Here is a 114,108-nt window from a genome sequence, read left to right as displayed (position 1 = left end):
TTGACTGCTTTCTTCCATTCGCACAAGATCTCTGAAATTAGAAAGATCCTTTCTCCGAGTGACACTGAAAAACTAATTCATGCATTTATTATTGTTAGGCTGGACTACTATAACTAGGTATTCTCAGAATGTCCTAAAAACTCCCTAAAAAGCCTTCAGTTGATCCAAAATGCTGCAGTGAGAGTACTGACAGGGACTAGAAAGAGAGAGCATATTTCTCTTATAATGGCTTCTCTTTATTGGCTCTCTTTTAAATCAAATTTAAAATCCTTCTCCTAGCATACAAGGTCATGTATAATCAGGCCTCATCTTATCTTAAAGACCTATTTGTGTTGTATGACACAAATAGAGCACTTCACTCAAAGAGTGTGGGCTTACTTATGATTCCTAGGACATTTAAAAGTAGAATGGGAGGCACAGCCTTCAGCTTTCAGGCACCACTTCTGTGGAACCAGCTTCCGCTTGGTTTCGAGAGACAGATACCCTCTCTACTTTTAAGATTAGGCTGAAGACATTCCTTTGTTACAAAGCTTATAATTAGGGCTATATACACATGAGGATCAGGTGACCTTCAATCCTTTCTTAGGTATGCTTCAATATACTTAGGTTTCTGGGGGCTTCCCATGATGCACTGAGTGTTTCTCCTTCTCTCACTCCTTCACTCACTGTGTGTTTATATATCACTCTGAATTTAATTATGCGTTATTACTAGGGATGGGTATCGAAACCCGGTTTTTGTTGAGAACTGGTTCCCACTGTTTCAATTCCTTGGAATTGTTTTGTCCATTTTTGCAAACGATTCCCTTATCGATTCCAGTCGCCCCGAAAGACGTCACCACGTTGCGGAGCGTCATTTACCTGGCAGGGCGCCTAAGCGGCTCAAACGCTCAAAAGTTTGGTTATACTTTACGAGAACGGATGACAACGGGGCAACTTGCAATACTTGCAAAGTAGATATTTCATTTAAAGGAGGAAACACTACGAATATGCAAAAGCATTTGCTCACAAAACACGCGATAACCTTAAATGAATGTCGTGTTTTTAATTCCACTCCGGACTCGTGAATCTCAACCCAGCAGCAGCGGTAACGTTTGCACGTCCTCTCCCATTAATGCGGCAGGTAAATAATCAACTAACAGTGCATATTATGTTAGCGCGATCTGCCTTATTACAAAACCTGCCATTACTGTGCGCTGCATTTAGGTGACCATGATGAGAGAGGCAGAGTCTGGCTGGCTCAGATGTTGGCAGTTCTCGCTGCAGTCTACCGGTAGCGTCTCCTTTCAGGCCAGGATAGACGAATGTCACCGAGCAGTGACTAAGTTTGTGGTCAAAGGCTTGCACCCATTTGCCACAGCAGATGCCTCCGATTTTCGCTAAGTGAATGTGTTTAATTGTAGGCAGGGACATTACTGGATATTCTTGTGTAATTGCTACAGAATAATTTATGTTATACTTTGTTATTGCTACAGAAGAATATTTATTTTATTATTTTACGTTTACAATTTTCCCCGGGGACCCTGTGACACCCCACTGAAGAGCTGTAGGCTGTGGATCTCTTAAGATCTCACTGTTGGGTTTGTAAGGACATGTTACTGCTAAATTTCTATCTTGTTCAAAGAGAACCTTGGCCTCCAGTAACACTGTGAGAAACCTTGGAGTCATTTTTGACCAGGACAGGTCCTTCAACGCACATATTAAACAAATATGTAAGACTGCTTTCTTCCATTTGCGCAACATCTCTAAAATTAGAAATATCCTGTCTCAGAGTGATGCTGAAAAACTAGTTCATGCATTTATTACTTCCAGGCTGGACTACTGTAATTCACTATTATCAGGAAGTCCTAAAAACTCGCTGAAAAGTCTTCAGCTAATCCAAAATGCTGCAGCAAGAGTCCTGACAGGGACTAGAAAGAGAGAGCATATTTCTCCTGTTTTGGCTTCCCTTCATTGGCTTCCTGTTAAATCCAGAATTGAATTCAAAATCCTGCTCCTCACATACAAGGTCTTAAATAATCAGGCCCCATCTTATCTTAATGACCTTGTAGTACCATATCACCCTATTAGAGCACTTCGCTCTTGCACTGCAGGCCTACTTGTTGTTCCTAGAGTATTTAAAAGTAGAATGGGAGGCAGAGCCTTTAGTTTTCAGGCCCCTCTTCTGTGGAACCAACTTCCAGTTTGGATTCGGGAGACAGACACTATCTCTACTTTCAAGATTTGTCACGGTTTGACATGGCAGACCGTGGGGATGTGGGGAATGGAGGACCCAGGCGCGGTGCTCTTAGTACAAGCAGTGCGTTTATTTACAGTGATGGAAAAACATGACAATAAATCCCGTGCTCTCCCGACTCCCGTGACGTGTCCTCTTCCCAGTGTTAGTGCTCCTGTCTCCGCTTCTCCGTGATGAGCACCCCGTGCTCGCTGCCCTCTCGTCTCTCGCTACTCCTGGGGACATAAGAGAGAGGCAGCTGTCAGACACACAATAATGCAGGAGACTCAAACTAAGAACTGGTCGAGAGACTAACGTGAAGCCACGCAATGATCCAGCGTCGGAGAGAGCTCCACCACACTCTCAAGTAGCTCCTCCGACTAGGCCTGATCAGCTGCAGGTGTGACATGGTCTTCAGGTGTGGCCAATCACCTGCCAGGGCCACACCCACACACACATATGCAGGGAGAACGAGGGACAGCAATACAAAATACATATATTATAATATTAGTCCAAAACTGCTCAGGGTCCCTGGGTCGCTCAGACCCAGGACCCTGACAAGATTAGGCTTAAAACTTTCCTTTTTGCTAAAGCATATAGTTAGGGCTGGACCAGGTGACCCTGAATCCTCCCTTAGTTATGCTGCAATAGACGTAGGCTGCCGGGGATTCCCATGATGCATTGAGTTTTTCCCTTCCAGTCACCTTTCTCACTCACTATGTGCTAATAGACCTCTCTGCATCGAATCATATCTGTTATTAATCTCTGTCTCTCTTCCACAGCATGTCTTTCATCCTGTTTTCCTTCTTTCACCCCAACCGGTCGCAGCAGATGGCCGCCCCTCCCTGAGCCTGGTTCTGCCGGAGGTTTCTTCCTGTTAAAAGGGAGTTTTTCCTTCCCACTGTCGCCAAAGTGCTTGCTCATAGGGGGTCATATGATTGTTGGGTTTTTCTCTGTATTTATTATTGTGCTATCTACTGTACAATATAAAGCGCCTTGAGGCGACTTTTGTTGTGATTTGGCGCTATATAAATAAAATTGAATTGAATTGAATTGAATAGAAGATATAAAACAGTTCTAAGCTAATCGACCTTAGTGTTCTCCTTTTTTAAAAATAAGAATCGATAAAGAATCGAATCGTTAAACAGAATCGAAAATGGAATCGGAATCGTGAAAATCTTATCAATACCCATCCCTAGTTATTATTCATCTCTGGCTTTCTTCCACAGCATGCCTTTTGTCTTGTCTCCCTCCCCTCACCCCCAACTGGTCGCAGCAGATGGCTGTCCCTCCCTGAGCCTGGTTCTGGTGGGGGTTTCTTCCTGTTAAAAGGGAGTTCTCCCTTCCCACTGTTGCCAAAGTGCTTGCTCATAGGCGGTTGTCTGATATTTGGGTTTTCTCTGTAGGGTCACCTTACAATATAAAACACCTCAAGGTGTACACTTGTATACACTTGGATACGTTGTCGATGGACAACGGCTTAGAGTTAAGATTATAATTAAGTTTGTATGTGTGTGTCATGATCTGTGTCATGTGCAGTGTTGGGCAAGTTACTTTGAAATAGTAATTCAATTATAGTTACTAGTTACTTCTTCAAAAAGTAACTGAGTTAGTAACTCAGTTACAATATTCTAAAAGTAATTAATTACTTGGAAAAGTAACTATTGCGTTACTTTAAAAAAAAACAAAGAACGTTTAACCCTCTGGCGTCCAGAGTATAATTGGCCATTTTTTTACTACTCTTGATTTTCCCTCCACATTTTACCTTTAAAAACTATTTACTTTGCCTTGTTTGGTATCATTCTTTTTAGCGCAACCCCACGTGCCTGAATTTACAGTTATGTTCTCATTTTGTCATACTGTATAACCAGAATTGATCTAAAATCAAACAAAAAACATAAAATCAGAGTAGAAAAAGTTATATTTTTAACTGTAACAACCATAAACATGTTTAATGAATCATATTTCATAACTTCAAATGCAAATATTAATTGTCAATTTTAAAATCCTATGCACAAGTTTTGCAAACAACGAAGTTATTTGCATCCATTTACCTTTTACCCTTTTTTTAAATAACCATTTCAAACTATTTACAGAACAATCAGCCGTTCTTCAATAAGATGCCACACAAATTATTTGTGCCACTCCAAAACATAATTTCTGTCCACTACAAAGGAGAACATCACAGCCTGATACCTGCAGGTCTGACAGCAGCAGGTGTATCACTCCTGTTTCTACCTGGAGACAGCAGTCGCCTCATTGTTCTGACACACAACACAAAACTATACACAACACTACACACTAACTACACAAGACAACACATTAACTACACACTCCAAACACGCTAAACGTCACAAATCTCAAAACTCGCTCTCTCTCTTTTCCTGCTCTCTCTCTCTCTCTCTCGCCGTCACTCCTAAAACTTTTTTTTTGTTTTGCTCATAAGCAGAGAGTGCTTGCTAGCGCTAACGTGGCGAAACTATTGAGGAAAAAACACCGGGTATATATTGTTTATCATGACTCTGGTTTTACGTGGCCTATCAACACAATTTATAAACTGGTATATATCACCTTGTTGCTTTGTCTTGAAGTGGTCATGTGATTGGCTTACCACGACTACTTTATTCTTCCTCAGTCAAACAGCAGCACTCATGCGATTGTTTTGCCCCCTTAGCTCCAGGTGTTGTGCTGGACAGTGCTCGTGATTAGCGTCCGCGGGAGCGCGCGCAGCTGCTTAAAGCTGTAGCGTCCAGAAGATGCGGTAAGCTGATCACAGCTTCAACCGTCTGTTTGTTGAAAAATAGTAACGGACCGCGTTTCCTTGTTAGTAACTGTAACGCCGTTGTAACGATAGGAATAGTAATTAGTTAGATTACTCGTTACTGAAAAACGTAACGCCGTTAGTAACGCCGTTACTTGTAACGCCGTTATTCCCATCACTGGTCATGTGTCATGCGCAGATTGTGTTGGAGAGAGGAATCAAATGCAGACGCGTAGAGACAGGATTGGACTTAACAAAAAGTGAGCCGTTTATTTAGGCTGGTGAAAAACCAAAGTAGACCTAAAAAAGGCAAAAGGAGACTCAGACTTTACTGAACTAGGCAAAACGAAATCTTCAGAATATAGAACATTAAACCTGGAACAAGGACAAGACACATGGAGGGAGGTGAACTGACGTTCCTGCTAAGGACAAAGGGGAACTGATACAGTATATATACACATGAGGATTATTAGGGAAAGTGGAGACACATGGCAACACAGGAGGGACAAATCATCATCAGACATGGAGACAGAGCAGAGAGACATGACAGGGATGACAGAGAGAGAGACATAAGAAGGATGAGAGACAGCGAGAGTGAGAGGGTGAGAGACATGACTGGGATAAGAGAGAGAGAGGGAGAGAGACATGACAGACCTGAGGGGACAACAAGGAACAAAACATAGAGACCAGACCAAGGGAACAAGAGCATAAACTGATAACCCAAAGTAACTTAAAACTAAACTACAGACCTCTAATAATATAGCAGTGAAAATACCAGGGATTACCAAACTCTACAATTTCTAGTCACAAGAACTAAAACAAGAAAACCCAGTATAATAAAATCCAGAAAATAGGTTCACTTCTCCAAATCAAAAAAGGAATTTAACAAGATTCAAAAGGTCCGAAACACAGAACATTGGGTCAACAACCTGATACAAATGTAGTTAAATTTCAAAGAGAAAGAAATCACAATAGCAAATGGTTTAATGATAGCATTTTAGTGAATCTGATTCCTTTTTTGCCCTCTTCATTTTAGCTGCAAGCTGTCAAATTCAGCTCACTGATCAGTAGAAGTATTAACAAAAGTCAGCTTTCTTCTTTCTCCCATCTCTCCTGTGCATTTTCTGCAACACGGTCTTTTCTTGGACCCAACCAAGTAGTGTTTGTGTGCAATCCTAGCTAGAATACAAGTGAAACCATGCAGCCCATCCAGCTCCAGCATGTGAGTTTTTTCATATTCACTGCCATTCTTTTTCTCAGCCCATTACCACATGGTTCAAGCCAAGCTATGTTGTCTCTTTGTTTCCCCTACGCTTGGATTGATCTGACATGGCCCCATCCCAGCAGCATAATGGCCATCAAGCTACATAGGAACTCAGTACAATCCTACTGGCTTAAACAATAGCAGCAACAATACCAACACATAATGACAATTCAAGCCAGACAGCTTTCACTGAACAATGGTGTAAGTTGCAGTGTGCTGTATGCCTCAGTGTGTGTGTGTGTTTTAGTAGATTTAAGCCCAGCAGGTTGTCCAGAGACCCTCGCTTCTTAGTGGTTCACTAAAGTCTCTATATTGTTTAATTACATCCCATCTCCTAATCACCTTGACAACCAAATGCATACACACACACACACACACACACACACACACACACACACGGATACCCAGAGCTCACTGTACAGCTCGCTATAGTTTGGCAGTGTACACAAAATGTGGACTAAATACAAAAGCAAAAAATTCCCTACTCGCTCTGTATTCTTCAGTCTCAGGTCCTCTATAAAAGGCCTGGGAGCTTGAGGGTAAGTATTTTGCTGTTCCTAGGATTGCACACTTCTCAACAGTGATCTTGGATGTTGCTCCTGGGATTTGATGGAGCCACATCCCAGTTTGGAGGTGACTGCTCCATGCGGTCAGATTACCATGGGGAACACTCATGTCTTGAGCTCCTTTCTCAGTCATTGGTTTTTCTCCATCTTCTCGTGTTCCTTTTATCTGGTGTTACTATAAATGGTATACCTACATCTATTACTATGACCATCTTCTTCTACTTGTCCAGCACTACTATGTCCAGTTAGTTAGCCATCACCAGTTTGTCCATCATTATCTGGAAGTCCCACAGGATCTTTGCTCGGCCATTTTCAACCACCCTACGGGGTGTGTCCCATTTTGACCTCAGGACTTCCAGACCATATTGGCACAGATGTTCCTGTACACTATGCCAAGCACTTGGTTATGATGTTAGATGTATGCCCTGCCTGCTGGCGTCTTGCACCCTGCTGTTATGTGCTGGATTGTCTCAGGGGCATCTTTGAAAAGCCTGCACTTGGGGTCGTCTCTGGTGTGGTAGACCCCACTCTCTATCGATCTTGTCCTCAGAGCTTGTTCCTGTGCTGCCAGTCCAGCTTTGTCCAGCCACTGGTGGGATTTCTCGGTATTGGCCACTTCTTCTATCTGCTGGTGGGAAATGCCATGCTCGAGCCTGTCCTTCCATGATGGTTTCTTTTTGTTGCTCCTCTTCTTCACTGGGTTTCTGTTGCCTAAGATATTCACTAAGCACACTATCAGATGTGGCCATCTTCCTGATGTACTCTTTGATCTTTGTTGTTTCCTCCTGGACAGTGGTTCTGACACTCACTAGTCCTCGGGCTCATTTCTTCTGTTTAGCGTAGTCTCAGGGTGGTGGATTTGGGGTGAAACCCTCCATGCATGATAAGGAACTTCCTTGTCTTGATGTCAGTGGCTTCTATTACTTCCTTCGGTCAACTGATTATCGCAGTAGGGTATCTGATCACCGGTAAGGATGACTGCTCGGATCTTGTCCTTCCCATTCAGCTGACACCTCAGGACATCCCTTACTCTCTGCAGGTATTTGGTGTTGGTGGCTTTCCTGGCAGCCTCTTCATAGTTCCCATTTATCTCTGAAATTCCCAGGTTTTTCCCAGGTACTTGTAGCTCAGTGTCTGCAATGTCACCTTCTGGTAGTGCTATCCACTCAGTTCTGACTACCATTATTTTCTTTATTACCATCTGATTACATTTCTCAAGTCTGAATGACATACTGATGACATTGGAGCCTAGTTGTATGGATTGGTCAGTCCTTCACTCCTGGCATACAGCATGATGTCATCCATGTAGACGGTTGCTGGTGGCTGACGATTGGCTATGGATACCAACTATGGAATGTGGCAGTCTTGTTAATGATCTCAGTGAAGGGGCATGTGTTGAACAGCGGTGGGGACAGAGTATTTCCTTAGTAAATCCCACACTTAATGATGACTTGCACTATTGGCTTGACATTGGCCTCCAGTGTTGCTCGCCACATCCCCATTAATTTCCAACTAAAGGTTGTTAGAGTCTTGTTGCAGTTGCACAGTTCTAGGCATTCCAGGATCCATGTGTGAGGCTTTTTGTCAATTCAGGCAGTGCACAGGTTGGTCAGTCTGGTCTCACAGTCTGGAGTGACCGGTCTATCAACCGTAAGCTGGTGTTTTGCCTCTCTGCGTTTCTGTATAAGCTCTTCTGAGCCCTGCTCATATATTGAACCATTTGCCTGTTGATCTTAGTTGCTATGATGCCGGACATGAGCTTCCATGAGGAACTGAAGCGGTTATTGGTTGGTAGTTAGATGGGACCGGACCCTTATGATGATCTTTGGGGATCAGGTCTGTCTGGCCTTCAACAAGTCATTACGGATGTGCCTCGTCTATTAGCAGCTGGTTCATTTGTGCTGCCTGACACTCATAGAGTGCAGTTAGTTTTTTTTAGCCAGTAGACATGACTCATGTCAGGGCCTGGTGCTGTCCAACTCTTCATACTGGAGACTCTTTTTTGAATGTCTGCCACTGTGATGGTTACTGCAGCCTGTTTAGGAACAGGTTTCTGTTTTGTATATACAGGTTTTGTGTATACAGGTTTTGTATATATACAACAGGTTTTGTATATATATATATATATATATGTATATGTATATATATGTATATGTATATATATTGTAATATTTAAAGAAATTAGGTCACTGCTGAACTGTATATAACCACCATCCTTAACATTGTATTAATTATCATTTCATCAAAGTGTTTATTGAAGCTGCTGGCATTATGTTATAATTTATATTATAGGGGTTATCATAATCAAATATTAACATGTTTATTACAGGTGCAGTTATAACTACTTTAAAATGATTGAGTTAAATATATATGTATCATAACTCATATGCTGAGTATATTGGTACAGTAAAATAGTAGCTGAGCAAAGGCCTGAATGTATTCAGCTTCTTGTGGTATTTGAGTTTGCTTAGTTACAGGTGACGGAAGGATGTCCAGTCCATGGTGACCTCAAAGGCCTTAGGTCATCACCATATTCGGAAGAGTATGCCACAAGGAGGAACCTCTATGTTGCATTTAATTCTTAAAATACATGAATGTTCTGTACATGCAAATTATGTGCTTGTAAACGCAAGAAGGGGCGTTACAATACCCTGATGTTATAAAAGCAATCTAGAGTGTATTTTGGGTAGAGATGTATAACTGTTTTGCAGTTTGCACCTCTCCACGCTGCGTGTATTCATTAAAATCAATTGTTTGAACGACCTTTTTCTGGACTATCATTGTTTTACTCTCATCCTCAATTTCGAACTCGTAACAATATGTATATATGTATATGTATATGTATATGTATATATATGTATATATATATATGTATATATGTATATATATATATATATATATATATATATATATATATATATATATATATGTATATATATATATATGTATATGTATATGTATATATGTATATGTATATATATTGTAATATTTAAAGAAATTAGGTCACTGCTGAACTGTATATAACCACCATCCTTAACATTGTATTAATTATCATTTCATCAAAGTGTTTATTGAAGCTGCTGGCATTATGTTATAATTTATATTATAGGGGTTATCATAATCAAATATTAACATGTTTATTACAGGTGCAGTTATAACTACTTTAAAATGATTGAGTTAAATATATATGTATCATAACTCATATGCTGAGTATATTGGTACAGTAAAATAGTAGCTGAGCAAAGGCCTGAATGTATTCAGCTTCTTGTGGTATTTGAGTTTGCTTAGTTACAGGTGACAGAAGGATGTCCAGTCCATGGTGACCTCAAAGGCCTTAGGTCATCACCATATTCGGAAGAGTATGCCACAAGGAGGAACCTCTATGTTGCATTTAATTCTTAAAATACATGAATGTTCTGTACATGCAAATTATGTGCTTGTAAACGCAAGAAGGGGCGTTACAATACCCTGATGTTATAAAAGCAATCTAGAGTGTATTTTGGGTAGAGATGTATAACTGTTTTGCAGTTTGCACCTCTCCACGCTGCGTGTATTCATTAAAATCAATTGTTTGAACGACCTTTTTCTGGACTATCATTGTTTTACTCTCATCCTCAATTTCGAACTCGTAACAATATGTATATATGTATATGTATATGTATATGTATATATATATATATTATATATATATATATATATATATATATATATATATATATATATATATGTATATATATATATATATGTATATGTATATGTATATATGTATATGTATATATATGTATATATATATATATATATATATATATATGTATATATATGTATATGTATATGTATACATGTATGTATGAGAGTAAGTCAGTACAGGGCTCATCTGGCATCTGGTCAACCATTTCATTCTACTTTAAAAGCTTTACTTTTATCAGTCGTTTTGAGGGGAAAGAGAAAAAATGAGAAGCACCCACTGTGGAGTGTATTGTCTTGAGCCTTTCTTCTTGTCTCTCTCCCTCTCTCGCTCTCTCTCTCTCTCTCATACACCCACACACACACGCACACACTCCACCCCCTCCATACATTGTCTTTTCGGATCAGTTAACAGGACAATTACTCTAGACATCTTTTCAGTATATTCTATTGTGTTTTTATCCTTGGTTTGGGAAATGTTTATGGAAAGGAAATATTTTTCTGTTTCTATGGTTATATTCACATTGTATAATTTAACACAGTGATCATACTGATTTAGATCTTCGGGGAAGATCAGTAAAATGCTTTATTCATATTGGAGTATTCAAGGCATGCCTTAAAGATTTTAAATTTTACATACTTGTTTTCTTGAAGGAACCATTTACCTTTTATAAAGAACATTACTTTATTTTCTAATTTTATTTGGTAAGCCTTCATCTGCAGCCAAAAGCTTAGTAAAAGCATAATAACTGTTTTTCTTGTCAACAAGGTATCTCTAGAAATATTTTTTTATCAAGAAAGAATGAGATACAGGGTGATCTTCTTGGTTTTGTTTATCAAAAGCTAGTTTTATGTTTTACTACATTTGGTTTCGTAAAAGTAAATATATGCTTCAGACCAATGGCTTTATCAATATTTACCCATAACAGCTGATTTCATTGTTAAGATAAGATAGAGCATATTACTGTTACAGTTAGATCACTCTAAAAACTATTAATTAATAGAAGATAATGGACAAAATCATTGATATATTGGTATTTTATATTTTGATTAAGAAAAGATTAAAAAAAGTAAACTGGGGTAATGATTTAGTCCTGGTACATCCTGTTGCATATCTAAAGCACTTGCCTTTGCTGTAGGTTTATGAAGGTGTGTTTTGTTTCGTTGCTAACAGACATACTTCTAGATTCAGTAGGTGGTACAAGGTTTTACAACACAATTGTCAAAACTACAGAGATTATATCGTCTTGATGCATTCTCAATCATCCAGGGAAGTAAATCTCCAAAAGTTGAATCTGTTCATCTGGACGTAGCGTTTTTTGGGAGAAACGTTTCGTCACTCATCCAAGTGACTTCTTCAGTCTCAGCTGACTGCATCAATACATGCATACAATCACTGACCAAAACCCACTGATCAAAGAACACTGATCAATGGCCATGAGTACCATTCACAGAGAGTTGGGGAATGGCTGCAATCACAGCATTGTAAGATGGCGAAAGATGCACCCTTACTCCATCTCTGAATCGAGGAGGGGGCCTAAGGGTACATCTTTCGCCATCTTACAATGCTGTGATTGCAGACATTCCCCAACTCTCTGTGAATGGTACTCATGGCCATTGATCAGTGTTCTTTGATCAGTGGGTTTTGGTCAGTGATTGTTGATCAATGGTCATGGGAATTTGCATAATTATGATTAAGGAACTGACCTCACAGCCCATTGTTCCTTCAGTGGGCTGGGTTCAGTCATTATGCAAATGTACTGTTTATAAGGTTTGGGGAAACTTGCAGTCAGCTGAGACTGAAGAAGTCACTTGGATGAGTGACGAAACGTTTCTCCCACAAAACGCTACGTCCAGATGAACAGATTCAACTTTTGGAGATACAGAGATTATAATTTGTCTGATTGCAATGAGCCCAACTGTTATTCTCTAAATGTTAGAGGTATAAATTGTTCTCTAACATTCAGCAGTAAATTATTCACTTGTAAATGCCCAGTGGAAGCACAGCACAGTACCATCCCCCCCTAGACGTGGAAGAGGTGTTGGGGGCTAGTAGTGGGGGATGAAGGCCAGATTCTTTGGGGGTACTCTGGGCCTTTCTCTGTTCTGTTGTCCATATTTGATTGTCATAATAACAGGCCTTTCAAGGACTTAAAAGACACTGACGCACTTGAGAGGTGTTGGAAGTGTCCTTCCTTCCCTGCAGTCACATGCAAATGCTCCAGAATGTGAAGGCTCATTGTCCAAAGTGCATGGAGAAGTCTGAAGTCAGACAATAAAGTTGTTTTATATTACAAGTGTTTCTAGTTCCTTAACCTCTTCTAAAGCTTGTCGGGCACTTTTTATCCAATTCTTTTAACAGACAACATAGCAGAAGGCTAGCGAAGCTGGTCATCACAGATCAGTCTCTGTTGTAGGAGGACTCGGTCTTGGTGACTCAATAGAATCTACAGGCGCTATTGTATGCAGTTTCCATAGTATGACCCTAAACTGGGCCACCCTGAGATAATGAGGTTAAAGGTCATACACACAGACAGAGTGAAACATCACTACATAGATTTCTGTCGCCTTTCCAAAAGCATCCACACCTAAAAAACAGTTCACTTGGGCTCAACATGTTCTCACTCTCAGTTCTTCACCCACAACCCCTTGGGGTGACATTTTACCACAGCCCCACTTTAGGGTCAGTTTTCAGCATGCAGAGTACTACAACTGAGATTTGCAACTGCATTTGCTAGAGACAGGAAACTGAACAATGATATAGTTCTTTTATATAGAACAAAGGGTGGTGGTAACATAGGTCAGTCACAGGACACAGGACTGAGGTTGGTGTTCTATGTGCGACTGTTCTTTTATGATGTAGTTGCCTTATTATTGCATTTTTGTTGTGTGCGTAACATATAAGTTTGTTGTTATTTGTTTAGGCTTAGGAAATTATGATGGCTTGGCTTAAAACACACCCTTTGATAACATTAACAACAAGAAATTCAAGTACATCAGTGAATGACCCTCCCGGCCTGCCTCACCCAAACGGCTTGTCAAGGCCAGGTGTGCCAACTTTCCTCCCACACAAGCTGATTATCTTGTTTACAGAGCGGTAAGAGACACAATAGTACTTCCACTCTAAAAAGAAAGTATAGAGTCAGGGAAGTCCAGATCCTACACATTTGTAAAGCTGACACTTTGAACACTGGACAAGTAGTAGTGTTCCACTGATTTACAAAAAACAATGTCACAGTCAGTGGATGTTAGTTCATAAAGTATTATCTGAAGTGGTGGAATCATATTGAGGTCACAGAGGAGTGTCACATCATCTGTGAGGTTATAAAGCAAAACTAAGTGTGTAAACCACTTTCTGAAGTCCAACATCATCACATGACATACATTTTCATTTGATGAGGCTTTGGGCTGAAAACATTCCTTTTTGCTAAAGTATATAGTTTGGGCTGGATCAGGGGACCCTGAATCCTCCCTTAGTTATGCTGCAATACGCATAGGCTGCTGGGAGATTCCCATGATGCATTTAGTGTTTCTTCTTCAGTCACCTTTCTCACTCGCTATGTGTTTATGAACCTCTCTGCATTGAATAATACTTGTTACTAATCTCTGGCTCTCTTTCACAGCATGTCTTTTGTCCTGTCTTCCTCCCCTCACCCCAACCGGTCGCAGCAGATGGCCGCTCCTCCCGCAGCCTGGTTCTGCTGGAAGTTATTTTTCTGTTAAAAGGGAGTTTTTCCTTCCCTATGTCGCCAAAGCGCTTGCTCTCTGTATTTATTATTGTAGGCTATACCTTACAATATAAAGCACCTTGAGGTGACTGTTGTTGTGAATTGGCGCTGTATAAATAAAATTGAATGGAATTGGAAAAAAAGATACCTAATTGGCTCCAACTGTCATGCAATTATTGATTTAAACAAATCCTAACACTAAATTTGAAGAACATTTGTAGAGCATTTGAACGGTTGTCAGATAGCCAGGCAGAGATTCCTTGATTTATTAGTGACATACAGCGGGTACAATAAGTATTGAATATGTTACCAATTTTGAATATATTTCTGAAGGTGCTATTGACATAAAATTCCCCCAGTTGTCAGTAACAATCCGTAACTCAGGAGGTACAGCAGGTCATGTACTATACACTATATTGACCTTTTTTTTTCTTTTTACTATATACTATATTTACACACACACACACACACATACATATATATATATATTATAAAACAAATCCCTTCTCGCCCCTCTTTATCCTTCAAGCTGGAGTCACTTGCCTAGCTTGGGAGTCACTGCACCTAGGGCTCCAATTACCACTGGGACCACTGTTACCTTCACACACACATACACACACACACACACACACACACATACAGATACTTTATATATATATAAATATATGTGTATTCGTATCGTATGTAATGGTGGGCCAAGTTTTTGTCTCAGTCCAGTCCTGTAAGAAAGTCCCACGAATGTTAACACTATACATTTTACTCTAGTATATGATTTACATTTTGACCCAGAAATGGAAAAACGCTTAAAAGAGTGGATGAATAGATGCATCGCTGGATAGACTGATGGACAATGCTGCTTAACATTTTGTAAATTTTCTTTAAAATGAATAAAAAAAATTATTTTCCATTTTTCCATTCCGCTTCTGTCTTTAGACATATTGTTAGTACACACACTCTCTCACTCTCTCTCTCTCTCTCCGCGTGTTTATGTTGAGAGCAAAGTTACCCAAGTTAAGCGCAAAGCAGTCATGTTTGTCAGAGTGCATTTCCGTGAGTAAAGCAACAGACTACTGACGTGATCTTCAACAGGAAAGGACCGTTACTGCTGTCTTATTGTGAAGTGTACACTCGGAAGTGTACGTTGTCTCGCGTTGTTTGACGCCGAACAATGTGCCAGTAAAAGGGCGCAGCAGGACAGGGATGTAGTCTGCCGGTGGAGAAAGCCTTGCTGTTCTGGTTTGTCCTGTAGTTCTGTGTTTTCCAACAAAAGGAAGTAACTTTTAAACCGTCGAAAAGGTATAAGCTAACTTGGTAGAGGAAATCAAAAGGTGAAGTTATTTACATATTTCATTCCAACAGGTAACTGAAATTTATATACAAACATGAATAAACTGGAGCATTTGGACGGTTTTGTGAACAAAGTATGTAGCGGCTAATAATTTTGTGCTGTTAGCTAAGTAGTTAGCTTTAGTCGATCACTTCAGTGACTTAAAAAGTACAGACCCACAGTGCTACGGACGCAATAAGGCATGGAGCCTCAGCTGTGGTGCTGCGAGGGGGATGGGCCTCCTATACCGAGAGCCTACCGAGACTCCAACCTGTTGACTGACCGGGTCCTGCACGCTCTGCTGCGGGTAGAAGATATGTATCTCCCCGCTCCTAACTACTTTAAATGTGTCCAGAGAGAGATATCTCCGTACATGAGGAGGATAGTCGCTGCTTGGATGTTAGAGGTGAGTTGAGCCGATACACGTTAACCGCATTCACAGAACTCAGAATTCCTCTGCTCTGCAACTTTCCATTAAAGTTTGTGTTTTTGTTGCGTGTCACGTGGCCTCGATTATCGATACCTAATTTCCACGCGGTAACAAGCTTATTTCACTTGATAGACATTTTTTTCTATCCCACAGAGTGTGTGCGATAGGTTTTATATACAGTTCAGTGACGAGAAAGCTTAAAACTATTTTAGTGGCGAGTTGCCAGTCCTGCGGCCACGCGCTGCCTTTGTGTTGGGCTTCGCGGAGAACCTCGGTCTGTTTGTCCGGTAATGTTCATTAACACCGACCCACCGTTTGTTGCATTTCCTTGGCTTATGCTCAGAGTTGAATGCGAGGTTGTGTTTGTTTTTGTCATCTTGAGCTTGTCCTGTTAGTGCATGTTGTTCAGCCATTGTTTTTGTCATCACAGGCTAATATCACTAAAAGATGTGGTGGGGTAACATTTTTCTCCTGTCATAACATTTTTATTTATTTTTTTTGTAAATTTTTCGAATATTGCCATTATTACTGTTAAAAAAAGGATCATTCTATGTTTTGGGGGGTACTTTGACCGAATTTTAGCCAAGACGCAGAAATGGCGACCAGAGGACGCTGCAGGCATTGGCTGTGGGATGATTGTCTGTCAGTCTTCATACATTCAACATTATCAATTTGTTGGGGTTTTTTGTTTGTTTTTTGTTTTGTTTTTTCTTATGACCTTGGTCAAAAACAATTCCTACCTCTTAAACATGTGAAATACATGTGTCTTAGTACTTATGAAATGTTTTAAACACAATCTGTTAACTGCTTTTAAAATGAATCAGGATCTCATCACTGCATCAAGGGTTCTCGATACCTTTATGACCATTTTGCGTGCATGATAATGAGAATTATGAGTAACTGTAATGAGATGCTCTTGGCTAATGACCTAAAATGCTAGTATGGTACGCAACCTTTAATTCTGCTTCATGCTAAAGCTTTAAAATGTATTTATAATTATAAAAAATGTTGTTCTATTTTAAGAAGTATTGAGTGTAATCCAATTTCGGTAATGATAATAGGGAGTGTAAGAGACAGAAGATTCAGTAAGATTAACAAGAATATCACAAATCGAGAGAAGAGCGAGCAGCTGACCTTGTGTCTGTTTTGAATCTTCTATCTGAGGAGATGCATTGTGGTACTGCTCATCAGTTTGCTTTTTATGAGCAGGTGAAATCGCAGTATGGTAATGAGAAACATTTAGTGTGGACAAGGTAATTTTCAATAAATGTAAATATTTTCTTTTGTTAAATATCATATATATATATATATATATATATATATATATATATATATATATATATATATATATATATATATATATATATATATATATATATATATATATATTAATATTAAGAATAATTATAGACATGTCTATATTAAATAGACTTATAGACATATCTTGGCAATTTTATTTTATATGATAAGGAATTTTTATGACATTAACAAAGTTAGTAGAAAAATGGATCCAGATGCATATTGATAATGAGAATTCACTTAGAATTCTGGTTAAATTATTGTGAAATTGTGTTAAAATTATGACAAAATTAATTAATCCCGTCAGCCTCTTTCAGGCTTTACATAAAATATCTTAGTTTATATTACTAAATTATTGTTTTTGAAAAATATGACCTGGACATATTGTAGATGGCGCTGTGGAGCCAGTTTGCAGTGTTCCATCACAACGACCTTAAGACCTGAAAGCCTTCATCGTATTGACAGTTAGAATGTGTTCAAGCCGGAGCCTTATCACACATGAGAAGTTTGGTACGGATTGGATAATGTATGTGTCAACGAGAGCAAATGAAATTTTCATGGCACATGATCGAAATTAGCCATGGTGACATGGACGCCCCCTGCAACGAACACTCAAAAGCTCTACAGTTTAATACGGCCAAAATCTGTAGTTTAGCCTGACCAAATATGAAGTTGATCTAATAAATCCCTAGGAAGAATTCACAAAATTACAACGCCTGGAAATGTTAAAATTGCTATTCTCGGTTCAAAATGGCAGACTTCCTGCTGAGTTTGGGTCAGGGGGTCCCCTCAGACTTTTATTTGTTTTTTGGTCCGTCTTGGCATGTTACGTATGTAACAAATTTCGTTCATGTGTCCGTAATACTTCAAAATAACCTGCATAGATGGCGCTGTAGAATTAGTTCAAAACCTCCAAAGCCATAAAATACTTGTGCAAAACTTCATAAGTTTTTGAGCATGTTAAAGCCCTCAAAAAAACAATTCTTTTGCCCGAATAATAATAACAAATGTCGCAGATACATTAGGGCCTTTGCACTTTAGTGCTTGGGCCCTGATTAAACACTTTGACAATCCTGGCTGTAAAATACATTTTGTTTGTACTGAAAAAGTTTTAAAGATGTTTCAAGAGGAAAATATACTCGTTGAATTTAAAGTAGCAGTGTCTAGAGTTATTTTGTGTTAAATCTATTAATCTAAGTAACTGCAAGTTTCTATAATCCAATAATTTTTTTTACCACTCGAAAAAACTGTACTGTGCAGTCAAAGACTTAAAACAGTATGTTACAAAACACTAGAGCATGTAAAGTATCAGAATCATTTGTAACTCTGAATTCCTTAAAGCTTTATACACTGAGAATTAAAATAGTGACACTTGCTGATAGAGATACAGGTACTGTATATAAAAGCCATTAAATGTAAAACCTCAATGATAGCATTTAGCCTGCAGTCCCCCCCCCCCGGTCCTTTTTTTTGTTTGTTTTTTTAACCAAAAGGGGCCATATTTGAACAAGAAGGCAGATGCACCTTCATTATCGAGTTGCCTCAATGACTTACATACATATCTGCTAATAAGATATTAGAAATTCACTCCCACAGAGTGAAGCATAAATGTGTATTTTATGAAATATTACTATATCATTTGTTTGATAGTTACAGTAAAATGCCCCAAAAGCCTAAAACAGCTAAAACACTACTTAGACGTCCAGTTCAGTGACTCCTAGCAAATGGCTGTCCGCTACCACTGCCTGTGTTGGGACATCTGTTAAAGTATCAGGTTGTAAACATGTGTTTTTAATGCTGTAAAGTTGGGCACTTTTACACAGGCCCAAATGGGGACTGGGTTCCTTTTGGGGCAAGACTCAAGTGACCATTATTATGCATCTAAGTTGACTATATTTTTCCCCCAAAGGTTATTGCTTGGATACATTTATATCTCACATTTCCAATTTTGAATCTGCTTTTTTTTTCAGTCTCTGGTAACATTTATAGGGGGTTTTCTCTGGGACTTAAACTAATATAACATTTTTACATACAACAAGATAGTATTTAATGGTAGTATTCACTGACTGTTTCTACAGGTGTGCGAGGAGCAGAAATGTGAGGAGGAGGTTTTCCCCTTAGCTATGAACTACATGGATCGCATCTTATCAGTGGAACCCACGAAGAAGAACCATCTGCAGTTGTTGGGAGCTGCCTGCATGTTCCTGGCATCTAAACTAAAGGAGACAATCCCACTGACTGCAGAGAAACTCTGCATCTACACTGATAATTCAGTCACACCTTCTCAGTTGCTGGTATGGCATTCTGAAGTAAACTATTTCATTAAAGTGCTCTCTCTGTTTTGAAGCTAAGATTCTGAGGACTTTTTTTTTTTTTCTTCATGTAACATCCATCCTGCAGGGATGTCTGTCTCAAAACAAGATATCTCAGTAGCTAATGGCCAGATGCTGTAGAATGTATAGTCCCCAGAGAATGACTTTTAATAGCTCTAGTAACCTCCTAACATTTTCCACCTTGCATTAAAAGCTTTAATTTCACTATTTTTCCACCAACATATGAGGTCTTTTATCTCTAAATATCAGGACAGTTATTGTAGGGTCTCATTGTCCCATGAGAGTATTTCCTTAATCATTTCAGTTACCCCTTTTCTTACAGTGTTACTTTTAAGCCCCAAATCTCCCAAAAGTGACCATAAGATATCTGTTAATCCCTCCGTCTGTCTGTGTTAAATCCCACTTTGAACCTGGCCTTCTGTCCATTTTTGTTTTCACCCACTCACAGCAGATGGAGCTGCTGGTTTTGAATAAGCTGAAGTGGGACCTGGCTTCACCCACCCCTCTTGACTTCATCGACCACTTCCTGTCTCAGCTGCCTGTCAACAAAGAGAACAAGTCGATACTGAGGAAGCACGCTCAGACCTTTGTTGCACTGTGTGCCACAGGTATGCATGAGGCTACATCACATGCGTCACTGTCTTTATATATATATTGTGGTTGAAATTTCTCTTTAGCAGAGTGTGGTAATAAGACTGACTCACTGGGTTAGTACATGCCAACAAATAACTGATGTACTTTTAAACACCCAACTTCATAGTTTTCTCTACTAAATTGCATAACAATTCACTTATTCCTAATTGCACATATTTGTTGCATAAATAGACAATGGATCCATTGGTGTCTGACTACTATAATGTGCAGTGCTTTGGAGCACAAATCAAGTTGCAGTCTCCATCCATAGAGCTAATGAATGGTAGATGCCAGACCAGCTCAACCCTACTATCTGACTCAACCTTCCCTGGTGAAACTGTTGTGCCGTGGTTCGCACTGTCACCTCACAAAAGGTTTTATGGTTTTAACCCTGGCTTGGGCCTTTAGGTTATTTTGTGAGTCTGAAATGAGGTAGATAAAGACCTGAAAATGTAGAGAGTGGCTAGATGGTTAAAAACAGGTATGGCATTGTTTGAGAGAGGGCATAAAAGGAGGAGCTGCTTCCATGTATGTAATGTGGGAAGGCCAAAGCAGCTAGTTTGTGTCGAAAGAAAGAAGAAAAAATGTGTAGAAAGGCATCAGCTGAACTGTTAAATGATGATTTGTGGGACTGGGGTCAGCTGATCTGCTGTGATTATGGCTTGTCTGCTTTAACTAGTCCTGTACGCAGTCTTTGGGTTTTCCTAAACCTTTAAAGCCCCTATTACTTCATCTTTTCATTTCTTTATTTATTTCACACATGGTTCAACAGTGTTACATTTCCTACATACAGATCCTCCTTCCCATTAATATAACACTGCACCGATGGGTGAAAAGGAGCAGGAAGAACAGTAAATTCTTGTTAGCACCTGCCCCCTATCTGCAATCTAATTATTCTTACAAGAGGGCGCCAACAACCCAAAAAACCCTCTAACATGTATCTTTATGTAACAATGCAAAACTAAACAACAAATCAGTATAATCAGCAATATACAGCACTACTAAATGGCAATGAAAATTTTTCCTTCCACATTTAGCCCAAATTACTTTCATTTTCTTCATATTGATTTATCCTTTTAAGTATGTAACACATTTTAAAACTGTGCATATTTATACAACTCTCGAGATTATCTTGAAGAGAATTCCATATTCTTATACCCTTAACTGTTGGACACATTTGCCTTTGTGTGGTCTTAGCAAACTGATGCTTAAAGTCAAACTTCCTTCTACTGTCCCCACTTCTTGAACACAATACAAACAAACTTTGTAACTTAAGAGGTAATGTATTATTTCTTGCCTTGAACATGAATAATAATGTCTGTAATTTCACTAAGTCTTCAAATTTCAACAATTTCGATTTTATAAACAGATTATTTGTATGTTCTCTATAACAAGTATAGAGGATTTATATAAGTCGCATATGTATTCCCCCACACTTCAGCACAATAACTGAGATAGGGGAAAATTAGTGAGAAATATAAAATACGCATTGCCTTATAATCTTGTATATCTCTGACATTACCCAGAATATAAATATTTTTAACCATCTTTTTTCTAACATGTTCAATATGAGATTTCCATTTTAATTTATCATCCAATACTACCCCCAAAAAACAGAGTTCAGTTACTCAATCTTAATTTCTTGCTTTTATTAATGCATCTTCATATATGAAACATATTGGCATCAATGCATGCTCCTGTTTAACACAGAACAGAAATTCTCCTCAAGCATCTGTTTCTTTGTGATTTTGAATGTTTTGTTTGTTTTTAATCCTCATTTAAAAACTAGCAAATTTACATTAAATTCCTTTATGATTCTCTCCAGATGTCAAATTCATAGCCAGCCCCCCATCCATGGTGGCAGCAGGCAGCATGGTGGCAGCAGTAGAGGGCTTACAGATGAGAATGGTGGGTAACGCCATGATGTCTCAAAAACTGACAGAACAGCTGGCTCAGACCATCAAAAGTGACCCGGTGGGTACATCTGTTCACAGCATGACTGGTACACATTACATTCACTCAGTCACATTAGAGGAAAGATGTTAGCAGAACGAGTGTGTAATTAGTCCTGCTCCGCAATAATACTGTTTTTTTTTTTTGTTTTGTTTTGTTTTGGTTTTTTTACTGAAAAAGAGCAGAACTGAATTTAACAGGGTGTCGAAGAGAGGGAGAAGGATCCTGAGGAATGAATAGATGCTATTAGAAAACAATGTTTGTCAAAATGCAGCTATTAATGGGACTGTGTTGGACTGTTTATAATACCTTCAGGTTAGTTAACTTATCCGGTATTTCCAGTCTAATGAATCCCTCTTCAAACACAATAGAAATGGTCATGAGATGAGTCCATACACGGAGTCATCTCATTCCATTTACTGATATCAACAGTAAAGTTTCGTGTTAGTCTATTTAGTTTTATTTATATAACGCCAATTCACAACAATAGCTGCCTCAAGGCAATTAATATTGGAAGGGTTTTTTTTTTTTTTTAAATGGCATCTTGGACCACAAGTGTTTGATGTGAGTGATGCAGTAAATAACGATCAGGTTGGGTTCTCTTTACTGGGAAATGTGGCTGCTTCTCCATCGGCCCGTCACAGCAGCTGCACCGTCACTTGCAGTGCAACCCTGCACATAACATTTGTTCAAAGATGCCCTCACAGCAAAGTTTTCTAACTGCAGGATATGAGACAGCAGCCCTGGTGCATTTCTAAGTTTAAGTTTTCAGACACTGCTCTCATTTACACACAGTAAACAGTATCGCACATGGATGACCCACACTCTTCTACACATCGTCAGCTGTTGCATATAGATTTGAATCTCCAAACTAAGGAGCTTGGAAAGAAAGTGACTGGAGTCCTGTCGCTTTCTTTGCAGGCTCCTTAGCAATCATCCAGGTCATGGTAGTCTGTGTTTCTATGTAGGTTCTCAGTCTTCGATCACTGTTTATTGTGACTGTAAGCCTAAGCTGAGACCATATCTTTTTAAATTATGTATTACTTTATAAATTATATATAAATTACTCTGAACTCTCACTTTTCAGGATTGTTTGAGAGCATGTCAGGAACAGATCGAGTCTTTGCTGGAAACTAGCCTCAGACAGGCACAGCAGCAGCACTCATTTGCCATGGAAACTAAGAAAATGGGAGAGGACCACTCAGCGACGCCCACAGATGTACGAGACATTAACATCTGAGCTCTAGCAGTAACGTTGCTGGATGAAGAAACAGAAGCAGATGAATTTGATGATCGTATAAGACTCATAAAAATACACACGTCATGGAGCATTCATAAGTAACTGGACTCAACAGTCTGTCACAGCTGTTCATGTGAAGTCAGTATGAACTGTGGCAACAACCGTAGCGAGATTCTCAGCAGACGGCGTTATTTGCAAAACTGGAATTATGCTAATGCAGATGAAAAGGCTGAAAAAGTAATGTGTTACATACAGTGTGTTGATGAATGCAGGCAGGTAGGTGTTCAACCGGGGTGAATATTTCCCTTTAAGACCTGCTCATGTAAGCACTGAGTAAATTCAAGATGGATCCACAAAGGCCTGCAGGGCCTTTTTGAACCTGCACCTCCTGGCAAAGTAAAGAATTTGAGCTTCAGGGGCTAACACTAATTATTTCTTTTAAACAGCTGTGAAGCTCAAATGTATCCAAATTTTAAGAAAAACACATCAAGGCACCTCTGTAAATCAGTCTGTTTATATAAATGAAACATCCTTTTAAATATGTGTGGAAATTATTTTTCATGGCTTTTTTTTTCCTGACTGTTTCCATTTCAAATTACAATATTTCCTTCACATTACATGTTATTTATTAAGGTCTTTTACTGCATTATACAGTAATTTGATGTCATGAGTCTCTCTTGTTGAATTCAGTAGGTGAATTTAGAGAGGTTGTCTAAATGTGAGTGTATTTTAAGTAGAATAATATGAGAAATGACTTGGACATTCAGGTTTTAAACGTAAGGTCTGATAAATTCATACAAATAATAATCCTGAATAAGATGTAATACGAGTTTATTACAGGGCAGTCCTTTGATGGACACCTAAGTGGTAAATACCAGTAGTTTACAATATGATCTTTAGTTATTTGCTTTAACATATGACGAATGAAGTTATTGTTCAGCTTTAATTCCATGTGAACACTGATTTTCTTGAGTCAAGGCCTAAAATGCCCCCATTGTATTTGGCTAATAAAATATACTATATGTACCGTAAAATGATCTCATGACTTGGTGCAAAATTGGTGTTGATTTTGTACCTCTGGTTTACCAATATAGATGGCTAACTCCACTAATGTTATAATGTGATGCTGAATGCACGACACACTAACAATTCCATGCTGGTGCTCTAAAGCCAAAGGATGAGCAAAGTCCCAGGGATTTTTATTTTAGGGTTGTTGTTTTTTTTCTATGTTTTGGGGGAGGAGGGCAGGGGTGATTTCACAGCATCATTCTAATAAACCTGTCTGTTCTTCTACAGAAATGTAGAAAGGTACCAGATTTTTTGGGGGGGGTGAACACGTGCTTCAGTTCCACTGAAAAACACGTTATCCTGTTTGCTGTGGCTGCAGGTCAGCACTGCCTATTGCAAAAGTAGATTTGCGGTTCTATTGGAGAGCAGAGACTAAAACAACTTGAAGCATAGGCTTTAAATAGGAAGACTATAAAAGCAAAACCAGCCAACTTTTAACCAAAAACTGAACATGACTTCTATTGGAACAGGTTAAAAAGGTCTCATGATGATGATTTGGCTAAAGAGCAATGACACTGAAAACTCTGGCAAACCCATCATAGGTTGCTAAGGCTAACACACAAACATTAGAGAGACACAAACATCCACAACTTAAAAAAAAAAGTCACTTAATGGTTTTTGAATGAAATTTCATGCAAATGCAAGTACAGTAGATAATACAGTTGGAAAAAACCCAAATAAAGTGCCAATTTATAGTTAAACTAATAATAAAAACTATCCAGGGCATTGGATAGTTTATTTCCAGCAGTATGCAGTATTGTATCAAATGACAAAATATTGCATTTCAATTTTTATTTTATCTACTAGTAGCGGTTTCTTAGCAGCTATTTGGCCATAAAGGCCTGATTCACACAGTCTCCTCTGAACAGTTGATGTAGAGATGAGTGCTACTGGAACTCTGTGTGACATTTATCTGAGCTCTAATCTGAGGTGCTGTTAAGTTATGATTTCTGAAGCTGGTGACTCAGATAAATTTATCCTCAGCAGCAGAGGTGACTGGGGCGGTCCGCATGTGAGCCAGTTTCTTCGTAGCGCTTGATGGTTTTTGAATGTGTCCCCAAGTGCAGTCGCAAAGTTTTAACAATTTTTCTGACTGACTGACCTTCAGTTCTTATCCTCCTGAGACCCAAACTCTTTCATAGCATGCATTTTTAATTTCTCTTTGCTATTTGGGCTGATTGGGACCTGATGAATGTAAAAACAAAGAATTACCAGATTTTTTTATTTTTTTTTTTAACCTGAATTTTGTTTCTAAGAAAAATGAGATCCACATATGAGGACATTTGTTTGAAATTTTGATAGAACAGTGGCAGTATAATGTCCTCGTAAGTGGATATCAGGCCCTTGAAGAGCAAAATTTAGTATTTTGGTTTAGACATCCCAAAATGTGATGTCCACATATGTGGACGCCAGGTCCTAGGAGTTTAAAGTAATGATGGGCTGTCGTTTCTCTTTACTTAGCTGTTTAAAATAAAAGACATATTTAGAGTTATTTATCATTTTTTTTCCTTTGCTACATAATTCAATATATTCATTTAGCTTCATATATTTGATGTCTTCAGTTTGTATCTACAAGGTAGAAAGTAATAAAAATACAGAAAAACCATTAAATGAGAAGGTGTCCAGACTTTGACTGGTAGTGTATCCCAACATACCTCGTCTGTGTTCGTGCAACAGCGTTAATGTTGCTTGAGGGACAGGATCCACATTTCTGAAGGATTTCTTAAACTAGTACTGTGGTTTCCATTTAAACTTTGAAACAGACATTACAAACACATTAAACACTGACAAACATAATAAAACACTACATTTCTGACCTTTTCACCTCAACACACCTCATCTGTGTGACTGTGCAACAGCACACGTTACTTCTGGTAACGTGTGATATGCTACAAAGCACTTTTGGTTTGTTTTCAAACACAGAAAAACATTTCTGACATTTCTACCTTGACACACCCTTTAGACAGGGGGTTGCATCATCCCTGCACGTCAGAATGAAAGGGCCATTGTCCACGATTATCATAGCACACCTCTGGTTGTGGTTTTGGTTGTGAGGGTCTTGTGGTGTAGCATTCCTTCTGTGGTGGTGGAAAGCTGAATGATGGTTAGACAACTCTTGATGCTGGCTTGTTGACTTGGTTCATACTGTGGACCAGAGCCAGGCAGAACCTTTTGAGAGCCATCGGTTTCTGGTTTCAGTACAAGTCTGTGTTGTAAACCAGCCAGGAATTCACAATGCACAAGTCAAGGATGTATTCAAACGGTGAAATGTACCATCTGCTCGACTTGACTGGGGTCCTATGCAGGTGTACTAGCATGTAAAAAAAAAAATAAAAAAAAATCAATTCCTCCCATAGCTCATTATATGCAGGGATGAGTGATGGGCGTGGAATGATGATCTTTGCTCCACTGACCGAACGAGGCACGATCCCACAGGCGTTTTCTCAGAAGGTTCATCCATTTGTGGTTGAACCATTTTACTATAATCAGACCTTTTGAATCTACGCTTTTTTTTGTAACAAGTAGGCTCAGATGTTATTAGCAACTTATTATAATCATTTCCTTTTCTGTTCAAAAGATTGGTCCAATATGTCCTAAACTACAGGACCAAAAAAAGTCATTAAAGCACCATTCCTTAATATTTGGCGTTATTATCATGGGTGAGACTCAGAAACTTCTGGGCGATTTCATTTGGTTTAAAGCTCAGAAGAAAAAGGACAATTTAGCCATAACTCACATTTGCTGAGCAAGAAACGTCTAGGATGCAAACTGCTGATGTGATGTCCGTCCTGGTCAAACTGCTGCAAAAGGCTGAGAGACTGAGTATAATGTAATTAAAAACAGAATGCAACAATTTACAAATCTATTAAACCCAAAGATACAAAATGTTAAAACTGAGAAAGATATTTATAAAGATGTTGGCCACACATCTTAAAAATCGGTTGGGTCAAGTCTTCATCACCAAGAATCTTCTATGAAGCAATGCTGTTATAATAGATGTAGTGTACAGTTAAAATAACGTCTTTGGTTAAAAAGATATGATCTGGATGAGAACTTATGTTGCTCTAAAGCCTTTATATACCTTTCAGAATTGATGGTACATTTTCAAATGAGCAAGCTGCCATGTCTACAGGTTTGACAAACATAGTAAAGCTCAGAGATGCAGGCTTTTAAGTGAGCACTAATAACACTGGGTGGTCTTTGTCTTCTTTAGTCCAGAGAACAGGGAATGTTTTCTTCCAAATTAATTTTTTTTTTCTCACACAATTTGTGTATGCGAAATAATCCCAAAATGCAACAGTACATTCTGCCAATTGGCAAAAAAATAAAAGAAACAAATCACACACATAAACCCTATAGTCATATTGTATATGCATATAGTGGTGTATTTAGGGCTCTTTAAGTGTTTAATGGAAGTGTAAAAATTATATACAATGCAGTTAATTTACCATTTAGTACACTTGAGGTGTAAAAGTATTATTTTAGGCATTTAATGAGTGAACATCATTTTAAATAAGTCTTTGATTCTTATTGGTCAACGACAGATATTTATTTGTACTTCTTGTAGTTATCCAGCAGATGGGGATGTTTGTCCCTTTAAGATGTTCATACCCCACATCCGGAGTTTCACCAACTTTCTGACCTCCTCTTTGGCTAAAGTGATGTCCAGTGTGGCCTAAACCTGACCCAGTACCTTCTGTGTGCTGCAGCCATGGACACAGTAAGTTACTGTACAAACAGCTGAAAAACAAGTAAGCCAGTTCTGATGTCAGACCTTAGAAACATTAGAAATCCGGTCATCATACTATTTTTGTCATGTGGCCTTCAGTCCCATGTTGGCTCCCAAGGATGGGAATGTGAGAACAGCAAGGTCTCAGTTAAACGTATGTTCCAAGCAGGATTTGTGACATCATCACTATAGTAGTAATTAAGTCTCAAGTCTGTCCATAGATACTCTACGGTTTTTCTGAATGGTTATTAATATTTATCTAATACTACTTTTGCTAATGCTGCTGTATAGCATCTTAGTCCTGCTAACTACATTCATAACTACAGTCAAGATCCTAAACAAACAGTCTTTAATGCTTATATTTAGTAATATGTCCAATATTATTTTAAAAAAAAATCACACAGTACTGCTCAAAACACAACAAAACAAAAAACAGGCACAAAACACTGAAAATAATATCTTCCTGTTGCTATTATTAGAAAACATTATCCTGACCCATCATGCAACCTTTTTTTGGCAATCCTTGCCACAGCAGGAATACTGAGTTCCTGAGCTGTGGAAGTAGCTGAAGCAAAAACTCCGGTGTGGTATTATATCTGTGAGGCCACTGAACGTGACTTTCAGTTGGCCTCGATGTAATTCTGGCAAACCCTCAGGAAACTTAGTAGGAGAACTCTGCTCATACTGTGTACAGTGGAAGTGGGGTGCTGCAGACTTCTACTGAGGATATAACCGATCATGGAGGGATCCCCTCAATCCTACTAATACGTCTTCTGTAGAAGAACCATAGTCAGAGGATGAGGGAGATAATTTGTTCATCACTGGGGGTGAGCTAATTGAGGCAGTGAAGCAACCCCTTGGTGGCAGGTCCCCTTGGGTGGATAAACTCTGCCCTGAACACCTTAAGGCTCTGGATGTTGTGGGCCTGTTGTCTGTATGGATGCTGTCTGTCTGTTAGTCAAATCTTTGTAGACATGCATCTGCAACATTTCGTGGTGATCTGGGACGGTGCCTCTGGATTGGCAGACTGGGGTGGCGAGCCCTATCTTTATGAAGAGCTACCGTAGGTTGAGAGGCAGGTAACACCCTGGACCCAGGTCGCCAGTGTGGTGCAGCCAAATACTGCATACCAGCACAAACATTGAAACAGTGGACAGGTCTCCAGCCTCTACCAGGGCCAGCACACACTGGGGCTATGCTGAAATGTGAATATACAAAGTCAAAAATTAACAATCATACTTAAAACATGCTGTAAAGAAATTTCAGACAATTTAAAACTGAAACTCAGAACATAATCCGCTCTTGATGTTCTAGTTTTATTCTCTCAGTAGAAGACTTGGTGCTATTAAAGGGGTTCAGAGTAAAGATTAATTCTAAAAACAAAATTCAAACATTGTCTGTGTACAAGTTTGATATGAGGTCATCAAGGACAGTGTAGGTTTCAGTAGGCCGTGATTTCATACCTATTGATCCTTATCTGGAATCTAAACTGCTCCAGAGAAAGTTAAGGTCACAACATAAGTTACCATACCTATATATCCTGGTAAGAAGTTACCACTGGCATAGTACAGAAAGCCCAGGGTTAACCTGGATGAGCCAGAATGCTGCTTTGTACTATAGCCTTCTGACTTCAACATAATTGAGATACTGTGGCTGTGTATTAACAAAAGCCTACAAACCTCAATTAACTGAAGCAACATTGTGAAGAAGAATATGCCAAAAGTCCTCCACAATAACGTGAGAGACTGATAAAGTCATACAGAAAATTATTGCTCCAAGTTATTGCTGCTAAACATGTTTTTTAAGCTACTGAATCATAAACTATGCTTGCTTTAGAAATGGTTATGTGTTCTAAGAATTTTAAAAAGTAATAGTGAGCACTTTTATTCTTATATTGCTTTCTAATTAGCCTAATAATTTAATGTAAATCACAGAATCAGGCCTAAAGGTCTTCTGAAAAAGGCAATTAATAATCCAAGACTATATTATATATAGAATTATATAGAGGTTTAACTATATACCTTTGCATATCTCTGCCTTGTGCAACGTGTTTTCTGCGAATAAACTGTGTAAAAAGTGTTGTGAGGTTGTACTGTGAATCCATTCCACCACAAAACTTAATTTCTAACAACTTCGACTTTTATTTTGAAGGTCACGCATGGCAGCGTCGGTTGCAGCCGGTACTGCAGCCTGTTGAATGGAGGCAGCGGGAAGAGGCAGTTGTTCTCACTTCCAGTTATCAGAGAACCTGTGTGAACTCCGTTTCTCAGTATGAGTTCTTAAGCGGAGGAAGTGTTTGTTTTTTTTAGAACGGAAACCCAAGCGATGCGCACACACAGCTGCCGCTGATAACAAGAAGCGGCACTCCGCTTTCAGCTGCACATCTTATTGAGTCGCCAAAAGACAGCGGCTGTGTTTATTTCTCAGAGCAGCAGCAAAAGGTGAAGCGAGTTTGCAGAGGTGAGTCCACGCACGAATACCACGAGGCTTACATCCTGTCAAGATGTTCACGCAGAACAGCGGCTAAACTCTGTGGCGTGTTTCTTTTTCTTTTACTGTGTTTTTGTGACCGGACGCATTTCATATCCTCTCGAGCTGGAATTCAGTAAAAAGTAACTTACGAAGAAGAGATCCTTTAAAATAGAAGTGAAAACCCCCTTTTTAGGTCAAATAGATACAGCCCACTGAAAAGGGGAGAGTGCAGATACCTGCTGGTAGTTACGTGTGTGGAATGACCCATAAAACTTCATGTAAATAGGTATGCAGTCACAGACGGGTGGCCCTACACTCAGTTCAGCTCTATAGTTACATGTAATGACTCTGGGCAGGCGTCGTGGGTCTTATACCAGTAATTCTGTGTGCCAGCTTAAAGCGTAAGATCGATAACTGCACCGCATACTAACCCAGTGTTTGTTTTTCGATCGGTAGATTTATTTATAACTGTCATTGTTGTGTTGGTATATACGTTTTTAACCGCTCGTGAGGCGATTTTTCTTGATACCAGTTGTATTTGTCAATGACATGAAGCGATGGAGGAAACAGTAATACGTTATTTCATTCTTAGAACACAATAGCAGATTTGAGAAGTCATTATGATCTTACTTATGGCCGATTAGACTTCTCAGAGCATTATTTAATGATCTTATTGTTGCAGCTCTAGATAGACTGAGTAATTTTTAAGTGCACTTATGTGAATTCCTCAAGTATCTGGGGATCGACCTGTCAGTAGAGACCCACAGTTGGTTTTTTTTAGGATGCCAAGATAACTTTACCAAGTTAGGCCTATAAATAGCTCACAGTTTGCAGATGTCAAGCAAGTGACTACTGTCACCTGTTACTTTGTAACCAGAATTGTTTAACACAATGTAACTTCAAAGTAAAAGAAAATAATGTTGTGCGTGTATAATATGGCCAGAGAGGTAAGAGGGCCATTTATGGGGCAAGGATCAGCAGAGGCAGACTGATGCTTGGCCTTGCAGTGTGGTGGTAGTCTGTAGGTAGTATACAGAGCTTTGTAGATCCTGTTACTTTTTACTGTCTGACTGACAGGATATTGGTACAGGGAGAACTCACTTGGCTATTGGTTGCTTGGAGAAATTCCAGTTTGACAAATGCCCTCGTGGGTTTTTGCAGACTCTGTACTGTCCACTGTTACTCTTCAGTTTATTACATTAGGATTAGGGGCTCACTAATTGGCACTTGCCCGATTTCTTTCTATTTTTTTTTTTTTTTAATTCAAAGGGCACTGACGAACAGCCCTCAGCCAGTGTCTCCCAAAGTATAAAATACTTTCTGTCTAGCATGAAAGTCTGTGAACAGTTGAATGTAATTACAAATTTGTCATCAGAGATTACAATGATTTGTTTGTTAGAATTTCAAACACCATAAAACTACCAGAGCTGATTAGAGTGTGGCACCAGATGTCTTTAATATTGAACCTTTTCACAATATTCTACTTTTCTGAGATACTAAATTTCATTAGTTGTCAGTTATAATCATCAAAATAAATAAATAAATAAATAAATAAACACTTAAAATATATCAGTCTGTGTGGAATAATTGTATACATTATACAAGTTTCACTTTTTGAATGGAATTAATGAAATTAATCTACTTTTTAATGATATTCTAATTATATGACCAGCACCTGTATTTTAAAATTGACCCCACAGTTATCTTTTACAGAATAAGAAACTCAATTTAATGAAGTATTGTAAAGTACAGCAATCATAGTACCATAAATTAAGCTTCAGTCTACATCCCTGCAATTCATCAAGCCTGAAACCAAAGAGTTAAATCTGCTCTGCATTTAACGCTTTGCTCTCTTTTCTTGGATTGGTACTCCATACTCTGGACTAACAGCCCTCATATTAGACAGGTGTTTCTAGACAATCTGTCCACAGCTGTTATTTGCATTAATTTCTATATGGTCAAAATGAAGTCATTGGGGGTTATAAGTATTAAGATTTTTAATTTGTTTTTTCCTTTTTATCCCACAAACCCCCAAATTTGCTTTATGATGATAAAACCATTTTAGGAAAAGTTATAAGAGATAATGGTGTTTTAATTTAAGCTACGTGACATTTAAAATGCAATAGGTTCAAAATGACCCCCATTGGTGTTATACAGTCCCGATCAAAAGTTTAAGACCACTTGAAAAATGGCAAAAAATCATATTTTGCATGTTTGGATCTTAACAAGGTCCCAAGTAGAGTTTCAACATGCAACAAGAAGAAATGGGAGTGAGACAAAACCTTTTTTGAGCATGCAATTTATTGAAAACAACGCTTAAACTGAAACAGGCTGTTTTACAGCTGATCAAAAGTTTAGGACCACACCTTCAAAAAAAAAAAAACCCTTAAACCACCCACAAAACAGAAATCAAAGTTCCAAACATGAACTCAGAAATGAGTAGCTCCACCGTTATTGTTGATCATTTTAAATATTTGTTGCGGTGTGCTTGATGCAAGTGTTTCTATGAGGTGAGTGGGAACATTTCTCCAAGTGGTGAAGACGGCTGGAAGAAGGGCATCTGCTGTCTGGAACTGTTGTCCATTTTTGTAAACTTCCCTTGCCATCCATCCCCAAAGGTTCTCAGTGGGATTTAGATCAGGGGACCATGCAGGACGGTCCAAAAGAGTGATGTTATTCTCCTGGAAGTAGTCCCTTGTCCTGCAGGCATTGTGTACTGTAGTGTTGTCCTGTTGAAAAACCCAGTCGTTACCACACAGACGAGGGCCCTCAGTCATGAGGGATGCTCTCTGCAATAGCCAGCGGCGGTTTGACACACTTTTACCTCCTGAAGGTCCATTGTTCTACTGAAGGAAAAAGAACCCCAGACCATTAGGTCTGAGGATCGTCCAGTGTCTTGATGGACAACCGATAGGGTCCTCTGGTTCAGTGCTGGTGACATTTTTTGGGGTTTTCCACTTGACTTTTTTGTTCCACAACACTCAGGATCATTTAAGAAATTCCAAATGACTGTCTTACTGCGTCCCACCTCAGCAGCGATGGCGTGCTGCGAGAGACCCTGCTTATGCAGTTCAACAACCCGACCACATTCAAAAAGGGAACTTTTTTGTGCCTTTGCCATCAAAACATTATGACAGTGTGACTCCCTGACAGAAAATGACAAAGAATCAACATTTTTGCACAGATTTGGCCTTTTAAAAGCATGTGGTTCTAAACTTTTCATCAGCTATAAAACAGCCTGTTTCAGTTTAAGCGTTGTTTCCAATAAATTGCATGCTCAAAAAAGGTTTTGTCTCACTCGCATTTCTTCTTGTTGCCTGTTGGAGCGCTATTTGCAACTTTGTTGAGATCCAACCATGCAAAATATCTTCTTTTTTTTTTGTTGCCATTTTTCAAGTGGTCTTAAACTTTTGATCAGAACTATAATATGATATTGAAGTTATGTTTCCTACAAATGAATTAATTTATACAAGGCATATTTCAATAAAAGCATACCTATATTGAGCAAATATATTCTATAGGAATGTGTTTTACCTGCCTAAGAAGATCTGTGATATCAGGCAGATATGTGGTTCTTCTCTAAGTATCGGTGCAATCTACTTCCACATTCACTGCATGTAGTTGGGGGAATTCCCTCAAACTGTATCTACAAAGGCTGCAGTGTTATGACTGTAAAAAGTGGAACATGTAGCTTACTTACATGAAGTTAATTTACCTGTTTTATTTACAACTGGAGCACTGACTGAATAATGTTTACACATTAAAAGCAAAGCCAATTGGCCACTCTAAAAGTCAACAAATTCCATACGGTATATTTATTTGTATATATAATAAAACACTTTAAGAATTAGAGCAAGAGAATTATCTCATAGTAAGTTAATCAGATAGTTGTCCCAAATTGGGGAAAAAAAGGAAGGCAGATCACAAAACAAACTGGGTTGCCCTTTAATATACTACACATTTTTCTGTGGTATATTTTCTGTGCTTCTGATAACTTGACATGATATTTTCATTGCTAATTAGAGGTGGTATGGTAGACTGTCACTGCTTATTTCTATTTACTGGCAGATGTTGTGAAGCTTCGGTTAAGGAGTTTAAGAGATCTGTAACAGATTTTTAACACAAATAAATGTTACTCTGCTAATTTAAAACTGTATTTATGTTACAGACGGGAAGGAGTGATAATGTTTTTCGGTCTAGCTCCAACATTAACGTTATATATTGTCTCTTCATTGGCTCCAGATTCAAATTTAAAATCCTACTCCTCACATACAAGGTCTGAATAGCCAGGACCAATCTTATCTCAGAGACATAGTACCATATCTCCCCAGTAGAGCACTTCGCTCTCAGACTGCAGGCTTACTTGTTGTTCCTAAGATAGTTTAAAGCAGTATAGAAGGCAATGCCTTCAGCTTTCAGGCCCCTCTTCGGTGGAACCAGCTCGCAGATTTGATTATGTGACAAGTTACCTCTATGCCTTTTAAGATTAGGCTTAAACTTTCGTTGTTGATAAAGCATATAGCTGGGGATGGATCAGGTGACCCTTAACCCTGCCTTGGTTACACTGCAATAGGCCTAGGCTGTTGGGGGCTTCCCATCATGCAATGAGTGTTCCTCCTTCAGTCACATTTTTTCACTCACCTTTGTGTTTATACATCACTCATTTAATCATTAGTTGCTATTTATATCTGGCTCTCTTCCACTGTGTGTCTTATGTTCTCTCTTCCTACACTCACCCCTTGTCGGTCACAGCAGGTGACACTGTCGCTAAGTTCTTGCTCATAGGGGGGCGTTTGGTTGTTGGGGTTTCTCCATATTGTAGGGTGTGATGTGGTGCTATGTAAATAAAATAAAATTGGAATGAATTAAATTATTATTAGCCACAGCTGCTAAGTTAATGATAACTTAACTGATGGCTAATAATAGTAAAATGGGTAACATTAATGTGGGTGCCAGCCAGATTAACATTTATGATAACTGTTTAATTATTAATTGTTGTTGAAACAAGAACTTTACTGACCTCAAGATTCTTTTTACACTCTTCAAGATGGTGGTTTAGTGTTAGTGTAGGTTTGGTGAGTTAGTGTTCACGTCTCCAGCTGCTGGTGATGGGAGGGGCTGCCTGAAAATCTGCAGCAGTCCTATGTTGTGTCAGATGGAGGAGGCGAAGTTGGTACCGACAGTGTCATTACTGTTGCAAAAGCATAATAGTCTAATCTATTTAATTATTATTAACAATTATCACTAATTATCACTAACAATTATCACAATTATCACTAATTAGTATAAATTAGTATCTTAAGTACCTACTCAGTACTTATGCTGCCTTTAGTGCAAAAAAACACGTACCATTGCATTTTCAGAATTTAGGTATCTATTTAGGTATTGGTTCTGGTGACATCCTTATACCACAAAGTAGTAAACACTAAACTGTTAGATCATCCATATGTTAACTCTGGGACCTCCTTAATGCAGAGGGCTCCATCCCGTGGATGGACTGGTATCCGGGGAATTTGAAGTCTAGGTTTACACTTTGGCTATTTGTCACATTCCTGGAGTCACCGTCAGAGTAATTTTTGTTGCATAACAGAGTGCATATTTCTGCTGGGAGAAACTGCTGCTCCCTCTACAATGTTGACATTGGTGGTGCAGTTGTGGTCAGAAGTTTAAATCCATTCATCCTGGATATGAGTGTCAGGTTAATTTTAATGGTTTCCTTCAACTGTACTTCTTCTAGAGTGAAATAATGTTATACATCCTTAATTACTTTAAAAAACAAAATTTGGGTGCACAATTTTAAATTTCTTTTGGATTTTCTTAAGTCGACACAGTGTCAAAAGTATGGATACAGGCTCAATAATTCACATAATTTCCTTCAGGATTAATAACGTATTCTGATTCTGAAAAATATAGATATATTTACTTACACTTACTTAAATCTTTTAACAAGTGGTGCTGAAGATTCTAAGATGGCTTTTAAGTTGACGAGGCAGAGCCCTATTAAATTCTGCTTAGTGATCATGTCCAGTACAACTGGTGATTTCTCTTGGATAGCACTCATTGGACTGACCAATTCTTAGAACAATGGCAAATTCCAAGGAAGCCAACCCAGAATTACCATGGCATTCATGCCCATGATGAGTGTACGTAAACTTCTGACCAGAACTGTATGTGCATAATCAGTATGACTTTCAACATTTGTTCTCGATCTGCTTCCATGTTCACTGCATGTAGATGATTTGGAAAGACTAATGGTTAAAGAAAATGTGGGAACACCTAAGACCTGTTGAGATGATTCACATTAGGCCAAGACAGGTGATGATTGTGTGAGGGGCAGACGGTAAGAAGTTGACTAGGAAATGATTGAATTTTATTTAGAAAAACGAGGTATTTCAGTGGCACATACTCAATTCCCCAGTATAATTCTGTATGCTAATGATTAAAAAAACCTGCGCAATGATATATTTCTAGATCTACACAGATGAACTTCATGTCTCAAAAATGTAGGTCGTCTAGCTAAATTAGACTTGGACAGAGGTTGGTGTAGTGTGATTCATTAAAGGATCCCTGGGTTTTGGCTTCATAGCCCAAAGAGTAGGGTTGGGTGATATTAGTTTAAACTTTAACATGGTTTGTGGTAACAGAAAATAGTGAAGAAAGTTTATTAAAGTTTTATTAATGCTGGCAGCTTGCAGACAAGTGTAAGTAAATTAGGAGCATTTTCCATCCTTTTGTTTTCATGAGCTACTGTCAATGATAGCCCATTTCCTAATGTGAAGTGTGAATTTACTAGACAAGGTGTTGGCAGCCGCATTTCACTGGAAAGGTAGTGATACACCTTATATTTAGTGACACTGTGCAAGTTACACAAAAAAGCCTAGGTACTGTTTTCCCTTGAAATTTTAACACTTTAGCTTGTCATCTTGCTTTAGTTATTGCTAACATTTTTTATATCATGTAAAAATGTAGAGCTGTATATTGCAGATATTATGACAATATGATACAGCACAGTCTTCCCTAAAGGTTGACATCTTTGATTACTTGAAATATCAATAATTTTGTGCACATGTATGTATTTTGGAATTTCTTACTAATATTTGGTTTATTTTTGTCCCTTCGAACGTTGCACCTCAATAAGATGCTTTCGGTAGCCATCAACAAGCTTCTGGCTGGATAATTAACCAATATACGTTGTCTTGTGGGCTCAAGCATGCCTACCTATTTCTTTCTCTGTGACTCTCAGGATTTGTAATTGCATTAGTCTGAGTACTTTCTCATGACAGGGCTTCTGTTATAGGATTAGTCGTCATGCTAGCACAAATCAACACTTGCACAGGAATACACAAGCACAAGAAAACTGACTGCTATTCTTTCACTGTAGGTCAACAGAAGAATAAGTACCATTATATTTTCAGGATTTTGGTATGTCTTTGTATGTTTTTGTAATGAACGCTTGGTTATCTTTGCATTGAGACTGGAAACAGCAAGTTAGTCTAGTTAGTCCAGATGTATTAAAAGCCACGTGCACCTGGCAAAACTGTGTCCCAAAATTGCTTCCAATTCAGCTAAACTGCATCTTCACTACCTCTTCTGGTGAAATGTATTTGTTGTTAACTGTTGGTTGTACAAATATATCTCTGAACCATGACTCTGATATGTATTTTACACAAATCACAAGCTTCTGATTTGGTGTCATTGTGAAAGTCTATTTTAAATGAACTATTAATGATCTTTGATCCAGTAGTGTCAGCTGGTTTACTTTAAAGAACACTAAACCGAAAATACAGGGACCGAGGCATATTTCTTTTTTTTTTTTTAGTAGCATTGTCACTAATGTTTGGAGTTTCCACTTTTCTTCACTATGTTGCCTGTTCCGTTAGGGAAAGCTGACTTCTGATGACATGTGGTTTTTTGTGTAGATAAAAATGTCTTGATACCATCCAAGTCTATGGCACGTTTTGTTCTTTGAAGTTGGATGATGCAAGTTACACTCAACATCATAGACTGATAAGATGTAACAGTGGGGAAGCATCTGATGGAAGGTTTGGTGAAGTAGAGGTGGGTTGATTTTTGGTGTGTACCAGATGGATTGTCATGGTGATAGTTATGCACACAGTGACACCCAGCAGATTTCTTCCTGAGTGAATCATGTCGTCAAATATAGACGCATGTTGATTTTGACTGTGGGTAACACATGTTTAGAGACATTCAGCACAGCTCAAGTTGTACTGAACAGCTTTTTAATTCTTCTGCGTGCGTGCGTGTGTATGCATGCACACGTGTGCGTTAATGCCAACAAATCCTTTTAACACCACATGTGGTGAACGGTGCACAGATGGTCTCACTCTCACACACAACCTGCGGTCCCTGGCACACACCTTTTTGAAGCATTTGGAATGTCATCTCACTCTCCCACATGTATCTGGATGATAAGCTGTTATCCATTTGGTTCTTTTGGTCAAACATGTCAAACGTTGAGTATTTGGGATGTAGCTCAGGAGGTAGAGCAGGTCATCTAATCGGAAGGTTGTTTTAATCCCCAGCTACACCAAATTATCCTTGGGCAAGATACTGAACCCTAAATTGTGCTCTGATGAATCCATCAGAGTATGAATGTGTGTGAATGTTAGATAGAAAGCACTTAGAAAAAAGAAAGCATAGAAAAAACTGGTTGTGTGAATGGGTTACTGAGGCAAGTTGTAAAAAGTATTTTAAGTGTTCAGGTAGAGTAGAAAACTGCTGTGAATCTTCTTAAAAGTGTCCCTAATCCTTAATCCAACCCCACACTTGTTTTGGCATTATAATGACATGCTATTACCTGGCCGAGATGAGACATTTAGGTATTTGGTGATATAAAAATCCACGTTTCAGCCAAATGAGCTATATTTGACTGAGACATAAGCAGATTTCTCTTAACATTTGTTATGTTTAGTTAGTTATTTACTTGCTGTTCAATTTGTCTAACTGTAGCTGTTGAATACAATTTTTATAATTTCCATGTTTAAAGCAAGTGTTCATTGATAACTGTAGTGTATTTCATTTAATGTCAGATTACTGGGTAAGAGATGCATGTGACATTGTAAGCTTAAGTGTGTTTGGTTGGGGAAAGTCAGTCCAATGAGTAGTGAAAGAACGACCATATTTTCTAACATACAAGTAGAAAGTATGGTAGTAACAAGTGGGCAGAAAACAAATAGGGGACATGACAGTTACCACAGGAGAGGATGAAAGATGGCAACACTGTTTGTTGCTGTCTTTTATCCTTTCATTCGCAATTGAAAACAATCACTATTCCTGCTACAGTATTGGTCAAAGGTTAATCAAACTTAGACACACTGATCATCTAATGTGTCTCCACCCAAACTGTAATCAAGGTCAAGGCCATATTTGTTGTTCGCAGTAACCTGTGAATTGTGATGGGTCGTGAACCACACTGACATTTGGTTGGTTTTACAGCACTGCATCTCATTAACCTAAAGTGCCTGATCATTGTTTATATGCAAAGATTTGCAGACCTATGCTTACATGTAGCTGTCTAGTGTCACTAGTGGGCATTTTAAAAATAAATGTAAGAATCATCATGAGCTACTCTTGTTTGTGTCACTGCTGTTGCTTTAACCTAACCTGCCACAGAGAAGAGATTTATTATGGTTTTCCTACTCAAAACTGTCCAATATGGCTGAATTAAGACTGCAAGGAAGACTAGGCCAATATTCTGCTAGAATAATGTGAAAGACTCGTTGCCAGTTATCACACATGATTCATTTCAGTTCTTGCTGCCAGTGATGACACAACCAATTCTCAATCATTTCTCACATAGACCAAATTTAAAATGGTGATAGAGATTAACACAGACACCAGGCTGATACCAAAACCAAACTTTTCTGGGTAATTGTAATTTTCATTGACCAAAGGTTAGAGAGAAGTCCTTTGCTTTCTTTGCATCCAAAGTACGACAAACCTCTCAGTCCCTGTGTATTTATAACCACAACCCTGGCTGCTCTGTCTTTTTATTTTTATCTTTCACTGAACACAACTATGAAACTACCTCGTGTCTGGGGAAAGCTATATTTTGCATTTCCTGGGTGTGTAAGTGTGATTACATGTGGCTGCCATATTGACTAAATTAAAAGTGTAGTTGTGTTGATTTTAGAAGGGAAAGAAACTGAATCTATTGCAGAATAATTATTAACTGACCTCAATTCAAAGAAAACAGTTAAGTTTCAGACATATGTGGGAAATCTTTACACTTTTTCTTTGCTGTTTGTGTGTTTATTTAAATTTGATGTTAAAATAAAACAAGTGATGGGCTGTTACCTTTAGTATGATCATGTATTGGGACAGTCGTACAGTTTTTGTGATGCTGCCTCTGTACCACCACCACAGCGGATTTTAAATCAAACAGTGAAGACTGAAGTGCAGTTTCAGGATCAATCCAAAGAGTTAAACCAAAAGTATTGCATCAACTGCAGAGGAGTTGTAGACTGTTGTTGTGATTTGGCACTATGTAAGTAAAGTTGAACTGTAGTCCTCAATTTTCAGAGGACAAAACAAGATTTTAAAAGTAAAGGCCCGATCCCCAAATGTGGCATTTCTTTTTTCTTGTGACCTTTGAAATGAGGCCTTCGCTGCTACCATGCTCAGTTGCTCCTTATTTGTGAGTCTCTCTGCCTTCAGTAACTGAAAAGGGAGTTTTAGACATTGACTTTATCTTTCCCTCACTGGGGAAAGTCACTTGTTAGTAGTACAGTAAGGTTCAGGAAGAAAAAAGTGAAATGGACATATATTAGAAAAATAAATAGGAAATTTAAATTAATTTTAAAAAACAAACAAAAAAAGCCAAAATAGTTACCAAAAGATTCATTTATTTATTTATTTATTTATTATAAGTACAGTGTTTTGACATTCCCTGTGTGGGAATTGTGCAGTCTGACTGCTGTCAGGATGAAGGATTTGCAATAGTGCTCCATCCCACACAGTAGCTACAGCAATGAATTATTATGATTTATTATAATTTCACACTGAAAATATAATAAATTTTCACTGCAAACTTTTTTGTTTCAATGTTTTGTTTCGTGCTCAGTTGTCACCATTTTAATGCAAGTGCATTTGCCACAAAAAAAAGCCCTGAAACATCACGGAGCGGCTTTCACTAAAATATATGACAACATTAGGACAATGCAGCCTCCAGTTTTTGAACTAAAAGAATGATAACACAAGAGCAGCACTGAGGACAATGTTGATTACTAAAATATTAAATAGCTGCAGCTATTTAGGGTTTTCCATTAGGTGGTAGTACCAGGTACTTTTATAGTACCTACTGGGCTGGGGTTCCAACCGATCTGAGGCGGTGGTGTCACGAGAGCCATGAGAGTGGGGTCTGATGAAAAGCCAGAGACCAAGCAGCGAGTATATTATCGCCTCGACGTTCTCCTTTGTTGTGACGTTCGTGTTGAACACAAATGACGTCACAGGACTTTGGGCCACATTGCTATAACAACCCCGTGTGCATTAGGTATTACTTGATTGCGATGGAAAAAACCGAGTTGAGTCGAGGCAAGTCGAGCTGAGTAGGTACTGATGGAAAATGGTCACCTCGTTTGTGGAGTGTAGGGGACTGGTCGGGACGTAACTGGCCCTCTTCACCAGTCTAATACGCCATTTCCTGTCCATCTCCATGCTTCTACCTCCCCAGCACATAATTGCATAAAAGATTACTGCACAGTGATGGTTTCTGCAAAATGTCCTCAATAATATCCTGGACACCTGAAAAAGCCTCAGTCTGTCTAGCAGACAGAGCTGACTTTGGTCCTTCTTGTATTAGGTTTAGGTCATGTGACTGATTTGGCTACTCAAGAGTAATTCAAGTCACTGTTCTGAGAAACTCTTGGGTTGCTTTTGCAGTGCGCTTTAAGTCACTAATATATAAATAGGTAAGTTATTGTCTTGGCAGCCATACATGCCAGTGTCAACATTGTCTCCACCATATTTGACAGATGATGTGGTATGCTTCTTTTCTCTCCATCTCATACTTTCGTCTCCCCGTAAACTTGGTATAAATTAATTTTGATTTCCAAGATTTCAGATTTTAGTTTTTCTTCAGAACTGTGCAGGATCTTTTAGATGTTTAGTTGTCAGTGTTTTTGTTGAAAAACTGTTGTCAAACTTTTTATTTACATGTTGCTCAATACAATTTTACAATTCTATTGCAGGTCTGTTTTTACTTGCAAATCTGGGTGAAATGCTTGCGTTTCCATCGTTTAACACATCAGTGTGTTACAGAGCTGCATGTTAAACGAATCCTCAAACCAAAATATTTGTGTAGAGGATTTTTTTTTATATATATATAATTGAATTATTTCGAATAACTAGATGAATTGTTGTCATGCCTTTTACTGTTCTGATAAAATATTGTGTTTATTGCGCCCAGTTTCAAAGAACTGACAGGTTAAATGCCCAGGTGTTTCCTGTTGCATTGGTTCCTTACTCATGAACCTGCAGTGTAGGTCAATAGTTGCAGATTGGTTCTTGGTCTTCATGTTAATTAATTGGTAATTAATTTTTAATTGTGAATCACAAGGGGCTCATTTTGGGGTCATATTTAAGGCCAAAAAAAGAAGCACTATGAGTCATAGTACCAGAAACTGATTTGTACAACAGTGTGGAAAATTGTACAGAAAGAGAGACATGTCACCAACAAAAAATGACTACATCCGACGAAAGAAAGTCTGTGTGGTTTCTGGAAAGCAGAGTACCTGGAGATCTGCATTGTATAGAGAGAGGCTGATCTTGTATCTTTGCACAGGAAGTTGTGGGTTGATAGAAGTCTGTCTCTCTGGTTCTAAATAAATCCAGTGCAGCTAAAGCCGGTTTGCTGCATCCGCTATCTACAGAAGTTAAAGCAGCCTAGAACTAACTTGAAAGAATCAAGATCAACATGATAATACATTATCAAAATATCCTGGTTAGCCTAATCTAATTTGATCATCCATCATGTAAGTTCCCCACTTTCAGAACCTCAAAGAGATGTGGTGTTTAGCTGCAGCACCTTTCCCCTTCTTCCTCCTTTGCACTTTTGCTAGCAAAGTGACAGTGCAATCTTCCAGTTCTAAATACAAGTGTTACTGTGCAACTCAACCACAGCTGAATGCACTCATCACCTTTGAATGTTTTAATCTCAGATTCATGCGTGTCTCCAAGGAGATCAGTTTTGTATATTTCTAAAATGCTGAAACTGATTATTCAGCTGCGTTTCCCCCTCTCTCTACAGCAGCCAGCTTGCATAATGGGATCTTTTCGGCGTCCCAGACCTCGATTTATGAGCTCTCCAGTTCTGTCGGACCTTACCCGTTTTCATGCAAGCACACCTGCTCTACAGATCTCCAACATCACTGTGTGGAACAGGTGAGCTGACTTCGAACAAGAAATCCCACAGTACTTTAGCTTGATCTTTGTGATCCATATTTAATTTACATTTAAAACCAAAGTAAGCTGAAAGTGACTGTAAGCTAAAATTTGAAGTGTTTTTGTTCTGTTGTAATTTAGTATTTTTATGAAGTCACTTTTCCATCAGCAAGTTTCATCTTCCCCCTTTATTCAAAGTTGGTAATTTATGTCAAAGGGCCTGCACTGACCTGTTACACTTCAAAATTTTAAACAGGCAGCAGTTAGAGGTTTCCACATATACTAACAAGTCAGGCTGGAATACAGAATATAACAAAAATTTGCCTGGATGGAGGACTACATTGGCTGAGTTCATTGGTATAAATATCAGATGTTATCAGTTCTAGACTGCACGACTCCATAATCCCAAAACAAATTGTACAGATATTATCTTACTTTTGTTCTACCTTTAGCACTGGGGTATGTTTTGTCATGTGTATAAACATTGGTTTTAAAAAAAACAGAAAAATATGCTAAGAGAAGAACAGGTTATATTGAAAGTTTCAGAGGTTAGAAATTTTCTATTTGGTTTCATATCTGATTAACTTCTGATTTTAGTGATTTAATCTATATTGGTAATGGCCTAATGAGGGCTGCGCGATTATGTCTAGAGTTATTATCATGATAACAAGTCTTTTTTTATTTCCAGACTGACCGTTTTCCTGAAACCTTTGTTACTCGTGTTTGCGGTTGAATGAAAACAATTCTGCAAAGAAAAGTGGGCCACAATTCTTCCACAGCGGCGTGAAAGAGTCATTGCCGGTTGTTGCAAATGCTTGATTCCTGTTTTTGCAGCCAGAACAGGAAGAACTGACTTACTTACTTACTTTTGATTAACAGATAGCGGATTAAATAATCTGTTGAGCCCCTTTGTCCCTGGGGGTTCATGGGCTGTGCCGCCAGGTCTGTGATTTAACTATAGACTTAACATAGCAGTAACTGGTATCCAGAGAAGTGGCAGAATCTCACATAAAAGCTCACAAAACCATTTTTATGACCACCAAACACAGCTAAAACAAACAATCAACAACAGGTAGACAGATTCTGTGAAAAGATGTAAACACAAAGTGCGGATTCCCACATTCACCCAGTGGAATGTACACGGACATGTACACGGACATGTACACGGACAAACGATGTCTCTGCTGAAAGCACAGTCTTCACGGATATTTCAAAACTACAGGTTTTATCACGCTCCAACCAAAATTCACTGAAAAAGCAGCAAAAGAAGACCAAAATTATGCTTCACGTTAGAATTTATACTGATATTTTTTTTTAATCTTACCTTTTCTGTCTGGCTTCCAAAAAAAAAAAAAACTCAGCTAAAAACGCATTTCCTGCATAGCTCCCTCTCCCAGCTTCAAGAGTAGTTTTAGGCCCTAAATCACTCTTTTCTACCTTATTCGCTTGTTTATCCACAGATGCACTATGCACCATTGTGTACAGTGGGACTGTCTGCTTTTTTTGTTTTACAAAAATGACCTAAGTTATGCTGTTCAACAAAATTTTCAACTTTCACCGATGGCGCCAAATTGTCCCTATGCTTAGCTTAGCCTCTAATTAAACCTGTGTAACTTTGTGTCACTTCAGCAGCATTGTTCTTTCCGTAGGTGATGTTTATATGTTGATTCATTCAGTTTTTGGTCTACTCCATCATATTATCAAAGGGTTTATATGCTATAAAAGATTAAAAAAAAAACATTAGTCCAGGAAAAGAATCTTTTGTATTTTTCGGTGTTCCATCCTCAGTTATTTTGACACAATTGCATCTGCTGTGATGCTTACACCTATGATTATTTCTCACATGTGTTAGCTTTGATACCAAGATAGGTTTTTTGATTTATTTTTTTTTTGTGAAAATGGAGTTTATAATTTTAGAGAAATATTCAATTCATTTTGGGCATGATGTTTTCAAGCAGGAACCCCAGAAAGCCCATAGGGTATTTAGGTTTTTTTTTTTTTCTTTTAACCTTTAAGTATCTTGATGCATGCTCTATTATCCAGGTAAGAAAAGTTTATTCTGCTCATCTGCAATTGTACTCTTTATAAGGTTGGGGAAACCTGCAGTCAGCTGAGACTGAAGAAGTCACTTGGATGAGTGATGAAATGTTTCCCCCACTGAAAACGCTACGTCCAGATGAAAAGAATCAACTTTTTGGAAAGTATATGAGGAATGTGAGGGGCCTAGACGTGATGCCAACATAGCTTAAATTGCTCCTTTGCATTGGTTCTTCATCGCTGTGGAATAGTAGAGGGTTGGAAATGCTGAGGCTGGTGGAGAATGCTTGGCTGGTTAGTCCCAACTAGGAACATGAAGGAGCTGCACGCTGTACTAGTTGAAATCAGGTCAGAGGTAGGACTGCTAGTCTAGGATGGACTTGTAAATTTCTTCTAGGCATTCAGTTGTATTTAGGTTTGGTGACTGCTAAATGTCATAGCATGTGACTTGTGACTCACATCATTACCATCTGTTCCTTGCTATGATTGCAACTGCACTCACTGGCAGCAGTTGTTTTCTAGCAGGATAATGTGTGACATCACAAGACTGAAACTGCTCATAATTGCCTCAAAGAACTAGTAAAGAGCTCAACATGGTCACCTTGGATTTACCTCTGAACTTTTATTGACATCCGAATTCAGTTCAGTTAAATTTTACTAGCGCCAAATCACGACAACAGTTGCTTCAAGGCATTTTATATTGTAAGGTCGAATAATACAATAATACAGAGAAATACTGAGAAAATGACCCCTTATGAGCAAGAACTTTTGCAACAGTGGAAAGAAAAAACTCCCTTTTAAAGGAAGAAACCTACAGCAGAACCAGGCTAACAGAGAGGCGGCCAGTTGACTGGAGAGAAGGAAGACAGGACAAAGACACACTGTGGAAGCGAGACAGAGATTAGTAATAACTAATAATTAAATGCAGAGAGGTGTATAAACACACAGTGAAGGGGGAGGGGGTTGTTGAGTGAAGAAGAAACACTCACTGCATCATGGGAAGTCCCCAACAGCCTAGACCTATTTCAGCAACTAAGGCAGGGCTCTATCTAATATGCTGAACTATATGCTTTGTCAAAATAAAGCTTTAAGCCTAATCTTAAAAATAGAGAGCATGTCTGTCTCCTGTGTCCCAAGTGGTGGCTGGTTCCACAGAAGAAGAGTCTGGAAGCTGAAGGCTCTGCCCTATTGTGCTTTTAAATATCCTAACCTTATCACACGATTTGCTGAAGAAGATTTGAAGGAGTCAGTAATTACCAAGAAGTGCATGAGGGTGCTGCAGGATATGCATTAGAACAGCAAGACAGTGGTGTGGTGTGTCGCTGGTGTAACAAATGGGACTACATCAGGAAGGGGGTTAACAAACAGATGTGGACCAGCAGGAGTTTTCATTGACTAGGAAGGGAGCCTGGAGAGGTGGAGACATACACTGATCAAGAGTGAAGAAGAGTGAGAGGGAAGAAAGGTTGATTTGCAAGAAACAGATGTAGAGAAGGAGGAAGAGTTTAAGTACAAGAGGTAAACAATCCAAAGCAATGACTGGTGTACAAGAGAAATGAAGAGAGTACAGTCAGGGTGGAATGGGTGGAGAAAAGTATCAGGGGTGATTTGTGACAAGAGGATGCCATCAAGGGTGAGTCAAATTCCTCGTTTGTGTGTACAGAATTATCCAAATAAAGGCTATTCTGATTCTGCTGATTTGGTGGCAATGCCAAAAGACTGAACGTGGAGATGGAGGTGGCAGAGCTGAAAATGCTCAGATTTTTTTTATTGGAAGTGACCGGGATGGATAGGATTCAAAATGACTCTTTCAGAGGGATGGCTCAGGTTGTGCAGTTTGGAGAAAGAACTGGAGATAAGATTGTTTCGAAATTATGCAGAAGAGCGACAGTGGAAAAGTACACCATCTTTCAGTTCTGAGGTTTATGTATCAGAACAAAAAAAAAAATCATTGTCCTTCACAATTCGCACAGATTATTGAAATATGTCAAGTGTTCATCTCAGGTTATATCTCATCATGCTTTTTTTTTTTTTAACAGAAACTAAGCCAAAGTGTAGACGCAGTGTGTGAAAGATGAAGTACACCTCATGATGCAGTAGCCTGTAGAACCACTTTTAACATCAATAACTTGAAGTAATTGTTTTTTGAATGATTTTATCAGTCTCTCACTTGGCATTCGCATACCTGAATGCTTCAGACTAACAATGCAATTTTATTTCATTTCATAGAAATGGACAAAGGGTGTTGAATAAGGAACTGCCAGGCAGGAGAAAAAGAGGTAGAGCAGATTTATGAATGTAATGAAGGAGGACATGGCAGTGTTGGCATTACAGAAGCGGATGCAGGGGATGGGGTGAGAAGGATGAAGATGAGCTGCTGTGGCTTCCTCTAAAGGAAGTGACTAAAATAAGATGGAGAAGTCACAGCTGAAAATTCTTTATCCTACTGCAGCTCAGTTTGTCAGGGTGTTTAGATTATTTTATCACTGACAGGAGGAGCTCACACCTCTGAATCTGTGGCCTGTTTCCTGCACTCCACAGCTCAGAGCAGGATGTTTAATAGGAAATAGAGGCAGCAGCAAGGTCATATCCTGAGAACCAGCTTAGCTGCATGCAAGGACATAGAGAGGACACACTTAAATGCAACTGACCCAAGGAAAAGAGAAACAGCCTTACCTAGAGGCATTATTTTTTTAGGTTGTCTCTCCATCCGTATGTATATATGTCTCATTCTTATGAATACAATCATTTTCAGCAACACAGATTTGCCCTTAAACTCATGGATCAACTAATTAATATTTGTCCAGCAGGTCACTGTGAACTCATAAAACACATCTTTGGAATTAACTCAAAGAATACAAATGTCTTGTATAATTAAGTGAGGCATCGCTTCACTGTGGCATTATAACGTTCTGCAAAAACACTTTTCGGGTAGTATAACAAAACAACATTGTCCAGAACCCAAGTGCGCTTCAGCTTGAGGTCACAAATAATGGCCAGACACTCTCCTTCAGGATGTTTTGGTAGACGGCAGAATTCATGATTGCATTTACCACATTTAGTCTTCAGGTCCTGAGGCAGCAAAACAGCCCCAGACCATCACACTACCACCACCATGTTTTACTCTTGGTATGATGTTCCTTTTATGAAATGCTGTGTTACTTTTACGCCAGATGTAACGGGACACACACCTTTCAAAAAGTTTAACTTTTGCCTCGTCAGTCCACAGAGTATTGTATTAGTATTGTATTGGACACAGAAATCAACTCTGCTTTCCAAAGATGTGATACATTACAGTTCATTGATGCCATTATAGTCACTGATTGGAGAGGTTGTAATCACAGAGTTGTGAATATTATAAGAAATTTGAGTTACAATTGTGCAGCTCTCAATATATTTGTGGACACATTTGTGTGGGGTTTTTTTTTCTGTAATTGTAACGTGTGTGTGTGTGTGTGTGTGTGTGTGTGTGTGTGTGTGTGTGTGTGTGAAAATAAATAAATTAAATAAAATTTAAAAAAATGTTACAAGTGAAAATTTTCCAGAAGTTCAATTTTTTTCTACACATTGTCACTTTTTCTGCAAATTCTGACATTTTGCAACATATTTATTTATTTATATTTATTACAGATTGAGTCAAATACTGCATTGGTGACACAAATTTTAGTGCCTGCCTGCCTAGTGTTTTAGCCGCATGCTGAACATAGTTTCACAAACTAGTAGATATTATCTCTTAAATCAAACCTCTTACTTGCATTCTGGCCTTCTGGTGACTAACAGTTGAACAACTCTGTCTCCAGCAACCTATTAAGGTTAAAAGGTTATATTTTTGAAAGTCTTTGAAGTTTGTGGGTAGACCTGACCAATGCAAATGAGGAAGAACTCCCAGTAATTTATTGTTTGGAGCTTGTGGCATGCTACCTGAAATATTTGACCCTGGTGGTATAAATGTTATGATGCCTCCAGCTTCAACTGAAAATCTAAGGAAATAAGTCATCTATCTAAGTATTACATTTTAAGTTTTTAAAATGCCTAAGATCTAACTTACTGGAGGCATAATGCAGTTTGTTGTTTTTAGTTCTTCAGAAACTTGGTATGATAAAACAAAGATTGCTGTATTTAAGTTATGATCGATACAAGCTAGAATTTCTTTGCTTGACCCGTTTTATTGCTCTCTCAGGGTCCAATCAGCTGTGATCAAGGTGTTCAAGGGGGCAGCTCTGCAGACTAATGAGCTCTACACACTTAACGAGAGCATCAGGTGACACTTTACTTTTTCTTTTCAAAGTAGCCTTGTTGAATCAGAACAGAACAAAATGCAGAGACAGAGGACAGTGGAAAGAGTCGTTAGAAAGAATAAGTGAACAAATACTTGAACTTTAAATGAACTTAAAGAAGAAACTGGTTTGTTTTAAAAACTGTGTGTTCTGTGTCTTTGTAGGTGGCTCCTTAAAACTGAGATGGGTTCCTTCATCACAGAGTACTTCCAGGTATTTTCTCTTCCTCTTTTACCTTTTATTACTCCTGAGTAAAGTAACAGAGTTCATGTCAGCAGGAGTCTCTAAGTCAGAAACATCTGAAGGTCTGTTTGTTTTCAGTGGGCAGGGGAAACATTTACTTTTGTCGATGATGGGCGCTGTCCTTACTTTGTGTTATCATTAGTCTTGTAGTATTGGTACTGGATTTTTGAGCATTTTCCCAATACTCAATTCAATTCACTGCCACCACAACAACACCCATTTCAAAGAACTTAATATATTAAGGTAAAGAGGACTACAATTTTGGAGAGAGAACACTAATGATCAAAAGTGAATCCTACATGGTGACTGCCAGTAGGAAGACCTCCAGCAGAACCAGGCTCAGTAAGAGAGAGTGACGGGATAAGGGGGAAGAGAATAGAAAAAAGTATTACACAGAGATATCAGGAACAATAAACTGGACAAAATGCAAAAACAGTAAGTAGTATAAGGAGTCTAATAACATACAATATTGGCATGTAGGTGGAGTGGTGAAAAGAGAGAAGCAGCGTAGAAGTTCTCAGCGCATCCTGTAAAGTTGTTACAATTTGATAGATTTTTGCTGATATGTCAGTTGGAGCTCTTATTTCCTCTGTGTTTTCACATTCCTCCCTGCCATCCTGTAAACTGTCTGCGTGTGCTGCTTCACACTCCCGAATAGAAGGAAAAGTAGTTTTATTCTCATATGTGTATGTAAACAAATACATGGTTTTGTGTTTGTTTGTTTTTGTTGTTGTTTGATTTTACTGCACAATGAAATTCTTATTTTGCTGGAGTCCCTTCACACAACAGTCGTAGAAAAAAATCCAGTATAATAAATGACATAAAATAAAAATTCTAATAACACAAAATTAAAAGGATCCAAAAGAAATTCAGATAAAGTACTAAATAAGTAAAAAAAAAAGTTTAAAAAAAAATTATTTTATTTATATAGTGCATATAGTTATATGTGTAGAATTCTTTGGGAAAACCACCCCTCTATGCCATCAATAAATAATTTCCTAATAGGTTTATGGACTCAGTTGCTAGTTTTAAGTCTTAATGAATACCAAACGATTTTGTAAGTTATGGTTCCCGATACACTCAGAAGGAATGATAAAGCAGTGTATGATTTAGGACAGGGCTCCTGCACGTTGTTGTCAGCATACAGTGGCCCTCAGTATCCCATCACCCTGTTCATCATGTCAGGTTTATAAACGCAAACATGGTGATGACAAAAACTCCTCTCTGCTACTGCTACTCCTTCTCCTTTTCACTGCTGAATTTAGACACCACTATTGCATTTAATCATTAGTAATTCATTTTAAACCTCTTCCATGTGTGTCTTTTGTCTTGTCTCTCTCTGCTCTCCTCTTTTTCCCCTCACCGCTAACCTGTCGTGGCAGATGGTTGCCCATGTCTGAGCCTGGTTCTGTCTGAGATTTTTTCCTGTTAAAACAGAGTTTTCCCTTCCCACTGTCACCAAGTGCTTGCTCATAGGAGTTTTTAAGTTTTAAAAAGTTCCTTAGAATTGACTTTCTACTCATTATTTGCTGCCATGCTTGTCTGTCCTGTGGAGCAACCTAGGTTTCAGTATCTTTCCTAAGGGTATATGTACATTTGGATCAGATATATAGCTGCCAGGTTGATCACCAAAATTATTTTTTAAAGTTAATAATTTTTAAAGTTGGTCAAATTTGGGTTTTTTTGGAAAATAACCTTTAAATTGTTATGGATTGTGAGCCACAGGAACTACTGTATCATTGACATTGTAGTTTTTGTGAGACTTGTAGTATGTTACAGTTCTGTCGCTCTTGTATTAGTGAGCTTAAAAGTGGAAAAGCATTTATTATGAAATTCACATCCTCTTTGTGTTCAGATATAGTGTCCTTTTTAATTTTACTTCTTTTCTTTCTTTTTTTTAAATGATCTGCATGTAATGTCAGCACTTCTCAGCACTGAGTTTCTGGTCTTCGTCTTTGCGCTGAAATGTCTTTCCTGTCCACATCCTGAAGCAGCTTAGCTTTCATTCTGTCATGACATTCAGATAAAAATTTTTATGGTTATTCTGAAGGACACAATGACCCACTTTAAAGTAAAGATTCATTCGAGGCCTTCAGTAAAAAAATGTAATATTTTTTATATCCAGTGTTATTATCAACAGTACAGTTCTGCTTTATATATGCACCAATCAGCCACAGCATTATAATCATAAAAATAAAGTGAAAAATATTGAACATTACAAATCACTATAATGTTCTGTTAGGAAACCTTGCAATCAAGCATTCATGTGGATAATATTGAACATATACTAAGTCCTTCTAAAAGCCAGTATGTTTACGGAGCTGCTTGAAAAGCATCTGGACACTGATTTAGGTAGTTATTCACCTCATAGTGCTTTATTATCCTAACAAAGCACTTTGCTCTCAGACTGCAGGCTTATTCGTGGTTCCTAGTTCATCGTTGAACGTGTGCTCGTCTTGTACAGAGTCACTAACTTGTGACAAATGCTGGTTGAAGAATGGAATGCCATCCCGCAGTAGTGTGTGATCCACATGAGGAGCAGAGAGCAGAGGAGAAGGACTGCAGTGGCTGTGTTTGGTTCTTCCACATGCTATTGAAGCCTGTTTGTTTTGGCTCCATTTAAGGGGAAAGAAACCGGCTTTGCAGCTATATACAGTTTATTACCAAGAAGCATTGTTAGAAGTCAGTGGTGACTCCACTGACTTCACCAACAAGGCCCAGGAACTTTCACTCGAGCCAAATGAAACTATGGTGTCCTTTGATATAATCTCTCTAATTAACTTGCATACCTACAACAGAGGCAGTGGAGACTGTCAGAATACGACTACAAGAAGACAGCTCCTTGGAAGACAGGACCAGCTTCACCTCCGATCAGATTTGCACACTGTTAGACCTCTGCCTTACCGCCACATCAAATACAACGAGGGTTTTTACAGACAAAAACATGGACGTGCCAAGGGCTCCCCGGTGTCACCTATTGGGCAGTATGCAAATTGTATGGAGATTCCACGACACTGTTTGTTCAGAACAATTCTGATTTACTAACATTTGCACGGTCCTAAAAACAAATGAATCCAAATTTGGTTAATGAATCCAGCAGTAATTTCCTTTGCAAACTCTTTTTTTTTTTTTTTTGCTCAGAATAAGAATATTTCCATACAAATATTAGTAAATGAATGTCATTATTTCTTTGTTTTTTTCATGTCTTTGTAGTACAGTGAGTTACCTAATATTATTCATTGCACAAGAGGACCAATGACTTGAATCTCTTGATATTAATTGATATGACTGCTTCAGTCATTTAACTTTAATCAATTTGCTCTGAACTCAAGGTCAAGAAACAATTTTCACCTTTAGATCTCTCTCAGTGGCTAAGATACTTTATGAATTACTTTCACTAACACCAAAACTCAATTCATAACACCGAAATTCTTAGAAAACCTAAATTTGAAAATTGTGTCACTAGGAACAATTCGTGGTACTAGAACTGCAGTCCCTGATCAGTGTCAGCTGTTGCCAAAAGAGCCAAGCAAACCAAACAAAAAAGCGCTGTGAGTGCTCCAAGTCTGGTTGCCCCGCGCAACTGAGAAACCACAGGGCTCCTGGTTCCTGTGACGAGCGAAAGAGCTGTGAAACTAAAGAGCAATCTCTGCTGTATCTCATTATCTGAAAGGAAATGTGTGCTGTGTAAATGTGTTCACTGTTACAGTGATGATAGTTTCCTGTGCTACTTGCTAACACAATAAATAAGGAAGAAAAGCAATGCTTTTTATACTCTGCCTTTAAAATAGTTGACCCACATGTTAAAACACCTGTATGCATGCTATAATAACAATAATACCTTGTTGCTCACTGCTTCAGTAGTGATATTTTTACACAAATACAAGCTAGAGTGGCTGTGGCTCAAGAGGTAGAGCAGGTCATCGAGTAGCTGGAAGGTCAGTGATAAGATATTGAACCCTGAGTTGCCTGTGATGCATCCATGTGAGTGTTATAATAGTGATATCAGGTTGAAAGTGCTTAGGTTAGAAAAAAGTACTTGTATAAATGAACCTCATAGTATTAAAATCCTTTGCCTGCTCAAATTGAGTAGAAAAGTACCAACCACAATATTTATAATATGATTAGTTCCATTCTAATATATGAATGGATTTTTGTTTGGGTATTAGTGTGTTAATTTAGCAGGTGGGACACTGACAATGATTTTCAGACAGCGCTGAACACAGGATCACACAGTAGTTGGACTGGTTAACTTTCTTTCACTCTGAGTCTTTGGGAATCTCTTTTATAATCCTGTCTTCTGTTCTAATCTGACAAGTGGTAAGATTAAATGTATGATTATTTTCTGTTTTATGTTGTCCCAATTTGAAATGGCAGTTGTATGAAATGTGGTGTGAAATGTAAAGACATCAGCTTGTAGATGATGAGCTAATTATTGCCTTGATTGTCCTGGATACACATTTCAAATCTTTGTCTGCCTGTGTTGATGTTTTAGAATCAGCTGCTGAGTCGAGGTCTATCTGGAGTCCTGGAACAGATCCTTCTTCAAAACAGTGACACTGGTTAGTAGGGTGTTATGTTTAATTCACCATATGTTTACTATCGGCTAAGAACAATGTAGAAGAGAAGAGGCCTGGATCAGCACTGTCTAATATTACCCATAAAATTGAAAATGAATACATTCTTGTAAATATAGGATTTAAAATTACAGAAGGGAAATTTGATTAGGTGGTATGGTATTTAAGCCACTGTGAATTTTGCATGAAGTCATTTGCAAGTAAGTAAGGTTTATTTACATGGTGCTTTTCAAGAACAAAATTCAAAAACTGTTTTACAATACAGAAATAGGGATACAATATGTCTGTGAAGGTTCTCAGTCATCCAGGTCATCGTAATCTAAGGAGCTTGGAAAGAAAAAAGCATCTGAACTTTTTTAAGTTGCTTGAAGACGTTTCACCTCTCATCCGGGAACCTCCTTCAGTTCTAGGGTCAAATGGTGGAGAGTCCCAGATTTAAGCCATGTGGGAGTTTCCCCCCCAAAACGGACAATGGACCCCCTAATGATCCTCTACCTAATCACACGAGCCAAGGTGTGAAAACGGGTGTGGGTCACAATCAGCCAAGGTTTCGGGTGAGCTCACTGTGAAACCTAGCCCCACCATATCATGTGATTTCCTGAGGTCAGATGGCCCAGGGTGTGAGTGGGCGATAAGTGGAAGCGGGGTCCACAACTTGGAGACCACAACCTCGGAAGCAAAGTCTTCTTTTGTCCTCAACCTGACCATAGTGAAGCCAACAAGCAGTTCTCAGAGATCTAGACGTTATGTATGGTTGTAGCAGTTCACTGATGTGTGGAGCCATCTGACAAGGGAGGGCTCAGAAAGTGATCTTCAAAATTTTGAATTGAACCCTAAAGGTTATGGGGAGCCAGTGTAAGGAAGATAAAGTTGGTGTCATTTAGACGACCTGGTGATAATTTCCCCGAGGGGACCTCGCCAAGGGATTAATAAAGTTCTGTTCTAACTCTTTAAAAAGCAAGGATGGGGGTACGGAGCTCAAGTACACAAAGCTCAGGTACACTTGGGTGGTGCAGCAGAACAATGATCTAAAGCACACCAGCAACCTCTGAATGACTCAAAAAAAAAACAAAGGTTTTGGCTTGGCCTAATGAAATTTTAGACTAAAGCTAAGATGCCTTTACATGAGCTTACACAGGCTGTTCTCTCAAAAATGAACAGCCTGTTGAAAGTCTGACTGAATTTAAACAATTCAGGAAAGATGAGTGGGCCAATTCCTCCAAAGTGATGTGAATAATTAAGTCTTCCTTGCACTCTCATAACTCCTGACAGCACAAACAAAAGACTAGAATTTCTTATATTGCTATGTATGCGTCTCAATCCAGTTAATCCCACCAGGAAATGTTGAAGTTTCTAGCACTCTAACATTATATTATGTCTTCAATCACCTGGGAAAATATTTAGCTGAATCTGCTCTTAATTGTCATTCCATTAAGACTGAACAGAGTAAGTTAGTAGAACTTGGATTAAAGGGAACTGTATTGATATTTTTCGACTCCCACTGTAGAAGTTATTGAATTCTATTATGTTGGGTTTTTTAGCTGGTTTAGTAAATTATGGCTATTGTGTGTGAAACTGGTTAAAAGGATTGAACTAATAATCGTTTCTCTAATAATTTTGACTGATTTAAAATGTAAAAAAACAAAAATGTGTTAGACTGTGACTCTGATGGCACCCCACATTTTCCAAAAGTTGCTGTAGTGGATACTGCATATATGATTATGATGTCACCATGTTGCAGCCAAATAAAGGATATTGATCTGTTATAAAGTAACAGGTTTCAGCAGAACATCGTGCTTGTGTCTATCTTGTGTAACCTGTTTGTTTATACAGACAGAAAAACAGTACGAGTAAGTCCTCAGATGGTGGGGAAAGCTCAGCATATCACTGTAATATTGGTTGTATTTCTAACTCTTGTGTCCCCACAGATGACAACCAGCTTAATGTCCTTGCCTGTATGTGGGACCAGTTCTTCACAGAGACCCTCCCTACACTGCAGGCCATCTTCTACCCTGTCCAGGTAAAGTGTTCATCGTCCACATTACAAAGATGTATAGTCCAGTTCTTCCCAAACTTTAATAATACGGCATACAATTAAACCAAGACTTCTGGAGCCTTTTTCACAAATGGTGTGTATGCACACCATTTGTGAATATTATGTTACGTTACTTTAAAATAGGTCTGTCAATCCAGAAAAATGATTATACAGTGAGTTTTGCAGACAATGTTGTGATCTGTGGTGACAGTAGGAAGCAGGTGAAAGAGAGAGATGAGGTATGCACTTTAAAGAAGAGGAATACAATCCAGTAGAAGAAAGACGGGTAGAATCTGTGTGAATTGGAGTTAGGGAGGTGTAATGTTTAAGATGCATGAAGCACAGGTAGTGAAGGCAGATGAGTTTAAATACCTGGGGATAACCATTTGAAGCAACAGTGTAAAAGAGAGAAGTCAAGAAGAGGGTGTAGGCAGGTGAAGTGGGCAATTTGTGACAAAAGGGAAGTGGCGAGGATGGATGGTAGGGAGACCAACTATATTATAGAGTTTAAAGATGGTTAGTCTTACAAAAAACATGGGGAGGAGCTAGATGAGTCAGGAGTGGCAGATCAGAGTGGTTTGTAGACAAAATAGGAGAGGCAAGGATGAGATTGTGTGAACATGTAGAGATAAGGGCTTGTGGATAAATTAAGCAAAGGATATTGAAGAAGGAGCAGCTAAGGATATTGAGGCAGGAGGAAAAAACTGAAGACCAAAGAGAAAATTCATTATTGTAGGGACAGAGGACATGCAGAGTTTTGGTGTGACGGGAGATGTAGGCCCCTAAAAGGAGAGGCTGAAAGAAGACATTCGTATGGTACCAGTTAACAACAAGATGCCATATAATGTATGATATAGACTCAAAAAATGTTAGAGAGAGAGAGAGAACCCTGATCAGATGATCTTCTATGAGTAATCACTGAGATATGGAGGAAGAAAAGGATCTCCCATTTAACAGCAGAACCAGGCTCGGGGCGCAGGGGTGAATAAATGAAAATTGTGATGTTCATAAAAGTAAATCTTTTTCTTTTCTTGCTACATTTTTGAATTTCTGAGATTACCATAATGGTATCAGAACAGTCAGGTGTTGGGGTTTTTCTTTTATTGTTATAGCTCAATTGTCCAAAAAATGTTTTGGACACACAATATTGTGTGTCCAAAACAGCTGTGTCATGGGCTTAGTCTGTGTCTGTGTGTGGTTTTAGAAGATCTAAAGTTACAGATTTAAAGCCTTACATCACCTGGGGTCATTTGAGTGCAGAGGTTATTAGATTAACCCTCTGAGCTGAGGACTGAAGTAAAGTGCTTCTGAGCGATATTTTTCATTCTTTTTGGTTGTACTTTTTTCACATTATCTAGATTTGAAATCATATTGGGATGAAAAGCCCACATGAGGTCACCGTAATGTAAATTATGAAATTGTAATGTGAAGACTTGGCTAAAAGTGAAAGTAGGGCGCAGGTAGCAGTGATTATGGGTTAAGGCAAGTGTCCAGCAAATTAACCAATAGTGAAATGTTGTCTTTAATAATAGTTTATGTTTATGTATTTTTAAATATGACTTTGTGCATTCCAGGGTCAGGAGCTGACTGTGAGACAGATGTCTCTCTTGGCCTTCAGAGACCTGGTGCTGTTAAAACTTCACCTGGAGGAAACTCTGGGAAATGCAACCTCTATTCCTCCATCGGTCACACAGATGCTACTGGTGTTACAGGTAAACACACAGTCACACACAATCACTCGCTCTATTTAAGTTAATTACAGGTCAGTTACAGCCTTTATTTCTTAATTAGCACGAAATTTCTTCATGGCCAACATCACTGTAACCCAGAAACCCAGAAAATACAATCAGATACATATGAAACAGTTTGTCAATGTTAGCTTAATCATATTATTTGGAAATGCAGCTAAAACTGAGCTTGCATCAAATGTTAATGTCCCAAAGAATAAAGAAAAGGTATGAGAATAAGAATGCAGTTAGGTCAGAGGTGTAGCCATTATTAAACAGAAAGTAACTTTGTGAGTCCATAAAAGTTTTCATTTTGGGTTTATTGCTAACATAGTTCACTCTTATGTAAGCTAAGTACTGATGTTGTTGTCGGTGAAATTATAGATAAAACAGTAAAAATAAAAAACCAGGCTATTTAAAAGTACTAATCATCAGTAATACCCCTAAATCTAAAAAGTTTTAACGCGAAGACCTTCAATAGGTTTTTGATTTTTGGATACAGATATTACTTATCAATACACTAGCTGATACCATTCTCTATATTTTATATAAAATAAAGATATGACAGACGTTATGAGTACTTCTGATACATTACGGGGCCAAAATAATCGTACTTCTGCCAACAATATTACTACAATACTAAATTGTTTCTCATTGTCATGACAGTTTACACTAAGTTCAGACTTAGTGTAGCTACATGGTAGTTGTTGCTGTTGTGATGATTTGTTCCCTAGCATTCAGGACCTAAATCAACCCAAATCAACTTGATTCCACTGTAATAAATGGTGGGAAATTTTTTCACAATAATTAAGCAGTTTAAGAATTTGGTTATACGTTTGATCTGACAGAACTATGGCTGCTGCTTGTCGACATTTAAAGAAGTACTTACTAAAGGTTCATTTAGTGTGGGACCAGGAGGTTGCCCTGAAGATGCTGATATAAAGCATTGACTGCTTGCTGAAGTAAACATATTGTGCTGCTTTTGTTGTGAAGAATGTTATATTTGCAAATGTAACTACCTTCCTGTATAGTACAGTTTGCCTAGATGCTTCTCCATACTACTGACCACTCTGGTCCTGGTATCCATCCTTACTTAGTATTTTGAAGTGAGAAAAAAATGTCTTCAGTTTTTAAAATATCGTACAAAGGCCCAAAGTTGCTCACTTAACATCAAAAATTGTATGAACGTCTTTGTCTTTTCCTGCCAGGGTATCCATGAGTCTGGTGTTCCAAGTTCGGAGTATCACCGTTTGGAGAGTCTAGTGGAAATTGTTGTGTCTCCATATGTCTGCAATGTCCTGCACAATAGAAACAGCCACCAATTAGGTCAGTCCACTGATAACTGCTACTGCTTTTACATTGCATTGATTTGTTACAGTTAAAGTTACAAGTTACAGATTTAAAGCCTTACATCACCTTCAGTCACCTGAGCGAAGAGGTTATTGGTTTAACCTTCTGAGCTGAGGACTTAAGTGCTTTTGAGCTATATTTTTCACTCAGTTTGGTTCTACTTTTTTTTCACATTATCTGGTTATGACATTATATTAAAGATAAAATACCAGAAGGTTAGTTGTACACCCAGCACAGTCTCGACAGCATGGAGGAAATTTCAGGAGATGGGTAGTAACTCTGGATAGGGCCGCAGAAGGTCCTTAACCCATCAACAGGACTGGTATCTGCTCCTTTGTGCAAGGAGGAACAGGCTGAGCACTGCCAGAACCGAACAAAATAACCTGGCTTCAGGTTTCATTACAGCGTGGCCTCTAATGGGCCCTGTGCTCACTGCTTTTCACAGATGTGAAAGGTTCCAGAGAACCACGGAGAGTGTTATGCTGCATGTAACATTGTTCAGCACAACCAATTTGGTGGTGGGTTAGTGATGGTCTGGGGAAGGATGCACAGACTTCTACAGGCTCTACAGGTTATAGCACCCTGACTGCCATTAGGAATCAGAATGAAATCCCTAGATCCATTGTCAGATGCTACACTGCTGCGATGGTCCCGGGGTTCCTCTTGGTGCACAACATTACAGGCCTCATGTGGCTAGAGTATGTAGGCAGTTCCTGGAAGATGAAGAAAATTGATAACATTGACTAGTCCCCTTGCTCGCCTGGCTTAAATCCAACAGAACACCTCTGGGACATAATGTTTCAGTTCTTCTAGTGCTGCTAGGCTGCACCTCAGACTGTCCAGGAGCTCAGTGATGCCCTGGTCCAGATCTGAGAGGAGACGCCCCAGGATGGCATCTGTCTATTGTTAGACAAGCACATGGGGGCCATACAAACTACTGAGTACCATTTTGAGTTGCTGTAAAGACATTTCAGCAATGGACTAGCCTGCTGCATCAGTTTTTCACTTTGAGTTTTTGGGTTGTCTTTGAATTTATCCTTCTGTCAGTTGATCATTTTCATTTCCATCAAAAAATGTAGCCTATCCGTGTTCTTAACACATTAACCAGTCCATACCAGTACTGATATTGATTGCATGACTTTTTAAAATCTTTTATCTTCCTTTTAACTTTTCAATAGCTAACCAATGATTTCTGACTTCAGGTTGCTCAAACATAAAAAAAAAAGGTGCAATGTTTTTACATTGACCTCTGCATACATCTGCAGTTGATGTTCGATACAAATCTAATGGTATAGATGTCTTTACTATGACAGATGGATTACATTAAGAAAGTAATGTTTATGTTTTTAAGAAATAATTAGTAAGTTTGCAACAAAAGTGCCTGCTGAACCTAGTCAGCTTGTTTCAGAGGTCAGAGGCAATGTGCTGTTTAAATCCTCTCAGAGGTTGGCCGCTTAATCCGCTCCTGCTGCATTGTAGTTTCATTCCAGCAATAACCAGTTACTTCAGGGTTCAAAACACAATCTGCTCCTGTTGGAGGAGACTCTGAAAATGTTTTACACACATATACACTCTCTGTACGACTGAATAAAGATTAGTGGATCAAATAGCTGGGTTTAATTTCAGGATGGATCAGATCACAGATCTTGCTGTAGTACAGTCTGCTGCTGAACAGTTAGATCAGTGCTCGTCTTTGCTACAGCATTCTGACAGGAACACGTTAGTTACAATAAAGTGACGAACTCTAAATAAATAACCAAAGATATTTTCTATGAGTCTTAATTCTTCACAAAATTATCAAAAACAATCATTAAAGTGAACATATTCTGCTTTTCCTTCATTTCTGTCAGATATGTATGGAAAAATGGACATCAATTAAAACCTATCAAAACAACCTCAATCTCTGAACAGCTTTCTATTCAATGAAGGATCTCATAGTGCCTTTCTACTTACACCCTGTAAATGTCTGCCATCTTGTGGCCACAGTTGGCTATTGTTTCTTGAGGGCAGTTTAAGTAGACTTGACTATAACCACTAGAGTCTGACCCAGAAGCTATATCCATGTTTTGTACTGGCTGTGATCGGTGTTTATGATTTCTGTCATTTCATTGACGATTTGTGTCCTGTTAAAAACGGCTCTGTCCCACTTCGCATTTAGGGGCTGCATCCATTGCAGGATAAATTGGGACGCAGCTAAAGGCTGGAATTTGTCAAGCTAAAGGGCCAGCATCCTCTTCTGGTTGTTTGCAGTATGTTTTCACTATGTGGAACACTAACAAGAAGCAAGTATGCTGGACCAGCTGCCCCAGGCTGTCCACTGATCTGAAGTCAGTACAGTCTGAATGTCATTGTACACATGTGCAGACATGTGTGGAAACATAGCAGTAGCAAGTGAACAGGAAAATAACATCATGATTGTCACCACAGGCGGTTTCTCTGTATTGTTGTAAGCTCTTCACTTACAATAATAAAGCTTCTTGAGATGATCATTGTTATATGGTGCTATATAAGTTGAATTGAATTGAAAGTCATTTCCAAGGCTTTGGAGCTTCAGCAAACCATGGTGAGAACAATTATCTATAAATGAAGAAAACTTGGATCAGTGGTGAACGGTTACTTCTGACAAAACTAACATAGCAATTCATAAAAATAACATCGTACCAACAGTTAAACATGGTGGTGGTACTGTGTTGGGCTGGGGCAGCTTTCCTGTGTCAGGACATTGAGGACTTGCTGTAATTGAAGGAACCATGAATTTGAGCCTGAAAGAAAAGCACACTTGGGTTATATTGCACGGCAATGAGCTGAAACACACCATCAAGTCCACAAACAAAATGAAGGTTTTGTAGTGGTGTAATCACAGTTTAGACTTAGACTGAGACCTTTTTGCGTACGGCACAACTAATTTTGAGTCGTTACCTGGTGATTTTTCAGAAAAACAGTATTTACTTAAGTACACTGTACTTTTCTGGGCATGGCCTGGTATTATGGGGTGACTTAACCTTGCATCCATGTGTTAGTTTGAAGCTGCAGTTATTAAAGTTAAATGAAAGAATCTGAATCAACTGCTCGTTGGTAGTTAGTGCAAAAGTCAAATTATGTTTGGTGACACGTGAATGATATGCTGTTGGACTAAAACATTTTTCCAACACACCTTTAATCTGAGTCACAGTAAAGGCTGTATTTTGACAATGTTGTAATGGATTTTAATATGTAACATATCTGATAGTTGGGGGAAAAAAAAGGGTTTTGATGGAAATCAGCATTATGTTATGTAACTTAGGCTTAATGTAAGAAGAAGAAGTCTGATCTAATCTGGATGTGCAATCCACTTACTGAAAAAAGAGACTCTGGAAGTAATGACATGAAACAAAAATTACTTGTCAATTGAAATCAGTTTTCTGTCTTTATTTCTCAGAGCCCTGTCATCTACGTTCATCGGAAGCACTGCTAGGTGACCAGTCCCAGCCTGAAATTATGATCACACAGCATCATAGCTCCCTGGACTCCTCGTCTCTTTCTCCACTGGTGGAACAAGAAGGAGAGGCATATCTGGAGAAAGTTGGCGGTGTGCGGCGCCACACAGTGGCTAATGCACACTCTGATGTCCATCTGCTGTCAGTTTCAAACAAGATGCATGCTGGGATGGAGAACAGCAGAAGGGAAGACGAACAGGGAGTTGTTGGGTTTTTGGTGGGGGCCAAGCCTATGACTCCCAAGAATTTCTGCCGCCAACTGGTGATGGGAGATTCTCCAAATTGCTCAGAAGACATTGGATATGTGAGACAGAACAAAATGAAAAACTTCAGGATGACGAATGAAACTAACTGCAGAAAGAAACTCGCAGGACATTATTAAGATTAAAGAACAAGATGAGAAATGCAAGAAACTGTGTAGGAATCAAGAGGAAACGTTTGTACCAAGCTTGTTCATCTAGGATGGAAAGGTCTGCTCAGGGTCTTAACTGCAATGAATGTCTCAGCATCAGCTAAGAGCTGTTTTCAAGTTCCTCACTACTTATGAGGTTCTTTGTCTTTGTATGTCTCCTAATATCACACAAATAGGTTCTCTTTTAAGACTGTTATTAAATAGCAAAATTTATTAATAAAACAAATTCATGTGCTTTACACTATAATACCAGTCCAGACATTGGACACACCCACTCTTTCAAAATGTTTGAGCTTTGTTTTTATTTGTAATATTCTTTACTTTTCAAAAATAAAAATAATAAATGACACATTGATATGTTTAATATAATTAATACAAAAAATTAGTTTGATGTCACCATTTTTAACTTTATCAGTTTGTCACTTGGCTGGAAAGGTGTTTAGTTAGCCAGCGAGCTTTGTCAAATGTTAACTATTAAAATTACATGCCATTATGTTTCTATAAATTCCATACAAATTTGGTACTATTCAACAACTTTGCTAAGAAACACCAAACTAAATAAAGAGCCCGTCAACTAGAATACAGTGCATCTGGAAAGTATTTACAGTGCTTGATTTGTTCCACATTTTAACATGTTACAGCCTCATTCAAAAAGAAACTAAATTTAAAAAGTGTAGTTTCTCCCATTATTACTCTCAGAACCTCTCAAGTTCAGGGTTGATGGGACACGTCAGTGCCAGCCATTTTCAGTTCTTTCCAGTGATGTTCAATTCAATTTTAATTTTATTTCTATTGAGCCGTATTAAACAACAGTCACCTCAAAATGCTTTATGTTGTTAGGTAAAGACCCTATAATAATGGAGAGAAACGTCAACAATCCAGCGACCCCCCCTTTCAGGGACCACATAGCAACAGTGGGAAGGGTAAACTTCCTTTTAACAGGATGAATCCTCTGTGAGAACCAGACTCGCCGAGAGGCAGCCGTCTACTGCGACCGGTTGGGACTAATGGGAGGAAGACGAGATAAAAGACACATTTGTTTAATCATTTATTATTAACTAACGATTAAATGCAGAGTGAGTAAAAAAGTTAAGTGAAGAAGGAATAATCAGTGCGTCATGGGAAGCCCCCAGCAGCAAAGACATTTGCAGCATAACGAAGGGTGGATTCATTGTCACCAGATCCAGCCCTAACTATATGCTTTATCAGCAAGGAAAGCTTTACGCCTAATCTTAAACTTGTCCCCCAAATCCAAACTGGGAGCTGGTTCCACAGAAGAGGGGCCTGAAAGCTGAAGGCTCTGACTCCCATTCTACTTTCAAATACCCTAGGAACCGCAGACCAGCAATCTGAAAAGCAAAGTGCTCTTTTGGGGAATGCGGTACTACAAGGCTTTTAAAGATAATATGGGGGCTGATTATTGAAAATGGTATGTAATGAGAAGGATTTTAAATTCAATTCTGGATTTAACAGAGAGCCAGTGGGGATTAGCCTGTATGGGAGAAAAATGCCCTTTCTAATCCCTCTCAGTATTCTTGCTGTTTGAATCAACTGAAGGTTTTTTTATTTATTTTTTTATGACAGCTCGATAATAATCTGGAAAAAATGTATGTTATGCCTATGAATGGTACTGCCTAGGGGAAGCATGTATCATGTAAACAGAATTGTTCCTAATACGGAACCCTGCAGAACTCCATAATTAACTCCATTTACAAGAACAAATTTGAGTCTATCAGATGGATATGATTAAAACACCGCAGTGTAATGCCTTTTATTTCTATGCCATGCTGTAATCTCTGTAATAAAATATTGTGGTCAACAGACCAAACACTGAACTGAGGTCTCACAGGACAAGTACAGAGATGAGACGACTGTCAGAGGGCATAAGGACATCATTTTAACCTTCACTAACACGGTTTCTGTACTGCGATGTGATTTGAAATTTAACTGAAACTCTTCAAAATAAACTGTTACTCTGCAGATAATGAGCTGTTTTATAACTACTGTTAGAGTGAATTGTTAAATGTTGTCATTTTTATGCTTACCATCTCTACATTGTTTTAACTCTGTGATGAAAGGATTCTTCTGTCCTTCCCCCAGATTCTCGAGGCTCTGGGTGGGGGGCTGTAGTCTTTTATTACAGACACATCCTTGATGTTTGGTAAAACTTCTTGCCCTTTGTTTTGGCTTCACTTTGTTATCTATGGTAAACCATACATTGGGTGTGGGGGAGACTACCCTCTTTATGACCAAGGATGTTACTCCTGCTTTTATGCTTTTATGACCCTCTTTGGTCAGCAGGAGGACACACACACACACACACACACACACACACACACACACACACACACACACACACACACACACACACACACACACACACACACACACACACTCTTACATATATACAGTAGTTCACACATATACATACAATGCCTTGTCTTAGAACCATGTGGGCGTTGCTTTGCTGTGATGTGTTTTGTGTGAACTGTTTCTCAATAAAAGGCAGCGGGAGGAGGCTGGATTTGGGGTCATTTCGTGTTAGACACAGACAAGGCCTCCCTTGCAAGTAAAAAAACGATCGATCGCTGACTGTCTTGTTTTCTTCATGACGAATAAGTCTCTAAAACCAGCGGGGCTTGTGGAAACACAGACCCAACAACTACTCTGTCAACATTTTTTTTAAGATAAAAGAAAGGTTGAAGATTTGCCAATCATTAGCTAAGACAGCTGGGTCAAGTGATGGCTTTTTAAGAAATGCTTTTTACTTCAACCTTAAAGGCCTGTAGTACACAGCCAATTAATAGCGACAGGTGAAAGTATCAATTAATGGTAGGACTTCTTTAAGCAGTCTTGAAGGATGCTCAATTGGGTTCAAGTCTGGGCTCTGGCTGGGCCACTCAAGAACATTCAAGGACAAAGGAATTGTCCTAACACCACTCGTTTTTTTTTATACTGGCCATGTGCTTAGGGTCATTGTCCTGTTGGAAGATAAACCTTCACCTTCAGGTGCCTTTTGGTAAACTCCAGGCAGGCTGTCATGTGCCTTTTATTGAGAAGTGTCTTCCATTTGGCCACTCTACAATACAGGCCTTTGGGTGGAGTGCTGTAGAAATTATCATCCTTCTGCAAGTTTCTCTCTCCATAGAGGAAAACTGGAGCTCTGTTAGTGACCATTGGGTCCTTGGTCATCTCGAGAACCAGTTCTTGTAGAGAACTTGTGGGCCACATTAGCACAAAGACTGAGCTATTTGCCTTCACTAACAAGATATATGTTTGGAGGATTAAAGAGGAGACTTTAAAACCTAAGAACACTGACCATTTTAAGCATGGTGGTGGTAGTACCATAATCCCCTGGAGCTAGCTAGCAACAGTGGTACTGGTACACTGTATGCAGTGAATGGAATAATGAAAGATGAGGACTACCCCCAAATTCTTCATTTTCAACCCAAATCAAGAGCTAGACGGTTGAAACTCAGATGCAATTGGATGTTCCAACATTGCAATGATCCCAAAAAAACATAAAAACTGGTTTTGGAATGGATAAAACAGACTATCATTAAGCTTCTACTATGGCCTTCCCAAAGTCCCAACATCAATCCTTTTGAAAATTTGTGGATTACAAAAGCAAGATACAGGCCAGGAAAGCAACCAATTGCAATGAACTCATCAAATATCCAGCCAGAATTATTTTTATAAGAGAAAATTCTGAATAAATTAAAACTTGTGCATCAAATTCTTGTTTTTTAAATTCATTAAAGCTGTATTCTGTACAATCCCTGTAAAAAGAACAGTTCAAACAGTTCGTTAAAAGCCCATGATGAGTGAATAATAAACTTCAGACCACAACTCTATATAATCTCTCCAGCGGGTTCTGGGTTCATGCAGGCACACTCCCTGTTGGGCATCCCTGGAAAAACTCCAAAGGGAGGTGTCCAGGAGGCACCCTAAACAAAGGCCCAAACCACCTGAATAGGCTCCTTTTGAGACGCGGAGCAGCAGCTTTTCTATGAAATTGCTGTGGATATCTGCACTCCTCATCCTATATGTAAAGCTGAGCCAAGCCACCTTTTGGAGGAAACTCCATCATCCAGCAACTTGCAGTTGCGATATTCTTCTTTTAGTTATTAACCAGATTTCATTATGAAATCTGGGTAATGCACTGGCAAATCAAAAAGCTTTGACTTTTAGCTCAGCGCTCCCATCACCATAACAGTCTGGCACAACACCTTCTACCAAGCCAGAATTGGTACATTTCCTGGAAAGGGTTAGATATTATCATAGATTTGATCCTGATGGCCCATCCTTTCTATTTGCAGGTTGATGACAGCAAGATGGAGGCTAGCGCAGTTTTCTTGCAGGCAGATCAACAGGGGAAAGTCCCCTTCTCAAGAAATTCAAACGTCTGCTCCTGTTGTTCATTCAGCCCATGATACTTCTGTATTTTTTCGTGTTCCTTCCTGATGTTGCTGTCCACTGTGATTGTCACATCTATAACAAGCTGCAGTCTTATGACCCTTCTGATCCACCATTATATCTGATTGTTCAGCCAGCTGCTCATCTGTCTGGAATTTGAAGTCCCACAGGACCTTAGCCATGTTGTTTTCAACTACCTTTGATGGCGTCTGCCATTGGAAACTGGGGACTTCTAGTCCATATGCAGCACAGATGTTTTTGTACACTATTCCAGCAACTTTGTTGTGTCTCTCAGTGTACACTGTCCCATCTTACATCCTCCTAGTATGTGTTTGATAGTCTGTGGGGCACCTTTGCAACGTGGGTCCTGTTAGCTGTATTACACTAATTGGTAAATTGGGTGGTTCTTAGATAGCTTTTCGACTCTAAGTGAGCACTCAATGCACTTTACACAACTTGCCTCATTCACACAAACACTTTTTTCTATGCTCTTTCTATATAATTGCTTCCATCTAACATTAACTCACATTCATGCTGTGCCCAAAGACATTTGGCATTCAGACTGGAGCAAACGGAATGGGCATTTTCCCTATGACTTAAAGACATTTTATCTGCTGTACATTGTTATGTTTTTTTTTAGACCTTGCTACTTTTTTAGTCCAGAACTTATCTGGTTTGCCCAACTTTTAAGGACATATTGCACACAGTGCCAAGATAGGCCAAGATTTCAGCTAAAAATGCTGTGGGAATCACCTTGTTGGTGCAAAAATACAATTTTATGCCTGTTAAACTACATTATCATTGAAACATTTTATAGAGCTAGTGAAAGAAATGGGAATAAATCGGGGCGATCGTGGCTCAAAAGTTTGGCGTTCGCCTTGTAATCGGAAGGTTGCCGGTTCGAGCCCTGGCTTGGACAGTCTCGGTCGTTGTGTCCTTGGGCAAGACACTTCACCCGTTGCCTACTGGTGGTGGTCAGAGGGCCCGGTGGCGCCAGTGTTCGGCAGCCTCACCTCTGTCAGTGCGCCCCAGGGTGGCTGTAATGTAGCTTGCCATCACCAGTGTGTGAATGTGTGTGTGGATGACTGGATAAGTAAAGCGCTTTGGGGTCCTTAGGGACTAGTAAAGCGCTATACAAATACAGGCCATTTAAATTGTGTGTTTCTGCAAAAGCTGCAAAAAAACTGCTTGGTAAAAAAGACGTGGAAATTGCTTCAACTTGTGGCAGATCCAATTAAAATTAATTTTTATTGATTGAACAGGTATCCTTGGTGTGTGTTCTATGTTTCCAACAGTGTAAAAAAGACATATTTCATTCTAATCTGTTAGTTAAACAACATTCAGATATTTTCTAAATCACCAAATTAATACACAGATATATAGGACATGACACCTGTGACAATTTCAGTTAGTTAAATCATTTGCAAAGTTTTTTCAGTGTTGACTGGAAGTAGACACACATTATTATGGTTCCACCCACTACTGGGACCTCTATACAAAGTAAAGAGCAGACATATGGCAATAAATTTTATCTTGAAAACTGTGGGGACGAAATCTGATGGGTTCTATCAAGTTCCAGGTATACAAGTTTACCAATTGGACGAGACAGGAGGTGAGACCTTATGTCTCAATTTACCTTCATTGCTGGAGAAATTCTTAAAGCACTAACTCAACATGGATGGAAATAGTTCCACCATATTTCATCTTGACTTTTGTACTGGGGCAAAGTGGTGACACACAGGCAGTTGTTAGACACAGATGATAGTCCAAACACATCAGCATCACACTGTAAAAATCAAAGCACTGTCTCTGAGCTTTCAGTGATCACTTCCCAGCAACTACTGACAGTTGGTCTCTGATGCGTCCAAGTCCATCCAGTATAGTGTCCAGAGACTCCCTACTCAGCTCCACAGTCACAGAGGAAACAGACTCACTGCCTGCTGATGAACATGGATCCACCATCTGAAAATAAAAAGTGCATGACATTTTTCACGAGATTAGATAAAGACTTTCAACGCAGCAATCTGCAGCATGGGTAACAAATGCTTTGTCACTCTACTTAGGTAGAATTTTCAGGTGTCTGTACTTGAGTATTTAATTTTCTGACAACTTTTTACATTTATTCCCTACATTTTAAAACAAATATCTGTACTTTCTTCTCCTTACATTTTCAAAACAGACTTGTTACTTTAGGTTCATTTATAGCGTTTATACTTGGGGGGATTAAAGTGGGCTGGAAGGAGTGCAGTTATGTTGTGGTTGTAGTACTTCAGCATCTAGCTAGCGCTACAGAAGAGGAGAACGCATGAAGGGAGTGATGTTTTTGTAAGTGGCAGGTAATTTCAAATTCAACGTTTATATCAGCTCAGCAAACATTAGCAAACACACAAACTGTTTGTGTGCAATTTGTCGCACAGTGTGTTGCTCCAGGTGCTGCATTTCACAGGGAGAGAAAAGAAGGAGAGCTAACGTCACTCAAGTGTTTGTGTACATGGTCACGTCATGTACACTTAGAAAGTCTACTGAAGCTCACACTATAAAAGTTGTGATTATTTCCTTTTGCTGAGCCACTACACAGATCTTAGGGTTCCCCCACCTGCTAAATCCTACTGTAACCCCTGACTGTACTCATTTTACTGTTTAGATGTGGAGACAAACTCACCCTGCAGGCAACAGAAAATAGTTATTTTTTTTACATTCTGTTCTACATAACAGATTAAACCTTTTATGAGAATTTAGATTGGAAAAATATTTGCACTCTCATGTACTGATATTGTTTATATTCATTTAGCACAAGGTTCAGTTACCTTTGTACAAAAATGGTTACTAGCTACTTTTTTTACTTTGAGTACATTTTAGAGCCCGTGTTTTTTCACTTTTACTTGGGTAAAAAAGCTGAATCAGTACTTCAACTTTTACTGGAGTATTTTTAACACTAGTATCTGTACTTCTACTTAAGTACAGAAAGTCTGTACTTTTGCCACCTCTGTTTACTCTGCCTCCAAACACAGCATAATGAGTCAATGCACTATGTTGTTTTTGGACGTTTGTGAATGTCGAGAATTTTATGAACATGCCCACTCTGACCATACCTTCAGTATGAAACGTGAATAGTATCACTATTTACTCAACAATTATTTATGAATGAGTGTGTTTGTTAAACTGTGTTAAAATCTCAATTATACTAAAGCTAAAACACTGGAATATCCCGTTGATTGATTGATGTAAGATACTTTATTTCAATCCTTATATAATGCCTCATATAATATAGTAGTATAGCATTTTATCTTATAACACATCCGATATATGATTATATGATATGATACATGAATATGTGCGTATGATGTGCACTTTCTTGTTATGTCCAAAATTTTTTCTTTGCACATCGTGGGAGATGGATGGCTCCTGGATCTGATGCAAGAGAGATAAATAACTGGCTGGTATCTGGGCTGATGGTGGCTGATGTGTGAATGGTATATGTCACTCAGGCCAGCTGCAGGGGTGATGCAGGGGTGATGCAGGGTCAGATCTGCAGGTCAGAGTGACCTCTTGAAAATAATGGATTTTTCAAACACTGCCTGGGTAGACCAAGAAGCAGAAATTTACAGAAGAAGTGGCCTTGGTGGACTTTTTTGATAAATAAAAGAGCCACCTGTCTTCGATTGGGTTTAATTTTGTTTTATAGCTTGATCCAAAAATAAATGAACATAATTGGGTCCACTAGAATAAAATAGAATAGCTTTTTAATGTCATTGTACATGTACAACGAAGTTATGGGTGCTCTGCATCAACAAAAGTGCTTGGAAGTAGTGCAAAGGAAAAGGTCTGACTAGAGTTCGTGTGTGAGCGGCCTGAGTGACGAGGGTTACTCGGACCATGGCTCAGATAGCTAAGTGGCTGGGCAGGGATGGGTGGGGGGGAAGAAGTTGTTTGTGAGTCTGGAGGTGTGGGACCGGATTGACCTGAGTCTGACCGTCTGGTGAGGAATTCTTTGATCCAGCAGCAGGTGGCAGGGAGGATCAGGGGTTCAATCGATCTGCTTTCAGGGCTTTTGTAGCTGATAATGCTTTAGCTCATATTTATGGAAAAAACATATTCTGAAGCAGGTGATCTCACACTGACCTTGAGTTGAACCAGGCAGGTTGGCACCGACATCCGACTGACTGAGTCTGAGCTGGTCACCATGTCAACTCTCCAATCCAAGTCCTTCAGTTGAGGGAGAGAGACTGGGTCCATCCATACACACACACACACACACACACACACACACACACACACGACTCAATGATTTCAGAGGACATTACATTTAGATAAAATAATTTCCTACAGACAGTCATTTAACACAGGCTTCCATGCAAGCACGGTTGAAACGGCAAGATGAACTCCCAGTCAAACCCTCTTGCAGTATAATGGTAAAAACTGCCAAATATATGGACAGATGTTGACATCATCCCCATTGTTTTCCACATATATTGGTGGTCCAGCCAAATTGCTTTTACAAAGCAATATAAATCACATCCTTACAATGAACAAGGCAAAAACATGTCTGATTTTTGTCAGCTTTGCTGTTACAGGCAGAGGTACAATATATGTCTCATACAAGTGTCATCTTTTACCATCATGGTATGGTATGGTTTATAGAAGGAGAGACATACATTACATGCATTCAAACGCACATAAACACACACACATGTGCATAGCTATAAACGACGAGTATAGAGTCTACTCACTCTGATTACTGAGGGCTTCTGTCCTCCATGTTGCACTGCAAAACAGCAGAGACATCATACATAATTACAGCTTATGGTTTCATCATCAGCAAATAGTAAGATAGGGAAAACAGTAAGAAAGAGAACATTTCTCATCCTAATCAACATTTTTATTTAGGTTTCTGAAGGGAATAACAAAAACAGTTTACTATTGATTTAAAACAAATGAATAGCGTGCAGCATTCAAGGTTTTTCTGGGACTGACCTGTTCTCTAACAGAATCTTGGTGATCAGGTTTTTCAGACTGGAATGGAAGGACTCGGGGAAGATAGCGAGGATCTGCTCTGGAGAGCTGAGGTTGTAGAAAAGGACGTAATGGGAGAGTGCATGGAGGGACTGGACCAGCTAAAGGACAGAAAATAACTCAGATTCACATTGGAAATACATGTTTTACAACTATTTAAAATCCTCAATCAAAGCCAGCAATAATTAACTATTTTGATGCTCACTGAACTTTAAGTAAGAATGTCAAAATTTTAATGATTCCGTGTTCTCCAACATGAGGATCAAGAAAATTAACCCAGTTAGGAAATGTCAAAAACTGTAGTTCCTCTACTGGACACCCAAAGCCAGCTCCACAAGTGAACCACCTGCCAAAGACTCCAAGACCCCAAAATACCTTACTTTACAGCACACAAAGCATGTTTAAAGCGTGGTGCAAACTCCCCCATTTGGTCTCTATAGAAAGGCTTCCCCTAACACACACAGGTCAAAAGTTTTAGAACACCCCAATTTTTCCAGTTGTGGCTCAGGGATCCTCTCACTCTGTACAAGTCACCGACCCTGGATCCAGCAAAACGGCCCCAGACCGTCACACTTCCTCCTCCATGTTTGACAGTTGATGTCACACACTGTGGAACCATCCTTTTGCCCACTCGACAGCGTACAAAGATCCTGCTTATGAACCGAAGATTTCAAATTTTGATTCATCAGTCCATAATACCTTCTTCCAGTCTTCAGTAGTCCAATGATGGTGTTTCATGTCCCAGGCAAGCCTCTTTTTCTTATTCTGACATCTTAGCAATGGCTTTCTTGCTGCAACTCGTCCTGTCAACCTGCAGCTTGAAGTCTTCCTTTTACAGTTGAAACTAAGACTTGCTTACTACAACTTCTATTAAGCTGTGCTTGAAGCTGTTGTCCTGTGAGCCGCCTATCACACAAGCTGTTAACTCTCAGAAACTTGTCCTCTGGTTAGGTTGTGGCTTTGAGTCTGCCAGACCTCTTCCTGTCAGAGTTTGCCCCAGTTTCTGAGTGCCTTTTGATGCTGAAGGAAACTGTAATCACTGACACTTTGACTTTCTTTGCAGTTTCTCTATAGGAAAGACCAACATTTTTAAGTGTTATGATGGTCTGTTTCTCTTCCATTGTTAATTGCCTTTTTCTCGCAATTTTTGTAGCAACACACTACTTTCTGCAGTACAATACTGTTTAACTGATGCTCATGAGGGTATGCTACCACAGTGTGTTCCAACACTGGTTTTTTGCAGACAGAGGGGGTTGTAAGAAAACCAGAAAAGTTGGAACACCTGTAGGAATTAGTAGCACCAGCTTTCAAGGCTTGATCAGCCTCCATTGGTGCAGAACTGCTTTAAATTGTTAACCCATATTGTGTTCCCTGAAAAAGGCCTTTTTGTATAATTCTGAAATGTACAATATTTTCAGTTTTGGTTAACCTTACCTTTTGTTTTAACCTCTTCCTGGTCACCATTTACCTTTGTAACATTTCAAGCTACTCACTGGACTTGAACGACTTGAATTGCAATAAATAACTGGAAAAGTTGGGGTGTTTCAAAACCTTTGACCAGTATTGTGTATTGGGACAAGTTATTTTTTGAGTACTGATTAAGCTTCACTAAGCATAGTGGTGACACATGGCATTATAGCCAACTGGTGTTTGCAACTGATGTCACTAAACTGGAACTTAATAGGAATATCTGGCAAACAATATGTCCTGCACGTGGGCCAAACTGAAGTTCTGGCTTCAGTTTTGGTTACATTTTTGATGTCATAAGTGCTGGCATGTGCCATGCTTTTGTGTTGTTTTGGCTTGTCATGCATTTTTGTTACCTGGCATATTAGATGTGTGAGCATACAATTGTATTGGTCTTCTGCCTCAGTTTAACAATATCAGTGCAGACTCTCAGATTCCTAAATTAAATATGGAAAAGATGAGATTTTCTTGTTTAAAAAAATCGAAATAAGAAACAGTTATTGCTTTGCCTTCAGTATCGACTTATTAGTTTCGATATGGAGGGTTTTTTTTATTTTGTTTGTTTTTTAGTGTTGACACATATCATAATAGTGAGTGCACGTGTCTCTACACGTAGAACAGTCATTTTAAGTTGCGAATTGGTAGGAAAAAAATTATATAAATCCATTTTAACCCAAGTCCTCAAATTAAAATTCAATGACTGACATTACGGGAACTTGCTTTATATCCCCCAAAACACAGTCAAGTGCTTGCAGCATGGGTTAGTAAACTACTGTATGTCCACACACACTGCAAGGACCAACACACACTCATGTTTTTGTGTTACCTGTGCAGCCTGGGCTTCCGAAATGCCGAGTGTTGCTGCAGTGCTCTCAGTTAGCCGTCGACTCAGACCTCTTTGACTCTGCACACAAACCTCTCTCACTGCGTCTTTAGAAGGAGCCTCCAGAGAAAAAACAATCCAGTCTCAGTGACTTAAAACTAACGTGAAGAATATCTAACAGTTTCTCAGATGTGCACACGTACTGCACAAGTACGTGAAGGCCTAAGATGTCCTCTAATCTGCTCTAATGTGGTTCAATTTACTGTCACTGGAGGTTTTTAAGGTCAGTTCCACTTCACTGAAGTTTTAATATAAAATTCCATCATTTAGATAAAAATCGTGTGTTTATGTCCACAGAATGAGAAATACAAAGGAGCTAGCAGACTAACAGACTTTCTGAAAGCTGACTGTTTTACAAAATATTAATATTCGACATAAATACCTTCAGAAGAAGCTGTAAGTTGGTGAAATCTTCGTTGCATACAGTGGCAGCCATGTTGACATGTGACTGTGACAAGTCACGTGAGAGAAGAATGCCGCATGGGAAATGAAGTACAAACAAAATGATATCGGCAGCATCTATCTACCGGCGTAAATCTTTATTAAATGAAACAAACTATAATTTTATTTTTAAAAAATCAAAATATGAATTTGTGTAATTCATAACAGACAATATTACCAAATGTTTATGCCCTGAAATCCTGAATCCCTGAAAAGTTCAGGTGAAATTGTCAGAAAAATGAAGACACGAACTACTCATTTCTCTTCCCAGATTTTCTCTGTTATTACAAATTACAAACACAACATAAATGTGCAAATGTTCCCTTGTTCAACTGTGTTTCTTTGTTTGAATGTCTATCCTTTTGTTGTATGCCGATGTTCAACATACATTGGATCATTCAGATCGATTTATCCATAGCACAAACCGACAGCTATACCTGTTAGACAGCCATTAGCTGTGAGACCAGCAGTCACCCTAACCGTATATCACTAAATAGAAAACTTTGCTTACGTAAAAAGAAAGATAATTTACTTACCGTTTGTCGTCTGTGAACTGACGGCTCCTATTGACATAGTGTTCCTACTCAGTTGTATATAGTATTTGTATTTCTATTTTATTCTATTGTATATATTATTCTATTCTATTTTATTCTATTGTATATAGTATTTTATTCTATTTTATTGTATTTTATTGCATTCCAGTGTTTTCTAATTTCTGCTACATAACTTTGCACTTTTGCTGTAACAAAACAAATTTCCCACCTGTGGGACTAATAAAGGCCATCTTATCTTATCTTATCTTAGTGGAATTATTCTAAAATGCGCATGCGCGCACACGCGACTCAACGCAATGTATGCTGCTGATTCGTATGCTGCGATAACGGATCACTGGCATTAGATATTAAACATACTCAGTATTAAACGATATAAACCAAATAAACATTGAAGCTCTTACATTCTATGGTCTCAATCACAGAGTATAATTCAACCAATTAGAAATCAACTGCAGTTATCTCACTTAACAGCAAAAATCTCTCTTTCACACTAGAGGGTTTTCAGACCGGCGAATATTCAATATGTCAATCATGCAAAAGCTTAGAATACTAAATAAACTATAAAACTGATAAAATGAACCGCATCTTAAACCCTTAATCATTCCTTTTCTAGGATTAACCCTTTTAACATCGGTTTTAGCACAGTATCAACAAAAATATCAACTTCCAACACGTGTTCCAAATATTCAGGGGCCCAGTATTGAAAATAAATTTCCACAATCATAATATTGGTACATTGCAAAGCTTTAATAATTGTTGTATCATAACACAGTTCATAACATGTTGTTCATAACTCCTGCCTTTTTGCTGGCAGCACACTACACAAAAATAAGCAACCACATCCATAAAAGGCCTTATGCATTTAGCTTACAGAGGTAGTTTTTGTGTGATTTCACAGTGTGCTAACCTGAAATACACATATGACACTATCATACGAACGAAGACACACATCACTCATTTCTCTTCCCAGATTTTCTGAGGTGAGGGCAAAGCCTGTGTGCAACACCTCAGCATGCACTGGGTCTGCTTAGTTGGTGCCACTGTTCATGTTCACTGTTCAGGTAGCATAACACCCCCCATGCTTTTTACAGACTCGCATCTGTCAAATGTGTTCATGAGGAACCTGTTCTCTGTGGACATTACAGCGTGCCAGTAGTTGTCATGCAAGTTGTGGTATTCTATGGCAAATGCTAATTGGGCTCCGTGGCTCCAGGCAGTTAGAGAGTAGGAAAGTAAGAAGTAGCTCCTTGAAGACTATTTCAGCTCTTTTATGCAACGCTAACAAAACCTTTTTGTTATATCATTGTAATAACAAAAAATTAGTCGATAGGAGTTTTAGTTCAGTCTAATTTTTAATTCTAAATGTACTCAGCTTGAATCAGTTAAATAGAACATGAACAGAAAAATAAAAAAAATCTTAATTTTCTGTTGCCTACATTGTAGAGGGTGATGTGAGGGAAACGAGTAGGGAAGACTTTAAAAGTGGGACTCAGCATGTGGGGGAACCCAAAAATCGGTTGTAGCGACTCAGTGTGGGGAAAATAATCACAACTCACAATAATTTCTACTGAGCAGTCCAGTAGATTTTCTTATTGTACAAGCTGTGATCAGCTGACCTGTGCTGCTGCTGGTTTGAGGTTTACTGCACTTTGTGGATTTAAACAACTGAATTCAACCAGATGTAAGCAGATCTTTCATGAGTCGTACTGGATGATTTCCATCCTCTACACTGACAGTACACTGTTCATGCTGTCTTTATATTAGACACTATAAAGTTGGTATGAATGTGGAATTCAGTGAATGAATCTAAGCATCATCAGCTTAACTTTGGATTCCTCTCTGCTACCCTTTCTGTACCTAACTGTGACCATGAACCCACAGCCACTGTGCAATAGTCACACACTTTAAATCCATCACAGTACAGCAAACTCACCTGTTCATCCTGCACTAGCCTACAGAGGATTTTCATGCATTCTTTAAATAATGCAGTTAGTCTGCCTTTGGTAGCATATTTCACAACTTTCCAACTCTGTGACTAATAAAGTCTACCTTATCTCTTGAAATTGTTTTATACTATCACACATGAAACTAAATCATACTTTGTGACATTTTATTTGAAAATAACACCCACCTGTCAGACTAAACCTTTTTTTGCCATTTAGTTGTCATCTACAAATGAAATTGAGACATTGGTCAATGAGACTAGTCCCTGAATAAAGATGAACTATACAAAAAGGGGCAGAATTGCCTATTTTTGTTAAGGTAACTAATAGCTCTTGACATCTGCAGTAAACTGCTGCAGGTGTTCTATCAGTCTATGGTGGCAAGTGTGCCGTTCTATGCTGCAGTCTGCTGGGTAGGCAGCATTAGATACAAGGATGCAAAGAGATTAGACAAACTAGTGAAGAAAGCTGGCGCTGAAGCCAGACTGGACATGCTGGGGGAGGTGGTGGAGAGATGCACACTGAAGATGTGGAAAAACATTTGAAGCCATTGCAAATAACTCTTATCACCCACTGTACAATGTTTTCATGGAAGAAAAAAACATCAGTAATAGAAGACTCCTCTCTGTCTGTTGTACAACAGAGCGATACAAAAAAAACCCATTTGCTCCCACAGCGATTAGGCTTTTTAATTTCATACAAATAGCAGATCAGCTATGTCAGACACAAAGGTCCCCTTGGGATCAATAAAGGTATTATTTTATTATCATAATAATGTCACATGTTACATCAACTGGTGTAAGCTACATTTTCTCTTACCTAGGGAACACCTGCATCCTGGTGCCAGGCGTTCCCTATGCAGGCAAGTTGGCAAAGGCAGTGTAAATGTTTTGGGCAGTGTTCTTGTGCCGGTGCGTGGCTCGCGGTGCCGTGCAGGGAAGGCGGACACACCTGCACGGCATCTGCAATCATGCCCCGCCGACTTAAATATTGTACTGGGTCCTGTGTTTGTTGTTGTTGGTGGTATGTTGAGCTGTGAGTGGAGAACTGAGCTGTGGTTTATACAGCAACCGTGGTGAAATAATAATAAAGAGATGCTGCGAAGCATGTTCATGCCATCGGGTCTGCCATGGTCATTCACAGTTCTGTTGGGCAACTTTGGGTCCTGCCATCCACAAAGATGTTACTTTGACCTAAGCACTGTTGCAGACCATGTACCACTTCATGAAAACAGTATTCCCTGATTAAGTAATGTTTCTGATTTTTGCCATTTTTTCAACTGTATCCATCATTATCTGTTGACGTGGTGGCACATCATAGAACAAGTTAACCTGTATTCACCTCTGTAGAACATAACATGACATGTCAGATGGTATATAGGCTATCAGTATTTCTTTGTTTGTATTGTTAGGTCAGGTTCATTATTTGGATATCGCAAGACAACACACTTTGCTTCATACATAACCTTAACCAACAATACACAATCAAACTTTGTTTTTCTCTTCAGCTTTGGCCTTGTGGTCTTGTGATTGTTCCCACCATCTTTACTGCTTTCATTAACGTAGTAAGTTTATCAAACAAACTGTCAAAGAAACACTTGAGCTCTCCTCATCTTCTCTTCTATTATTTTCTGTTTCGCCTGTAGACGCATATTTCTCTTTTGTATATGGAAACATCCTTCAAGATGACACACCGAACATTTCTGACTAACAGACAGCAGGGCAGAACAGTGAGGAGAAAAGCTGGTGCACAACACAAGATTGTCTGTTGTAGAGACGTGCATGTTGGAGGTTGTTGTTTAGCTTACGGTCGGAGGGGTCGCTGCAGGGACAGAACGTTTCTGTTTTCAACTTCCGCCCGAGGGTTCAAGCTTCCACCGGAAGTGTGCTTGTTCTCTTTTACCAGGGCCGATCCAACATGGTGGGTGTTTTTTATATGACTACTTACACTATCTATTCTAATCCTGCCGTTTAAATGTTTTGTATTCCGTTTTAACCTTACCAATAAGCAGCAGATCAATAATCTTTCCTTGTGGCCGCTGTATTGACGTTAGATGATACAAACGCGACTTTTTATCGGCGCTGCTGCTGACGGAGCGACCGGCTGAATGAGCCGCGGTGCTTGTTCGGGTTTTTATCGGTTAATATCGACAGGACTGACAGAACAACCTAGGCGGTATTTGTTTGTTCACGAACCGTTAAAATGGTTAAAATGCCGAAAAGTATAGCTCACCTTAACTTAATGGCCAACTCAGGTGTTAGCTTGTGTGTCGTTGAGGAAGCTAATGCTGCTCTGGAGGCTGCAGTCTAGTTGGGAGCTTTGCTTCAGTCGCACAGTGCTTCGGTCAAGTGATTTCAGACTACTGAAGATGTTATGTGGTGCGACAAAACTTGACCACATTAATCCAAAAACAACGTCTGACACACAAGTTTAAGGGTAAACTTTATTTCAAGGAAGTTGGAGCCATTCAGAGGCAAAAATGTATAATATTAAACATTAACAAGATAAAACTAACAAACAAAATTAGCACAGGCTCACATAAGGGTGTAAGAAACAAATATAAATGGTGCTATCAATAATAATAATTCACAAATCTTCTCCAATTCAATACTATGGGATGTTGGTGCGTTTACCTTGGCTTCTTCATCCTGTTTGTAAAATTAGTTCTTTATGTCTTTGGTGTATTGGTCCAGCAATTCATTTAGCTGCCTGTTCATTTAGTGTAATCTTCCAGTCAGATGGACTCCGACTCTACCATTTTGGGCTGCAGCTGATGCCTTTAGTCCTTGTTCTGCTGTGCAGGAGACCCACTGTGATCAGGAGGACCGCTCCAGCCAGAACCTGCAGCAGGAGGAAAACTGCTTAATGTGCTTCTACACTGAGCTCACTGACGTTGCAGAGCAGAACAAGGACTAGCATTGCCTGGTACAGTCCAAGATGATGGAGCTGGAGGTTGTGTGCAAAATCAGCCATATAACATCAAGGACAGCCACAGCTTTGACCTGGTCAGCCTGCAGGTAGGAAGCTGCCTGCAGATTGGCCAGGCCTAAAATAGGATTTAGATCCCACTTATAGTGGCAGACTGATGTTTTTCAAAGAAATGGTGCCAGAATGACTGTTCCGATAGTTTACCCAAATGCTAGGAGTGACGAGTAAACACTTGTTCTCTTCATGCAGGGACGAGTCAGGACCAAGACGGTGAAAAAGGCTGCCAGGGTCATCATCGAAAAATACTACACCCGGCTGGGAAATGACTTCCACACCAACAAGAGGGTGTGCGAAGAGATAGCCATCATCCCCAGCAAGAAGCTCCGCAACAAGATCGCTGGGTGAGTTGTCTATTGGAAAGTGGAGCCCACAATCACAAATTTGTCTTGCTTATCTGCCACCCTGTATCGAAAGGTGATCATGGCGTCTATGTTGCCTGGTCATTAAAAATTACAGGAAGATAAACCTTTGAGCCTTTCCCGTGTTTGAAGGACTATCAATTCCTATCAGACCCTGGTGCTCTAAGACACGCAAACAATTCCTGGGATGGTAGACATTAATAAAATGAATACGTTTTTCTGTTAAGTAGGCAGATGTGGATTGAAGGTCTGTGGTGTGGAATCGGAGTTCTCCGCAGAGTTAGCCTTTATTTCATAATTTTTTAAAGTCACTTTTGTACCAAAACACACTCAAAACCATCAGTGTTTTTATATTAGAGGTGGGTTAAAAAGCCTCAAAATTATAGTGGTATTTCATGAAAATATGTCATCGGAGACTGGTGATGTTTGTATGCTCACCACGTGCAAAAAACCCCCCCAGAAACGTCACAGCTGCTGGTGTGGGCCGCCGTTTTTGTGTCGTACACCACCCTCAGTTCTCAATTTTTGTAGCCTGCCGTGTTGCACCGTGGCTGCAAGACACCAGGGTATGATCGTGTCTGTTTTTACCGCCATTTTAATAGTATTCTCTACAGAAGCGTAGAGATTCACAGATATACAAGGGAGATTTTGCACAGTTTGAAAACCTGAGGATGTGAGAGGGAAGAAAAAAACAACACTAGGCAGTGTCTTTGCTTCTGGTTTTGATTTCTTCTCTTTCTATGTCAGTGCTTATATGTATTGTCTGAGTGATGAGACCTATCATTCAGGAGAATACTGCTGTGGCTTCCTGCACCCTAACGACAGGCATAAATAGAAGTGACTGTGTAATGATGTTGCAGCAGTGAAGCAACCAGTATGGAGGGTATACTGGTGCCTTGGCACCTGGCTCTTGGTCTCAGACAAGCCCAGGCTTGTCTCGATGCTGCATGCATTTGAGAATCTTAACATATGGTGTTGCTATAGTAACAATGTCCCTACATGACATTTCTATAATATGTAAAAATTTATATGGTATTATCATAGGCAAGTGCATGTGATGACAACTTTGTGTGCGTTGCGCCACTTGTAGGTATGTAACACATCTGATGAAGAGGATTCAGAGGGGTCCAGTCAGAGGAATCTCCATCAAACTGCAGGAGGAAGAGAGAGAGAGGAGGGACAACTATGTACCAGAGGTCAGTGAATGCATCACTGTGTTGGTTATACCAGACGGGTAAAAGCAGTGAATCTGCTCTTGTAAAACTTGTTGATTCTGGCGGCATGCTACCAGAACCACTGGGACCAGTAGTATGATAGTTCCTGTCGTATCTTTTTCTAATTTTGCCATAGATGTGTTTGTAAATGTTGTGGTGAGAGGTGCTGAACGATCTGCTGATTGTTGACTGAAGTTTGAGCCTGATGCTCAAGTGGTCATGTAACTAAACGTACATGGTACTGCAGGGCGAGTCTATTGTAATCATACAATATTACAGCAATGCACAACTAGATAAAAAGTGAAGAATGAATGGCTAAATTGCTGCATCAGTTATTTTCATTTTACATATAGATAAAAATTGTATAGTCCATCAACACATAGTTGCACGGCTGTCAGCAGAGTACACAGATCACTGTTTATTTTTATTTGTGAATGTATGGATTTATTTGCTGCAATATAGAGCTGAATAGCATCAAGAGTGCATCAGCAGGTCATTGATACTGAGGTCTGGTAGCTTATGTGATTGATTAAATGGGTCAGCCACAGTCAAATAGCCAAATCTGTGCATTAGCCTAAAACACCAGTCTGTTTTTAAGAGTGTTTTTGAAACAATTTTTGTTATTGTGAAATGTGGGGTTAAATTGTGCTAAGTCTTCACAATTAAACTCCAAATACACAGCTTTGAAGGGAACCACTGAATTTTTTTTAAATATTGCTGTAGTGTTACAGTATTGTTGTTATAATTGCCAACTGCTCCAGTTTACCTTAGTAAACTTCTTTTCTTTTGGCAAATTTGGCACATTTCTTTATTTTCCTAAACAAATGTTAAGAAATAAAGCAAAAGATTGGATATTATTTTGGGTAAAGGAGTGGAACGAGTACATGTTAATAAGTCAAAGTTTTCTGAAGATCAATTTATTTGCACTTTTAAACTCATGGATTTCTAAATTTGACATTTAATTGTGTAAAACATCAAAATGTTTCACATATATAAATATTAATGTGTTGCATGTCAACTGTATGATGGATCTCAATTACTGTTCCAGGCACTGCAACATGCTGCACAAAACTCATCCCACAAGCCTGTAGGGCTACAGTTGCACCAGGGATAACAGTGGTTGGAGACTACGGCACAACCATAATTATTGTGACCTAATAAGATGGAATCAGTTTTGGATTGTGCAAATCAAATTGGCACTTAAATGCAGTCTGTTTGCAACAATCACTCTAGAGTAATACAATTATTCTAATTTCTAAACAAACATTTTCAAGACATAAAGACATATGTAACGAGTCCTGTCGAGGGCAGTAAAAGAAAGACGCTTGAAAGTTGCTCTGTGTGAGCACTGCATACCGTTTCTTTTATCTAATATAATACAGAGTAAGAGACTAAGACCATAAACTCGACAGGATAGAGGTCAAGACAAGGAGGATTGTATAGAATCTGGAGTCTCTTTGCAGCAACAGCTTATGCCATCTGGTGGCTTTCAGATAGAATGCAGGTTGGCGATATTTCCACATTGGCTTAATTTTCCCTATCTGGAATCTACATCCATGTTTTATACCGTCCCTATCCGTTTGTGTTTAAAGCTTTTGATACTCTAATTTCCTTTTTACCCATTTAACATTTGATTAGGATTAGAAAGTATCTTCACTCCATCTGGCTTTTGGGTTTTGATTTGTTTCATCTATAGGAGAAATAGTTGAGCTTAATAGTAATAGAGCAGAGTAATAGAAAATAAAATAAAAAAGTCTGCAGTGTAGTGTGCCGATATTTCAGTATGCGTGCATCTACGTTGCAAATTTGAATAAAACTGTAGTTTTGTACCACTGGCTTCATACATTTTGTTACTGGCTACAAGGCAGAACTATTTACTTGTGAGTGTTTGCTTCAACCAGTTTTTCCACAGGTGATCTCAGAAGTGCAAACATCAGGAGCTGGAACAGTCGAGTGGTTGTCCAGCCATGATGTAGCTTTTGGACACATCAAACCAGATTATGCCTGTTATGTGTATTTTTTGTGTCCTGGTAGTCTGCCTGAACCGAACACCTTTCTTTCTACCACTTATTTTTTCTTTCTACCAGTCGCCACCAGTTGTGTGATTATGGTGTGTCTGTTGGCAGGTCATTCACAATGCAGAAAAAAACAACACATACAAATTTTCTTGAGTTTTGAAGGACTTTGTGTTCTTTTTGAACCCGGTGCACTCGTACAAATTCTTTTAAACACAACAGATGGATATAAGTAAACAAAATAATATGGTGTTACTTTGTAACTGTGGAAATAACTGAGGTGTGAGATGGTGGTTAATGTGATTCCTGTGTGTTTATCTGTCCAGGTGTCTGCTTTGGACCAGGAGCTGATTGAAGTTGATCCCGACACCAAGGAGATGCTGAAACTGCTGGTAAGTCTTTCTGTAAGAGGACAGAACAAGTGCAGTTTTTGAGGTACTTACTTTCCTCTTACTCTGCTGGGGCTTAGCGGGTAATGTATTAACTAATTAAAATCAAGGTTCTGTTATACAGTAAACAAATCGTCTCCCAAATTGAATCCTCTGTGTTCCGTGTTATGCTATTTTTTTTTAACCTTTTAAACACAAAAACAAACTACTGAAAAATTATGTGATCAGACAAATCTTAGAATTAGAGGGCTGTTCCAACTACAAATGAAAGTAAAAAGATGTAAAAGCAACAGACTCACAAAGGTAATGACAGAAATAAGAAGCTGATTTGTTAGATGTTTAATGGTGGAGTGACTTAGATCAGACACAGGCATCTAAGCTTGTTAATGATAACAGAGCAATTGGTCTTGAGTCGGGAAATAAAAAAAATATTTGGAGTTAATGGAGTTGGAGTGTTGAATCTTATCCAGCCAGTGGAGCTCTTTAGAAAAAGTTTGTGTAGTTCTAGAGAGAAGTTGTAGGAAGGCACATCTCATCAAGCAACATCAAGGGAGGTCACGAATCGCCTTCAGAGGAACCAGAGGGTTTGAAACTTCAGAAAACTTTGATCCATTTTAGTGTTTCATTAAAACTGGCAGTTGTTGTGTAACCACTGATCCTGTCAAAGTGGAGGTTGCTGTTCAGGCCTTTTTAAACCAGAAGACTTTATTTAAAGCACAGAAGCATTTAAATGGCTGAAATCAGTTTGTTGGAACATGTCCCTGTGTTCAGCTTTTAAGTGGCATAATTTCCAGGTAAAGGATTTTACTAGAATCAACCTGAGCTTGTAATGGCCCGATTTCAGCAGCAAGAAGGGAGCTTTTAAAAACAGCCACTCAAACCAGAGAGTCAAGATAAAGTGCAGCATGCCCTTAAAACTTGTTTTAAAATGTCGTAGACAGGAAAAAAATGAGATACTCATTTTGGACAACACGTGTTTTTCTTTTTTCTTTTTTCTTTTTTTTTTTTTACACACATAGCACAAGTATGCTATATGTGCTATTGTCTGTTGTCTACTCTGTTATGTACACAAGGAGCAAAGCAATAGCCCAAATCCAATCCGATCTTCTTGGGAGTGAACACCCCAGCAAATTCAGCCCAATGTCAGACAATGCAGTGTTCAGAGAAACTGAAAAACCAAACAAATCCCTGCACCTTAGATTCCACGGGCCTCAGATAGCAGTTTAAATGTTAAAAATGACAACAGTACAATTAAAAATACTGAACAAGTACAGTTTGTTTTGAAGGGTTGCCCAGGACAAATGCTCTGTTCTGTCTGTAAACACTATCAACCTTCCAGGGACAGCAGATGAAAATTAGTCTCTCTGGCTAAATCTGGCATATTTACATGATGAATTTAAGTGTTCATGTTAAATAATTTTAACAATAAGTTTTCCACTGTTATGAAGTAAAAATAGTATTACTACTTAAAATGTACATGGGAACCGTGTTGGGCCTGTTGTTTGAAGAGAAATAATTACACGATGCTGAAATAAATCGGTGAATATATAACTGAGATAAAGGTAGTGATTTATCTTTTCGATCATTTATCAAAAAATGCCTTTACATGGCTTTGATAAACCACAGCACTTCTAAAACTACGCCCCATGAACAGAGGACACCAGTGATATGAGCTGCAGCCACAGGACCTGGACGTCTTGTTGGAAACAGGACAGGGGCAAATCTCCAACAGAGATGCAGTGAAAGATGGGAACTATGGCCTAGTCAGAGTTCAAACCTCAACCTGATTGAAAGAATTTGGGAGCACATTAAGATAGTTGTGTGGAGATGAATGCTCACAAACCTCAATGAACTGGAGCAATGTTGTAATGAAGAGTGACCCAAAATGCTCCTAAAGGTGTTAATACAAGCTACGGGAATCATGGGGGGTGTACTTCACACACTTTCACACACTGATTTTGGCAGTTTTTGTCAAGTGTGTTGTTGTTCATGTGATGTATTTAGATCCCCCACCCATTTTTTTTAACATCACTATATTAAAACCTTCATATCACTTACTTATTTCAGGACAGCATTTAAAAAAACCCCATGAATGTTTATGCTGGTGCAGCCACACATGCCTGATAATAAGTGAATATAAATGTACTCACCAATGCTGAAGTACAAACCAGTCGGGTAGTCATACTACACAGCAGGCCAAAATATTTGAAGGACCATTCCATTAAGAAGACGCACACAGCTAGCAGTGTAACTTTGCTCTTGCTTTTGCATTTCCCTTGAGCCTGTATCGAAAGGTGATCATGGCGCCTTTGTTGCCAGGTCATTTATTAACTACAGGCATATAAACATGTGAGCCTTCCCTGTGTTTGCAGGACTGTCTGTTCCTGTCAGACCCTGGTGCTCTCAGACATTGAGTATTGAGTTGATATTGAGTTGCTTGCATTCACCTCCTTTCAGATCAGTTCGTAAACCAGTGTCTTGTTTATGTCCCTCAGGACTTTGGCAGCCTGTCCAACCTGCAGGTCACCCAACCTACTGTCGGCATGAACTTCAAGCAGCCCCGAGGAGTCTAAGCTCTGTACAGTATCTTCCCAATAAAATCCATTTGGGACAAAGAGCTCTGCTGTAGGACTGTTGATTTGTGGACATCCGTTTTGCGTGTTTTCTCTCTCCAAACTTGAGGTGTTAAGCTATCCTTTTCTCATAAGTGTAGGACCAGTTGGGTGAAACTAAATAAACCCCATCAATTATTGGCTGAAAATGCAATTATGTTTGTAAATTTGATGCTTTTAAACTCAGTCATGCCAGTAATTATGTGGAGGAACAGAAGAGGCCACACAAGGCTCCTTAATATTAGGAACATGTGTTTTCCCACCGTGCTTGTCCTTTGATTTCATTATTGTTTTGACACACAATTTAAAGTCATTTTTAATAAACAGCCCATTCTACATTTACTAACAAATAATGGTTCTGATTGATCAAGTCCTGCTTCCTTTCAAATTGTGGTGGACTGCCTTTTTTTTTTTTTTTTTTAACTTCATCGAATCTGTTATATTTGTGTTACATAATTTGATGTAGCCTTTTTAAGTCATGATAACTTTGCGTTTGTCCTGATAGTATTAAAGGTAAGTTTATAAACTTGTAATTTCACAGTGACTGATTTTGGAAAAGGGTTGCTGTGCTGCCACAGGCTTATGCTCTGTGTGTGGGTGTGGGTCTGTCTGACAATCACAAACAGAGTAAAGTCTACTGGCAGCAGAGCAGCTGATTTTACAAAAAAATAGTAGGAAAAACGTAAAAACAATACAGGCTGAAAACAGCTGCTTCAGACAAATAGGTAATGAAAATTTTACATGGATGCGTGTCTTCTAAGTCTGGGTTATGGACACCATCATGGTGACGTGGCCACATCCGCATCACTGTTAGGAGACTGGGAAAATGAATAACTGTCAAAGGGCCTGTAGAAAAGCAAGTCAAACGTTTGTATCACAAATACACAGTGAAAAAATATCCAAAGATTTTTCTACTTCGTTTGTGCTACTACCTACTTTTTATCATTAAGTTTAACATTAATAGTTTGAAATTACATTACCTCAACACTTTTTGTCAAGAGTCTGGCTTTTATCATCAGAGGAAATATGACTTCTCACAGATCCCAAAAGGCTACATTTATGCTACATATCTGTGTTAATACAAGAACTGCAAGCTTGAACAGGGTTCCTGTCTTTTGCCCGATTAGTCAGGATTTTATAAGAATGGTGCACATCTTGCAATGTATCTAAACTTATGAGAAGGTCTGTGTAATTTATAAAAAAAAGAAAAAAAAAACCCTCTACAAAGTTTTTAAAAGCAAGATAAAACACCTTTAATGCAGCACAAAAATGTTTTCACATAAAAATTCACAAAGGATTCATTCCATTCTAAAGGTTAAATCTACAATTTAAAATAGACTCTTGTGACATGATCTAATTTGCTCATAAGCACTTAAGGAGAAAGAAGTTGCAGAAAGCTCCTCGGGGACAGTCGCACATCTTCCCAATCCGAGATCCTTTCCTGATGGCACAGTATTCCCCAAGATCACACTGTGAACACAAAATAACTTTTTAATATCAAACTCTGGACTTCATGGAATGAAAATTCACAAAGTATCACTAAGAAGTTCACACAACCATTCTGCTAATTTATACTTTATTGCAGTCCAAAAAAAGTCATAACTGCTGTCAGAAAAAAATGAAAGGCACAGCAAGGACTGACGATCTCTGATGCCGAGAAAAGCACTTTTCCAGAGGGAATCATAACTTTAATCATTAAAACAGTAAAATGCTGCTTCAGCCTTGGTGCAATTTTGTTGTTTTTGATTTTTTCATTACATTTTTGCATTTTTCTTATACCTTTATATTTGAGCACTTTTACATTGAGGTTTAGAATTTTATACATTTTTGGAGAAATTGTAAATGTTTTAAACATTTTTTTGTCACAAGTGTTAAATCAGAGTATAGTAGTGTCAGTGACTCACAGAGGGGACCTGTCCATACTTCTTCTCCCAGGGATTAATCCTCTTGGTTTGCAGTCTCTCCAGCACTTCATGCAGCGCGCCAAGCTGAGAAAAACAAAAATACAAGAGACGTGAAGCTGATCCGTGCTCAAAATTAAGCCTGGAAACATAAGAGTACACTTTGATGCTCCAGTCACTGTCATCCAGCCATGCTGTCATTTTCTGTCCAACAGCATTGCTCCATCTATGACAGAAGCATTAAACATCAATTTGCCAATAATAAAACTAACAGTAAGCAATTGTATTAACTGAATTTAGGCAAAAAGAAGACAGGAATTAAAAAAAAAAGTCTCCAGCTTAACACACACTTTGTCACCTCTCTGTTTAGAGCATATTTCAAACAAAAGTATTTTAATTGAGGAAAATGAGCACATAAATTGGATGAGTCATCTGCTGTCAGTATTTCTTGCAAAAAATATTCCACATATTTGTCATTATTGACTTATCTTATGGCTCATGTTTTTTTTTATAATTGTACTGCCTTAGTTAGAAGCAGTACAATTATAGGAACTAAAGGATATTCAGTGGACTAAATAGGCAGCCAGATCTATAGGATTACATTTTTCTGTTTGATATGACATCAGGCTTGAAATGCAGTAACAGCTTTTTAATAATCTGCTAAATTCATATAGTTTATGAAATAAATTGGGAGACTTGTATTACTCACTGGATTTATATAAAGCTTTTCTAGTCTTGCTGAGCACTCAAAGCATGTTATACTAAAAGCCAAAAACCCCATACATTCATACAGAGATTTACACTTTTCTATACACTTAAGCACTTTGTCTATCTCACATCAATTGCCAATTTCAAATAGCCAATTAATCTAACATGCACATCTTTGTACTTTGGAGAAAGCTGAAGCGCAAACTCAACACAGAAGAGATGAACCAGATTTGAACCAATTTAAATCACCATCCTGCGCTGTGTCACTGAAGAACATGGAACCTGACAGCTTTTATAAGTTTGGTGCCAATATAAATAGATTAACTGAAGATGTTTAGGGTTAATTTTTATTATTGACTAATCTGATGTTCATTTATTGTTTGATTAATTGAATGAAAAAACAAAACCCTCATACATTTATACTTTTCATGCTGAAAATGTCCTCTTAAATCTGAGCACTCAAATCAGTCAAACACAAAAATAAGCAAATCTTCACAATGCAACCAAAAATGTTATACATCAGTTAACAAATACACTACAGAATGATTGCTTTTATTTTGATACTGCAGGTTCAGTTCTGCATAAGATGTTTGTCCAACATAAATTTGGACAAGGTATATATGTTAAATACTTAAACAGAAGATATTTCAGATAATATCCAAAGAAATATAACTTTTATTAAAGCAAAGCGTATGAACCCCCTTTTCATCACAAAATAATTTAATGTGTGTGTGTGTGTATTAAAATATTAGATATTGTAAATATTCCACACTCGGATTTACCAGTCTGTTGGAGTTGTGGTAGTCCTGCACTTCTCTCTCGTCCCTCTCGGCTTCCGTCTTCCCCGCTGGACACAGCGCAGATAGTAGCACCGCGCACAACACAGCTCGTGCCCACATTTTAAAAACACAGCAAAGAAAGCGCAGTGTTGAATTTTCCAACAGTCGCAATTGCCTCTTACTTCCTCCAGGCGTTTCTCACGCACTCTCTGCATGTTCGGCACAGCGCGGGATCTTTAGAAAAACAGCTCCGCCCCTTCCAGGTATGACGCGGAGCATCTCCCAATGGGCTAAAATGTAGCAAAGACCCTGACTGGTTCACTCCTGTTGCTTTCAGCAAAGCTTTTATCAGAAGAATATTAACTGAAGTATCTAGTATTTATAAGAACTTCTAAACATCACTGCTAAAGACTAAAGCCTTTCCTTATTTTTGTTGTTGTTGTTGTCGTTACAGCTTAACAGCTATGTCAATATTGCATATTAGGTATTACATAAGTATTTGCAAACAAATTTGAATATTAGATAAAGATAACCCAAGCACATACAAAATGCTTTTAAATAGTAATGTCATTTATTAAAGGAAACCAGCTTTCTAAACCCACCTGGTCCTGTGTGAAAATTTCGCTCGTTTTGCTATCATGAATTGCTTTCAGGATGCTGGACTGAGGGTGGAGGTCTCTGTTCAATGTGAGTAGTGTTTGTGTCTTGACATCAGTGGTATCTGTCTACTCCTGTAACCAGTTTATCACTCCGGCTGGGTATCAGATGACAGGTAGGGCGTATGCATTGATGACTTGGATCATATTCCTACTGTTCAGCTGACCACTCAGCACTTCTTTTAGATATTTGGACGTGGCTAACCTTCATGAATTTTTATCATGTTTCCAGGTGGCCTGTGAGATACTAAGGCACTTGTAGTTAATTCAGTTCAATTCATTTTTGTTTAGTGCCAAATCAGAATGATTTTGAATTGGATTGGAGTCTGTTAGACAGATATGATTCAAACCACTCCAGTGTAGTAATTTCAGTATCTATGGCATGATCCCATCTCTGTAATAACATATTGTGGTCAGTAGTATTGAATGCTGCACTAAAGTCTAGGAGAAAAAGCATAAAGATCAGTCCACTGTCAGAGGCCATAAAAGGGTAATTTATAATGATGAGCTCTGAAACCTGACTCAATCTCTTCAGATAAACCATTTTCATCTGCAGATGATCAGATAGCTGTTTTACAACTACTCTTTCAAGAATTTTTAAAGTATAATGAAGGTTGGAGGCTGACCTACAATTAAGACAGATGGGTCAAGTGATGGCTTTTTACATACTGGTTTAATTACTACCACCTTAAACACCTGTGGGACATAATTGATTGATAAAGACTAATCTTATTTCAGATCAAAGTAATAACTAAAATAAGCAGTCTTTTAAAGGGGACATAAAACACTACACATATAGAGGCTAATTTACACCATTGAGCCCTGCTCTCAAAAACTAAGATAGATGTAACACTGTCTGTGAAGCTAGATTTAAGAAATAAGTGCTTAAAGTTAAATTAGCAGTCACATTAATGGGGTCAAATAGACATGCTGATGGTCAGGAGAAAGTAATTTTTTACTCTTTGTATTATATTATTTACTATATATTTTATATATTATTTATTCAGAAAATAAAAGACTAAATGAAGAGCTTCTTAATTAGTGAGACGCCATTTCCTTTCCAGCTTACAGGTTATCTGTTTTATCTGCATGTTTGTGAATTAAATAATGGAGTCAAGCATTACTGATTTAAGGCTTATTAACGAGATATTCCACCTCTGTCGGCATAAAATTCAGGTAGCTGCTCTGTGTTGTGTTGGCACATGGCAATGAAAAAGATAACGGTGGAGGAATGATATCCTTAAACTTAGATACAGCACTGTCAGAAAGGCCACTACTGTAATGAAATATATTCCCCACTGCTGTATAAATATTGTTAAATATTCGGCTTCTGTGCCATATGTCAGAACAAGATCCAGAGTGTGATTAACACCATGCTGGACGGGTGGGCAACAGAGACAACTATGTTTTTGAATGCTATAACTTGAGCTACTAAAAATCTCATACAAGTTCAAATTTTAGTGACCTTGACCTCAAGGTCAGAGGTCAAGTTTTCTGAAAATCTTGTGAATGGGATAACTGAAGAACAAAGCAACGTAGTAGTTTCAAATGTATACTATTGGTGCTTCTACAAAAAATCTGGGCAGTCCGGCAGGTTTATGCCACTGCAGGGGTTCCCCTCCTCTCAGGAGTGTGGGCCCACTCAACTCATGGGGTGGCCACCTCTTGGGCCTTGTTGTGGGGCTCCTCCCTCTCTACCATTTGTGTGACGGCATCATGGTCCTTGGCGACCACCTTTAATAGGTTTTACCGCTTGAATGTGGTAGCCAGCCCGTCTTTTCGGGAGGAAGTGGTGGCTGCCCCTCTGCGGTAGCCTTTGTCTGCTCGTTTGGTCTAGCATCTTGCAGGCCGATGATGAGCGGCTGTTTAGGTGTGGACCTTGTGTCTTGTGAGAGTCACTCAGGCCAGTCTTCGTCTGGCAGACTGATGCCTCCTCCCTCCAGCTCGGCCTTTGCATCTGGCGGGGCCTTGACCAGGGTGGTGTGTACATACGTACATTTGTACATTGTTCGTTTTGTACACTTTCATGCTGGGGTTTCGATTGCACTGTTTCCTTGCAGGGTGTCTTAAAGAGTTACCCCATAATAATGGAATATGTAATGGAGTGGAGAGATGGTTTCGATATGATAGAGAACATACGGTTACACTCTAACCTTGGTTCTCTGAGTAATGTATACTTTATTAATCCTGCAGGAAATGGCTTAGTCCTCTGCATTTAACCCATTCAGTCAGTGAAGCACTCGAAGCTACCAATCCACCATGGGGAGCAGTGTGTAGTGTATACAGACTGTACCTTGCTCAAGGGTACCTCAGGCTACCCTGAGCTACCTCAGGGTAGCCTGAGGTAGCTCAGGGGTACGTCAGGGTAGCTGTGGGGCGTGGCCAGGCTAGCTGAAATGTCTTAAAGAATTATCCACACGCCACGACCAAGGGGGTCATACCATGTACATATGGAATATGTAATGGAAGGAGGATAGTCTCCACTCAGAGAACCAAGGTTACAATGCAACTGTATGTTATCTCTGGCAGTGTTTCAGAGTTCCTTCAGTATCTCCTCTGGAAGACAATCAAGAATGATTTGGGGTCGCTTGTATCCCTAACTTCAGGTTTTTCAGAATAGAGTTGCCAAAACCTAGAATGTTTTCCAATTAGTCAAACTGCAGGAATGTCTAATAGACATAAATACCTGATTTCCTGCTTCTAAATGCAGATAAAACAGAGACTATTGTACTCAGCCCTAAAGATCTTTGAAAAATGTGTTGATATAAAATGCTGCAGTGAAAATAGTGATAGGGACTAGAAAGATATTTCTCCCGTAACAACAGCTTTCAACAGCAGGTTTCCATGGAATACATAAAGTCCTAGCCCCACAATAAGCTCTCCCACTTTTGCAAACTAAGGGGATGATTATGACATGATTAAAAAAGCCAGTGCTGAAAGCGTTCTCCAATTTCCACTGGACCATCTTCCAGTTCAGTACAACTGCATTTTATTTACATAGCGCCAAGTCACAACAACAGTCACCTCAAGACGCTTCCCTGTTCATAAACAAAGCCAGTACTGATAGCATTTGATAGCAAGTACTGTTTAATTGCAGATTCATAGACTTTTGATTACCAACCAGAAACTGATTGGATTGTTGTCTGCTGAGTCCGAGCCGCAGCATCAAATCCTCCCGCTGTCAGCAAGGCTTTAGTGTCAGACTAAGAGCATTTTGCTGATAGTAAGTCAGCGCTGGGCACACAAAAAATAGAGACTTTAAAAAATAAACGGTATTGGCTTTAAAGTGTGTGTTATGTCAGCTGCTTCAGGACAATTTTAGATGCTTAAGGAAGCAGATGACTATAAATAAACCTGCAGAGAGGAATGAAGTAAGAGGTTTAAAACCTGCCATGTTGTTCCACTTGCTCCGGGCCATGATTTAGTGTGTGACTGTCTGCTTATGGGCTCATGATAAAGACATAAACAACTATATCCCGTCTATGTCAGCTGCCCAGAAATCCTGCTGAATGGTAGTGAAAATGAGGATGAAAGCTGTTGGCTTTTACTGTAGACAGAAGAGAAAATATAACAGGATGCAATTTGCATCTTTTCATTCATATCTTTTTCTTCTGCGAGTGTTTGAACCCCTCTAATGCTCATTGTCTTGATTCATGCTCAATCATCCAGGTAAGTAAACCCCAGAAGGTTGATTCTGTTCATCTGGACGTAGCCCACTCAGTGAGCTAGTTTCAGTCATTGTGCAAATGTACTGTTTATAAGATTGGGGAAACCTGCAGTCAGCTGAGACTGAAGAAGTCACTTGGATGAATGACAAAACATTTGTCTCATTGAAAATGCTACGTCCAGATGAACAAAATCAACCTTTTGGGTCTAATACTCATTGCCATCTGACTCTTCTTCTCTCACTTTGTTGTATATACCATTCATCCATCCATCCATCCATCGCAGGGCTAGAGCGTATGTATATATCAGGCAAGAATTAACAAAAAAAAAAAAAAAAAGTCAGTTACAGCAGTTGGTCTCCCTGTTGCTAAATGCTTGCACAGTGTTTACAGACAAAGTGATGCATCACAGTGCTCCTAACTTTTTTGCAGTAGGTTAACACTGATAGTATCAAATTGAACTACTTCAGTTACATATAGGGTTTATAGCTGCAGATCACTGAATTTTTTAAATTAATTTATGATAAAATCTTGTTTTAGTACCACATCAAGCTTCCAACTTCCAAATTCTTTTGTATAAAGAATCCCTTGCATTTTATTTTTTATATACATAGTACTGTTTGGACAGTCTGATTGTAGTAAGGGAAGCATGAGGAAATTATTTTGTCAACCCAAGTTGCCAAAGTTGGATTTATTAATCAAGCAAGGGAGGTAGAGGTTTGTTAACAGGTACCCACCACTAATTTTTGTCGAGAGCCAAATGGCCAAATTATAGTTGGCCTCTCATTTACACCCACCTACCCCTTAAAACCTAGCTGCTTTCAAGTTTTCATTAACTAATAAATGCGCTGTTGAGTCTGTTGTGTCACTTGTAATGAAAATAAGGCTGCAAGAACTATCTGGAAGAAAATGAAGAGTAAAAAAATGAGGCTGAGCTGAAAGGAAACCGCTTCATTTCCATAATCCCACAGACTAGATCAGAGTTGGGCATCATTATCATCCCTTAATCTCCTCAATTTTCCTCTAATCCTCTCAAGAAACAGCAGCTCCATCACCCGTAGTTAAGCCAAATAACTTTTATCATTCTCTGTGCAGAAAGTGATCTTTTAATTGCTGTCCATGACTGACCTGTTGCAATCCGACAGCCACATTTGAGGCTTTGATGGTGAAATTGTCATCTTCTAAAACTTGGAAGGAAGCATTAGATCTAGAAACTAAAAAGAAAGTACATGGGTTTATATATCAAAATATAATTTTAATAAAATCAAAGCGCCCTATTCCAGGAGGCATGTTCAACAAACGGAGTTAAAAAATTAATCCTGAGTTGGTTAACTCTGAGATTGGCATTTTCAGTTTCAGAAGAGCTGATCAGAGTAAATTCAATCAACTCGTCACTAACAATTCACCATTTGATTTGATTTGATTTGATTTGGTAATTTATTTCAAACATGTAAACAATATACAGGTACATTTAGAAAAGAAAATGAGAGAGAAAAAAAATACTATACAAACAAATCAATACATTTAAATATAGCTGCCGTTCTGATTAATTTACGTGTTGAAAGGGAGTGGGAAGAAGTAAACACTTAATTAATCCCACCCCTTTGCCATAAATTATCAGTTAATATTTAGTCAGCTTCCTTACTGATATAATTCGTAATAAAATATAGTGAACAGATTTCTGATATACTATATACTATAATATCACATGGCAATGAGTAATCCAGTGGACCGAGTATTATATGTAATATAATATATGTCATTGCCTACCATGATATTTAAACAGGAGGGCAGGAAGGACTCATTTTGATTAGCTTCCATTAGATCAGTTTTCAAGCCTTCAAGTTTCAAATCTTTTCAGTCTCATCTTCACTTAAATGTCAAGTCAAATGGCTTCATTGTCATCCCAACCATGTGCAGTGGTACAGTACACAGTGAAACGAGACAACGTTCCTCCCATGGTGCTACATATGACATATAACAGACAATCAACACGGGACTACATAGAGTGCAATGTGCAAAAATTGCAAAAAACCCAAAACAAAGACAGTCCAACACCAGACAGAACAGAATGATACAGACACAACACATTGTTTCCAAATCCAACTGCAACTGTCATTTTTCCATCCGTGTGACCAAAAACAACACAACAAACGATTGATCATTGATGAGTTTGTTCTGTGTGTAAAGCTTTATAAAGATCATTTTTATTTGAACAATGATTGCTACAGTAATCTACAGCAAATGTTTGCTATGCAAGCAAACTGTCCACAGAGTCACAGCATTATAAAGATGGAGACTATAGATTTGTTTTCTGAGCTGATTTTAAATCTGTGGTGTACTCGCTGTCTCTGTCTCCTTATGTGGTGCATAGAAAATGGTAAACTAGTTACTAACTGGAATTTCAGTGTTTGCAAAAATGTAAACTTCAGCAATTAATTTTCTCTGCTTGGAGCTTTGACAATGACTTCATGAATGAGAAATGGAGTGGCGTTTCTGTTAGTACTAATTTATGCATAATTTTTAGCATCATAGTGTGGTACTTCAGCATCTACATAGCCCTACTCAGCAACCATAAAGGGAGTAACATATTTTTAAGTGGCAGGTAATTACAAATGCATTGTTTCTAACACCTCAACAAAAATCAGCAAACACACAGACTGTTTGTTTGTTGTACAGTGTGTTGCTAGCTGAAGGCTTAGCTGCTGTATTTCACAGGGAGAGAAAAGAAAGAGAGCTCAGTTCACTCAGAGATGGAGAAAGATAAGAAAGACAAGACAGTAGAGGATGAAGGGAGGTCAGAGTAAAAGGTAAGGGCTGCTCAGTGGGATTTGATAAACTGGGAATTTAAACCTTACATGCAATATGATCTTTTTTTAAAATCAGATATTGGATGTATATATGATATGAAGTTATATTTATCTATATTGTGAAACCTGCTGCAAAACAAACTGAGGCAGACTGTGTTATTTAAAGGTTGCATGACAATACTCTGCAGGTTAGTGCAGGATAAAATGTTTTTTTTGCTGTACTGTGAGATGGATTTACAGTAAAGAACAGTGAGTTGGACTGGTGCACAGTGGCTGTGGTGTTTATGGTGATAGCTAGGTTACATAAAATCTAGCAGAGATTAGTATGATTTTTAATTGATGCTTATTCATTCACTGAATTCCACCATTAAATTCATACTGTCTAATATAAACCATCTAAGTTGTCATACAACCAAGTTTAGTATAAACAGTATACTGTCATTATAGAGGATGGAAAACATCCAAGAAATCTCATGAAACATGTGCATGAGCAGTAAACCTCTTTCAAAAAAAAATAAATCCCCTTCTTTTTCTCTTTTCATGTATTACATAACTGAATAAAGCTGGGTAAATTCATTAAATTTAGACTGAAATAAAGCTTATTCCCAGACACTAATTAAAGTTAATTAGATTAATATAGCAGAAGATTCAGTTAGCTTTGCACAAAAACATCCTTAAAAGAGCTACTTTTTTCCTTTCAAACAGCCACTGTAGAAAACACAGTTTTCTACTTCAGTAAAGACATTGGTAAAAGTTACCACCTCTGAAGAGTAAATATTTGTATTTCCTTACTTCCCACCTCTGCAGAGTCTGTTATGTCATAGTAACTAATTTAGTTTTCCTTATTCAGCATGAAAAAACTTTGTTAGCCAAACCGGCTTCCGGCTTTATTATTTATTTTACAAAAACTAAACAAAAAAGCAGAAGCACTGTGTAAAAGGCTAAGTACACCCCATGATTCAATAACTTGTCCGACCACCTTTAGCAACAATAACCTGAAGTATTAAATGTAATTTTCTGTATGACTTCATCAGTCTCGCACATCATTGTGGAGTAATTTATGGCCCACTCTTCTCTAAAATGTTGCTTCAGTTCATTTAGGCTCGCAGGTATTTGTTTATGTACAGTTCTTTTAAGGTCCCGCCACATCATTCCAGTCAGATTGAGGTCTGGACTGTGACTGAGCCGTTGCAACACATTGTTACTTTTCTTTTCTTGGCTTAGGCACCTTGCAATCATGGAGTCGACTATGAACTCTTCTGTATACCATAGCATTTTACAGTGAAATGCTAGGCCACTTGTCCGACAGCAAAAGCTTGGCCGACGTTGGGTCATGCAATAGGACAGTGATCCCAGTCACACACTTACAGATCTACAACAGACGTGCTGCAAAACAAGTTCAATTCAACATCCTTCCACCACTGTGAGTATGAGGTAAGAGCTGTTTTAACTGATTTGCAATCCTAAGCCATGTTGCTATGTGTTTCTTTGAGAGAGAAGAGGCTTTCTCCTGGCAACACCAACCAGCAATAGTCTCTTTCAACTGGTTGGGGATGAGGGAGACAGACGACAATTAAACCTCAGGTGAGATTAGACAAAGGTTGATAACATTCAATAATTGAAACATCAATTGCAGTTTATACTTGCCATTGTCATGTTTGCACACCAAAAGTGATATTATATCTACTAGCCAGCAGTGTTTTCTGGTGTTGTTTTGGCTTTTGGCACACATTCCAGATACCATTTTTCTAAGATTTTTATGGCTGAGTACAATAACCTTAGCTTTATCTCAGTTTAGTTGGAAAATTAGAGGTTATGCAGGTCTTTATGTTGTTATGACATCTCTGCAGTTTATGGAAGGATGCTATACCTTCTGATGATACTGCCTAAGGGAAGCATGTATGTTGTAAACAGATTTGGTCCTAGCACAGAACCCTGTGGAACTCCATAATTAACCTCAGTGTAGGAAGAGTACACAAAGGGATCGGAGAACCAACCTGTTCTACCACCTGGACTACAGCCTGGAGTCAAGTACTTCTGATTTGAGGCTTTCTTTTTCAATGGAGCAACAGTATCCAGAGTTGTATCTAGTGATATAATATATGTAATACTATTGACATAATAATTGATCTCTGTGGGAGTAGAGTTCAGGTAGCTGCTCTGCACTCCATTGGCACATGGCATTGAAGAAAATAGCAGTGAAGGAAACGAAAAAAGAGGGAAGCGGAGATGAAATGTTTAGTGCATCACGTTAACTCCCCCCAGCAGCCTCAGCCGACAGCAGCATAACTAAAGGATGGTACAGGTTCACCTTTGAGAAACTCTAGGAACCACAAATAAGCCCGCAGTCTGGGAGAGAAGTGCTCTTTTAGATTAATGATAATAGGATAGTAATTTGCATATGATCTTTTTTTTCCTATCAGTTAGTAAAAACTGCTGTGTTTTGGATCCAGTGAAGACTTCTTAGGGAACTTTTGGAATCAGTTAATAAGGAATTATGGTAGTTCAGCCTAGAAGTAGCAAAAGCATGAACTACTTTTTGGTATCACTCTGAAACAGGATATTTCTAATCTTGATTTGTTGCAGAAGAAATGTGATGAAAGAAGGCATTACTAGACATTTGTTCAACTGAGTCTAGGTCAAAAATGACTCCAAGATTCCTCACAGTATTACTGGAGCCTAAGGTAATGCCTTCCAGACGAAGCATCTAGTTAAACACAATTGTCTTGTACTTTTAGGGCTAAGTACAATAACCTCAGTTTTGCCCCAATTTTAAAGGAAAAAATCACACTGTATTCAAAACTTTCCGTCTTTAAGACATACCTGCAGTGTATTAGGGTATTATCTACATAGCAATGGAAATGTCGTCAGTGTTTTCTAATAACAATAATGCCTAAGGGAAGCATTGCATGTAATGTGAAAAGTGCTCTGTGGTGTTCCACTTCCTGGTTGAACTCCATGACTAACTTTGTATCAAACGACCTTTTTTTTTTTTTTTTGCAAGAATCTATCAGATAAATTCAGTTCTGAGGTCTAGCAGGATACGCACAGAGAAGACTTTATTGTCAGAGGCTGTAGATCATTAGATCATTAGTAACAATCAGTGGTGCTATTCCTGTCCTATGACGTAATCTAAATAGTGAAATTCTTCAAATAAATCTTTCCTCTATAAATGATCACACAGCTGATTTACAACTCAAAGTTAGTTTAGAGATTGGTCTATAGTTAGCTAAGGAAGCTAAATTAAGTAAAAACTTTTTAAGTAATGCTTCAATTACAGAATTACAGCCACTTTGTGGTATGTAACCTGTTACTAAACATAGTAAGTCTTGCAGGGATAGTATCCAATAGACATGTTGATGATTTGAAAACTATTGACGTTCCTCAGAGAGATCAATACGTTTAAAGCAATCTAAATATCAGCAGGGTTACTGAAGTTGTACTTCACAGTTTATCCAGAACTGATTACTACAGAGTGATTACTGTGTGTTTGCTTATACTCACTTGATTTGATTTCAGTTTGCAGAAAGCACCTTTGATAGACTGTAATCTTCAAAAATTGACCACAGAGATCTTCCAGCACACAGTGTGGAGGGAAGGGGGATTTAAGTTTATGAATCTCTTAAATTTAGGAGGGAAAATGCTTTCCCAGTCAGCAGAGGCTTAATCCAGCGTTTGAAACCTCCGTTAGGCTGACATGAGCTTCAGTGGGACTCAAATGCAGATATAAAGCTGCTGATCCAGGCTCAGCAGAGGAGACAACCCATGAAAAGTGACTTCAGTTAGCAGAAAACAGCATGAAAGTGAAGTGTGATTTAGTCCAACTTGAAAACAAACTCCTTTTAGCCTTGCACAAGGTATTTCTTATATAACGATCTCAGTGTCTGAGAAGATAAACTTCATTTAACAGTCATCAAGAAGCAGAAATGTTGCTTGCAGAGCTGGAATATAAAATAAGTCAGCGTTTTGATGATAGAGCTTCATAAGAGCTGTGATGTTTGATACGAAATCATTATCTTGCCATGCTTTGATGTCAGCTCACATTCAGCAGTGGTGCCATCTCTTTGAAGCATTTCAGTTTTAACTAGAACAAAGCAAGGATCATTACTGCAGTGCTAATTCACTGTACTCCTGATTCTGTGGCTGATGCTAATGAGATTTTTTTTCTTGTTTCTCCAGCGACTATCCATGTGGATGACAGTGTGTTCTCAAACCTGAAAATATGGTGCTCACATTGCGTCACAGGACAGTCTTTGAGTGGTTCATTGTTTGGGCTTTTTAAATTTAATTTTACATTGCTATATTGAAACCTTAAAGAGTCCTTTTCAGACCCATGGTTAATGACTTCAAAACATATAGAACATAAATTCCTGCATTTATGAGGTACCTGTGGCTCAGGAGTACACGGCTTGTCCCCTACACACACACACACACGCCCCTGTGGGCGGTCTTTTATCCCTCAAGCTCGGGTCCTCTACCAAAGGCCTGAGAGCTTGAGGGTCCTGTGCAGTATCTTTGCTATTCCTAGGACTGCGCTCTTTTGGACAGATATCGGATGTTGTTCCTGGGATCTGCCACTCGCCTAGCTTGGGGGTCACTGCACCAAGTGCTCCGATTACCACATCTTCTTGAGCTCTTCTCTAAGCCCTTGGTACTTCTCCAGCTTCTCGTGTTCCTTCTTCCTGATGTTGCTGTTATTCAGTTTTGCTACACATTATTATGACCATCTTCTTCTGCTTGTGCACCACTACTATGCCCGGTTAGCCATCACCAGTTTGTATGCCCTGCCTGCTAGCATCTTGCACCCTGCTGTTATATTCTGGATTGTTTCAGATGCATCTTTACACAGCCAGCACCTGGGGTCTTGCCTGGTGCGGTAGACCCCAGCCTCTATGGATCTTGTGCTCAGAGCTTGTTCCTGTGCTGCCATGATTAGTGCCTCTCTGCTGTCTTTCAGTCCTGTGTGTGTGTGTGTATGTATATATATATGTATACACACTTTTTGTATGAATTGAATTGAATGTTAACCACTGTTAACATTCAATTCAATTTCATTTATATGGTACTAACTCACAACAACAATCGCCTCAAGGCACTTAAAACTGGGCTGAACATCCTATATTGTAGCTGGTGGACGTAACACATAATACATTTGAGTTAAATGATTTATGTTGGGGAAAAAAAGATTTTGTTGATGCTGTCATCCTGACATGTATTTTATTAAAATTCAATTTGCATCCTTTCTATTGCTTGCTAATAACTGGTATATTGATTGGGAGAATTCATTTCTGTTTATAAAGCATGTCTTAACCTATGTAAAATTCCACTGATTTCAAAATGTTCATTTTTATTTAGTCTTTTGACTACTTTATACAGAACACCCCCCCACCCCATTCATGAAACACCTATAAGAGACTACACAAAAACAGCATCCATGGTAGAGTTCCAAGGGAAAACTCACTTTGGCATAACCTTAAACAGGCAGTTCATGTCATTCCAAAATTCCGCACAGTAAATTGTAAATGACTCATTGCCATGTATCCCAAACTTGGTTAGCAGTTCCTGCTGTTAAAGGTGGCACAACCAGCTATTAGTTTATTAGTTGTAGGGACAATTACTTTACTTTAAACATAAATCAAGGTAGGGTTTAGATGACTGCCTGCTGGAAACTGACATCCCTCTTGTCAGCCTACAGCCTCTCTGAGCTTCCTCAACACCTCCTCTGGACTGAGAGAAGAGTCCACTTTGATGACTTTGTCTCTGGACCTGGACCCCTAAAGAAGACAGAAGAAGGGACTTAAACGATATATGATACAACAGGATAAAACTTTGCTCACCCTAAAAAAGAACCTTCTTACTGTGACAGTGCACCACCATGAAGCCACAGAATGAATGACAATGACAATTTGGCCTAAATGTATTGTCACATCCGGACTGTTTTAGAGTAAATGCAGAACTGCCCAGTGTTGTTATGCTGTTCCAACAGAGCTCAGTGAATAAAGACATCTATGCTGCAGCTTAAAGGTTTAGGAGCACAAAAAACAAAGTCAGTGTCACTCCTCTATATGTTCCCTGCTGCATATTTAGATCTAATAATAAGGTATCTATATAAAACATAAACTGTGTAATACATGTACATTTTCAAAGTACACATTTGTACTTTTGGGTACAAAGTTAATTTACACCCCTGGAGCTGACACCATTTAAAATCCTCAGTACACAGGATAAGTCACACTACAGTAATGGCTGTTTAGTGTTACGACCACTATAGAGCTCGTTCTTCAAACCCTACCAAACCATCAACATGCAATCTCTGCAGTGAAGCCACCAACAGACAGTAACAGTGACACAGTGCCATCTACTGCTGCCTGCTTACACATACTCGTATGCAGTATAGAATGTGAATACTGTGGTGTAAAAAGTGTTTTTCCCCTTCCTGATTTCCTTTTTTTTTTGTATGCTTGTCACACTTAAATGTTTCAGATCATCAAACAAATCTAAATATTAGAAAAAGATAACACAAGTAAACACAAAGTGCAGTTTCTAAATGAAGATGTTTATTATTAAGGAAAAAAAAAACAAAACTCCAAACCTACATGGTCGCTTGTGAAAAAGTGATTGCTCCCTAAACCTAATAACTGGTGTAGCAACAACTTTATCAACAACTGCCTTAGCAGCAACAACTGCAATCAAGCGTTTGCGATAACTGGCAATGAGTGTCTTAACAGCGCTGTGGAGGGATTTTGGCCCACTCATCTTTGCAGAATTGTTGTAATTCAATCACATTGGAGGAGTCCTGAGGCAGCAAAACAGCCCCAGACTATCCCACTACCACCACCATATTTTCCTGCTGGTATGATGTTCCTTTTCTGAAATGTTGTGTTAGTTTGATGTCAGATGTCATGGGATGCACACCTTCCAAAAAGTTTAACCCTTGCCTCATCAGTCCACAGAATATTTTCCCAAAAGTCCTCAGGATCATCAAGACGTTTTCTGGCAAAGGTGAGACAAGCCTTTGTGTTCTTTTTGGTCAGTGGTATTTTTTTCCTTGAACTCTCCCATGGATGCCATTTTTGCACAGTCTCTTTCTTACTGTTGAACAATGAACACTGACCTTCACTGAGACATGTGAAGCCTGCAGTTCTTTAATGTTATTCTCAGTTCTTTTGCGACCTCCTGGATGAGTTGTCGATGTGCTCTTGGAGTAATTTTGGTAGGCCGGTCACTCCTAGGAAGCTTCACCACTGTTCCATGTTTTCGCCATTTGTGTATAATGGCTGCCACTGTTGTTCGCTGGAGTCCCAAAGCCTTAGAAATGGATTTGTAACCCTTTCCAGACTGATATATGTCAGTGACTTTGTTTCTCAGGTGTTTCTTTAGATCGTGGCATGATGTGTTGCTTTTGACATCTTTTAGCCTGCTTCACTTTGTCAGACAGGTTCCATTTAGTTGATTTCTTAATTCAACAGGTCTGCCATTAATCCGGCCTGAGTGTGTTTAGTGAAACTGAACTCAGCTTTCAATAAAATGCAGTTAATCACAGCTAAGTCATCATTTAACAAGAGAAGCAATTACTTTTTCACACAGGACCAGGTAGGTTTGGATAACCTTTCTCCATTAATCAATGAAATCACCATTTAAAAACTACATTTTGTGTGTACTTAGGTTATCTTTGTCTAATATTAAAATTTGTCTGATCATCTGAAACATGTAAGTGTGACAAATATGCAAAACACTAAGAAATCAGGAAGAGGACAAACACTTTTTCACACCACTATATGTAGTGAGATATGTACATGAGTAAAGGTATAAGTAAATACTTAGTGAGAAATGTCAATGTATACAGAAAATACTCAAATGTGTACTGAGATTGCACCAAGATTCAACTCAAAAGTTTCAGCAACCTTGTCAAGAGATATGTGACTTTTCTTCAGGTCCAGAACCTCAGCCAGGTAGCGAATAAGCTCAGCATTGGCCTCTCCATCTGTAGGTGGTGCTGAGATGGCAACACTTACTGCCTCTGTAGAAACTTCTGAAAGCACAGCAGAAGAGACAGCAGTGTGATTTGTGTTTCTTTTTGTTCATATCAACAATTCTGTTATACAAACACCTGTGATGCTGCTTTGTTTGGAGCCGGGCTTTGCATGAACTCTTATGGTTACAGCACCACTTTTGTCTTTGGTTACTGGACCACAGGCTTCTGCTACGGCAGCTCCTCCACAACCTGCCAGCTGTTCTTTCACCTGGTTTAACAGCACAAAAGAGCTTAAGTCAAACATTACTGGCTCTTTACATGCTTTTTACATTCATTCTCTAATTTTGAGTCATCTTACAGTAAGAAGATCGGGAAACTGGAAATAACTTACTCCATAATTAACACACTCGACAAAATCTTTAAGTTTCACAGAGCTCTTTTTCCTACAGATCATATGAGCTTTCTAGCATCTAGTATCATCCAGGTACAGAAATCTAAAAAAGCGGATTCTGTTCATCTGGACGTAGTGTTTTCAGTAGGAGAAACGTTTCATAATTCATCCAAGTGACTTCTTCAGTCTCAGCTGACTGCACGTTTCCCCATCAATGTAATCTTGTAACAAATTTCAAGTTTTACACTTTTACTACTGTTTACGTTCACTGCTGCCACATTGGATCAGTAACCCGGGGTTGGTGGAGCTGCTCCTTCTTTCAGAGTTGGAAATTCTAGTTGTTGGTACTGGAAACTCAGAAATTCCATCTTAATCTGGAATGCACTGTAAGTGTGCTATCACCACACAGCTGTGGGGAACTGTTTCTGTGGTGAGTAAAGACAGTAAAATGAGGAGGAGGTGTGAAAACCCCTGCTGTCTGCATCAGGTAGAGAAACAGAAAGGATAGAAGACTAGAAATTCAATCCCAGAGAAAAGCTTACCATGTGAAAACTACAAGTTGTATAAGAAGTATTCTGTGTGAGCAGCAGCAGCAACTTCCCAAGTACAAAATACACATTTTTCACTTCTCCAGTGTGTATTATAAGGACATAGTTCCAGTATACATGTTCAACAGACAGACAACAGACAACATGTTCTTCTTCTTTTCACCCTAAATTTGGGAGCTGTTCTACCTTTTTGGGTATTTGTCTGTTTCTGAATGAGTAAAAACAAAAAACAAAACCTACTTTTGTGAGAGCAGAATACTACTACTAATACGACTACTACTAATTAATAATAATAATAATGATAATAAGAATAATAATAAGAAGAAAATATTGTGACTTAATGCTGTTGCACTGCCACACTTAATAACAAAGGTCGCAACAAACGAAGAAGCCCTGCACTCAATCTTTAAACTCCTTAAAATTCAAATCAAATTGTTTGAACGTTAAGCATAAACAATGTCCATCAAAAAGATGGCTGAAAGAAGTACTTACTTTACTTTACTTGACTCATATCAATGGGAAAATGAAGTTAAAAAAAAAAAATCTATATAGACAAAAGTGGAATAACCGCTCTTACCTTTTTGGGCATTTGTCTGTTTCTGGAGTAGTGCCTTCTGTGCAGGGCGACACCGGGCAGAGGGGCTCTGTACCGGCAGCTGAGCACCAGCACAAGGTCGGGTAACGTTACAGCCTTTAAAGTGACAGATCTAGCCTGCTGCAGAGACGGTAACAATTTAACACGGTAAAGATAAGCTACGGCAAGACCTGAACAGGAAAACATCTACCGGCTACCTGTTAGCTTGCTAGCTGTTTGATGAATTTCCGGTTTTCAAAATAAATTCTTCCGCTTATCATAATCTTAAATTATGAATTGTTATAAATTCTTATAAATATATAGATTTTTTTATACTTACATTTTCTGCTACTTATCAAAGAAATGCAGAATGGGGCTAGTTGGCACAACATAGTTACAAAAAATGAATTGACAAATGAAAACATTTAATGCATACCAGCGCCAGGGAACACATTTATTTAATAGACTTGCATATTTTAGCAAAAATAAATAAAATTTAAAAAATGTATGGGGTGGTGCGATGCATACGTTCTGTCTTGCTCTTCCTTCCTGCAGCACAATCTGTGCTGGTGTGTAATGGAGGGCCAGGAGTGACAAAATGATTTAATTAAATACACCATTAAATAATTAAATGTTCCATTAATTAATTAACATTTGAATTTGTTAATTAAATAAATATTGATATATATATTATATTGAATTAAATGCCCATTCATTTCATCTAAATGCAAATTCACTTCATTAAATAAAATATATTTATTTATTTCTAATTTTATTTAATTCATGACACATTTAATTAATTATTTTTTTATTTGCTAGATGCTAGGGAATCAAAACCTTTATCCTTAGTGATTTCTGGGGGCTCCCATTAAATGTATTTTCTTTCTTTTCTTCTTCTTCTTCTTCTTCTTTTTTTTTTTTTTACCACACATGGCTGAGTGCTGAACAGGGGTGAGTGCTTGATGAGATTGGGAAGAAACAGGAAGAACCCCCCAGTAGGACCAGAGTCAGGGAGGGGCAGTAGGGGTTGAGGGTGAGGGGAGGAACACTATCTGAACACTGTTACAGAGGCTATAAGAGATAGCTTATCAAGCATTATTGTATCCTAATTGCCCCTTGGGGATAAATAAAGTCTGTCTGATTCTGATCCAGGTTATCAACTCCATTCTTAGTGCCTCACAGTCTGTCTTTTTTGAAGCTTGATGTTTGATATTTGTTTGATATTTGCACTCTGTTGATCAGGCTGCCGCCACAATGGCTCTCATAGGCTCCTGATTCTGATCCATCTGTCTCTGTCCCTTGCTCTGCTATTTTTAACCAGTTTGAACCTGTGAATCCGATGTTCATATAGAATGTAATTCAACATATTGAGCCTTCAGGTTCTCCCCATGATGTTGTTCCTCTTCAACTTTTTAAAGAAGCTTTTTATAGTTTAGTGCAGTTGGTTATTACCATTATCAGTTTGTGTTCTGGTTTGGTCCCTTCAAACTTTAAACATGCAGCAGAGCAAAACCTGGCTCGACCAAACAGTGCAGTAGTTAAATCTAGCTTCTTTCATTTAAGGCGGCTGGCAAAGTTGAATCCTCTTTTATGATGTCTGGGCTGGATTACTGTAATGCACTTTATATTGAAGTTAGCCAGTCTTCCGTCTTACTTTCGTTCAAAGTCTCACTGAGTGTCTTTTGAAAAGAACATGTAAAATTGAGCAGATCTTGCCCCACCTTACCTCTTCAAGCTGCTTTAGCCTGACACTCCTGTCCAAGCTCTTAGGTGACCAGCACATATACAGACGTTTAAGCAGAACCTCAGAGGGTACAGAGCGTTCTCTATTGCTGCCCTATTATGCAAAGGCAATTTATGGAATAAATTGCCTTTGCACAAATATAACTTATGTTGCCCATCTTTAAAAGTCATCTTAAAACACAGTTATACTTTTTGTCTTGACATATTGACTTTATTACTATTGTGTATGATGTTATGACCTTATTTTTTTTATTGTATTATAGTTGATTGTTTTTGTTTTTTGTATCATGAAGATGTTTTTAATTGATGTTTTTGCTTTTTTATTGTTTTCCTTCATTCTCTATGCAGCACTACAACACATTTTGATATGTCAGGAAATAAAATTGGCATTGCAGTCACTAACACTATTCCCTCACAGCAAAGGTCCTTGGTTAGAGGCTGGGGCGTAGCAGTCAGCTTTACATCAGCATCCTTTCTTGCTGATTAATATTTACTTTAGTCTGCTTAAGCTGTAAAAGTGAACAGTCACTGTTTGGTAGACGAGGCCAATCTAATCCAATTAAATTTCCTGTACTGTGCCAGACCAGGAAGATCAATCTTATAAATTCCAGCCTTCTGGATCCAGTCCATGAAGTAATTTGCTGGGTCACTGACTGAGGCTCTTATTAAAATCTGTTTTACTTTAGCTCTTCAGTCCTACTTAATAAGAAAACCTTTAAGCATTTTGTTTTAAATGGAATGACCACAAAGTATTCTAACAAGTTTTGGTGAAAGATCTTGTTACCTTGCCTTTAACTTGTCCAGTTACTTTTGAAGCTAAGAAAGTACTGGACTGTATAAAAAATGGCTGTAATTCCTAATATCATAAAAAATGCAATAGTCCTCCAGTCCACATACTGAAGTATCTTGAGTGAAGATTGTGAACGCTGAGTTGCCCCCAATGCATCCATAAGAGTGCAAATGTGTGTGTAAAACTTAGAAAGCCTGCATCACACTCATCTGATCAAAAATAAGTGATCAGTGCGGACTCAAGATGTGATCGATGTGGCCAGAATTCTGCCTCATTGTCACATATGTTTTGGACATGTCCTAACATTGCCATCTACTGGTCTAAAATATTTAAAACTTTGTCCGATATTTTTAAAAAACAGCTCCCCCCAGACCCAGTAATGGCACTTTTTGGTGTAGCTACAGTTAAATACTTAAATAATAAACAAATTTGTGTTTTGAGTTTTATAACATTGCTTGCAAGACGCCTTATACTTTTAAACTGGAAAAATAAAGCCCCCCCAACTCACTCTGCTTTGTTAAGAGACACAATGTATCATTTACTGTTGGAGAAAATTAAATTTTCATTGAGAGATAATGTTAAACAGTTTTACCTAATTTGGCAACCCTTTATAGACTACTTTAATAAGTAAAACTGGGAGGGATGGCCTCCTCCCATATCGGCTCCAAGATTATATACATTGGTTTGGGCAGGTGTATTGTTCTTTTTGGGTTTTTTTTGTTTGTTTGTTGTTTTTTTTTTTGTTGTTGTTTTTTTCTTCTCTCCCCTCCTTTGTATATACTTATTTAGGTATCTAAATGTGTATGTATAGACATAGATATATGATTGTTTATATAATGGTAATTATATTTTATGTAAAAAGGAGGAGGAGAGGAAGGAGGGGGAAGGAGAAAAGGGAAAGAAAAAAATTTTTTGTCACTGTAAATGAGAAATATACTTTGTTGCCTGATTTGAGATATGAGTTGATCCTTTTTTTATTTCAAAACATTTCATTTGTTCTACAGACAGGCATAATTAAATCCAATATTTAGCTTCGTCATTATTAGGATTTCTATGTGTGATATCTGTTTGTAGATTTATATAATTGTATGGAATTATACATGTATATTATATATTGAGGTAGGATCAAATGAGTTTACCTTTAAGTCTGTTTGTATCAACCCTTTTTTTTGTCTCATTATTGTTTAAAATGTATTTTGTTGTTAATTTAGTCATGTTCAAAATAAATCAATTATTCAGTGACCCCCCCCCCCCAAAAAATAAGTGATCAGTGTATCCAAAAGCACAAAGATTAGAAACATAGATTTAAAATTTTAATTGGGTAGGTAGCCACCAGCTAGTATTGAAGCTGCCAACTTTATAGTCCTCCACCTCAGGAAGAGCATAATGGGGCTATTATGCTTGCTATATTGCCTGTGTCGCACACCAGTTTTGACATCACATCATGTGTTGCGTGACGAAATATCACATTTTGTAATCTGGCGCTGTGGCCACTGAAGCTGGGTTAAAGACAGCTGTATGTTCGAGTCAGCTTTGACCAACTTTTTAATGATATTCCAGTACAGAGACGGAGACATACAGATACACAGAACGAGATGTTGGAAAAGTTTGAAAATTTGAAAAGAAGTAATTGTGGCAGGTATACTAGGGCCTAAGATGCCAGCATCTAACTTTTAAACACCTGTATTCAGACTACTCATCTGCTTAATCTTTAAGCTATGCAAACCACCCTAATACCTGTCAATAATTTCTTCGGGCACATCCAGATATAACTGACTAAAATTGTCCTTCGATCCATGAAATGTTATTTAGTTTAGCAGTTTAGGTGTGTTGGACAGGAGTTTTTTTTGTTTTGTTTTGTTTTTTGCATGATATTACAGTCCACTGTTTATTTTATTTTTTTAATTTTTTTTGTGTTTCCTGCTTCTCCATTGTGGTTGACTGGCTCAATAATTATATTCATGTCATCACCATTACACAGGATTAAGGACGTTCCCCATTGCCTGAATACATACTTGTTTGTGAACATATGTTGCTTTTGACTTTTGATGTCAAACCGATGGCCCCTTATGAGCAAGCACTCATGACAGTAGGAAGGAAAAACTCTCTGTTAACAGGAAGAAACCTCCAGGAAAACCAGGCTCAGGGAGACCAGCTATATCCAGCAAATGGCTGAGGGTGAGGGGAGGAATACAATGTAAAAGACACACTGTGGAAGAGAGCCAGAGACTAACAATAACTAATCATTAAATGCAGAGTGGTGTATAAACACTAAGTGAATCAAGAAAAGTGGAGTGGAAGAAACACTCCTAACAAGCCCGTATTGCAACAACTATGAACCTTAATGAAAAAGAAAATTTACCAGTATAGGAGAAATATGCTCTCTCTTTCTTGCCCTGTCAGTGCTCTCGCTCCAGCATTTTGGAACAAATAAAGGTTTTTCACAGAGTTTTTAGGACAACTACAATAGTCCAGTGTAGAAGTAATAAATGCGTGAACTAGTTTTTCAGGATCACTCTGAGACGGGATGTTTCTAATTTTAGAGAAATGCACAAATGCATGAAAGCACCTGCATATTTGCACAGTGAAGTACATATCTTGGTAAAAAAAACAACAACCAGTGACTCCAAGATTCCTCACAGTGTTGCTGGAGGCCAAGTTAATGCCATCAGAGTAAATATATTTGTCTGAATAAATAACTGCAATACAATACAGCTCTCTGACTTCCCTGAACAGGGCACTAATGCTCATGGTCTTAGGCTCAACATAGCAGAAGCATGCAGAACATCCAGCTACCTTGTGGTAAATTTCATGATTTCTGACAGTATTATTGATAAAATACATTCATGATTTTTCCATAGTTTCATCTAGAACTGGGTCAGAGAGGATGTGCATGTCTGTCTCTTTCTTTTCCTTGTCCTCCTTAATCTTATGCTTCCTTCATTAATTAATCATGATGCTTAAATGCATAAAGATAGAAGTGGTTTAGTAGCTGAGTAGGGAAGCAAAGAAAGAAAGAAAAAGAAATGAATTATG

General features: G+C 38.6%; 6 protein-coding genes, 1 long non-coding RNA gene and 2 other non-coding genes across 13 annotated transcripts; 5 read left to right on the top strand and 4 right to left on the bottom strand.

Moving 5' to 3' along the window:
- Nucleotides 1-2,282: 2,282 nt before the first annotated feature.
- LOC109203047 (uncharacterized) lies at nucleotides 2,283-4,879 on the bottom strand. Its single transcript, XR_002063013.2, has 3 exons — nucleotides 4,824-4,879; nucleotides 2,529-2,644; nucleotides 2,283-2,448 (listed from the first exon to the last, which is right to left on the bottom strand). It is a non-coding gene; the product is annotated as an uncharacterized LOC109203047 (long non-coding RNA).
- A 10,447-nt stretch (nucleotides 4,880-15,326) lies between these two features.
- LOC100691373 (G1/S-specific cyclin-D1) lies at nucleotides 15,327-24,472 on the top strand. 2 transcript variants are annotated; one of them, XM_003449184.5, is made up of 6 exons: nucleotides 15,327-15,574; nucleotides 15,717-15,948; nucleotides 19,350-19,565; nucleotides 20,053-20,212; nucleotides 22,063-22,211; nucleotides 23,278-24,472. In XM_003449184.5, exons 2-6 carry the CDS (start codon nucleotides 15,745-15,747, stop codon nucleotides 23,428-23,430), a joined length of 882 nt encoding a protein of 293 aa, XP_003449232.1. In that variant the 5' UTR covers nucleotides 15,327-15,574; nucleotides 15,717-15,744; the 3' UTR covers nucleotides 23,431-24,472. The 2 variants fall into 2 exon arrangements, with proteins under 2 accessions (XP_003449232.1, XP_013129225.1); XM_013273771.3 differs by having other exon boundaries at nucleotides 15,328-15,948.
- A 5,939-nt stretch (nucleotides 24,473-30,411) lies between these two features.
- On the top strand, nucleotides 30,412-64,964 carry prr5l (proline rich 5 like). Of its 3 annotated transcripts, none has more exons than XM_005454256.4 (9): nucleotides 30,417-30,688; nucleotides 43,974-44,104; nucleotides 50,322-50,402; nucleotides 50,583-50,631; nucleotides 55,157-55,223; nucleotides 57,167-57,258; nucleotides 58,848-58,985; nucleotides 60,209-60,326; nucleotides 63,769-64,964. In XM_005454256.4, the coding sequence occupies exons 2-9, from the start codon at nucleotides 43,986-43,988 to the stop codon at nucleotides 64,206-64,208; spliced, it is 1,104 nt and encodes a 367-aa protein (XP_005454313.1). In that variant the 5' UTR covers nucleotides 30,417-30,688; nucleotides 43,974-43,985; the 3' UTR covers nucleotides 64,209-64,964. The 3 variants fall into 3 exon arrangements, with proteins under 3 accessions (XP_013129226.1, XP_005454313.1, XP_005454312.1); XM_005454255.4 differs by having other exon boundaries at nucleotides 30,418-30,688; nucleotides 43,971-44,104; XM_013273772.3 differs by lacking the exon at nucleotides 60,209-60,326 and having other exon boundaries at nucleotides 30,412-30,688; nucleotides 43,971-44,104; nucleotides 63,769-63,954.
- A 4,919-nt stretch (nucleotides 64,965-69,883) lies between these two features.
- commd9 (COMM domain containing 9) lies at nucleotides 69,884-77,035 on the bottom strand. Its single transcript, XM_005454258.2, has 7 exons — nucleotides 76,995-77,035; nucleotides 76,400-76,465; nucleotides 75,961-76,077; nucleotides 73,629-73,768; nucleotides 73,385-73,419; nucleotides 72,777-72,880; nucleotides 69,884-70,616 (listed from the first exon to the last, which is right to left on the bottom strand). Exons 2-7 carry the CDS (start codon nucleotides 76,451-76,453, stop codon nucleotides 70,479-70,481), a joined length of 588 nt encoding a protein of 195 aa, XP_005454315.1. The 5' UTR covers nucleotides 76,454-76,465; nucleotides 76,995-77,035; the 3' UTR covers nucleotides 69,884-70,478.
- A 3,687-nt stretch (nucleotides 77,036-80,722) lies between these two features.
- LOC100691912 (40S ribosomal protein S17) lies at nucleotides 80,723-88,704 on the top strand. 2 transcript variants are annotated; one of them, XM_003449186.4, is made up of 5 exons: nucleotides 80,723-80,875; nucleotides 82,133-82,284; nucleotides 83,393-83,498; nucleotides 85,858-85,923; nucleotides 88,416-88,704. In XM_003449186.4, exons 1-5 carry the CDS (start codon nucleotides 80,873-80,875, stop codon nucleotides 88,491-88,493), a joined length of 405 nt encoding a protein of 134 aa, XP_003449234.1. In that variant the 5' UTR covers nucleotides 80,723-80,872; the 3' UTR covers nucleotides 88,494-88,704. The 2 variants fall into 2 exon arrangements, with proteins under 2 accessions (XP_003449234.1, XP_005454314.2); XM_005454257.2 differs by lacking the exon at nucleotides 80,723-80,875 and adding an exon at nucleotides 81,878-81,907.
- LOC112847603 (small nucleolar RNA SNORA71) lies at nucleotides 82,344-82,472 on the top strand. The gene has a single exon (XR_003221241.1). It is a non-coding gene; the product is annotated as a small nucleolar RNA SNORA71 (small nucleolar RNA).
- LOC112847604 (small nucleolar RNA SNORA71) lies at nucleotides 88,201-88,330 on the top strand. The gene has a single exon (XR_003221242.1). It is a non-coding gene; the product is annotated as a small nucleolar RNA SNORA71 (small nucleolar RNA).
- Nucleotides 88,582-92,162, bottom strand: LOC100692180 (cocaine- and amphetamine-regulated transcript protein). The gene is made up of 3 exons (XM_003449187.5): nucleotides 91,924-92,162; nucleotides 90,437-90,520; nucleotides 88,582-90,002 (listed from the first exon to the last, which is right to left on the bottom strand). Exons 1-3 carry the CDS (start codon nucleotides 92,038-92,040, stop codon nucleotides 89,895-89,897), a joined length of 309 nt encoding a protein of 102 aa, XP_003449235.1. The 5' UTR covers nucleotides 92,041-92,162; the 3' UTR covers nucleotides 88,582-89,894.
- Nucleotides 92,163-104,381: 12,219 nt separating this feature from the next.
- On the bottom strand, nucleotides 104,382-108,803 carry lg7h15orf40 (linkage group 7 C15orf40 homolog). Its single transcript, XM_003449188.5, has 4 exons — nucleotides 108,543-108,803; nucleotides 107,162-107,294; nucleotides 106,956-107,083; nucleotides 104,382-104,825 (listed from the first exon to the last, which is right to left on the bottom strand). Exons 1-4 carry the CDS (start codon nucleotides 108,744-108,746, stop codon nucleotides 104,736-104,738), a joined length of 555 nt encoding a protein of 184 aa, XP_003449236.1. The 5' UTR covers nucleotides 108,747-108,803; the 3' UTR covers nucleotides 104,382-104,735.
- Nucleotides 108,804-114,108: the final 5,305 nt, after the last annotated feature.

This window comes from Oreochromis niloticus, linkage group LG7 (assembly GCF_001858045.2).
Source record: "Oreochromis niloticus isolate F11D_XX linkage group LG7, O_niloticus_UMD_NMBU, whole genome shotgun sequence".
Classification (NCBI taxonomy): Eukaryota; Metazoa; Chordata; class Actinopteri; order Cichliformes; family Cichlidae; genus Oreochromis; species Oreochromis niloticus.
Note: the sequence above shows the minus strand (reverse complement) of the source record. Positions and strands in the feature narration are given on the sequence as shown.

Coding starts and splice junctions, on each gene's coding strand:
- LOC100691373 (XM_003449184.5), top strand. CDS start 15,745: ATGGAGCCTCAGCTGTGGTGCTGCGAGGGGGATGGGCCTCCTATACCG. Junction 19,566..20,052: donor TCACACCTTCTCAGTTGCTG/GTATGGCATTCT, acceptor ACCCACTCACAG/CAGATGGAGCTGCTGGTTTT. Junction 20,213..22,062: donor TGTTGCACTGTGTGCCACAG/GTATGCATGAGG, acceptor GATTCTCTCCAG/ATGTCAAATTCATAGCCAGC.
- LOC100692180 (XM_003449187.5), bottom strand. CDS start 92,040: ATGTGGGCACGAGCTGTGTTGTGCGCGGTGCTACTATCTGCGCTGTGT. Junction 90,521..91,923: donor ACCACAACTCCAACAGACTG/GTAAATCCGAGT, acceptor TGTTTTTCTCAG/CTTGGCGCGCTGCATGAAGT. Junction 90,003..90,436: donor AGTATGGACAGGTCCCCTCT/GTGAGTCACTGA, acceptor TTGTGTTCACAG/TGTGATCTTGGGGAATACTG.
- prr5l (XM_005454256.4), top strand. CDS start 43,986: ATGGGATCTTTTCGGCGTCCCAGACCTCGATTTATGAGCTCTCCAGTT. Junction 44,105..50,321: donor AACATCACTGTGTGGAACAG/GTGAGCTGACTT, acceptor TTGCTCTCTCAG/GGTCCAATCAGCTGTGATCA. Junction 50,632..55,156: donor TCATCACAGAGTACTTCCAG/GTATTTTCTCTT, acceptor TTGATGTTTTAG/AATCAGCTGCTGAGTCGAGG.
- commd9 (XM_005454258.2), bottom strand. CDS start 76,453: ATGGCTGCCACTGTATGCAACGAAGATTTCACCAACTTACAGCTTCTT. Junction 76,078..76,399: donor ACTTACAGCTTCTTCTGAAG/GTATTTATGTCG, acceptor TTTTCTCTGGAG/GCTCCTTCTAAAGACGCAGT. Junction 70,617..72,776: donor CCTGCCTGGTTCAACTCAAG/GTCAGTGTGAGA, acceptor TTTTATTTTCAG/ATGGTGGATCCATGTTCATC.
- lg7h15orf40 (XM_003449188.5), bottom strand. CDS start 108,746: ATGTTTTCCTGTTCAGGTCTTGCCGTAGCTTATCTTTACCGTGTTAAA. Junction 107,295..108,542: donor ACAGACAAATGCCCAAAAAG/GTAAGAGCGGTT, acceptor CTGTTAAACCAG/GTGAAAGAACAGCTGGCAGG. Junction 107,084..107,161: donor CAAACAAAGCAGCATCACAG/GTGTTTGTATAA, acceptor CTGTGCTTTCAG/AAGTTTCTACAGAGGCAGTA.
- LOC100691912 (XM_005454257.2), top strand. Junction 82,285..83,392: donor CTCCGCAACAAGATCGCTGG/GTGAGTTGTCTA, acceptor CGCCACTTGTAG/GTATGTAACACATCTGATGA. Junction 83,499..85,857: donor GGGACAACTATGTACCAGAG/GTCAGTGAATGC, acceptor TTATCTGTCCAG/GTGTCTGCTTTGGACCAGGA.